The sequence below is a fragment of the Cricetulus griseus genome (assembly GCF_003668045.3).
Source record: "Cricetulus griseus strain 17A/GY chromosome 1 unlocalized genomic scaffold, alternate assembly CriGri-PICRH-1.0 chr1_1, whole genome shotgun sequence".
In the NCBI taxonomy this organism is placed as follows: domain Eukaryota; kingdom Metazoa; phylum Chordata; class Mammalia; order Rodentia; family Cricetidae; genus Cricetulus; species Cricetulus griseus.
The window spans coordinates 70474235-70618413 of NW_023276807.1; the positions used below are offsets into that span (position 1 = coordinate 70474235).

The 144179-nt window shown below is 41.9% G+C and overlaps 3 protein-coding genes and 1 pseudogene across 5 annotated transcripts; 1 reads left to right on the forward strand and 3 right to left on the reverse strand.

Moving 5' to 3' along the window:
- Window positions 1–10163: 10163 nt before the first annotated feature.
- Tnfsf13b (TNF superfamily member 13b) lies at window positions 10164–40300 on the reverse strand. The gene is made up of 6 exons (XM_027387884.2): window positions 35991–40300; window positions 35813–35897; window positions 23160–23216; window positions 14579–14691; window positions 14344–14494; window positions 10164–10867 (listed from the first exon to the last, which is right to left on the reverse strand). The coding sequence occupies exons 1-6, from the start codon at window positions 36360–36362 to the stop codon at window positions 10755–10757; spliced, it is 891 nt and encodes a 296-aa protein (XP_027243685.1). The 5' UTR covers window positions 36363–40300; the 3' UTR covers window positions 10164–10754.
- A 6640-nt stretch (window positions 40301–46940) lies between these two features.
- On the reverse strand, window positions 46941–62255 carry Abhd13 (abhydrolase domain containing 13). 3 transcript variants are annotated; one of them, XM_035452233.1, is made up of 3 exons: window positions 61996–62255; window positions 61304–61592; window positions 46941–52148 (listed from the first exon to the last, which is right to left on the reverse strand). In XM_035452233.1, the coding sequence occupies exon 3, from the start codon at window positions 52126–52128 to the stop codon at window positions 51115–51117; it is 1014 nt and encodes a 337-aa protein (XP_035308124.1). In that variant the 5' UTR covers window positions 52129–52148; window positions 61304–61592; window positions 61996–62255; the 3' UTR covers window positions 46941–51114. The 3 variants fall into 3 exon arrangements, with proteins under 3 accessions (XP_035308124.1, XP_027243684.1, XP_035308125.1); XM_027387883.2 differs by lacking the exon at window positions 61304–61592; XM_035452234.1 differs by lacking the exons at window positions 61304–61592; window positions 61996–62255 and adding an exon at window positions 61881–61898.
- Window positions 62256–63090: 835 nt separating this feature from the next.
- Lig4 (DNA ligase 4) lies at window positions 63091–70313 on the forward strand. The gene is made up of 2 exons (XM_027387885.2): window positions 63091–63795; window positions 66376–70313. Exon 2 carries the CDS (start codon window positions 66405–66407, stop codon window positions 69141–69143), a length of 2739 nt encoding a protein of 912 aa, XP_027243686.1. The 5' UTR covers window positions 63091–63795; window positions 66376–66404; the 3' UTR covers window positions 69144–70313.
- A 28322-nt stretch (window positions 70314–98635) lies between these two features.
- On the reverse strand, window positions 98636–99791 carry LOC100756978 (annotated as a pseudogene).
- Between the last annotated feature and the right edge of the window lie 44388 nt (window positions 99792–144179).

The window sequence follows — 144179 nt, forward strand, 5'->3', positions numbered from 1 at the left end:
GGAGTGGCTCAGGTCTTAGCTTGGACACCTTGGTCTCAGCTTCTGTGGTTTGGGTCTACCCTCAGCTTGGCTCAGGACTCAGTCATGGATGCCCTCAAGCAGATTTAAAGATTCCATGCTTCTCTGAGGTTCTACTGATTTCCTTCGAAGTCCTCTTTTATTTGGTTCTTTTCTGGTTCTGTAGACTAGAAATACAAGGGCATGTCCCACCCCTACCCCAACAGAAAGGCACTACAGAGTCAGTCCCTCTCTCCTTTTGCCAATGCAAAAAGGATTTGCCTTCATGTCCTCACCCTCTGGTCCCCTGTGTGTTACACACCACCACAGGCACAATGGAAGCGATTTTATTATACTTAATCTCTTTCTCACATCAACCTGCTCTGCATTAGTAGCCCTAACACATACATTAGGAAACTCGGGCCCAAGGGAACACGACACATATTTAAAAGGAACACTGCTGGAATTTCAGCCAGCTCCCAGGACTCTGGGTCCCAGGACCACAACTCCTTGTTTGTCAAGGACACACAGTGAGACACTTAGATTATAATATTTCCAAAGGAGGGCTAAGCAATACCAAGTAGAGAGATCTGCAAAATCTCCATAGCAAAGACAGAGGGTGCCTGTATGAGCAGAAATGCTGGCATCCAATCATAGACAATGAAGACAAAATAGAAGTGCTTCCACCCCCACAACCATGTTACATATACATACATCCTCTATAATTATCAACTTACAGCTTGCGGGTCAAGGCAGAGTGTGTGGGCGAAGATTTACAGAAAGCTTTTCCTAGCAGAAGTCGGAGATGTACATGATTCCTGAAATATAGCACAGGCCTGGGTTTTCACAGGGTTGTGGTCTGCTACATTCATCCTCTGAGAAGAGAACTGATGTGTTTCAACTCGATGGTCAACATGAATAACAGTCATTAACATTAACAAATATTAACATTAACATTAACATAGCTCTATATGCTAATAAGGATCACTAAGATGGTCCTGGTCTAAGTCAGTTCACAGCCCAGAGGAACCCTTCTACTCCAGTGATGCCCTGGCTGGCTGGCCTATCTCAACCATGAGTGAATTTAATGTCTCTAAGGTTCAAGGCCTATTAAACTGTATTCATTATTATTAAACCCAAAAGCTAATTAGAAATGAAAAAAAAATGAAGTGAAGATGCACCCTCCACCATGAGTGGAGGCATTTTGGTTTAGGAAGTAAAGCCAAGATTGTGGCCATGCATGAAACATCACATTCAGGATCTTCATGAGACTTGGGGGCTGTGATGGTTAGTTTAGTTAATTTGACACAAGCAAAAGTCACCTAGAAAGAGAGACTGTCAATTGAAAAATCATCTCCATCCATTAGCCTGTGAGCAGACTCTGGCTAATTTTTTTGAATAGTTATTGATGGGCTAGAGCTGAGCCCATTGTAGCCAGTGCCACCCTGGACGGATGGCTTAGTCTGTTGTGGCCAGTGCCATCTTGGACAGAGGACTTAGCCCCTGTAACTGGTGCCACCCTGGACAGATGGTCCTGGACAGAGGACTTAGCCCTTGTGGCCAGTGCCACCCTGGACAGATGGTCCTGGGGTGTTTACAAAAGCAGACAGAGCATGAGCCATGCTCTCTGCTGTACCATAGGGTGCAAACAAATTTCCAACATTCCTAAATGCCTTGTGCTTCAGCTCCTGCCTCCAGATTCCTGCTTGAGTTCCTGCCCTGGATTCTTTCCATGATGGACTATGGTCCAGACACAGAAGCCAAGCAAACCCTCTCCTCTCAAGTTGCTTTTGGTTCTGGTGTTTATGGTTTGTGGTGTTTTCACAACAGAAAACAAACTAGACAGGAGCCAGCATAAAGCAAATGTGCTGTCACCCCTCAGAATGCAGAAAATACAGCTTTAGAAGCTGCCCCCCCCACCGGGGATGATTGCTCAGGGGCAAGAGAGGGAGAGTATTTGGGTGATGGGTGGACAGCTAGAAACCCATCTAGTCATATTATGGCTCAATCTTTCCAACTGACATGTAATCATTTGTGTGTGTGTGTTTTTGCGTGTGACTAAATCAGGTTAAATAACAATTCCAGGGTCTTTGTATTGACTGTTACTTGTACTAGAAACATTCAAAAATTATTTATTTTCATTATAGCTCATGATATAACCAAAATAAAGGATAAATAACCCTATAAAGATATTTGAAAGGCCATTTGGAAATGGACCATTGTATAAAATAAATAAATATATATACATATATATGCTTCATATATAAATATATATTTATATATTCACTATGCATATTTGTTATTTAATGCATATTTATGTCAACATCATTATTCTACATTCCATGTGTGTAAGTATAGGTAATATATTTAAAAAGAGTTTAATTGGAGTTACCTTGCACAGGGGATAATGCTCCTCCCAAAAATCACAAATTGCCAAATGAAAGGCCCAGTTCCAAGTGGGGGATTCCTCAGAGGTGTCCCAGAAATACCACAAACAACAATATAGGGTGTTATCACTACTCTTATTTGCCCTCCATAACTTGATGGTAAGACTCAAGGCTGAAGACACCACATACATTGGTCACAGGACATGGAGAAATCAAGTCAGTACTGGCCAGATATTTTCCGGAGGACGCTGGCTTTGAGTCTCAGCCCCCACATGGAGGTTCACAACCATCTGCATCTCCAGTTCCAGGGAATCCAATGTCCTTTTCTGGCCTCTCTGAAGGGCATCAGACACATACGTGGTTCACAGACATACATGCAAGCAAAACACTTGTAAGAATAAGATGCAATTTTTCTTTTCTTTTTTGGTTTTTTGAGACAAGGTTTCTCTGTGGTTTTGAAGGCTGTCCTGGAACAGTTCTTGTAAACCAGGCTGGTCTTGAACTCACAGAGATCTGTCTGCCTCTGCCTCTCCAGTGCTGGGATTAAAGGCATGCACCACTACCACCGGGCTTACTTTTTTTTTAAAGATGCAATTGTTTCATAAAATAATTTAAAGGACACTAATTTTGGATGGGTGAGGGTATATCTGGGAGGAGTTAAGAAGGGGAGTAGGTGTGAATATGATCAAAGTACACTGCTTGTCTGTATGAAAGTCTCAAGAATGAATAAAATGTATTTTTTTAAAAAACAGTCCTCTCCTTTGTAATCTTTCATTGCATGGTCTGAAATTTAGAGCAAAGGCCTGCATACCAGACCACATGGGCTCTGGACTTCCAGCATAACTTCTGGGAAAAGAGAATTAAGAACAAAAACAAAACCACCCCAGACTCTGCCTCCACAGAAGAGAGAAGAGCAGTGTATACCTTCAAAAACTGAACCTAGTTAGCAGACTAGTGCCAGATATACAGCAGGTGCTTAGTGATGGGGAGTGCTACAGACCCTGCAGGCCACCGTGGCAGTATGACTCCCTGTGTACTGTGGAGGTTAGGAGACACTTGTGTGGGGAAAGCGGAGGACTGCTGTGGGAGAGCCATCCCGTTGCTGAAAGGAAGGCAGAGCATGAATAGGAGGATGGGTTACAATCCAGGCATAAAACCCCACAGGAAGCATGGACAGCAAAATGGGGCAAAGTGGACTTGGATCTGCAAGCAGGGACCTGGAAGGCTGGTGGTCGCCAGCCCTGGATCCATCAGCTCACCTTCGGGCAGCTCTTCTGTCTCTTCCGTGTGCTTGCCTACCACGCTGTCTCTCTGAAGAGTATCCTAGGGCACCCCAGACAGTACTATACTAGCCTATCTCCCTTTTATTTTCTTTACCTATTATTATGGTTTTGTGTATGTGTTGTGCTGGGGGGATTGCCAAAAACACACATTCAGCCGTCAGAAAAGAATTGATGGGATCTGTTCTCTCTTTCCACCTTGTGTCTTCCTAGGACTGCACTCGGGTTTTCAGGCTTGGCAGCAAGTGCCTTACCCAGTGACTCATCTCACTTCCCCTCTTCATCCTCTGCCCTCCTGCGGTGTTTGCTCCCCACTCCTGAAGCAAGCGCTCTCTCTCTCTCTCTCTCTCTCTCTCTCTCTCTCTCTCTCTCTGTGTGTGTGTGTGTGTGTGTGTGTGTGTGTGTGTGTGTTTCTTTCTGTATATATCTGTCTTTATGTATCTGTGTCTCTCTCTGTCTCTGTACATCTCTCTCTGTGTGTGTTTCTCTCTCTCTCTCTCTCTCTCTCTCTCTCTCTCTCTCTCTCTGTGTGTGTGTGTGTGTGTGCGTGAGTGTGTGTGTGTATTACTGTGTTCAGCCTGTATACCTGCTAAGAAGTCCCACAATGATTGTCCCACTTTCTGTTTCCATCAGATTGCTTGAAAACCTGTCACTTTCTGTCATCAGTCCACCTGACGTTATGTGCCTTTTTGTCCTAAATCTACACACAGCCTAGCCACTGCAGTATGTGAACTCCTTCTGCACCCCCAGAGCTGGCGTCTTTCCAAGGCTTTCTCCCTCCACCTGTGTGCACTTGACCACAGCCCCAAACCTCCTGGGCCTTCTCCAGTCCTCACCTTGGTGCTGTTGCTGGGTATATGAGAGTCTACATCTGTGCAACACCCATGTCACTCCATGTGCCCATCTCATCTAGATGTCCTGACTGAAGGTGATGCAACCAAGTGTGTGTTGCACCTCCTGGAACAAGATCTCTCTGCATCATTAGAAGGAAAGCCTATCCTCTGGTTAAGCTGAGCTGTGCTCTCTGGAGCTGTGCAGGATAAAACTCTAGTGGTTATTTCTACTTTTAATTGGCACACAGTAGCCTGTATGAGGTCACAGTGGAAAACTTCAATACTCACATGCAATGAATAGCAGCCGAGCCTCCTGCACACTTCTTACCATTTCTTTGGTCTGGAAGTTTTGAATTCCTCTCTCCCAGTTCTTCACAGCAAATTGCTGTAAACCATTGTCACTTCGGTGTGCTGAAGACATGGGAACTCACTTCTTTCTAGCTATATTTTGGTGCTTAGCACCTGCCCCCTCCACCACTCTCCTCCTGCACTCTGTTCTGTCCTAGTGTCAGTCCGTTGCTGTGATAAAACACACTGACAAAAACCAAGTTGGGGAGCAAAAGATTTATGTGGATCACACATCTCCCAGTTATAAATATTCATTAGGTACATAAAACCTTTATATCCCAACCCTCCTCCTTCTCCCAACAACAGTCCAACATGCAAACATTTCCCATCCAGTGTCTTCTTAAACAAACTTTATACACATTTATGGAGAATCTGTGGTGTTTGATACATGCACTCATTATATATGTCCAAATCCATATGCATGAATCTTCCTGTCCACATGTTTAACTTTCCCTTGTGGTGAAAACATTCAGATTCCTTTTTGCAGATTTTTTAAGTACTCCATAGAGCACCATTAACTACAGTCACTCTACTGTTCACACCATAACTTCTATTGTTCTTGTCTCCCTATGACTTAGTGCCATGGAGCAGCCTTCTCCATGTCTAGCTCCGCCCTACTCTCCCTGCCTCTGTCCTCATCATCTATCATAATCAACTTTTAAATCCCACACATGAGATAAGTGAGATCATATGGAGAAATACTTCCTATATAAACACCTCATATTCGTGGCAGGTAGGACAAACATGTTTGAAAGTCCTCAACATGAGTTCTTCAGGTTGTTTTGTGTAGTGTACAATGGGTAAAATGTGACCTTCCATATTATATATCAATATAAGTACATTTGCCTAGGTGTGAGCACTTCAAACACCCTTAGATGTTGCCCTGTGTCTTTCTTAGAGGAATAACAATCTCCAAATAGATGTCTGGAGGAGACGCTCAGGAAGAGAAATAATAATCCATGGGTACCCCAAGCCAGAATGAGCCTTGTGAAGAGCTCAGAGAGGGAGCTGTCGCAAGAGCCCTCTGGGGAGTATGACTTAGTGATGTCCAACCACACGTCCACGGTTGCAGCTGCTGTTTTCTTATAGGAGAAAGATAAGTCTGTGGGATATGCTTTGAGGAAACACTAATGGTGTCTGTCTGGCGGCTCATTGTTCTTTTCTCTAGTCTTATAATTGCTACCATTTTTAAAATTGTATTTAATAATACAGATGGCGCATTAGGTGTTCAAATGCTTCCCTCTAGTGTTTGCACATGTGTACAACAGGGCAAAGGAGGGAACTCCTTTGCCTATGTCTGTTTGGGTTTGTTCCCAAGTGTAACATGGATATAGTTTCATGTCTAGAAAAAAAAATTATAGCAAACCCTGGAACTAAAAGTCATTTCATAGAAATAGCAAACTGTGTCCATCCAGGGACTTTTCTTGGCTTGCTGTGACGAAAAGGGTACTGGATTTGTATGACACAGCCACATGGTGACCACAAACATAACTACCTGACTCTCCCACTAGATAAAACATCCAATCACCATTCCTTAAAACTGTCAAGGTGCAAAACCTGAGGGAAGATAGAAGTTTCATTAATATCGTCCTCCATATTCCTACCTATCCTGTCCTCTGATCTCAAGTTCTGGATATTTTAAATCAAATATATACTAACATGCACAACACTGAACATATATTCAGATTAAATTTACTATTAAAGTGTATTAAAATGTGATGGGGTTTCAGGTGGGAACAGAACTATCTTGGAGACTGGACTATAGACCATGCCGTGTTATGTTTGTGCAGGGAACCAAGCTAGGCTTTGCCCTGTGTTCTCAAAGCTGAGTGAATATGAACTCAGAAGTAAAGAATTAATTGGTTTTGCAGAGGAGGGAGCAGGCAGAGAGAACAAATAGGAGGAGAAATCTAGACTCAAGGAGAGAAAAAGGAAGAATGAGAGGGGGGAACAAGGGAGAAGCCCGAGAGCAGAAGCCAGTCAGCCCAGCACTTATCCTTTTTCTATTTAGCTATTGGCTGCTCATCTTTTTGTTAGCCCAGGCAGGTGCCTTATTTAGACAATGTGAAACAAATACAACACATCTTATCATAATTAAACAAATGCAGCACAAACAAAAGTAATGAACCTTTGCACAGTCAAAGTAATATCCTGTAGCATAAGCAAATTTAACACATCTTTGCCTAGTTAAAATAATATTCTACAACAGGATACAAGAAAAGCAAAAGGCCCTGAAAAGTGAAGTTAAAAGAGCTATCCGGAAAAGAGCTAAACTAAGGCCAGCATTCAAAACTAGTTAAGTCTCCATGATATGATTTGGGAACTGGTTGGTGCCCCAAAAGAAAAAGTCTGGTACAGTATCCCAAGAAATATTCTGAAAAATAAATCTGGAGGTTCTGTCCTCCTCTGCTAATGTTTCATTCAGTCCTATTTCATTCTTTAAATGTTGAAAATGCTTTTCCTCCCCCTACCTCCTTCCCTTCTTCCCTTTTGGATTCTGTTTGGGCATCATGTTTTGAATGCTATTGACAGCTTGGGATACTATATTGAAAGTCCTGGGGACTTTAGGAAGACATGACTGACAGAAGCAGGTCACTAGAGCCGGGTCTTTACAGGCCATATGCCATGGTTGTGGCCAGTGTTGTGTGAGCACCAGTCATCTCTCCCAGGCTCTCCCTGACACACCTTTAGCATGAAGAACTGAAATCTCTCAGCCTTCAACCAGGAGCCAAAATAAACTATTCCACTCTGAAATATTTTCTGTTATGTATTTTGTCACCATGATGACTGTCCACCATGATAAATGTAAATCCCTCTGAAACCAGGAGCCCAAACCAGGTAGGGTCTCTGCTTGTACACACTGTGAAGGGACACACCCTTGCGATGCTCCTGCCACCATGCCTTCCCCGTCACAGTGGGATGGAAGTTCTCTGAAGCTGTCCCCAGAACAAACCTGTCTTGCCTTGTTTTTGTCCAGTGTTTGCTTCACGGCAACACAAAAGCCATGGCCAGCCCAAACGATGCTGCAAATGTCCTTTCTCTTCACACACTGGCTTCCAGGCACACTCCACTCCATGGTTGGGCAGTTTCCATATCTTTGACTATCATGCTACCATCTGTTAGACACATCTTAGAACTTGAAGAAACTCTGTGTCCCAGAGCCAAAGTCCTTCATTTTCTACTAGATGGAAGAAAGTCACTGTTGCCTCTTGATAAGGAATGCCAGAAATGGAAATATGATAGAGTGGGTTGACCTTGAACCTTGGACACAAAATCCAAACATCTACTTGTTACAAGATTTCAAGATGTTTAGCATCTAAGTCAAATTCAAGTTACAGTATGGTTAACATCTGGGGCTGGGTCTGTTCAGTGCCAGAACACTCCCTTATCATAGGGGAGGGCCTGGATTAGAACCCCAGCAGCCTCCACTATCACTGCTCTGTTGCCTCACACCCTGCTTGTCTCCGCTTTGGCCCCAGCATCACTGTCCTTCTGGCTGGACGACATGACTTCTCAGAGGGAATGTAGGATCAGAGTACATCTTATCTTGCCAATCATCAAGACAAGAGTTACACATTTTGAGATTTCTCAGTAAAACATGCCCTGTCCTAAGTGTAAGGATATCTGCAACTTCCACTGTACACACACACACACACACACACACACACACACACACACACACACACACTGTATTAGTTAGGAACATATGAAGACACAGAAGAACCTGGGATGTGGTGCAATGAAACACCAAAGATGCTGCCATGTCCCTGCTTCCCCGAGGAGATATCGGTTTCAACACACTTCACAAACAGATTGACTTATGCAGGCCTCCAATCCAGTCCTTGATGACAGCCTTCTGTGACTGGCCAAAGGGATTCCTTGCTTGATGGAGCATGCTTTAGAAATGCTTTGTTTATTTTTTTCTGTGACATTTGGAAGAGGGTCTGGAAGCCCTTTTAATTTCATGGCTTCTACTTGGGAAAACATAAACTACTTCTTTTTAATTTCCAGGAGTCACGCTGAACATATTGTGCAATAACTTTATTGGAAATGAGAATTTAATGTAGATAAGCCTACTTTCCCACCCTCCCTGCTGTGCTCTTCACACAGAGTGTGTCCCCTACTCCACTGGTGATCTGGGCCCCAACACCCACTTCCTCCCTGGGGAGTCCACATTGAGACTTGGGGGATTCCATTTATCTGGGGATGGCCATGTTGGGGGTGAGCTCAGGCATGGCAGAGTGGTTCACATTCCATGTGCTGGTCCTATACCACAGAGTGGTTGAATATGGACAGTGCCTAGTCACAAAAGACCCCTTTGCCTGGTGTCTTTTCCTCATCCGGTTCCCATTTGTTGTTCTCTTGCTGCTGTCACATCATTCCAAAATCCTAGTTCTCTTTCCCTTATATTAGATAAATGCCAAGCAGCCTTTGGCCTAAACACTGAAGTCCTTGCCACCTGTGACCCATCACAAGAAGGGGCCCTCGGGTGATTCTAATCATGGGTGACAATCTCCTCTGGCATTTGCACTTCTGTGGAGATGGAGACATATGTTTATGGCAATGAAACAAACCTATCTAGTGAATAAACAGTCTACAGAATAGGAGAGAAAGTCACTAGCTGTATATCTGACAGAAGTTTAGTATCTGGAATATATAAGAACTCAGGTATCAAGATCCCTAGTAGTTACAGGCTCCAGACTCAGGATACAATATAATAACTCAAACAAAATAAATGAATAAGTACTAATAAACCAATCAATCAAATAAATAAATGGGCTAATGAAATGAGTTCTCAAAAGATGAAGCAGGTACAGCCTATAAACATGTGAAACAATGTTCATTGTTAGTGGCCACCAGGGAAAGAAAATAAATACCACAGTCAGATCCCGTCTCACCCGAGTCAAAAAAGACAGATAACAACTAGTGCTGGTGGGGTGTGGACAAAGGGGAACTCACCACTGGGGGGAATGTAAACTGGTCTAGAAACTACTGAAATCAGTGTGCAGACTACGGAAAAAACTAAAAATGGGTCGTCTTATGACAGACCCGGGAGCTTTCCTAAAACACCCCTACCCAAATCCAGTATTTTTGTTGAATTTTATTCTCTAAGAATTAGTAGTTTTGAATTAGTGGCTTCTGTGTACACATCAGATAACATTTTATAAAGCAACTGAAAGTTATTACAAAATACGTATGTGATCCGAAATGAGGGAATTCTTCCCTCCCGTGAAAGATACTAGAAACAATAGCTCACTGGACCTAAACCAGGAAAACTTCAATAATCAGTTCTTTTCTATCCAATGATTTGATGCTTAAACATTTTAAATTAAGTTTATTTGAAAGTGGCAAAAGTTGAACCTCTAAGTATTTTTGTCTATAACTAGTTCAAGATGCCTAGATTTAAAAACAAAAAAAAAATGAGAACAAATAATACATCCCCTAGTATTAACTGGACAAGGGAAAAGTCTAATGTGAGAAGAGAAGATAAATCCTGAGACTTTGCATGAATGTTTCAATGACCTTCAGATACAGACCCTCTTCTCCCACGGCGAATTCTGAAAGCCCACTTGTGAGGCGGCCTTTCTGCTTTGTGAACAGTGTATTTCCCAAGATGAGAAGTAAGGGCATGGTGAGTGTTGGCATAGATTGCAGAGCACAGACTTTAAGGTCCTGTCTTTATGAATACGGGAATACAGACTCCGTTTCTCATAATTCACATGACACATTTTGGTTGTGGTTGTCTGTTAAATTTCCTGTTTTGGACCAGATTCAGCAAACCAAAATAAACAGTTCACAAGGAAAGTTTGGGTGGTGACTTCCCCCTCTTTTGATATTTCCAGTTGTCCATTTTTCCCTTGGAGGTACAGAAGAAAGGAGAGACAGGACCACATGGTCCAGTAAGTGGGTCACAGCAGTTTTAGGGCACCAAAGAAGGTCCCATCTCCATCCAGTGAAATCTGTGCATTCTCTCGAGGTATTGCAAGCTGAATCTCATCTCCTTCTTCAAGTCTAGCGATGCCTGGGAGGAATGACAAGAGTTTTCAGTAGTTGCTATTTAGTAGGGCACATTAAAGGAAGCTATTTTGTATTGTCAACACAAGTATTCACACTTCACTCACAGCAATGGACCTCTAAATTGGTCATAATTCTGTAAGTTTTAAAATTAAATAAAATGCTGAATTAAGAGGAGAAACAACAATTGATTCTAGCAGATGTGTGCCCACTGTGTATAGACAGGGATTCCAGGAGCAAATGTCAATGTCAGGTGGGTCAAACCTTGTTCTTTGAGAGACTATCATATATCACTGGTGGGTATGGCTTAACTTTGTTACTAAAGGAAACTTTTAATAATATTAAAATGTAAAATTACACATGTATATAAGATAGACAGACAGACAGACAGCCCTAATTACATCCTTTTGTAGCTTGAGTGTAGCCTAGCATTATGGTAGCCCCTTTTCATTAGTTTTTATTAGTTATTATTGAGTGAGAATGAATGACATGTATGGACACATGTCCCAGCATGTGTATGAAGGTCAGAGAACAACTTTGTGGAATTGGTTTTCCCCTCCCACCTTTACACAGGTTCTGGGATCAAACTCAGATTGCCATGTGACCTCAGTGCCTTTGCTTGGTGAGCCATCTCACTAACTCTTGATTATAAGTTTAAACCAGCTACCACTGAATTAAAATGCAGCCCAGAGCGAGACGATGTCTCAAAAGCCAAAGATAAATATCTAAAAATAAAAACCTTCTTTAATATCAATCTAAACTGTGGAACAGTTTTCTCTGAGTCAGGGCTTTTGCTTTGGCATCCTTGGAGTTTCTTCTCACAGCCTTCTAGACTTTTGAGTTTCCTTAAATGACAGTGGTTATCTTTATGATCAAAAGAAACAAAATAATAAACTCAAACTCCTTGATATGTTAGCTATATCTGTTTGTGCCTAATTTACAGCAATGTATTTTGGAGCTTGGAATGTAAAATTGTGCTCAGGGACCTCATTCTGTCTATCAGGTAACCATCACTGACAAACAGTGCCAAACAGACATGCTGTACATGGTGCCTGTGTGTTTCATGAGGTAACAATCAGGGACAAACAGTGCCACACAGATATGCTGTACAAGGTGCCTGTGTTTCGAAATTTGCAAAACATTAATGGATTAGTACCTTATGAGTTAAAGAAAAGAGTGTGAAAAGAGATCAGAACATATGTGTTGCAAGGGTTTATGGCTGCCCTGGATACTAAACATGATGTAATACTGTGGCCACGGCTATAGCAAACACTGTAAGCTCTAGAAATGGGTGTCAATGGTGATCGGCTCCTATTTCAGAACCTAGCATGGAGTTATTGGCCACTTTAGTCCTTCCCAGGCTGTAGAAATCACCCATGACATTGTCCCCATATGGGAAGCCTATCCAACTCACCAACAAAACAATTACTCATCTCCGTATAAACAAGAGTTCCTCAGTACGATGCTGGGTGTCTCAAGCTCACCACTTGAGTTTGGGTGGGTTAGTGTAGAGTCATAAAACAAACTCAAAATTAAACTAGCAAGCTTGAAACTTCTTGGAGCTGGTTTTCATTTACAGAGCTGACCTACTGATACTGAGACATACCTTCTGCATAAAAAGGGTTATCCTTAAAAAAAAAAGGGGGGGGACCTGGGGCAGTCTGTCAAAGACCACACACAGGAAGGAACTTCGAGGAAACCAAATGATCTGGAATGTTTGGGCAGTATTAGCTGAAACATTCTATACCAAGTGTGAGCAACACAGTGAAGAGGCTTTTCCACTGATAAATATTTGCAAAATCAAAATGCTACTCAGCACTGGGTAGAGAGGCAGACTCCTTTATGAAAATTAGGGACTTCCAACATGACAGACTTCCTCCTGATCACTGAAGTCATTACGGGCTGCAGATCTGGTATGGCATGGCCTCTGTGATGGAGTTGTGTTCTCTTCTGCTTGCAGCTGATTTATCGGGTGTTTGTAAAGACCTTTCAGATACTTTAGAGGTATTTCACAATCCTGGCTTTCACATTGCTGTTTGCTGTAACTGTCTGAGACTAAAGACATTCTTCCGGTTCTGAATAGGTTTGTGAAGGCCAGTAGAGAGAAACACACATGCCTAATAGGGAAAACAGTTTTCTAATACCAGTGCCTATTAATTTGAAACAAAATGAGTAAAATGTTGCCAGTTCCAGAGTGGAGAGACTGGAACTGATACAGTCTGTCTTCCCTGCGCATCTGTGTCCCTGAGCATCTGTGTCCCTGAGCTACATGCAAGGCTTCTCTTGCAATTTTGAGTTCACAACTAGTCATGTGTACAAGGCCACCTGTTTTCCCATGAGAACTAACCCAGGCATTCTGCAATATGCTCTTCCTTGCACTCAGAGATGAGTGGGGTCATTGTTTCCATTACACACTCACATTGTGGGGACAGCAGTGCTGTAACTTGAGGCTGAGGCACTTAAGGAGCAGCCATGTTACTTCTGTGGCTGGCATTCTCCCTCACATGGGAATGTTACAAAAGTAAGGAAGCATGACTGGCAGATGGTGAAGCAGACAGATAACTGAGCAGCAAAAGAAAGACCAGAATTTTCCCAATGAGTAGACATTGTTCCTGTTGCTGCAACTGTGGTTTCCTGCACAGCACCAGAACAAGACTGGGACCCTCAGCTCTGCTTCCGGGATTAGGGAGGGGCTTGTGAACCCACACCTCTCCTGGAAGACTATTGACAGTTCATGGCTTCTGGGGAAGGGGCAGACAACTGTCATTGTCTTCAGTAGTGTAACTACTAAAACGCTGCTCAGGCTCCATAACCTCCCTCCCATGCTCATGAAGCTACCATAATTAATCTCAGTGGGGCTAACACAGAAAAAGACAGGAAAGCAGGAGGGGCTTGCTTAGAAGAAGAAGGGACACCACAGAAGAGAAAGGTGGCTAAAGAGTGTAACAATGATATAAGAAGGACTAAAAATCATATACTTTGTCACGGGATAGAAGAAAAATAATTATCGCTCCAATGTTAAACCCTGTGACACTCATTCTTAATTTTTAAAACACAATTATTTCATTTAAATATTTTTCATGTGTGTTTTTGTATTTTTCCTGCATGGATATATGGGCTCTATGCATGTACAGTGCCCAAGGTGACTGGAGAGGGTGTCAGGTGCCCTAGGTCTAGAAATCCCAGCAGTTGTGAGCTGCCATGTGGGTGCTAGGAATCAAGCCTGGGTCCTCTGGAAAAATAGCAAGTGCCCTTCTCTGCTTAGCTGTCTCTTCAGCCACCTTCTTAATTTTTATAAAAATGGCTTGACCATTAGTGACAACACTGGTTTTCTCAATTAACACAAACTATTGCAAAATAAACAGTATGGTCTACAGAAGAAGGCCTTTCCATTAAGATCACAAAGAACCACTTTGGGGGGATCAGATTTCCCCAGCACAGTCTACATTATCCTGTTAAACAAGTCTTAGGACAGCTTCATACCAGCTGAGTAGCAGGAATTGTTGGGCAGTGTTCTTGGCATATTCTGAATGCATCGGAACAGGGTCACCAGACTGAGCTCGTCCCCAAAAACATGCACTTTCTTCCTCTGGATAAGATGTCCCATGGCAAAAATGGTATCTGTGTATAGAACCTGAGAAACAAGCCAAGATGTTGTCAGATATGCAAGACTGTGGAAGCACTGGACCAGGAAAGATGAGGAAAGGTCTGACACTACCTGGCTGTAGATGAAGAAGTAACCCGTTTGCTTCACCACGATTTTGTTCTCTTTTTCCTCCAAGGCGCTTCCTCTTTTAAAGCTGAGAAGCCATGGAACAAATGTGTAGGATCCTGTAGTAGAGATAATATCTCATAAGAAAGCAAACTGAGAAAAGCAGTTTTCCCTTCCACCAAGAAGGGAAATAGAAGAAGGAGAAGAAGGAGGAGGAGAAGGAGAAGGAGGAGGAGGAGGAAGAGGAGGAGGAAGAGGAAGAAGAAGAAGAAGAAGAAAAAGAAGAAGAAGAAGAAGAAGAAGAAGAAGAAGAAGAAGAAGAAGAAGAAGAAGAAGAAAATCTTCATTGTGCTATTACATATTTTAGCATGGGTAACCTTGGTGCCTAACAGACTTCACTCCACAGGAATGTTTGGGTTTCTTTCCTTGTTTTGTATATTGGCTATTTCCTTATTAAAGTTGGTTTGGGTGGGAAAGCCAGAAAGAGAGAATTGGATGCTCCCCTGCACAGCACACTCAAGAGTATCTTCTTCTATCTTCTGAGTAATCAGGTGAAGAAATCAACAAAATGTGTCTGGAGGAAGTAAATCTGGCAGCAGAACACAACTAGGAAGTTCGGTCAGCAACGGAGACATACCCTGTACTTGGAAGTGCTCAGAACCCATGTACCAGGAGTACAACATTGGCTATGATGGGTTCTGAGCACTTCACAGTACAGGCTATGTCTCCATCGCTGTCTGCATTTCCTATCCAGAGTGACAGGAAGACACTGTGCTCCAGCCTGTATTGAAGGAAGACAGAGAGGGCAGAGAGAGCAGCAGAGGGAACCAAGCCAAACAATACAGCAGATGTTGCCTAGATCTCAGGGAGATCTGCAAGCACACATTTCCTAAGAAAAAGCTTACTCACGCCGGAGTGTGCACAGTTGCAGTATGAAAACATTGGCTTTAGGTTAAACCTCAAAGCTAGACAATGAGAAGAGATATAAAGAAGACTGAAGGAAAGCAACTGGCAGAGGACCAGGGTCATGGCACAGTGAGGACACCATAGTAAGCAGCGCTGTGGTGTGAGTGTAAAGATGCCAGAGCATTCTGGTACAGTGAGAAATAGTGAGCCTCTTTTAAAGCATCACCTCTGTCAACCAAAGGGCGGAGAGGAGGATTCAAGGGCCAATCAGGTGAGTCCTAAAGAGGTGAAGAGAACCCCATTCACGTTTACATCACTGTGTCTCTGTCTCACAGGTTCATCCACGCTGTGACAAAGGACGGGATACCCTTCCATTCTACGGCCACATGGTAGTCATTGCTTCATGCCCTGAGTCACCATTACCCATTCCCCTGTTGATGGGCATCGGGTTGATTTCTTGGCTGCTGTGATAGGTACTGCAATGAACTTGGGAGAATGGGTGTCTCTTTGATTTAGTTTTCTTTATCTATAAACCCAGAAGTGGGGTTGCTAAATCACACTGCAGTTCTACTTTTAACTTGGGGGAGGGGACTCTATATATTTTTGTACAATGGGTGCACTAATTTATATACCCAATTCAAATAAGGCCCTCACCAGAAGAAGACTAAACAAGAACCACGTATTTTCCAAATATGTTAAAGGAATTGCAAAACATCAGCAGTAAAACAAAGCAGATGTCACTGTGAATTCAAGTCACAGTGAGTAAAAGTCATTAAATTACCTCCTCAAGTACAGCACTACCACACATAGATGGGGCTGAGGAAGATGCTGGGGTGGCTGGGAGGAAGCGGGCAGGGAGGCGGTGGTGCTGGACATGGGCAGATAGATACAGACACATGACGAATCTTCTTCCTCCTCAGCCTATGTCTGTGTGCACTCCCTCCTTGGAGTGATTTCCCAAGAATGGTGCGGCCCCTGAGGTGGAGCGGGACAGATCAACAAACTTTTCTTCTCAAGAGAGAATTTCAAGGGTCTTCTTAAATGAAAATCCCTCTGAGCTAATCAAGATAATAGGCTCAAGGAAACAGGGGTCACATCAATTGCAAGTAGTAAAGGCAAGCCCTCTCTACTGTTTGTATGCAACATAATCCCAGTGGAAAGTCTGTAATAAAGCAGTTTTATTTTCTTTAAATGGCATAGTGTAGCCAAGCCACAGTGTTTTAAAACACTGAGTACTGAAGAACCTGAGGAGGAGATAATAAGAAGTTTGTTACTAGATGGGCATGGTGATGTACACCTCTTTGTTCCCAAATTGAGAGTTCAAGGCCAGCCTGGTCTACCATAGCAAGTTCCAGGACAGTGGGAGACCCTGTCTCAAAGAAAAATAATTGTTACTTTAAAATAAAAAACAACTGATTATATTGAAATTGGTTACTTTCATGGATTGTTTAAAATTCCAGGTTATAATCCATCACTGTAGGAAAGTCACAATGGCAGAAGCTTGAAGCAACTAGTCACATTATATCCACAGTCAAGAGAACAATAAATGCATATATAGTTTTTGTTTCCTTGATTGAATGTTTAAATTTCCTCATTCTTATTCAGTTCAAAATCCCTTATTAAGGGAGAGATACTGCTCACACAGAGCTGTGTCTCTCCACATCATATACACACTCCCTCCTGGAGACTCTTCCCAAGTGATTATAGGTTTTTCAAGTTGGCAATTAAAGCTAATCATCCCACACCTCTAGCTGACCTTTGGGCTCTGTGCCAGTAGGAGACGACAGTAAAAGCCAAATGATTAGAAGAGGGGAATTCTCAAGCACAAAACTTGTAAAGATCAGGGGGAATGGTTTCACTTGAAGCCAGGCTTCTAGTGTTTGTGATAAATAACTAGGAAGACTAGGATTACAGAGAGGGAGGCATTTTCCAGACTGACTGCAGAGACAGCAAAACAGACTTCATCAATGTGACCTGTGTATTGATGGATAGATAGATAGATAGATAGATAGAAAGATAGATAGATAGATAGATAGATAGATAGATAGATGTATGGATGAATAAATAGATGGGTGGATGGATTATGAATTGGTGGATGGATGGATGAATGGGTGCATAGATGGATGGATAGGTGAATGGATAAATGGGTGGATGGATGGATGGATATGGGTGGATAGATGTGAAGATAAGATTGGTGGGTGGGTGGATTGATAGATGGGTGAGTGGATGGATGGGCGGGTGGATGGATGGATGGGTTAGTGGATGGATGGATGGGTGGATAGGTTGATGGATGGGTAGATGGATGGATGGGTAGGGGTGTGTGGATGGATGGATAGATGGGTGAAAAGCAACTGAACAAATAAACAACTATGCTGCTAATACCACAACAAACCACAGAAAACTCTGGGATTGGTGGGGCACCTCACTTTCAGAATCAACAAAATATGACTTATAAACTGTCTAATTTTCAATAGGTCAAAAATCACACAAAGATATAATATTAAAGGAAATCCTGAACCAACCACAAAAGAGAATAAACCTAAACAGAAACTATTGCTTTAAAAGGCCAGACACGGAACTATTAAATGTTTGTGCAACTGAAGGGAACCAGGATGGTGACATATAAACAAACAGACACTTCCAATAACTTCCTCAAATTCTTCTAAAAAAACTGAATAAAACAGAAAAGTTACTAGCTCATGATCTGAAACCAGAATTGCCCTGGCACCAAAGTTGGAAACCATAAGGACCTCCATATCAAACATTAATCATGAGTGTAAGTGCAATAATCCTTGGCATAATGCTAAGAACAGGATCAGGACTCTTATTATTGCTGCCTAACACTTCACTGGAATTCTAGCTCAAGCAGCTAGGAGACAAAGTGGATAGAAGAAGAGGCATCCAACTGGAAGGAGTAAAATAGAACCATTTATAGTCACACAAAACAGTGATCTATGGAACAGAGATCAAACCAGAACTAACAAACGAATTTAACTAAGTTGCTTCACACAGGGTATGCTCCCCAAAGTCAATTTCATTTCAACCAAGAAGGAAAAATGTGGAATTGAAGAATACAATTCCATCTTTAAGATCATTTGTTGTAGACTGAGTTCATGATGTCACCAAACCCATGTGCTAAGTCCTATGTGCCAGTGATGTTGTTGGGAGGGAGGCAGAGCCTCAAAGAGTTATTGCATCACAAAGGTTCAGTCCTCATGAGTGGTACTGTTTTAAGTTACTCTTGGCTCTCCTATCCATTGTTCAAGGTCACAATAAAAGGGAGTGGATTGGGGGGAGAGGGAAGGTGGTGGTGATGGGGGACTGCAAGTAAAAGAGCAGGGGAAACTTCAGGTGGTATGTAATGTAGGAGAGAGAGAAGAATTGTTTAAAGAAAGAAAAAGAAAACCACAGCAAAACACAAATGTATGTTTACCAGATCTCCTGGCAACTTGCTTTATACTTTTCTAGCCCCCAGTATTGTAAGAAAAGAATTTGTTGTTTAAACAATCCCGTCTGTGGTACCTGAACTAATATTGAATTCAAATAAATAAAATGCCTAAGAATAATTTCACTCAGTGTACTAATATATACATATACATATATATGATAAAAGTTGTAAAATATTGCTAAACACAGGAGACATAATAAATGAGAAACACATCATGCCATTAATGTGGCATATTACTTGATGCTCTCTAGACAGTCAGTACAGCTTCTCTACAAATGCAATGGTTCTTTTTCTCCATGTGGAACACAACCTTAAGTTCATTTATTATTGACAAGGATACTTGAGTCTCCAAAAACAGTCTTTAAAATGTCACAGAATATCGAAGAGTTAACTCTTGAAATTTTTAAATTTACCAAGAAGCTACAGGAGGCAAAAATACTGTCATGTTCTGTCACAAATGTAGTCCTACAAGCCAACAGAATATTGAGTACAGAAATAAAACCACGCTTCTAGTCCCAACTGGACCTTGACAAGTGTCCGAGCCTGTGCAATCCTCTCCAACAAATGATGCTAGAATAACTGAATATCTACATATTATGGGTAGCACTGTGCCATGGTCCACAACATACACTAAACTGACAAAAACAATCCAGTAACTTAGGTATAGATACAAATGACTTGAATATAAAAATTTATGATCATTAGGAGAAAGTAAAGGTGTAAAGTATGCTGCTGAGTGTTTTGAAAAATCCATCAACAATAATACCCAGAGCATGAGAATCAAAATATCAAGAAAAAATTGGATTTCATCAAATCTGAACAACATGGTGACACCATGGCTGTAATTACAGCACTCAGGTGCTATCACTGACTTATGAGTAGGCACTGTCTCAATGAAATAAAAGAATAAAAAGAAAAGATAACCCTCAGATATGGGAAAATATTAGCAAATCAAGCACTTTTGTAAGGGTCTGTCATCTATAACACAGTTTCCTATCTCAACAGCAAAAAGGAAAATAACTCAATTAAAATGTGTGGAGTTGCTGGGCATTGGTGGCACACGCCTTTAATCCCAGCACTCGGGAGGCAGAGACAGGCGGATCTCTGTGAGTTCGAGGTCAGCCTGGTCTCCAGAGTGCCAGGATAGGCTCCAAAGCTACACAGAGAAACCCTGTCTTGAAAAAAAAAGTGTGGAGTAGTTGAAGATTTTGAATAGGCATTTCCCCCAAAAAGATACCCCAAAATTCAGTAAGTAATGCTTAACATCGAACTCAAAGGGAAATGTAAATCAGTAGTATACTGATTACATAAGGCCCTTCATAGAAAAACAACAACAATAAATAAATCACATTTTGGTTAGTCCCCTTCCATCCATTCATTTCCCACTTCTGTGTTTAAACCATATCCTTGTGGTTGTCAGGAAAAACCTATAGAGTGTGTGTTAGCATATAACCCTTTGAACCAACCCGAAAGTCAATGTAAGCAGATATTCTCCCCTCTTTGTCACCACCCACCTGATACTGACACCCATGCATTTGGATAATGCTTTGACCTGTGACTTCCTTTTGTTCTGTAGCTATAAAAATGTCATACAGCTTCCTGCATTGGAACATTTCTCAGGAAGTGTTCTGCTGAACAACCTGAATCTGCTCCTGGTCCATCATCACCCATATTCGGAATAAGAATAAATGTAAATTCCTTTTGAGGTGTTTTGGATCCACAGAACATGGTCATCACTGATGGTGAGCATATCGAATGCAAATCATCCCTCTCTTTGGGCTCTCTGGCATGAATGAGACTTCACCTAAGACCCTGGATGATACACTAAGCAATGAGATGAAAATATGTTATCTGTTTGGGAAAAGGCTCGCTTGCCTCTTGCAAGGGGCAGTGGTTCCTGGCGTGCAAACTTTCTTCACATGTGGAACTGCCTAACTCCTCACTAATATGCCAGGGCACTTCACAGTTAGAAAATCTTCTCATTTGTTTGTTCTTGTTCTTAGATGGCCAGCTAAGACCACAAGCCCATGCAGACAAAAGGTCACAGAGTGTGGGCAGTAGGCCTGGCCTGCATACCTGTGTCCACAGCACAAAAGAACAGGAAATGTAGTGTTTTAAGTGGATTTGGGGTTTTTACTCCCTGTAACAAATGTGTACAGCAAATCTTTCCCAAGCATTATTTTAAATGTTGTGTTTAGTTCTGAGGCTGTACTGGCTTGAGTTCTATTGTTAGGGAATCTGTGGCTGATTTCTGAATTCTGCAAACATGAAACAGAAAGCTATAAACAATCATAGCTTTTCAGATGGTCTGGCATTTGTTTGACATTGAACACCAAGAAATGTATAAATGCAAAATAGCACAGGCACCCACTGCAAAGGCCAACCTGCACTCATCTTCCCTTATTTGTTTCTCCATTCCTGGTCATCAAGGGTGGTCTCAAACTCCAACTGTGGGCCAAGGACTCAGAAATCCCCAGTTCCCAACTGACTCTCTTCCCCCTACTTCCCAGCTGTCCTTTTACATTCTTTACCTATTAATTTATGAGGTTTCCTTCTTTCTTATTTTCTCCTCATTAGTAGTCTAACATCAGCAAAATAAAATACATGTGTATTTTCTTCAATAGAGACACTCCAGTATCCTCAGCGATTCAGTCATTGTACGTTCTTTTTTTAAAAGATTTTATTTATTTATTATGTATACAGCATTCTGCTTCCATGTATATCTGCACACCAGAAGAGGGTACCAGATCTCATAATGGATGGTTGTGAGCCACCATGTGGTTGCTGGGAATTGAACTCAGGACCTCTAGAAGAGCAGTCAGTGCTCTTAACCTCTGAGCCATCTCTCTAGGCCTGATTGTACATTCTTAATCAGTGCATGTAACATGAATAAATCAGCAGATGAGTGGACCATGAGGTACATATCATGGGATTTTCTTCAAGTGTAAGATGAAGCAAATTATATTATATCCACAGGAAAATGGATGGAACTGGAGGTCACTGTCTTAAGTAAAAAGAAGAGCCAGAAAGACAAAATACAGCATGATTCTGGTGTGTGTGTGTGTGTGTGTGTGTGTGATGTATGTGCAGTCCTGTAGTCATGTGTGCATGCGTGTGCATGCATGTCAAATGTATGAGACTATGAACAAGGACTAGGTCTATAGGAAGGGAGAGGAAAACATGTAGGGACAGGTGAAAAAAAAGCTGAAGGGAGGAGGCAGATCAAGCAGGATAGGGAGAGCAGGGAAGGCAGTGGGAGGTGACAGCAAACTAGGATGACACGGGTATATGAAAGTCACTGTGAAACTCATCTCTTCATTCCCTAATGAAAAGTTAACTGAAGAAGACAGCATGCAGACCAGAGGGACCATTCCTTTCTTGAACACTCTGCTCACCGATTATTTTGCATTCTCAAGAGCTGCAAGGTATCAATGTTCCCCCCAAAATTTTACTTTTCAGGGTGCTATTGCATGCAAGAGTGACCTGGTCACATGACTCTGTGAGAAGCCAGACTAGATTAGGGAGAAAAAAGGTTTTGCTGGAGCAGGGCATCGGGTTCAGCAACGTGGTAAAGAGGCCCTTGAGTCCCCAAATACTGGAAGGAGCAGCAAGTTGCTTATCACAGAGCCCTTGTGTCACAGACCTTCCTCTGGCTCAAAATTGTGGGTGGTGACATTTGGGAAATGGGGTGAAAAGTGGATCCTTGTATCTGGCCACTATTAGAGAAAATACCGTTTTTCTTTCTAAAATTAAAACTAGAAAAACTTCAAGGAAGCAAAAATCAAACTGAAAGCATTCCATTATTAGGAGTAAATAATCCATCATCAAGTACTCACTGGACATTTTTAAAAAGGGGCAAATTACAGCTTTGGGGGGTATGGCAGCCTCGTTTCCATCTCCTTAGGAGATCTCCAGCCAAGGATCACAGGCTGACGCATGAAGATGGTCATCTGTCACTGCAGAAGCCAACACTTCCCCGAACAATAAAAGCAAAACTCAATTCCCTCTACTTATCTAGAGTTTAGTATTAGTGTCTCTGAGGCCATATATTTACTGTTGTCCCACAAATCTGTGAGCTCATTCTCTAGTCATTTTGGAAAGGCTCATGTTATAGGAAGCCTGGAGGGTGGCTGATGGGAACCGCAGTTGAAACACTACATTAATTTGAAACTTACAAGCATAAGCCACACTGGACTGAATCCTAAGCAGACACAGAGCAGGACCGGTCATTACCTTTTCGTATAGTCGGCGTGTCACTGTCTGCAATCAGTTGCAGACAGTCTTGAGTGACTGAAAAGCAAAAACACAATGTTTTAGTTATTGGAAGAAACAACAAGGCCAGGAAGGAGACGGGGAACACTCAGCCTGCTTCCCCAGAAGCACTAACAGTCTCTCCCTGCTGGCACAATGGCACCCTGAAAACAGCTTTGTGAAATCTGCCCACTTGCTGGAATCTAAACACCCCGAGTTCCTGATACCCAAGGAGAGCCCTCCATGTTTTGAGGATACAATGAGAAGCCATCTGATTTCTTCTGAAATATTTCTAAGAAGTATTCTTTTGGGTTATTTCTTTTTATTATATTTTTATTATTTAAAATAATTTCTAAATTTAATATACTTTGATCATATTCTTCCCCTCCTCCAACTCCTTCTAGATCTTCACCCTCCCTACCCACCAAACTTTAATTGCTTTCTCAAAAAATAAAAATAAACGAAGCACACACAAACTCAACACAACAACAAAATTTCTCAAAACCAAGAGAACAAAATAAAACAACACCCTAACTGAAAACAACAACAAAATAAACACAAACTGCACCAAACTTTAACCAAATAAAAGAACACACCAAAAACTGTAGAGTTGCTGGATGGTGGTGGCACAAGCCTTTAATCCCAGAGGTAGGTGCATCTCAGTGAGTTTGAGGCCAGCCAGGTCTACAAAGTGAGTTCCAGGACAGCTAGGACTGTTACACAGAGAACCTGTGTCTTGAGAAACAACAGCAGCAACAACAAAAACCAACAAACCAAACAAACCAACAAAAAACAAAAAAACAACAACAACAAAAAACTATGGAGACCATTATATGTTGGCCAACTATTCCTGAACTTGAGGCCTGTCTGGGTGTGGTTGATAAACCCTGTGTCACTCCATGAGAAAACTGATCTTCCATCTCCCAGCAGGCATAAACAGCAGTTCAGTTGTTATCCTTTGCCCTAGTGGCCAGATTTTCATTCATTCATTCATTCATTCATTCATTCACTCATTCATTTTTTAAAAATATAATGAAACAAAATATAATATAATAAAAAATTATCTAATCGAAGTTGAACAAGACAAACCAACAGAAGAAAAAGAAGGCAAGAGAAGGCACAAGAACCATAGACTCGCTTGTTTGCACCCTCAGAAACCCCTGAAACACTAAGATGGATGCCACAACATATAGCTGGGGACCTAGTGCAGCCCTGCCCCATGCCTGTTCTTTGCTTTGAAAATTTAGGCTTATAAGAATTTCTAAGATGATTTTCATTAAAAAAAATCTAATGTTACATAGAGAATTGTTACCAGAAACATGACTTTTGCCATGACTGAAAATGAAAATTGCTCTCAGAATTTATTGAGAGGTCAGCTTAGTAAATGCCATCCTAAGGTTTGTTATGCACACTGTCCTTTGATATTGACAATTCTAAAATCCAGGTCCTGGAAGGCTAGGCTTAGAGTATAGAAGCTTCTTCAGAGCCTCAGGGATGCCAGGGATGGGGCCAGACTTTAAATTCTGTGTATTCACTCTATAGCCTAAGTTGAGGATTTTTTTTTTTTTTGGCAGAATATTTTGGATGGAAGAGAAAGGTAAAAAGCACCTTGAAAAGCACCATGCTCCAAAGCCACAGAGAAACCCTATCTCGAACCCTCCCCCCCCAAAAAAAACAAAACACATTGTTAAGATGGACTTTGGGAGCCCATTCCACATAAAGGGCTGCTGCCTGAGCCTACACTCAAGGGGGAAGGCCTAGGCCTTATCCCAAAGGATATGACAGACTCTGAAGACCCCCTATGGAAGGCCTCGCCCTCCCTGGGAAGCAGAAAGGGTATGGGATAAGTAGGGGCAGGGGAGGCAGAGGGAACTGGGATTGACATGTAAAATAATCTTGTTTCTAATTTAAATAAACAATGGAGAAAAAAACTTCTGAAATAAATAGAACAAAAAAATTTTAAAAAGAGTTTTGTGAAAGCTGGGCAGTGGTGGCTCATGCCTTTAATCCCAGAACTTGAGAGGCAGAGGCAGACAGATCTGTGAGTTCGAGACCAGCCTGGTCTACAAGAGCTAGTTCCAGGACAGGCTCCAAAGCCACAGAAAAACTCTGTCTCGAAAAACCATAGTAATAATAATAATAATAATAATAATAATAAATGAATAAAAATAAAAGGGTTTTGTGAAGCTGTACATGTCAGTGAGACCTGGAATCATCAGGTCCAACCACACAAGTCGAAGGAGCAAAGAACAACTGTTAAATAACAGAAATGACCCCAAACAAATGTAGGGCCTGTCTGTTGCTGTGAAAGAACAATGAGAAGCAAGGAATGCCTGTGTAAGCACAAATCCTAGATCTAAGCATAAAGTAAATAAAGTAAAATAAAATTAAATGTACCAGGAGGCAAAGGCAGGGTGATCTCTATACGTTCTAGGCCAGCCAAGGCTGCATAGTGAGAATCCCTCCCTCAAAAAAAAAAAAAACTAATAATAAAGCTTTTTATTCATATGTATTCTTTGTACAAAGTGTTGAGTTCCATAGGGTATTTTTTCTTCAATATATTATGTACTCTGACAATATCCACTCCTGTCCCCTCCTATGAGCCCATCTCCTCTTCCCAATCAGTCCTTCTTCTACTTATGTAAATGTGCTTGTGTGTGTTGGGGGGGTGCTCAGGCGTGGTTTCTCGAACAGGCACACACTTAACATTCTAGGTTCCACATATAAGAGAAAATGTGACATTCATCTTTCGGGGATCTGGCTTATTCTTCTCAACATGATGATCTCTACTTCTGTCAATTTTCCTGCATATGACATGATTTTGCTCTGTATAGCTGAGTAGAAGTCCACTGTATATGTCTGATTTTAAGGAAGGGATAGTTTAGAGTTGCACCATATATGAGGTCTTTAGTCTGACTACAACAGTATTTGATGTCCATCTTCTTGATGAACACACTGGTCATGGTATGGAATGTTTGCTACCTCTCAGTGTTGAATTAAAAATGTACTTACATTTGAAACTTGATACAACAAAGTAACAATGAATTAATCTTGAGCTGTCAAACACAAACTGTTAAAGAAATCCTCCCCTGGCATTTGAAGATGGAAATATAACACTAAAAACTATAAATCTTTATATCCATTTTGGTTTTTCAAGACTGGGTTTCTCTGTGTAACCTTGGCAGTTCTGGAACTCGCTCTGTACATCAGGCTGGTCTTGAACTCAAAGAGATCCGCCTGCTTCTGCCTCCTGAGTGCAGATTAAAGGCCAGCAACACCTGGCTCTAACTTCTTATGTTCTTGGACCACTCTGATTGCAGCAGAGATAGCAAAGCTGCTGGAAGGCACCAAGCCTTAGAAAGTAGCATCCTGCTGGCTGGTATCTCAGCACTCAAGAGTCAGAGATAAGCAGATCTATGTGAGTTTGAGGCCAGCCTGGTATACAGAGTAAGTTCCAGGACAGTTAGGGCTGTTACACAGAGAAACCCTGTCTCTAAAAAGAAAAAAGAAAAAGGAAAAGGAAAGGAAGGAAGGAAAAAAGGAAGAGAGAAAAGAAAGAAGAAAGAAGCATTCCCTCACTTGAATTGGTGCAGAGAACTATTTGTTCTAGTCGTTTTCGTATCCTTGAGATGAAAGTAATCAGGCCTGTGCCAGGGGGAATCAGGTTAGCTCCAATTGAAAACATGGAGAAGTTTGATGGCAGGCTGAATAACTGTGAATAAGGACAGCTTGGAAGAAAAAAAGGAACAGTGTCTACAGCCCTTGAGCCCAAACTACAGAGAATCCAAGCAAGTTATATAGAACTGTCGAATTTGTTCTTAGTTTCCCCAGAAATTGTTCTTGGATAGTTGCTGTTCGTAAGATGCCTCAGCTGGTTATGTGGGTAGTACATGTGCCAAGTGAGTGGACACAGCTCTCATCCTTGCCTCACACTGGAAAAGGGAGGGTGTTAAACAAAGACAAAGCTACATTGCCGAATTTCTAATCCTTCCATTGTTGTTGTTGTGGTGGTGGTGGTGGTGGTGTGTGTGTGTGTGTGTGTGTGTGTGTGTGTGTGTGTGTGTGTGTGTGCATGTCCATGTGTGCGTGTGCATGTGCTATGTGCATGTGCATGACAATTGAAAGAAGCAATGCTGATGAAATCTTAGCATTTATAGCCTTATAGAGCAGCCATAGAGTAACACTGTCAGTAGTGTGAGCACTTTTGATATTAGCAGAATCCAGTCCGACAACTCAGAACATGCTAGAAAGTCATTGGTAAAACATGTCATACTAACTGAAGCTATTAAGGCTACATGCATGACCTTCCTGCTGACTGTTTCTTTAAGTAGGAGACTGCCACAACGCCAATATTTGTGTTCTACCAAGCATATATATTGAAACCTACCACCAAACTGGTAGAAAGATATCATAATTTAGTTCTAGCTGAACTAAATAAAACTCAGCTTTAGCCTATACATTGGAAAAATGTTTTATCATATAGCATGAGAAATCTAACCCTTTTAGAAGAAAATGTCTTTTGAAGAAAAAAATTATTTCAAAAACTGCTCCTCAGAGAATAAAATAGGTTATCAAACTGGCAGTTCAGAAACAGCAACTCAACTATTCACCCAAGTCCATTGCTTCATCAGTAGTACTTAGTCTAGAGAAAGTCTTTGGCCTTTTGAAAACACTTTATTCTTGTAAGAAATTTGAAATCTGTCATTAACTTTTTCTAATTTGTTTGAGAACCATTTAATACACCTCTTATTTTATAATACCCATAGTTGTACAATGAAAGATTTGCTGCACAGTGGACCAAACTCATACAACTGAAGTGTTTCCCAACAGTGGAATATCTAGCCACACCATTTTAAAGATACATAGTCTATTGGAAGAAACAGATATCGATAACAACTGTGAAATTCATTGATAGTGTTTAGTATTTCATGGGTTTAAAAAATACATTTCTCTCTTACACAACTGAAATTACATGAGATGTTTAGCATAGTTTCTTTCTTAGCTAAAGCTGACACTGCTACTCATTAAAGCCTTTCTGAGCTGCCAGAAGATATTTCTCACGGTATACTTCTAGAAATCCATGCCATAATGATATATAAGACAACAGTAACTGATCTGAGAATGGTCACACTTTAGATCTCAAGAATATTTACTCTTAATTATGTCTAAAAGAAAAAGATCACAGTTAGTGAAGAAAATAGTTTACAAAAAGAAATGCCCAAAGGATGAACACAGCTGCCATCACTTAGTATTGGTGTAAGAAAAGCCAATACTCTTCAAGTCAGGACCCTTAAATATTATTCATATGGAAAGTTTGTCTCCGTGTTTAAAATCTATCATCTGCAGTATGGTATCCAAATACTTTTTAATCCAGAGAATTTGAAACATGAAGGAAACCACTAATGTGTGCTGTTTCTCCCTGTATTAGAATCAAACCCCTTTGAGCTTAATCTGATTGACTGTATATTACCTCAACAAAGCTAAGTCTAATATAATCAAAGTAATGTAATTTTGGATGGTTATGACTGGTTCACATGAAAAACATCACACACAGAGCTTTCCTCCTATAACACAAATTTCCCACATGTGTCCTGACAATTTTTTGGTAATCACATGAAACACAAAGGACAGCCAGACTTGTAAAAACCACTGCAACAGAGGAGCACTCACATAGCTCAGTGTTTACAAGACTGAGAGGGTGTGTTTCCATGCCTATAAACATGAATAGCTCAGAAAAATTTTCTGCTTCCTATTTCTTTCTAGTTCCCATAACCTGAGATACATTTTTCCAACTCTATGCAATCTTCAAACCCAGTTGAATGATTCTGGTCCCATGGTTGGGACAATTACAGAAGTTGTCTCTTCCCGCTTGTGAAGTGGAAGTCTATATTTGAAAATAATTACTGATTCCTCAAATAACTAACTAGTCCTGTTATTTTTGTTATTGCCAAGGAGACAGACATCACATGGTAGAATCACAGCACACTGCCAGTTTGGAGACCACACGGCTTCTGTAACTGAAAAAGCTGAATGTACAACCAATAGATAATGAAGTCAGACAATCGTTTTATCACTTACCTAATACATATTTTGTAGTGTTATCAAAGCCAAACTATATTGAAATTTACAGGTGCTCTGTGGCAAACATAAGGAACTACTTTATTTGATTGATAACTCATTATTTGGGGCTGGAGAGATGGCTCAGAGGTTAAGAGTATTAACTGTTCTTCCAGAGGTCCCAAGTTCAATTCCCAGCAACCACATGGTGGCCCACAGACATCTATAATGAGATCTGATAACTCATTATTTTTAAACTTTGTGGTAATTTTGTTCAGTTCCTCCAACTGAGTCTGGGCTTCCCTTACTCATCTAAAATGTGTTATCTCTCCTAGATTCACAAAGAAATCTAGTGGTTACTTTTATGGAAATCTAACACTACACAGGAGTCTATAATTCATGTTTATTTTACAGCTGTTCATAACAGCTAAGCTGAGGAATTCAGTCCATCAAAAAATGAACACTTCAAAAAGTGGCATGTATATATAATGAACTCTTATTCTGGCATAAAACAAATTATGTCATTTTCAGGAAAATGGATGGACTGCAGATCATTAAATTAAGTGAAATACAACAGAATCAGGAAGATAAATATGCATGTTTGGTCACATATTTGTACTCTACATTTACACACACACACACACACACACACACACACACACACACACACACACACATATATATATACATATTACATATATATAGCATGATATATACAACACACATACATGACATTATAACACAGTCACACAAACACTTGTAACACAAAAGTAAATGGGGGAGGATTATTTGGAAAGAGGAAAGAGCCCATATAATGTTGTCTGACAAAACTTTTCCTGGGGAGATGAGACACACCTGTCTACTCAGTCCAGATAAAGAACTCATGACAGACCAAAGTATGGATTCCATCAAAGTCCAACTTGATGAACCATAGGGCCTTTTATTGGGGTTACTTAGAGGAGCAGTAATGACTCAAAGACAGCTGCATCGCCAAAGCACACTCTGGCCTTGGTGATGTCTCACAAAACTGGGAACCTGGAACAGACTGTATGGCCTGCAGACAGCTCAACATGTTGGCAAGTGTACTTTCCAAGTGACTCAGTTGGTCCAAACCTCTTCCAGGCATCTGGTCTCACCTCAGAGTCTTCCTTACGGATTTTCTTCCTTCTGTCTGAGGGGCACTCAGAACTTTTATTGCTTTCTCTGGCAGGGAGGGATTTACTGAATCTAATCTGTCTTGGGGACTTCCTGAAGTTACTTTGAATGTTTACCTTCCTGTTTAAGTGGCTTCTGGAGGATGGAATGTTTCAGTCTCAGAGGAAACTGTTACACAACACATAGAAAGGATGGTAAAGGGACAATGTGTGTGAGAGGCATGGGTGGGTGTTCTATATAGGGTCAAAGGATGTGGTATCCTATATGAAACTACTATAATGAAACCTGTCACTTTATCTAGCTAATGTACATTAATTCTTAATTTAAAATAAAAACCATGATGTTGCCTAATGAGCAAAAGTTTCTTGCAGGGATACCATTCAGAGTTTCATGGGGAACAGCCTTTGCCATGTCAATTTCTCTCTCTCCTCTTTTACTTTAGAGTGACCTACACAATGGCATACAATTGGTTACCCGCCTATTTGGACAGGAATCTAGCTCTTTGGAAACAGGTGTGTCCTTTAAAGAACAGTGCCGCTGGGATGAACTTGTACCTTCCCAAGGGAGCTCTTTTAAGTAGGAGATCACCTATAAAAACAACAACTACATATAGAGACAAACATAACCAGCTGTCTGGGGGTCACTGTGACAGTGCCATGACAGATACCCTGACAAAGAGCAAGGCAGGGGAAGAGAGGGCTTCCTTAGCTTACAGTTCCATGTTAGATGCCATTATTTGGAGGAAATTCGGGTGGAAATTCAAGCAGCTACTACACCATACCCACCGTCAAGAGCAGAGAGGGAACACAGGTCCTCCATTGCTCTTGCTTGCTTGGGGTGCTAGCTTCCTTTATTCTCCCACAGCTCAGAGCCCTCCGGTGCGGGGCGGGCGGGGGGGGGGGGATAATGCCACTCTGATTGGTCTGGGTCTGGTACATAAATTAGCAGCCAGGACACTCTCCCATAGATTTGCCCATAGGCCAACCTGTTTAGACAATTCCTGAAAAGTCTCTCTCCTCAGGTGTCGACTTTCAGAACTAACCTACATGTCTGCCATCTAGAATTGTTAATACGAACATCTTGTTAGAAATTATGAAATCATTTTGAAAGTAATTATTCACTGCTGAAAAGTACACAAAAGCTAAAACCATGAAGAGATACTGGTTGTTCAAGTAGAGGTAGGAAGTCCCTCCCCTAGTATCCTGCATGGATCTGATACTCAGAAAGCTGTCCCATGTACTTTTTCAACATACCAACCAGTTTTATAATAACAAATTACATGTATTATTCATTCATTTTCTCTGTATATTTCACCACAATGAATAACTCTAGAGAACAGACTCAACGTTGAATTTGGCTGTGCTGACTGCCTTGGCTTTCTGGCTCTTATTTCCCAAAACTTCAAGCTCAACCACAACAGGGTTCAGAGATTTGATTATCAAATCAGTATTTTCATTTTTAAAGACATTTTTGGAAATTGAACAGATTCCAGCTCTTGCAACACATACCCATTGGGGTGGGGGAGGGGAGGGAAGACTTACCATTGAAGCAGAGGAGAGGAGGGGAAAAAAAAAAAAAACATTGAGAGAAGACTGGGTCAAAGATCATCTAACAGCAGCCAGCTGTTCTAGGAAGGAGCCCGCCTTTGCCCGGTAGGAGGCTCAAGTTTACCTAAGTGGTGGAGTTCTACACTGCATTCCTTCACAGACATGGTGCAGCCTGCAAGTCATAACTATGCCAGGATACTCAGCCAACACTGGACGTTTCCTACTTAGCAGATACCACAACTTCCCTTCACTTGGATTGGATTATGGAGATCAAGGAAGGGCACTCAAAAAGAGTATTGGCATTTTTATTTTTAATATAAAACCTTTATCCAAGAAAATCCTCATGTTACAATGTTAGGTGTTAAGTTTGTGTGCGTTATCCTCAGATTTCTAAATTTTAAGATTGTTAAATGCATCCTGGATGGACCCTAAACTCCCAAGTCCCATCCGGTGTTGAGCTCCTAGATGAGTATTAGCCTGGTTTCTTCTTGTGGCCTGGTGCCACATAATTAAAGGAAGATTTACTCATAGAGGTTTTCCACCAGGCTCTGAACTATCTTTGCAAACCTGTCTAATTCAAAACCAATTCTAAAATAATGGATAAAAACAAAGGAGATTGGCCCAAGTTGTTCAATAATTATTTGGAGATATGGTTATGGGTCTTGAACCATCATGGTCATGGCACGCTTGTGATCTTTGGACCCTTGTGGCTCTGGTACCCTATTTATGTTTTCACCACTATTTTATTCTACTGTTGACATAGATAAATGTTATCCACAAAATGATCAACATAGTGAGTTCTTCAAGAATTTTGTCTTTCTAGAATCTAAACCAGGTATCTCCACAGTGGGGATTGAACCTGGGACAGTGTGCATGCAGGGTGAAAGCTATACCACTGAACCATCCTCTCAGCCTCCTTCTTCCCTTGATTTGAGGTCAGGTTCACTAAGCTGCTTCCTGCTGGGACTGAACTCATTCTGTATCCCAAGCAAGCCTGGGATTTGTAATCTTCCTTCTTTGGCTCCAGAGTAGCTGGGATGATAGCCCTGTGCAGCAGGCCCTGTTCAAGAAGTGTTTTGTTTGGCAGCAAGTTATTTGAAAGAATTCATCATCTTAAGGCTCTAAAGATGCTTTTATATGGATTGTGGAATGAATAAAATCATAGCTGGTGAGGGCTCAAAGCACAAACCAATGTGATACCGTGTGTATAAGGAAACCGGATTATGTAACATTTTCCAATCGTATTGCTTTAGTTTTTTTTTTTTTTAATTAAGACTCTTTCCTAACACATTTAAGGGATTAAAAGTGAATTGTTAACTATGATAAACTATTTGGCAATTTTTTAATCCTGGATTTCCCCACATTTCTGTTTATTATAGTGTAATAAAAACGGCCTTATAAAATACATTAAGATTAATAAAATGTAATTTGAGATTCCAAATAAATGAAAAAACAAAATTCATGCCAAAATATTAAGTTTTAAGATTAAGTATAAGTAATATTTGTCCCTGGAGGACTCAGAGGATTGGCAAGTGGACTGAAGGTCAGGGCTGCCCTCCCTTCCTTCTCTGTTGTGAGATGAGCCTGCAGATGCCAGTAACTCAGAAACACACAGCAGATCACATATAAGAGCCTTGTTGGACATTTTGAAAGCAAAAGGAACACCCCAAATGTGTAACAAAAATTTACAAAAGTACATATAATTTTCTCAATAAAAAAGAGAGAGAGAGAAACTTTACCACAATAAACACCAACTGGAAATCCTTGTGTTTCAGATAACTATCATGTGTTCATAGGAAATCATTCTGGTAACTGATAACAAAACAAAATTTCCCTATTCAAAGGATAATATATAAAACAACAGTCAATACTTTAATTGGCAGGGAACACAGATATGAGACTCAAATCTGCAACTTTCCATACTGGGTTTATGAATGTAAGAAAAATATATGTAAACAAAATATGGCACACACACACACACACACACACACACACACATATATATAATAAATTGTCAATATACTGTTCTCTGAATTGTACAAATTATTAATTATTTGCCCTCCCCCAATTGCATCAATCTGAAATATTTGGATGCATAAAATCATCTTCAGAAGCCAGGGAGGGTACCAGAGAGGGCTCAGATCACTGTAGCATCCTGACCCGACTATGCATTGATGTCCATTAAAATGTAAAACTACTTATTCCATCCAAAGCACATAGACAAAACAATAAGCTAGTGATAACGTCATCTCACATGAATCCAATCATGCATCAAGAACTCCGTGTGACAAGTTCACCAGCACAATAGTTATGGAGAAGAGTTGAAAACTTTTGTGTAAGACAACAGTCTGAAGGGGAAATGAAGAAAGGAGGAAGGGATGACAGTGCGAGAGGATTTACCACAACAAAAGGCAAAGGGATTAATGAGTCAAGGCAGGGGAGCCTGAGTCATGACAAAAGCCACTCATTACTTAGGCAGCCAGGGGCAAATGTACTTTAACTTGATAAACCAGAGGAAACAAAAGTCATGTTAACACACATGGCAGCATTTCTGTACAGAGTTGGAGGAAACACAAGATTCAGTGAAAGTATTTACATCGATGTCAAAACTGTGAAAGGTTAGGACAACCAACAATAAAAATTAGCAAAGATAAAACTGGAGATGAAATAAAAACTAGAACCATGTGGAAAATATTTATAATTAGTAAATAGGGTCCACATTCAAATAAATTTGAGAAGCTATTTGAAGCTATAAAAGCATCACAATGGAGGTTTAAAGGCGAAGTGGCAGGGAGCGTGTAGAAACCTGTCATCCCAAAGATTTCACAATAAGGAACTCACTTGAATAATGAATGTATGATTCTATCCAATGCATAATTCAACAGAAACAAGAGATACACAAAAAATATGCATCATGTATCAGAGTAATAATTAAAATCATTTTTAAAATGAATAGTAAATAAGATTAATTACTAAGAAGCCGGTGAGATGCTTGCTGTAAAATAAACAAAATATAGCAGGGTGTACATCCTTGTACCATAGTATGTGCACCATTACTACATGCACTGTGATTATGTGCTATTATTCCATACGCCATGACATATGGGATATTATTACATGCTCTGTAACCATGTGCTGTTATCTCATGCCTTGTGGTATATGTACTGTTATTACATGCACCATGGCATATGTGCTATTATTATACGTTGCAGTATATAAGTTGTAATTATTTCAGTTCACAGTACATACAGTAAATTTCAAATTTGTGGAAGATTTTTTGGCACTGCAATGAATATAATATGTTTATACCCTTTCGCATGTTACTTAGCAATTCAAGAATTTCTGCTGTTTATATGGCTTTAAGTGATTTTTTTAACTCTGGCTATTGGGTAAAATGTTTTCATATGAGTAAAAAGTAGACAACAGCAAGGGTGTTTAAACTGTGTTGTTAACAAACAGGTATTGCCGCTGTTTCTCTCATGAAGCAATGAGGATTTTAGTAAACTCCCAACTCTGCAAAATACTAGGGAGTGGAGTCACTACAGAGTGATCACACGGAAATTATACTGCATACGGGAAGGTGGGCATTGAAGAGTCGTTGCTATCTCTATGTCGTGCACACCCTTGGGAACCGCTTCCTGACTGAGACCCAGGTGTACACGTCACTGTGGCAGGAGGAGCTCCTCTCCATGCACTCTTGTCCTCTGTCATCTCCCATAGAAGTCCTACTGTCCACACAACCTGTTTATTGGAGGACGAGACGCGCCATGCAACCTATTGCATTTGCTATAAAGCCACACAAACCGCTTGGTACACCATGGCAGTAGTTGCAGATGTGCACACCCCCAGCTCCTAATTGCTGTACCCCAGCCATACCTGCTTCCTCTGGTCCCTGGAAAGCGCGTTTGTTCCTGTGACTGACGCTGGAGTTGTGGGTTCGCGGAGCTATCGGTGCCAGGAGCTAGGAAGAGAGACACCCACCCGGTTATTGGACGTGCAGCCATGGAACAGCGCGCCTGGGGCTCCGTGACGGGCAGAGGAGAGGTGAACTCACGTTGGCTTCTGCGGTGGCCCCTGGAGCCCCTGGGGCGGCTGGTGCTCCTGCAACCCGGTAGCCCTGCAGCTCCATGCGCAGGCTCATCAGGTCAGCTTGCAGAGCAGCAAACCGGTACAAGGACGTCACCGTGAGGCCGCAGGACAACAGAGCCAGCAGGAGAGTAGCAGCCAGAAGCCTTCCATCCCTGCAGACCCCAACCCAGGCACACGCCTTCTGCGGAGTAATGGAAACACACCCCACTTTCATTTCTTCTTCTTTCTCAGGGCAAGAAGAAAGGCACGGTGGATGGGTCTCTGCAGACTCATCCATTCCTTCGAAGGTCTGGGCCTTTGGAGTAAGTGACCACGGGGGTGGGTCATTTCCTGTCATCTGTGTCTTTAGAGGCTCCCCTAGGAGCGCTCTCCTGACTCTCTTCTACATCTTTCGCTATCCTGAAGTAGGTTCTCTGGCTCAGGCCTTCCATGGATTGCTCAATCTGCCTTCCTCATTTCACTTTCAGTTTTTGTAAGATTTTTCATGCCCCCTCAACACAGTCCTGCTCCGGGAGATGTGAGGCCTCCGACATGGCTGCAAGGGAACGGGGTGGGGAAGCTTGGGGCCCAGACTGGCTCATTCCGGACAGAATTTTTAACACAAGAGTTTGCTGAAGGTGCTTTCCCTTCAGCATGCCTTTGAGAACTCGTCTACTTGGACCACATGGTTCTGAAGAAGGGGAAAGGGATACCGAAGGCCTGCTGGTGTAATAAAAGATAATTAATGTGCAAGTCAGATAAGCTCAGTGCTCGAGCACAGAACAGCACTTGGCTGCAGGGTAACAAATTTAACAGCTCCCTAGTGGAAGATGAAATGAAGTGCCATACAGCAGACTGAACTCCACCCGAACTTCTCAGCTCTCATCTAGACAGTGCAATAAGGAGAACACGCTACAGATCTATTTAAAAGTGGGGTGGATTTCAGGGAAGCATGGCTCCCTTTTTGCCTTCTGAGATAATGTTGGAGAGTCACCAGCCTCAGTCCCCGCCTGAACCGTGTCCAGGAATTGATGCACAATTTCCACGATGATATTACTAGAATGTCCTGAATCCATGGCTGGACTTGGTGGCATGCAGGCACTAAAAATTCATTTCAGTCTTTCCTGGTCTGGAAGGTTGGGTTAGGATCCAGTACCTCAATGTCAGTTCATCTTTCAGCATAGGCTACTGAGCACTTACTTAGTCTGCATAGTCCCCCTTTACCTAAACCTGACTGCTGAGTCTCATGCTACCTTCCCGTATAAACTTAGGAAGAAAGTCCCAGGAACAAAAACACACAGAGGCAAGGACTCCAGAGGTAGGCTTCCCTAGCACCAATTCCACTTCTACCTCTTGTCCTCCCTATGTCAATGACAGAACCTCTGTGTGGATCAATTTCTTCTTGTGTTACATAGAATGATGGGAGTGTGTGTCCCTGGGGCTGCTAAAATGTAGGAGGTAGCAAATGGTCACATTCACCATGCTTCCATTTTTTATTCATTCCTTTCAAAGCACAGACGGAGTGTTTTTGCTCTTATGGTCAGTTCTGAAAATGATATTTTTGTATGTGTAACATCTGCATCTCTCCCCGCCCCCAACCAGGACACATCTTCCCTTATGCAAGGTATCAAAGGGTGTCCTCTGTTGAGTTGTCATTTGCTGTCACACTCTCAAGCAATGCTTTCTCATTGGAGTTGGTATCTTTTCTTCCTTTCTCTTCTGAGAGTTCTAAGGAACCTTTAAAGCAGTTGCTGCAATCTTTACCCTAAAATGATTTGCTCTCTACTCTCCCAAGTGGAAGTAAACCAGTGTGTGTTTGTGTGTGTGTGTGTGTGTGTGTGTGTTAGTCTGGCATCAAACAATACTTGTGCTATCATGTCCTAGGTCACTGAGTAAGCATAAGGCATTATGGATAATGACCCCTGGTATAAAGTGGGAATTCTTTAAAGACCTTCACACTAAAAAAATTAAGACTCACTCTTGAGACTTATTGATAGGACAGGATTGCATGAGACAGGAGGACTGTGGGTTCGAGGTTAGCCTTGGCTCCATAGGAAAAACCCTGTTTCAAAATCATGCATATATCTCTAACATGTTCTAACATTACCTAATTACATACAGAAATTAAATGATACAAAGGAGTGCAAGAGGAAGAGATGGCACCTTTCTCCATGTTCTTCTGTATAACTATCCAGAGGCAATTAACTCACTGGGCTAAAGGTTGTCCTTTGTCTTCTTTGCTCTATTGGGCAAAGAACATCATAGTCAAGCTCCTCAAGAGAAAGCCCAGACCGATCTGAGTTCAGATAATTTTGGAATCAAAATCCAACATTGGCTCATGCAGTGGTGTCACTGTATATCAATGGCTGCTGCTTCTTCCAACAAAGGTTACCAGGGAGGTGCTGGTGAGCAAGCACCATTGTTTCTACTACCTCCATGGAGATCACACAAAAACAGCTGTAAAGTTTGTTACATTTATAGCTATTGGATTTCTTAAGAGATGTGAAAGACACAGTTATCTCTCCACAACTTGAATGTCTGTTTGCTCAGAGGAAATGGTTTGGTGCTGATTTAATCAGAACTTCACTAAATAAAGAGTGCATTCTTATTTCTTGACTACCACAGAGCACTAGTGTATGTTTGCTTGACAGGTTATCTTCCATCCTTAGACAGTTTTTTATGTGTCTTACATATAAGGCATGTCTCTTTGGATAGTTAGGTCTTGTTCTAATGCAGTGAGTTGATATTCATCTTTTAATTGTTGTATTGAGAACATTTGCATTAGGTCATTGTTGAGAAGGGATTGCCATTTCCTGTGGGTTTGTTGGTAGTTCAGGATGGTGGGACTACTAAGGATTTCCTCCCCTCCTTTGAGTACTGGGGGTTTCCTGATTTGATGTGTTGGCCATGATGGGTCTCAGGTCTCCTTTGATTGTACATTGCTCTCATGAGTATGTTCTTTCCTGTGTTTTACTGAATGAGACTGTCTTTTTTCCTTCTCCCTGTATGGTATTCAGACAGATCTTTTCTGCAGCACTGGCTCCACTGCCGTGGGTTTTGATAAAAGGGACTGCGCTATAAAGAAGTGCAGGTTGAGTACTCAGCATTGAATAGGACTTGGGTTTCAATACCTTCTATCCAAACATCACACACATCAAGGCTTTAGGAACATCCTGAAAGGGGAAGAAAGTAGTAAAAACCAGAGGATTGGGAGGAGTGCTGTGAAATACTGTCTCCTGACCATGACACTCACAAATTCACAACACCTGTGGTTATCTGCTCAAGATCTACACAAGACCAAGCCAGCCAAAATTCTGGTATTGACTTGTTAGGTTTTCTCCAGGCTCCACCCCGTACTGAGGAGTTATTGGTTGTTTCTGCTAGAGGGAGAAACATTCTTTTGTTGCTTTGTGGCCACTGATCAGATTCTCATACTCCAATGGATGACCTACTCTAATGTATTAAGCGCTACACCTGATTGCAACTATGCTTCTATTTTCTACCATCTGATTTTCACCAGAATCAATCATACTTAGTGCTACACTCTCCTGAATTTCTGAAACGGTGTGGCAAAGCAGGCTGCATTCCTTCACAGATAATACAACCATATCACCTTGGAATTCTGTTATAACAATATAAAGTTAAGAATGGCTTTGGAAACTGTCATTATCTACTGGGACCTGAATGTGTACCTCCAAAGCTTCCTGTGGACAATCTCTTACCAGTGTAACACTAGCAGAAGATAGACTTACAGAGACATGTGTTCTGACAGTGTGAAAGGAAATGGTGAACAGAATGACCCCAGTCAATCACACAGACATGTATACACTAGGACTGCCACAGAGGGGAAAGGAACAGGAAAATATTCAGAGAAATAATGGCTGTAAACTTACCAGTGAAGTGTGGGACTGGGGCCCTCTGGAGGCATGTGGGCCACAAGAACTCCACACTCATGAATGGATCCCTGCTGATTATAAATGGGCAGGAGACTGAATTTCCACTCTTGTTTTTGTTTTACATACCTTTGTCTTTTGACACAGGACAATGCCTCCAGAGCCCCACCCCCACCCCATAGGTAAAACATCTTGACATTGGATTCCTAGCTTCTAGAACCACAAGTCAAATGAGTTTCTTTTCTTTACAGACAACCAAGCTTCTGGCATTGTGTAATAACAAAACATCAAGTATTAGGACAGACATGAAAATATCCCTGGGTTATCTAAAAAAAATGAGGATCTAGTGGAGCTGAGTAACTAGGTTTTTTATAGCTTTACTTTTTTTTTCTTTTTTGTAATTTACTTTTTACATTCCAATCCCAGTTCCCCCCTCTTTCCTTCCTTCTCCCTCCCTCCATCCGCCCTCCTCTCATCTTCTCCACAGAGAGGGTAAGGCCTCTCATAGGAAGTCTACTAAGTCTGTCCCATCATCTATTTGAGGCAGGACCAAGGCACCTCTCCACCCCACACCCCTGTGTCTAGGCTTGGTATGGTATCTCTCCATATAGAATGGATTCCACTAAGTCAGTTTGTGCATTAGTGTTAGGTCTTGGACCCACTGCCGATGACCTCATATATTGTCCCAGTCACACCATTGTCACCTATATTAAGGGTTACATTAAGGGTTAAGTACAGCTGTACTTTGTACTAGTAATCTTTTCATATCCATTGTCTTGTGTTACTTCCATGGACAAGGTGACTATTTTCTGTGATCTCGTAATTCCAATGCAGTTCACACCCATGTTCTCTGTTTCTGATTGTCTAATATTTTACATAAACACATTATTAGTCCCAAACTGAAACCACATGTGTATGTTCTCTTATCTGGCTTTTTGTATAACGGAAGGGAAGACAGGAGATGGCTGATGCATTTTACCAACCTTTTTTTTTTTTTTAAAGATTTTATTTACTTATTATGTATACAACATTCTGCTTCCATGTATATCTGCACACCAGAAGAGGGCTCCAGCTTTCATTACAGATGGTTGTGAGCCACCATGTGGTAGCTGGGAATTGAACTCAGGACCTCTGGAAGAGCAGCCGGTGCTCTTAACCTCTGAGCCATCTCTCCAGCCCCTTTACCAACCTTTCTAATTGTATAGTTCTTAATGCTGGGTTTGTACATGCATCAATCTGATGTGAATTTACTGTACATTATTTCCTGCAAATAACACCTGGCATTTCCTGAGAAGTGGGTCTAATAGCAATGTACTGGACTCTCATTTTAGGGATAATGTTCTCTTTCATTTCTGAGAGTTTTCCCAATTATACAGTTTCTCAACAGCACCTGTCTAGCACATGAGCCTTCAGTCCCCTCACCTTCTATCCACCATGGTTCCCAATGATCAGGGTGTTCTTGGTCTCATAATTAATTTGCTGCGTTCTCTTGGTGCTGTCTTAACACTTTCTCTCAGGGTTTTTACTAAATGTTTCTATGTGCTGGTCACTATGTGTTCATGTATCATAGTTCATCAATATCCTTAAATATGGATATTGATATTTTTCATCTAATTTCTTAAGTTTTCAGCCATTGCCTCTTTGGATATTTTTCTGCTACCACCTTTTCTCTGGCACTTCCATTGTGCTCAGATTGCCAACAGCTCTGAATCTCTATTCACTTTCTTCCTTTTTCTGTGCTCTTCAGATTGCATTGTCTCTACCAACTGATCTTTCTGAGATATTGTTAAAATGCGCAGTGGACATTTAGTTCAGTTCAGTTGTATATTGGAACTCTAGAATTCCTATCAGACTAATTAACAAATCCCTATCATTTTGTGATTTTTTCTATTTGATGGGAAGCTGGGTTTTGTTTTCAATGGGAAGCTTTTTAAGAAAACAATGTCAATATTTATGCTGCTTGTGCTAACATGTCTGGCATGTGTTTTCAGTATTGCTGAGCAAGCCTCTTGTGGATCCACGAAGAAGTCAGTTTCTACAGCACAGTTAAAGCCTGCAACAGTGACTTTCATAATGGAAAGTGTGCTCACTAATGTCCTGAAACAATCCTGGGCTGATCTTTGTTCTCCTCTGTTTAGATGTGAGAAGTATGACAGACACAGTAAAGGGACCACAGATTGTCACCAGAGACCTAGCTCTCTCCACATGCTTGAGCTGAAGCAGGCTTTCTCCAACACACTTCATTCCTTCCGACTCAGCTAAAAGCACCCTCATGAGGACATTTCTACCAAGTCTCATCAAAGTAATCTCAACTTTCTATAGTATGACACTAAAATTTCCTTCCACCTCTTCTATGGTCCACTTCCAGAATTACACTTCCCTGGGACTAACCCCCTCCTTCTTTGTATCAGTCCACATGAATTCTCTGCTCAAGCTGTAGGGAGGTTAACAAAACCCTGCGAATATAACAGGATTCCATTTCTGTCAACTTGCTGGTGTCAGTGGGACCACACTCCATGCTGAGTCTACTTCTTACCTCTTCTGTCTTTTTTGGCTTGTGGTCTGGTCATTAGTATTCATTTCCACCTCTACATTATCCTATTTTCTGGTGTCTGCTGTCTCTCTCTGCTTCTTTTGGAACACCTTTAGATTCAGGGTTCACCCAGACAGTCCAGAATAATCCTTCCCAAGTCATACTTTTTAATCACATCTGCCATGACTCTGTCCTTACAAGTTAGATATAAAATGCCAGGATTAGAGACATCTAGTTTTGGAGTCATTAATAACCCAACTAAAAAACCAAGGATCACCTATTAATTAAATGTATCATAATTTTTTTCTGTAAAAGACATTACTCAGATAATAAACTTGAAAGGAATCTGAAAATTAATTGGCAATAGTGCAATTTGTCTTTTCTTGATCTGAAAGGCTGTATTGAGAGAATTACTAAACATGTGCTGCTCACTGGTGACTGGTCACTAAGGACATCTTAGGTATGATGATGAAGTTGCTTTTACTGTTTATTGTCTGCAGTGTCTCCCACAAGGGATCTTCTGTGGAAGGCTTGTTGAGAGGTGATGGATCATGAGGGTTTCAACCTTAAGAATGGGCAAACTGTTCAACTCAAGAGCAAGGACTAGTAGAGGAACATGCTTTTAGGGTCATTCTTGTCCCAGGAAACTTTAAAGCTCTTTGCCAGTGCTGTAAGGTGACCAACCATGGACAGAGACCTCTCAAACCAAAGTAAAAGTAAACTGTCATTCCTTAGAATGGTTTCTCTCCACTTTGTCAGAGACAAAATAATACATCGTGCTTTCCTCTTTTCTGTAAGTTCATGATTTTTTTTTTTTTAAGAAAGAAATGAAAGAACATAGTAAAAAGTTGTGTGGAGAATAAGAAGTGGAAGAGGACAGAACCTAAGGACTCCCCCCACACCCAGAAGACCTGAGGCCCAATGAGGAAGGGAAATCCACGAAGCCCCACACGGGCCAGCTCAGCTTCACATTCCAACATCTTGTTTCCTGGCTCTGGTTTTTCAGTAGAGCACACTTTGCTAACATCTGCTTCTTATGGTCCTGGTAGATTGGTTCTCAGGACTACTGGGTAGGTTTCCAGTCTCCCTTTTCAGTCTTAGTCACATAGTAAGAGGCAACGAGCTACCCAATGACCTATTTTCTCAAGTTTGAAGATACAAGAATACTAAACAAGAAAATGCATGGTAGTTACTATCCATCTTGTAGTCTAGTAATAATTGTTATGTAAACCCAGCACTAGTGATTTTTATTTAAAAGCATATTTATTTGAATGACTCTGCTTTAATAATTAGTATTTACTGGGCTGTGGTATTTATGATCACCTTAATACCTAGACTAGTTTTGACCTGCCTACTGTGGCATTCATGAGATTTGGGACAAGATGGTGACTCAAAGACCACTGAGAGCTCAAGAACTTTGTCCCTGAAGAAAATGTGCTTGGGAGAGTCACAGCACTTGCTATATATGATGGAATTTTCATTCATTGTTTGTGGAATCCCAGTTATATATATGAGGAAAGAGAATTGTTTCCAAATTCATAAAAATTTACTTAAATACTTGGTGTCTGTAACTCAAGATGCTAGTGACTAAGTCACAATATATTCAAACATTAAGCCATGGTAGACTGTTGGAATAGACACAAACTTCAATGGGAAGTCAGTTCTCACCTATCTCTAGGTCAGCTCAGTAAAAGCTCCAACTTTTTACTTTTATTCCATTTGGGCTGCTGGAATAGGATTCCACAGACCAGGAGGCCAAGGAAAGAACCACCTGGAAGCCTGGAAGTCCAAAACCAAGGCATCAGCATCAGCATCTTGTCTACTAAGGGTGCTCTTTTGGACTCCGAGACAGCAAGCTATCCTAAGTTTTCAGAAGGCATAGGACTAGCCAGCTCTCTCCTGTTTTCATTGCACACTCAACTCAGCTGCTGCCCTCCTCTATGACCTAATTACCTCCCACCTACCCTCTTCCTATTAGCACCTACTGGAAATTGATGTGTCAAAACATGGGAAAGCCCAAACGTGCAGGGTGTGACCATCCTGTCTTTGAAGAGTGCAAAGCCCTGTCCCCACCCTTGCTGGTGCAGTCTGTTGCCTGTTCTTATGCATTTTTATAATGCTATGGCCAAACTCAATTCAGGAAAAAGCCAGTGACATTCACTTGTATTTAAAGGTTAATGATGGTGGTAATTTTAAGAGACAGGTACAGTGGGGGTGCCAAAAATGAGACATAATGACTATCACTCAAAAAAAAAAAAAAAAAGTCCCTTCTCCTTCCCCTAGTGGGCCACTTCTGGCCTGCATATCAACATTATCTATTAGGCTTACAGTCCAGCCCAGCAGCTCTTTTCCTACTACAATCTTCCCTAAGTGTATCCTCCTTTCTGGTTCTATCACTAGCCTTATTGATGCTCACTGACCAGTGTCCATTCCCAAGCTCTGCTTTTTCCTTGGCACATTCCAATTTTGTCTTTTCCTCTACTTACCTTGAATTGGATCTTTCAGGACTCCCTGAAAATTTAATCACCAGTTACTTCCAACATTTCTAATGTAAGACATATGTATTTAACTTTTAGACTTTGTTAGTTGTGGCTCGAGGTTGAGACCTCTATGAAACAATTCTTTCAGTAATTGTTTCTCCATACTTCCTCTCCTGGGGTGGTGGGCTTAGTAACTTGTGAGGACAAGGTGTCCAGGATCCCAATAAGTGACATGCATTATAGTAACAATTCTGCTGAGCCTTGTTGTTGCAGGAGGAAAGGAATACCTGCATATGTTATAGAGACCTGAGTATAACCAGCATTAAGACAAAAGACTGAATGTGATGGATATTCAAGTAAAGGGAAACACCATGCTCTGGGCTCACACAAGCCTGAGTCAAAGTCTCAGAGGCACTTACAGACACAAACACCAGGTTTGAGTCAATGGAGCAGAATGAATCCAATTCATAAATAAGGTGGTGAGATTTGACTCAGGTGTGTGAAGGATCTGACAAGACAGCAAAGGCCACCTTCACTCCGAGATGCAGCCAATTAAACACCCATGGTGCTGGGGAAGGCAACCTTCAAAGTTAAAAAAGGGTTGGTAGATCTGTCAACTATAAGAATGACAAAACAGGGACTGAAGTGATGGCTAAGTGATTAAGAACACTTGTGGCTTATCTGGAGGACCCAGATTTGATGCCCAGCATCCACATGACAGCTCACCAACATCTAGTTCCAAGGGACCTGATGCTCTCCTCTAGCCTCAGAGGACACTGTACACACAAGGTCCCATAGGCACTTGTAGGTAATACACCCAAACATGTGAAATGGAAACACATTTTTAAAAATGACAGAACAGAGAGCAATATTGATAAGGTCTCAATCAATACTATCAGCTGACATATTTCAGCACTGGCATGGCAGCATTGTGGAGAGCAAGAAGCACCAAGTTAGTCTCCAATTTACTAGGATGTATTTTAGAACTTCCCAGACAGTCCTCCAGCCTGGCAATTATAAGCGGTTTAGGAGAGCATGAGGTTTATTGAGTGTGCCGGTCCTTTGCATGATGACAAATGATGTAACTATTTAAAGTAAATATAGCCACACACTTCTAAATTCTAGTTCTTGGCAATTCCTTGGGAGTGATCATTTGTGAGTCCACTTTGTATTCCAACTCCAGAAATTCTAATCTACTCCAAGATGGATATCACTTTTCAAGCTCTTTCATTGAGGAAATCAGCAAATGTACTCTAGATTCAGACTGAGAGATTGGGGTGGGGGGTCTTCTGCCTGAGCACCCCAGGCCACTTTACTCACCTATTGCACAAGTTTATGATGAAGACTTGGTGACTTGGTGTCACAAACCCATTAACTCTCAGGCCTTGTTTCTAAGTGTTCAGATAGCATTTTCTCCATCCCTACCCCTTGGTAAACCAGTTCTATCAGATCAAACTTCATTACTATCTAGAATGTTGCAGGAAGTTAAGGAAGAGTTGAGTTAAACATGAGATGTTGAAAGCAACGATTCCAGGCTGGGGAACTTTGACAGCACACGAGTGCCTGCTTCCCATCACATCTTCTCACAGCAAGAGAGTCTGCAACAGTGATGGATCGTGACGCTTCTCTAGGACGCTTTAAGGCATGCCATGTGCTTCCAATCATCCATCTTGGAATGACAATACTCAACACAAAAGTGTCTTTTTTCTAGGGAAAGCAAGTTATAAACCCATAAAGACTAACTACAAGACCATTTTAATCAACTGGAGTCATCAACTAAAACACAAATGGGAGGAAAAAACCATGAAAACTTCGTAGAAAAGTATTTTATGAAATCTGAGACAAGGGCAAACAGTTCAACAACATCCATGAGACTGAAAAGATGTTTGGGGCTTAGGCACTCAACAATAGTTCATATGTAGAAAAGACTTCTGATATCAGCCTAAATTAAATGCACAAAGGACTACCGTCATATTCTCGGGAGAAGGAAATGCAAACATTTTCATCCACACCATTACAGTATGATTAAGTTCAGTGTAAGCCATAGTTTTATTGAACTATTAGATACCTTAATGTCCTACAATACATGAATATAATTTTTAAAAAGACTGAATACAAACTATCTAACATTAACCAAATTGTTCATGTATCAATTTATTGCATGTCAGTACAGAAAAATAAAAAGTATACCTTAAAAGAGATGTAAAAAACAAAAAACCTCACAAATGTTTCCTTGCCATGGTTAGTGTACAGGTATGAGAACATTCAAATTTGAGCTACAAAATTTTATTACTATTTCAAAGAAAATATGGCAATAACAAAATTATGGCTCAGATTATGAAACTGGACTAACTTACTTCATAGTGAATGTACCTAACTATGTGGAGGATGAATTTTCAGTATATGCTGTACTGACAGAAATTGTTATAAATTATGTTGCAATACACCCATTATATATGTATATATTGCACTTTATGTCAAAAAGTGTGGGTTATACAGTCCTATCTTAATCTACATTCTTAAAATACAAAATATAAATGGAGGTATATCTGTGCCATTGGCAAATGTTGACTGGCAATAGGAAGACTGACTGACTTTGCCACACAAGTGAGCAGTGTTTCTGATTAGGGGAGGTGAGGTGCATATGCAGTGAAAATACAAGTTTTCCATTTTCTAGTTAGCAAGCTAAAAAATAGACTCCTGTGCTGTGTAGATCCCAACTTTACCTGAGTCACACGAAAATACTTCAGTTTAAGTGAACTATACAAAAGGGTTACTTATGACTAATTTTTTTCCTTTCAGTCTTTTAAAATATATAATTATCAAACATGAGAGGAAAAGGGTTTTGATCAACGGGCTTAAGTGATGTTAATGATGACCTAGAGCAGTGGTCCTCAACCTTCCTAATGCTGTGGCCCTTTAATACAGTTCCTCATGTTGTGCTGACCCTCAACCATAACGATATTTTTGCTGCTCCTGCTCTTTCAACAATTGTAATTTGCTACCGCTGTGAATCACAATGTAATTATTGGTGTTTTCTGATGGTCTTAGGCATGCCCTGTGAAAGGGTTGTTTGAGCCCCACTGGCCTAGATGGAAAAGTGACTTCTTTCAAGGGGTCACCTTACTAACTCCCGACGTTAAGGAGGGAAGACTCGCTAACATAAACCATTTATGTACTATCCAATCATCTCTACCAGACCTATTCCCACCCAAGCCAAATCCATCACAAGGGCAAGAGACAGCAGGTAAGAATCCTCAGCTACACCCATGCCATTGCTCTGGTGATGTCAGCAGAAGCATGACCTGTCTCTGTGTCAAGTGTCTCCAGCCCACCTGTGACCAACCCATTTTACAGCAACATTTAATGGATGTGTCTCCATGGTCCAAACCCTATTTGCAAAACATTAGACACTTACACCAGATGCAGGGTCATGTTGTAGCCAGACTTTGATTTAAAATGGTGTTCTGCCATTTTCTGCTCCTTCACCTTATCAATTAAGTATTTCTGACTCCCAATTTAGGAACAGAGTCACCAACTGCTGTCAGTGGTTTCTAGCTTATTGATTGCCTTCTGTCTGTAACAAATATTTTCTTCCCAGGGTATGCAGTATTTTCTGTAGGATCTTTTAAGGAAAAAAAAAATCTGTTTTCCTCTATTATTCTCTAAAATACAGAACTTTAGACTTTTTTCTAAGTAAGTTGGTCTTGTCATGTTTAGGGTAAATTCTTGTATTTACAAATTCATAGTGCTGAATAACTTAATTATTTATCCATTTCTCCTAAGCCGGGTGGTGATGGCACATGCTTTTAATCCCAGCACTCGGGAAGCAGAGGCAGGCAGATCTCTGTGAATTTGAGACCAGCCTGGTCTACAAGAGCTAGTTCCCGGACAGCCTCCAAAGCCACAGAGAAACCTTGTCTCGAAAAACCGGGGGAAAAAAAAAGATTATTTATCCATTTCTCTCAGTGTTATTGAACAATGAGCTAGAAATTGACAGACCATAAGCATTCCTACCTATGATGAGGTCAAAGTGAAGGAATGACTCAGGCAGAATTTAGGTTTCACTGAGAACAAGTGAGAAAGTTTGTAGAAATGATGACCAGGGTCTGTCACGGTCCCTGAAAATACCCCTACCCATCTAAAGAAATCACATCAAACACAAGGCCGGTCACAAGAGATGCCCTATAACCCTAAACATAGCTGCCTTTGCTGCAGAATGAAGGTTCCGCTAAGAGACAAAGGTGGTGGTGCAGTAGAGTGTTCTTCTACCCCTCAAGTCCCAGCCAGCAGAAGCTGAACAGAAAGAACAGCAAAGAAAACATCAAGGAAGGGGCAGCTGTCCTATTTCATTAGGAGAATATCCACAACTCAAGCTGGGAAACTCCGACAGATCCAGTGACTGATGGAAGCAGAACACGAATACAGTACTCTGTACAGGTAAAACCTGATCAAGTGTGCATGACAGCTCATTTCTGAAGAAACAGCATTCTGGCTGTTGTTACTTTTTGTCCCTTCAGTGGGTCAGTATTCAGGGTAGTCGTTCTACATAGCAAAGACTCACAAGATGAAAAGCAGCCTTTAATTGTGTGGTGAATTTACACATACAAAATACACCCTCCATGACGAGTTACCAACTCTTTAAAAAACAGGACTCATTACAATTAATAATCTATAGAAAAGCATTATTCTTTAGAAATTATACTTGCTATACATTATTGTTTTCTAAACATTGGCATAAAATGAAGGCTAGGAATGCTACTTGGCAAAAGTATTTCTAGCCCTATGTTCATGGAAAGTTTTAAATTAAGGTCAAGATAATTGACTCCTTATTACTCTGCTCTAGCTGCTTGTGGAAGGTCAATAAACAGAGCTAAGTTATCTGCAGCCGTGTGTGTTGGGGCTGACCTAATGTGCAGGGCTCAAGCACATCTACCTAGTGAGGACTGTGGGAAAGGACTTGGCAGGTTCCACACCTCATGGCTGGAATGTTACCAAATGTTTTCAGGTGTCAGAGGCTCACTTTGTCAAGCACAGCTTCCCACCCACAACTCCTTTAATTGCTACATGTGTTAACAGGTTGGCAAAAGCTTTGGAATCCTTCAGTTCCACCTGTAAAAACTGACAAACTTCCTAGGACTATCACATTACATAGCCCCATTACACAGAACTGAAATATTAAGCCTTACTTGGTTATTTGTTTGTTGTGGTTGTTTTGTTTTGCTTTTCTTTCATTATGTAATTTACTTGCAAAAAGTTCACTAAATGATGCTTGCCTTTGTCAGGTCAGGCACATCCTAGGTACTGGGACTTCAATCAGATGAACACTGCATAAGGCTGTGTGCACACGTGTTGAGATACCCTAACTCAACTATAGGCTAGTTCCAGCCCTTCCTGTGGCTGTTCATTTTTAGCTGGAGATTCACAAACTGACAGAGGCTAAAATTCTGTTTGCAACCAAAACCACAAATATTAAAAATTCAATATGTAAAGACAGCTGCAGTAAAATGCTAACTTCCTATCCCACTAGCCATGATCCAGACAGTACCTAACAGAAACACAGTACATCTACATTGGAAAATGGTCCTGTTTATTATTAGGAAAAACCCGGATCTCAGCAGCAGAGCATGGAATCTGCTCACAGGCCTCACGCTCATTCCTCACCAGAAACAAAATAGAGTTTACATAAAAATAGATATAACCCAGGGAACCATATACATTGGCATGTGACCAGTGTTATTTACATTTAAAATATCGCATTGCATAAGTCAAGAATGAAACACCACCATGCACTTCATCTTAATGTGTAAGGTGAAAACGCAGTAGCACTAGGCTTGCTTACTGTGATTGTCCCAATGTTTGCTGAAGGACTGACACCTGCAGGTTTCTTGTTTGTGTCTCCATCCTATTACAACACAGATTTTACCACTTAACCAACAAGAGACTTTTGGAAGAGCTCCATCACACCGCCATCTTAAACTAAAGTTAAGGGTATGTAACCAGGCTGGAAGTTCTGGTGGGAATATGAAATAATCTCAAGAAGCCCAGTTCTGAAAATACAGAAAGTTGTAAGACCATCAGAATGGAGTGCTGAGGCCCTTCAAAGCTCTGAGTCACTGTACAGACCAGCATGAACACACACCCAGAAAGGACATCATCATTCTACACAAACTGAAACCCAAGGCATCCATCAAGAGGGTGGCATCAGATAATAGTGACATTGGATGACGTTTTTGTCATGTCTTCAGGAGAATGACTCTTGATCACTTCCTTGATGAACTGTTCGAGTGCAGTGAAGTAGCCTTGGCACTGCCATGTGTCATTGTGGGTCCCGTCTGGGAAAATGGCTAATCTCTTAGTCCGGGATGGGGAAAGCTCGTAGAGCTGCTTCATCATCACAGGTGGAATCAACTGGTCAGAGAGGCCAGAGATGAAGAGAGAAGGCATCCTGCACTGCGAGATCTTTCTGTAGGACAGAAACTTATTTTTATAGCACCATAAAGGAAGGTAACGCATTGGGAAGAAGGAAAATAGTGTGCTGGCCATGTGTGGTATGCTTAGGAACGTGTTCTCCACCATGATGGCTGAAATCCTGTGAGAATTCTCAGAGGCCAAGTGAATGGCCACTGCTCCTCCCAGGGAGCGGCCAAAAAGGAAAACTTTTGTTTTATCGAGGTCGGGTCTAGTCATCACATAGTCTAGCACAGCTTCAGAATCCAGATACAGTCCTTCTTCACTGGCTTCTCCTTCACTTTTCCCATACCCCCGATAGTCAACAAGCACAAGATTCACCTTGAGGTTCACCAGCATAAGCAGCGCATTTGGTAACCTGTGGCCTATGTTGCCTGCATTCCCATGAAAATAAATTATAGTTGGGGAATATGGGGAATTGTCTCCAGTGTATCTTACCAAGATAAGATTCAGGCGCACTCCATCTTTGGTTCTGATGAAAATGTTTTCATGTGGAATGCCCGTGGGCATGGGAACATAAAGGCGGGAAGAGGATGGCTGTTCTGGAAAGTAGAGTAAGACATCCTGGAATTTATACAAGATTCCTGCAATCGACACGAATATTAACAGAAGTAAGATAATGCCTCCATACAGATGGAAAGTCACTATCAAGGGTAAAAGAGAGATGCGGCAGAGAGCCCAAGACCAGGACGCCAAGGCTAGTAGCCATCTTTCAATAAAGCTCCACAGCATCCAGGATTTTTCCATGGTAGCTCCACGTAGATATCCTAGGAGACACAGAGAGAACCAGTAACTCTTTAAAGGTAAACCCATCATGAAATGCACCCAGTATTCTATAGAAACTATGTCACTCTGCCCATGAAAATGGCCACTACAATTCCTTCTTACCCTCATACCACATCTTTCCAATCTGTAGTCACAGAACACATTCATCAAACCCATATATGGTGGAAAGGCACTTATCTGTTTCCCATTACTTCATTCATGTATTCTCAGTGATTTGATAAAAATAAAAATAATAATAATAAAAAAACCCACCAAAATTTGAACACCACTCCCATTTTTACACATGAGGAGATGGAGGCTTGGATCTGGCTGCTGTCCTAGCTCTACAATAAGTCAGGAGGCAGCATGCTTCCTGGAGCCCCTCCTACCCTCAGTTCTTTCAACCCTTATATATTGGTCAAGTCAGTTATTTCATAAATGAGTTTTTACTATTGCTTCATATGTCTCCATACTCAGCTCTTTTCTTTAAAGATTCTATATATAGATAACCTTGAATTTCTGATCATCCTGCCTCCACATCTCCAGTGCTAGGACTAGAGGCTTACACCATTATGGTTCAGTTTTATAAGGTACTGGGAGCTAAACTTGGGCTACAGCACACTGGGCAATTGAACTCCTCCACCCTTTCAGTCTTCTTGCTTGATTTTTATTCAAATGAATCATTTTGAACATAAACAATAACATAATCTCTTTTCCCCCTCTGATTCCTAGAAATAAACAATGTCATCCAATTGTAGCAAGCTTTGTTACAGGAAAAGAAGCACTGAAGGTCAAATAAAAGCACAACTTAAAGAAAAAAACGCCCAAGCACTATAGGTATTAAATCTGGCTAAAGCTGAACCGTAGCGTGCAGTGAAAAAGACACTCAATACACCACTCCAGTCATGGCTTGTTCATCTTATGCTCTCCCTGTCACCTGTCAATTCTGCTCACAGGGCTGGTTTATTCCTTTGCAGCAGTAAACTGATGGTACACAGTTAACTTACCATATAAAGCTTAGATGTATTTTTGAGTTGTATTAAGGAAAACTGAAAGTAAACTGGCTCCAATTTGACATAAAATATAAAAGAATGTGGAGGCAGCATATATAGGTCAATGAGAGAATGTCTGCCAGCGCATGTAAAAAGCCTGGGATTTAACCAGGCGTTGGTGGCACACGCCTTTAGTCCCAGCACTTGGGAGGCAGAGGCAAGCAGATCTCTGTGAGTTTGAGACCAGCCTGGTTTACAAGAGCTAGTTCCAGGACAGCCTCCAAAGCCACAGAGAAACCCTGTCTCGAAAAACCAAAGGCGGGCGGGGGGGGGGGGAGCCTGGGATTTGATCCCCAACTCTGCAAAGTTATAGGAACAATAACGGTAACAATGATTTTAATTATGAACCAAAAACTGATTTAAAAGGCCTGCACACGCATGCACATTAGAATATTGCAAAATGTAGTAAGATACCATTTAAGATTTCATTTAAGAAATAAGCCAAAATCCTCATCATTCTTTCTCATTGTCCACCTAGTTATCTGACAAAGGTGTTAATGAGTAGCCAACAAAAAAGACTCAAGGCTCATATTAGTGACCCACTTGGCAAAAGCACACTGAAACCCTACTGCCTTTAAGCCTCTCTCATACTTCCAATCTGTCATCTAATCCCACTCTAACTCAGGAAAAAGCAAGATGAAACCCCACCAGAAACATGCGACTATGGAAAATGTGACTGCAACTGGATAATTAGCAATGAGGTGACTAAGTTTTTAAATCAAAATTCTTATTAAAAAAGAGACTTGTAAGGGGAACTAGAAAGCACAACATACACCCATATTTACGTCTGCTTAAGCTACTCTACAGTTGCAATCCTCAGCTACTACAGCCCTGAGTCTCTTTTCTTGTCTAAAAGTACTGTATCCCTCTTGACTATGCACTCAAGACCAAAATGTCTAAGAACATTACCCACTTGTTAAAACAGGTATATTCTGAGCAGTGGGTACTTGGGCCATTTGTCTGGGTATATAACTGATTAGCAGTAAGTAATAAACCTAGAAGTTTCCAAAACACTTCCTCAAAGTCACCTTAAAGGATAACATAATTTTGACAACAAAAATATGATAAACATAATTTATAATGGATGGTTTCATCGCAGCTCACAAGTAATTATGAACCCATTTTGAAGAATACCAATTGAACCTGAGCTTTTAGAACAGATTAATAAAATAAATATGTATGACTGTTTCCTTCATACTGACAGACTATGGTCCAGAATAACACCACACAGTCCAGCCTGTTGACACCACCATCCACCTCAAGGATACTCTTAGAGGACCTCCAACATGTGAATGTCATTTTAAGGACTTTTAATCTGCTAAATTTGGAGAGCAGTCAGACAACCAGTCACCCTGAGCTATCCACTGAGATGTACTATCAACTACATAGTGTCCAGATGTTCTGACAATGAAAAAGCCAGCTGCACAGAGCTATAGCAGCACTGGATGAGTGCTCTCTATGTCTAGCTTGCTAATCAGATAAAGGGTTAACAAGAGCTCCTCCTTTAGCATGTAAAAAGCAACCAGCATTTAACCATCAGGTCTACTTCTCTAGACACCCAAGATTGGCAGGCTACTGACTGAGCGTCTTTGTAGCACTGTGAGCTCCTTCGTGGTTAGAACAGTAAAGGGCTACAGGCAAGTTTAAGCGAGAGCTTCTCTGATCTGGATGCCATATGGAATACTGTGTCCTCTGCTGGGTGTTGGAGCCTACGCCCATGGACTGTTAACAAGACAGTGTTTTGTGAGACACAGAGAACAGCTGCACTGTGTGGGACCTACTCCTCCTCTTGTGCCATCTTCCCACCATACCTGAGCTACCAATGGGAAAGATATACTTGATGTCAACATGGCTTACTAGAAGTCACCACTGAATTATGCAGAGCTTGACTGGTGCCTTGTGTAGTACTTAAGTCTTTCAAGTCTGAAATGCCCAGCTAACTCCAAGACTTGATCATGTAACATGACTGAGGTAATCAGCTGTACCTCAAAGCATATGCCACATGGCAAAATATTTATGAGCTATCACAAGAAAAGATTATTTGTCAAATGATTTTGCATGCTGCAATGCATTTTACACTGACACCTTAGCACCACAATCAGAACTAATGGGTTTACTAAAGGGTGAGATTTCACCAACAGATTGACGGTGCAGTAAGAAGTGGACGACCTGTTTGTGAAGAACAGAGATTCACTAAGCATCAACCTCCTCCATACCATTCTTCTATGTCATTTGCTGGGTAGTTTTAGTCTGTGTCCAAAGGAATACCTGGTTTCATGTTTCTCAATTCTGTCCTTGCCATGTTATCAGACATGACCTGATAATATCACACAAATGTTTCTGAAAACCATCATTATGTGGACTTACCCACTGCCAGGAATCTCTTAAGAACATGAGAAAAACCTCACTGGCCACCATATCCAGCTGACTGAAGTGGCAACCACTGGCAACAACTCCAACATCCACTATACTCAGACCCTCTCCTCTCCAGTGGACCATTCTTCAGGCTGCAGGCTGTCTAATGTTTGCTCACTGCCGGGACAGTCTGGATGTGGCCATCCCCAATATCCCTTGGAAGACATGGAGCTTCAGGAAATGGGGTGTGCTAGGAGAAAGTCAGGACAATGTGCAGGGCAGTTTTCTGTCAATCATACCCTGTAGACTGCCTTGTATACACACAAAGCAAGGAGCACAGTGAGCTCTGTAAATATGAGCCACAAGGTGTCTCTGCATTTTAACACTAATTTTCTCAGGTACGGTATTACAGGAATGGAAGCAAGCACTTTGTCCTCCTAGCAGTTTCATTGTCAACACTCTCCACACACTCTAGTATGAATTAGTACCATAAGCATATCACAATTCTTTACCTACAGTTCCCATCTCTCTGTTCTCCAATACCTAATGCCTCATTAACAGCTCAAACTTACCCAAGCTAAACACATGTTCCCCCTCACTTAGTGTATCATGTTAACTATAGTCAAAAAGTATGGCATGCTAGAATTTATGCATTACATCATCAATGCCGCCAACCACGGATGACAGAATCAAAGGGTATAAGCCCTGCTACAATATGCATCACTTATCTATGAACAAGAAAACACCGATTACAGGAACAGCATGCTCTAGGGTATCACATTGCTGTCAGTAGCACTTCTCAGGAATCTTGTTTTCCTGTAAGAGAACTGTTCCCGAGACACTAATGTGAAGTATAGGCTATGTCTTACACTGCATCAGACTTTCAATCAAGATGATTATAAGTTATCACAGGAGTCACTTGGTGACCTCCTACATAAGAATCACTTCTCTTCAACATCTCTAATGCTCTGATGCTGCTGGCCTTTAAGTCCATGGCGAATACACTCAGCTATGATTTAAATGTGCAGTGTTCCCATGGCCTCATAGGTTTCGGTGCTTCCTCCCCCAGCTTGTGGCACTGTTTTAGGAGACTGTGGAAACTCCCGAGGCCTGGGGCTTGCCTGGAAGACCTAGGTCTACTAGGTGTGGGCCCAGAGAATTACAGCCCAGCTCTACTTCTGGCCCAAGAAGCTCTCTGCTCTCTGGTGAGTGCCATGTAAGAAGGTGCTGTAGCCTGCTCTGCCATCTGGGCTTAGCCACCACCATGCAGTTTCTGTCCCTCCTTTAAGGTGCTTCAGCAGGGTACAGGGAAGGCTGACTCCTTTGTAATACCAACCAAGATCAGATTGAAGTGAAAAACTACTTAACACACTAAGCATGCTGGCTGGCCATTCTCATGTGACCTCCTCAGCCCTGAGCTCCCTTATATGTTATTGAAAGATACAAATGGCTTCATTGCTAAGAAAACACCTTAGGGGCTGGAGACATGGCTTGGTGGTTAAGTGTCCCTACTGGTCATTCAATTCCCAGACCCACCAGGCAGCTCCCAACCACCTGAAACTCTATCCTAGGAGATCCCATGCCCTCTTCTGGCCTCTGAAGGTTCTTGCACACACAAAATAAAGTATCTCACACAGGCTCACACACATACACATAAAATAAGAAACACAACATTTAACTATCCTATAAACTGGTGCTTTAAAAAACAGTGTTGAGTATCAGTTACACCTACCCCTTAGGATATAGCTGTAGGCCCCTGGGGTGCCATCAAACCCATGTGAACCACTGGCAATTACTACAGATGGCTTACTAGCCTTGTCTCTAAACAGATTATTAGGTTCTAACACATCTACCGTGTTATATCACTTAAAGATCGAGGACAATGTCACAGATAAGGACACCACTCTGAACCCTGTCACTTAAATTTTGGATTTTTGGACACGATCAAAATGCCAGTTTTTGCTATTGTATGGCTCATGATCTGCTGAGTACATCTTAAGCAACTTTTGAGCTGCTTGAATGGCAGACACACACTCATGACTGTACCTGCCTCAAACAAGTTCATGCAGTTACAGAGGAGACTAAGGAAATCAAAGATCACAGTCATTTGTATCACAGCAAAGCAAACTTCAACCTACACTGCCTGCCATCACCAAAGAAATCAAGGGAAAACTTGAGCAAATCCTTTAAAAGCAGGACAAAGCATAATTGCAGAGCTAGGATTCTTTCCATTCCATTAAGCAGCTGTCTGTGCCACTTATTTTTAATCACTTAGCACAATTATTCATAGAAACACAAAGGATTCAAAATCTAAATACATACTTGGCAAGGACAGCAGAGAGGAAATTAGAGCAGTTAGGTTCTGTGAACTCTGAGGCCCCAGCTGAAATGGGTGGTTTTATGCCTCAAGTTCTTGAAAGATGGCACAGACTTCTGGATCTGCTCAAGACCCTATGAAGGGTCCACAGGTTCAGCACTGTCTTCATTGCAACACCATGGTGCTGTGTAACTTTTCCGTGTCTGATATCTGTTGTGCATATGCAATTATGGATGACACTTGTGCCCAAGCAAGTGTCTATGTGCAGAGCTAACAGGCAAGACCCTTCTCCCACCCCAGCCATGAGCTCAGTGAAGAAGGGGAAAAGCCAGATCCATGCGGTAGTACTGACGCAGTAAAAACTGCCAACTGTCTGCTGACACCTTTAAAGCTTCCATGCATGTGTGGTATCAGGGATGCTCATGAAGCTCTTGTGCTATGCCTGAACACACACCTGAAATGCACTACACTGGCTGCCTTTTCCACAGGGACGCATTTTTACTTTAATAAGCAACTGACAAACTACAGTCATTACATTTAGCAGATCTATGTGTTTACAAGACTCAAATTTCTAATACTTGAAGACTTTGACAACTCTGTGGTGGTGCTGGTGATGCCAGAAAGTGTGATTTCTGGCAACTGATTGGTTAGATGTGTTACCATTTGCAAGAAAATGCAGAATTCAGCTAACATACTCTAAATGGCCACAAATTACACCAGGAGTTTTAAGTTCACAGGAGTGCAACATGACACATATCCAGTGGATTCCACTGCATGAGCATCGACTTCTTTGACACAGGTTTCTAACACCACAATCTAAGTGACTTTTAAGTAATTACCTCCTCAATGTGCTGTGGCAGCAGAGAACACCTTGCTCCTCCACCTACAGCCACAGCAGTGTGTGGGTCTACGTGTGCATGCTTTACCTAGGAAAGCACAGAAGCAGAAGCCTCGGCAAGCAGACATCAAAGTGATGTTAAAAATGTTAAACAATGTCATAGCCCTATTTTTGTAATTTATAGGAGGTGGACAAGAAATGCTGCTTGTTATTTTGTCACAGATTTATTACTAATTCACAAACTCTCACTTTTAACTTCTGACACAAAATATCTATATAACTCAAATTTCTTTGAGTCCTCAATAATTACTCAAAATATAAAGACATCCTGAAGGCTGGAGAATGGCTCAGTGGTTAAGAGCAAACACTATTCTTGCAGAGGACCTGAGTTCAGCTGGACAGCTCTCTCCACAGCTCTAGGAGACAGATCCCACGCCCTCCTCTGAACTATGAGGGCACCAGCATTCAGGTGTACATGCAAACACACACATACTCACACACCCAGGAAGGAGGGAGAGAGAGAGAGGGGGAGAGAGGGAGGGAGGGAGGGAGGAAGGGAGGGAGAGAGAGAGGGAGAGAGGAGAGACAGGGAGAGAGAGGGAGGGAGGGAGAGAGAGGAAGGGAGGGGAGGGAGGGAGGGAGGGGAGGGAGGGAGGGAGGAGGAGAGACAGGGAGAGGGAGGGAGGGAGGGAGGGAGGGAGGGACGGAGGAAGGGAAACCAGAGCTTGAGAGCTTTAACACTCTTTAATATAAGTATTTCTACTCCCTTCCACCATAACCTTGAGTCCTGCAAAACTAAGAACAGCATTCTATTTAAATCCTTTGTGCAACATATGACCTGAGGTTCTTATCCTATAACATTTCACCTGGAAGAGGAACCAATATATGAATAACTGAAACTCAGCTAAAGTATTTTAATTATCAGTGTGGTAATAAACTAGACACTAAATTGGTCAGATCAATTTATCACAGAGAAATCTATATTTTAATAAAGGTCAAAACTATCCCACAGATAAAATACTCTCTGCTTATTCTTCGAAAACTACCTCTGTCAATCACAATGTCTAGCTGGCTGAAAACTGTCAAAGCAGTGAGCAGAGGTCCCTACTGATAACCATGTCACAAGGGGACAACTTCGAGGTGCTCATCAATAACTCCGGGGGAATTCACAGATTCCAATCTCATCTCAAGAAGCACAGAACTACATTCTCACACCAACTTCTCTCTTCTGCAGCTAAGCACTGGTGTGTTCTGATACTTTGCCAGCTGCACAGCTGAGACACAAACACAAATAGCTGCCCTCGGCGTGCTGAAGACGCCACAGAAAGGGCTATCCATTTCCCTGATGGTTACCCACATGCCATCAATAATGAGTAAGTGTGTTTTAATAGTCCTCAGGGACAGATGAGCAGATCTGCCTATTTGTAGGGACTCTGGAAGAGCTTTGGGGTCCAGAGAGTATTAGAACCTGAAGTAGACACTTCCAAATCACACCAGGTCGGAACTGAGTATCATCTGTGCTTTCCCCCTTGAAAGTCTGAAGAATGAGCAAATGCAGTCATCTTAGCAAAAAACTTGGATGGTAGATTACTGTCACCATGGAAGCCAATAACAATTTGTTCTGAGAATTTATCTACATGTAAGACAACGGTAAACAACAGAAAGAAACTTTCAAGTCTAAAAACCTAAATACTGGTGGCAGACTGTAGAGTGATAAGCTATTGTAAACAGGCCAAATTTTAGATACAGAGTTGAAATTTACTCTCTTATATGAATCAGACTTCACAGAAGCATCTGGGTTCCCCAGGGCCACTCTAGATGTAGGCTGTTTTTGCTGTGGAAAACCAGCACCCCTGGCAAGCAAACTTAGCAGAATTCATTGCTTTGGGACCTAAGACTCATGAGACTTGGTGACATAAAATGTAATAAGGTGTTAGGAAGCTTGCCACTCGCCAAACATCTTAATTACAATAACTGGGGCTTGTCCTAGATCTATTTTAAAGTGAGTGGTTAAGGGCCTCCGGTTTCCCTGAGGCAGACCAACAATCATTAGAAAGATACCACAACTGCAGAGGATGAGGTAACAAGAGATTGACAGCCCAGTGCCTGAGTTTCTGTACTATGTCCCTCAGTTGGTCTAGGAGAGTCTGACCAGCAACTCTCTCATTCAGAAGACAAGCTGCCTAAGGTGTTCTGGGGAAAGGCAGCCAGCCAAGCTCTACATGTAGCTCCAAGCATAGAAGCAGTCTGCCTTCAACCAGCTTGGTCTTTTTTGACTATGCAGGGTGAAGCATTTGTTTGAAATATGGCTGTGATGTGGTGATAAAACACTCCCACTTCAGAGACAAAGTTCACACACTTTATTACCTATGGTCTCAGTAAGCATGTCGAATCCCAGCTAAATCACAGCAATGACTCACTAGTGGTTACTATGTTTGCATGTAGTAAAGTTATTAGGGTAAGGCTTCATTTTCCGGTTGAAACCCACCCAGGTCAGTCTACAGATCCTCCAGAAAGTCTCCCTTGAGCCTTCCTTCCTACTGCCACCAGCAGATCCACTCTGTAGTCTGTGACAACTTCTGGGGTGGTATTCACCTGTATGGTGATCATCCTGCTTATACAGGCTGAAAGTTATTTGATGGCAGTGACCTTACGTTACTCCACTTCACACTTCCCATGTACAGCAGGCAAGGCCCAAGGTGTAGGGCAAGTGCAACTCAATCAGAGCTCAACTGGGTGGGTGATGTCTCAGGCAGTACAGTTACGACACAACTCTACACGGACCATCATCAATTTTCAGTGAGACAAAACAGTGCTTCAGAAAAGAACACGTCTAAGCGCGCACACACCTAAGTACTAATTCATGACAGAAGATGGGATGGATCTACAAAAAAACAAACAAACCCAAACGTCAAGCTTAAAGCTAGTGGGCCCCTCGGTTACTGCTGCCTAGTAAGCAAGTGAAAAAAATAAATAAGTAAAAAAGAGCTGAATGGGGTTTATTGTCGGTTGACAGCTAGCCGAGTACACTCCCTGATGCATTCTGGCTTCGCATCAATGGTGGCAAAAGTCTAGCCCCGGCCAAGTGACTTCAGGTGTGCGAAAACTCTTGGTTTTTAAGGCCCCGATGGCTTGCAGCCGTGCTGTTCGCAGGTCTGCACCTGTTACCGACCCAAGCCCGGGGTTTGCTGACCAACTGCTCCGGGCGGGCGGGGGAATGGAAAGGAGGGGACCGAGGGCGACGCCGGCTCCCGGATCCCAGCCGCTGGGGTCCCCGCCGCACTCACTCAGGCTCGCGGGCGGGCTGCGCAGTCGGCCGCGGGCTCGGAACCCGGCTCCGCGCAGCAGCGAGGCCCCGCGCCGCCCCCGCCGCTCCTCATCGTCCTCCTCCCGCTGAGGGGTCGCCGTCGCCACCGTCGAGCTTGGAGCTCCTGCGGCGCGGCTGGCGCAGACTGCACTTCCGGCCCGCGCGCGGTGTCGCTGGCAAATGCCCCCGCCTGCTCCCACATAACCCGTTCTCCGGCTTCCTCCTCGGAGTAGGAAGCCAGGATAATCCTCTGGGCATGCGCAGAGCACTAGGCTCCACCCAACCGCTACGGTGGCCGGTAGGAGCCAGAAATGGATCCGCGTTTCCGGGGCGCTGCTGTCGCTCCACACTGTGGGAAGCAATGAGGGATCGAATTCACGAGGCAAAGCGCTGCCCTGTTTGTTTGTTTGTTTGTTTGTTTTAATTTCACTGCAGTGGACCTGCCAAGGCAGATACACATTTTACTGTTACAGTCCCGAGGACCAGCTCAGGGTCGTATTCACTCCGGATTCTGCCAGACGTCTGACTCTGCTTATGCTCTCCCTTTTATCTACAATAAACTTTCTCTTCCACCATATAGAGGGGCACTTGTGTCCTTTTTTATTTTTATTTTTTATTTTTATTCCTCGAGGGAAAAAATTTGGTTTTCTCCATGAACCATGCAGCTAAAACAACACACTACTGTCAGGGCTTTGAATCGATTTCCAGTTTTTCTCGTTTCCTAATTCGTGGTTCTCACATCACTAATGCCAAATTCCGCCTGTGTCTGACGTCGGAGCTCAGGAGCGGCCGTACAAGGACAAGAGCTGCCTCCCTGGACCGGCAAGTGGGGCCTCCTTAACAACAGTAACCAGTGGCTTCACAACATCACAGGCGACATTCGGGAGATCCGGGCGAACTGAACAGAAAGTAACTGGCCACAAACTATGCCAGAACTGTTGGTGTTGTGAAATACGGTTTCTGTACGTTAAACAGCCCTAAAAGCAATTAACGCCCAAGCGTCTCACCAATGCAGCAAAGTTTCATTTCCAAGGAAATAATCCCAGGAATTCTCACCCCCGCCCCCCTTAATTGCTGCAATCTCATTGGTGGAATAGGGCAGGTCGTGGCCACATTTTCAGTGGAAGGCAGATTTCCTGTGATGCAGGGCATACGTTTATATTTCCATCCATCTTGAGAATCTAGCATGGTTACCGAGTGACAGTAGCAGTCCAGCAAAACTATCTATAGGCTAATTTTATTCCCAGCCACCGAGCACATTTGAGAGGCCTGTAGTCCAAGCACGTATGCTTCTGTGCCAGGAATCATGCATGGCTCTGAAATTGCGTCTTGTTTCTGCACAGTGAAAACGCTACGAACACAGAACCTGAGATAATTTTTTGCAAAAGCCTTTTCCTGCAGCCTTAGACGCTTTAGGAATGGGGAGGCGCTTGTCTCCTGGAAGGTTTACACCCGCGCATGTCCGGGCAGCAACCCATTGCTCCAAGTTCGGCCCAACGACGACACCCAGCGGCGCGGAGAGGAACGTACTCAGGTACAACCTTAGACCCGAGAGGCCCTGCTGCGCAGGCGCCGTGAGCCTCCGTGCTCACCGGCCTGCTCATCACTACGCCTGCGCAGCCCATTCGCCAGCTCCCTTACTCGGCTCCAGATTCTCCTGTTCCCACTGCGCCTGCGCGGCACGCACTTGGCGGAAACGCCGTACCGGTTTATGTTGGAGCCGGCTTCCGATGGGCGTAAGGCTGAGCGTTCGGAGAGGACTCTGAAAGACCGATCAGAGGTATGGCTGGCTGGGAGAAGGAGGGTGGCGATTCGAGGTCCTAGTGAGGCATCATCCTTCCCGCCCTGAAGGTCGGTCCTAGTGTCGTCACCCCGGAGCTTGTCGTGGGGTGACGCCTGAGGCGGTGCAGCAGGATCGCTGCTGACATGTTTCGAGGTGGCACTTGGCAGCCCCCGGGTGATGACATCCCGTTCTAATTACTTGCATTCATTCTGAAAGTGATGATTCCCGCCCCCAGCCGTCTAGCTACCTCGTATTCCGAAGTATTGGGTTTTACAAGTTGCTTAGTGAGCAAGCATTAAAGCAACAGGTGTCAGGGCACCACGTTGGGCACCTTCGAAAGCTTCTTCAGCGCCTGAAGCCTACCAGCGATAATAATTTATTTTATTGCAAGTGGAAAGCATCATCCTAATCCTCAGGATGCAAAAAAGTAATATCAAATTGGAGATCGTGTAAAAGCAGAAATTCAGATATTTAACTTTACTTGCAGTTGCATTGAACAAAATTTGTATGTTTTTATAGCATTTGCAACCTTTGTTACTATAAACTCACCAGAATCGATGCTCTCAAACTTTTCCTCAACAAACGGGACTATCGATTCTGGTGAGTTTATAATAACGGTGTATTTTTAGGCAACGGTGTGAAAAACATATATATCTTAAAATAACTGTAAACACTGATAACAGAGTTTGCAAATGCTATAAAAACATACAAAATGCACCTATTCTTAAAGATTCAGAGCCTGTTTCCTAATTTACTTCATTTTACATGCATTGTACTATGTACTATGCACTATGCACCATCGAGTACCCACTTGAAGAGTGCAGGTGGTGAAGTCAGTTATGCAAACCAGCTCCAGCAGGGGATGCAGTTAACGAAAATCAGTTAGAAATGTCAGGAGATACAGCCCCAGGTGGGCTTATCTTGATCTCACCCACTGGGTTAGTTGGGTTTTCTCTGTCAAAAATAAGACTGAGAAGGGAAGTTGTCTTTTCATCCTTGAGCTAGGAATACTTGCTGTGAATCATTGCCAGTGCAGGCAGATCCAAACTGGCAGCCAGTTTTGCTGGTGTCAGTGTTCATCCAGCCCAGTTCCCACCTCCATGTGCTTTCCCACAAATCACTTGTAAACATCTAGTAATTAGTTCTACAAACAAATCTGCATTATACTTGTCACTGATAGCACAAATTACCACTTGATGTGAAACCTGTCTTTGTGGGGTGGGGAAGTGGAAGGTGAGGATTTTCATAATTCCCACTGCCTGGCCAGATGCTGTTGTCAAAAATCACTCGATAAAGCACGATTGTGACTCCTGGAATTATGCATTTCGAGTGAGATCACTTTTAGAAAACTTGCTTGACTCTTATGTAATATAAGCCACGTTAAAGTAACTGACAAAGATCCCCATAGAACCTTCAAGGATATTTAAACAGCAGGCAAGTTTCATACACATGTAACCATGTTAGGAAACATTATGGACCCTACTCAGTTACTTCCTTGATTTTAGATGTCTTTGGTGAAAGGGTGGAAGTTGTTAGGGTTAGGATTTTAATTTTCTTTTTGGTAAAGCACTTAGCATGTTATTGTAGCTTGCTCACATATAACCCTTTGTTCTTTATAGAACCTATGTTCTGCTGTCTTAAAGCAGAAGCACACTGTATTGGCCATAGCATACTGCCTGCTTATATGTAGGCACTGAACATTTGGGAAGTAGAAAGCACAAAGACATTTAATAATGAGTTGATGTTTGTGTATCTGTGATAAAAATAGGTAAAAATGAGGCTGTTATGGGGAGAGGACTTGCAGTTGGGTTTTGAATGGCAGAAGTTGTATCATAGCCATCAGTGAGGGAATGCAGACATGAGCTCTGTGGGGCTGCAAGAAAGGGATAACTATTGTTTGTTTTTGTCAGTCATGATTTGGATTTCAGAATGCCTAAGGATTCAGTTTCCAGTTCAACGAGCAAGTGATGTTTTTTAAACATCCATGGCAAGTAGTTTGCTTTGAGCGTTGTATAATTATCCAAGAAAGAAGAAACATAAAAAGACTTTCCTTGGAGTCTGAGAAATAAAGTTGATGTTATCTGACTTGATTTTCATTATTAGAAATGATATTTTTGTGCTCTGTGCTAAATAATTAGGAGATAGAATACAAGTGATTGTTAGCATTTAAGGTAAATTGGTGACTGGAGAGATGGCTCAGCAGTTAAGAGCACTGGCTGCTCTTCCAGAGGACCTGGGTTCAATTCTCAGCACCCACATGGCAGCTTTCAACTGTCTATGATCTGGCACCCTTGCTGAAACATACATACAAGCAAAAATGTCAGTGCACACAAAACATAAATTAAAAGGATAAATTGGTAGTCAGTTACAGGAAAAGAAGTGGTGAGACATGATGGGAAATGCTTGTCAGGGCAGAAGAAAAAGCAGCCACACATGGATCCATTTATTGCACTGACCTGTTTTCCTTGAGTGAACTCTAATAGTTGTTGTGATCTAAATCACCTCTATAAGCCCATTGTTTTAAATATTTGTAGATTGCAACTACCACTTAAAGTTACTCTCTTTTTGCTTTATCAGTTCAAATCAGAAGATTTGCTGTTGCTTCTATGGCTACCTCACAAACTTCACAAACTGTTGCAGCTCATGTCCCCTTTGCGGATTTATGTTCCACATTAGAACGAATACAGAAAAGTAAAGAACGTGCAGAAAAGATCAGGCACTTTAAGGAATTTTTAGATTCTTGGAGAAAATTTCATGATGCCCTTCATAAGAACAAGAAAGATGTTACAGACTCTTTTTACCCAGCAATGAGACTTATTCTTCCTCAGTTAGAAAGAGAGAGGATGGCTTATGGAATCAAAGAAACCATGCTTGCTAAGCTTTACATTGAATTGCTGAATTTACCAAGAGAAGGCAAGGATGCCCTGAAGCTCCTGAATTATCGAACACCTAGTGGAGCTCGCACGGATGCTGGGGACTTTGCAGTGATCGCATACTTCGTTTTGAAGCCAAGGTGCTTACAGAAAGGAAGCTTAACTCTACAGCAGGTAAATGAACTCTTAGACTTAGTCGCCAGCAATAATTCTGGCAAAAGAAAAGACCTAGTGAAAAAGAGCCTCCTTCAGTTAATAACCCAGAGTTCAGCCCTTGAGCAAAAATGGCTGATTCGTATGATTATTAAGGACTTGAAGCTTGGTGTCAGTCAACAAACTATACTTAACATTTTTCATAATGATGCAGTTGAGTTGCACAACGTCACCACAGACCTGGAAAAGGTCTGTAGGCAGCTACACGACCCCGCTGTAGGGCTCAGTGATATCTCTATCACTCTGTTTTCTGCCTTTAAGCCAATGCTTGCTGCTGTAGCAGATGTGGAACGCGTGGAGAAGGACATGAAGCAGCAGAGTTTCTACATCGAAACCAAGCTGGACGGGGAACGCATGCAGATGCACAAAGATGGGTCGGTGTATCAGTACTTCTCCAGAAACGGCTATAACTACACTGATCAGTTTGGTGCATCTCCACAGGAAGGCACTCTCACCCCATTCATTCATGATGCGTTCCGGACAGACGTGCAAGTATGCATCCTCGATGGTGAGATGATGGCCTACAACCCGACCACACAGACTTTCATGCAAAAGGGGGTCAAATTTGATATCAAAAGGATGGTGGAAGATTCCGACCTACAGACATGTTACTGTGTTTTTGATGTGTTGATGGTTAATAATAAGAAGCTAGGGCGTGAGACTCTGAGAAAGAGGTATGATATCCTTAATAGTACTTTTACACCCATCCAAGGTCGAATAGAAATAGTACAGAAAAAGCTAGCTCAGACGAAGAACGAAGTAGTAGATGCATTAAACGAAGCCATAGATAAGAGAGAAGAAGGCATCATGATCAAACACCCTCTGTCCATCTACAAGCCAGACAAAAGAGGTGAAGGGTGGCTAAAAATTAAACCAGAGTATGTCAGTGGATTAATGGATGAATTAGACCTCCTAATTGTGGGGGGCTACTGGGGGAAAGGTTCACGAGGTGGCATGATGTCTCACTTTTTGTGTGCAGTGGCAGAGAAGCCCCCTCATGGTGAGAAGCCATCTGTATTCCATACTCTGTGTCGTGTTGGGTCGGGATACACCATGAAAGAACTCTATGATCTTGGCTTGAAATTGGCCAAATACTGGAAGCCCTTTCATAAGAAATCCCCACCGAGTAGTATTTTATGTGGAACAGAGAAGCCGGAAGTCTACATTGAGCCCTGTAACTCTGTTATTGTTCAGATTAAGGCAGCAGAGATTGTCCCCAGTGACATGTACAAGACCGGCACCACCTTGCGCTTCCCACGTATCGAGAAGATCAGAGATGACAAAGAGTGGCATGAATGCATGACTCTGGGTGACTTAGAAGAGCTGAGGGGGAAAGCATCTGGGAAACTTGCCACAAAACACCTTCACGTAGGTGACGATGATGAACCTAGAGAAAAGAGGCGGAAACCTGTCTCCAAAATGAAGAAAACCATTGGAATTATTGAACACTTGAAAGCGCCTAACCTTTCTAACATAAGCAAAGTTTCCAATGTATTTGAAGATGTTGAGTTTTGTGTTATGAGTGGGTTGGATGGTTATCCCAAGTCTGACCTGGAGAACAGAATTGCAGAATTTGGTGGTTATATAGTGCAGAATCCAGGCCCAGACACATACTGTGTGATTGCAGGCTGTGAGAACATAAGAGTGAAAAACATTATCTCTTCAGATCAACATGATGTTGTCAAGCCTGAGTGGCTTTTAGAGTGTTTTAAAACAAAAACGTGTGTGCCATGGCAACCCTGCTTTATGATTCACATGTGCCCATCAACAAAGCAGCATTTTGCCCGTGAATATGATTGCTATGGCGATAGCTATTTTGTTGATACAGATTTGGATCAACTGAAAGAAGTGTTTTTAGGAATTAAGAAAGCAGGTGAGCATCAGACTCCGGAAGAGATGGCCCCTGTGATTGCTGACCTAGAATATCGTTATTCTTGGGACCACTCTCCTCTCTGTATGTTTCGACACTGCACTGTTTATCTGGACCTGTATGCTGTTATTAATGACTCGAGTTCCAAAATCAAAGCAACGAGGTTAGATGTGACAGCACTTGAGCTGCGGTTTCATGGAGCCAAGGTAGTGTCCCACTTATCTGAGGGGGTATCTCATGTAATCATCGGGGAAGATCAGAGCCGAGTTTCGGACTTCAAAGTTTTCAGAAGAACTCTTAAGAAGAAGTTTAAGATCCTTCAAGAACGTTGGGTGACTGATTCAGTAGACAAGGGTGAACTACAGGAGGAAAACCAGTATTTGCTTTAGAGCTAGCTATGTAGGCAAAGCATTGGCTGTATCAGAACAACAGCAGGCTATCCATCATGATGAAATGGCCAGTACATTCATTTTATCTCTTCAGTACTTCAAAAGCATTAGTTACCCAAAGACAATAGTTTTCAGGTAGAAAAGAAATGGAATGGGCCAAAGCTAAAACAATATGTTTCCTAACATGACTTATAACCATGACATACAATGACAGTTCCCAGAGGTGCCTGTGTGGTTGGTACCCATGTGGAAGCTAGAATTTTAATTCGGATTTTAGTAAAGTGTATTCAGAAGCTTTTGCAATCATCCAACAGAATTTTCCAAAGTTAAAATTTGTAATTGTTTTAGCTAATAAAAGAATTATTCATAAAACTCAGAATTGTTATGGTCAGACTTATAAAAATAAGTCTTTTGCCAGGCGTTGGTGGCACACACCTTTAATCCCAGCAATCAGGAGGCAGAGGCAGGTGGATCTCTGAGTTAGAGGCCAGCCTGGTCTCTTGAGTGAGTGCCAAGATAGGCTCCAAAGCTACACAGTGAAACCCTGTCTCAAAAAACAGAAAAAAAAAAGTCTCTTTTATTTGTGGGCTCAAATGCCTCCTTTAAACATGAAGTATTTTTAATAAACAGTTTTGTAAGGTTACAGCCAAATGAATTAATAAGTAGATTTTTTGATAATGTGGGAGAAGTTAAAAAAAGTATCATCTATACGCTGGACACTTTAGATGTTAATTGATTTGATTTAAAAAAGAGCCCTTGCAATTTTAAGTTATCTAGATTTAACTTTTCTGAAGGTAGGACCTGTTTCATAGAGAAATGTTTTTCATGAGTTTGCACTCCAGTATTAACAGAGCTCACAAACCTTGTCTCCTCTCGATGTTCCTCTGAGGAGCTGCCCATACAGTGAGCAAGCTGTGACTTCATTAGAGACAGACCAGATGCTTTGACTTTTGGAGCTGGCCTTTATAATTAGGTTGAAGTCACAGTTGTGTGTATTGTATCTGTGTTCAGAAATGTACTTCCATGGCAGCACTGAAATGGAGAGAGTGTGGGACCTAAGGTAATGGTATAAATTATTTGAAGTAATTATACTTGTTTTTGAAGCAATTGAATAAATGTTTGTGATTATTATTTAAATAAAATTATTAAATATTTAATGTAATACCAAAATAATTTATGTTCTTTTATTTTAAAACAATTCATCATAGTTCTTTTATTCAGATTTTATAGAGTCATTATACTTTATGTCTTTGTGTGAGGTGGGGGTCCAGTAATGCCATTGTAAGCTCCCAAGTACTGACATCATAGACTTGAGCCATCACTCTCTGTCTGTATACTTGCAGACTAGCGTCAAAGTGTTCCTTCTGGAGTCATTGGGTTTTACGTTACCAAAGGAAGAGTCATGATTTAAGCTTGTACTTATAGAAGCATATTCCAAAGTGCATATGTAGTTGAAAGTTTATAATTTTCCTACTAAAGGTAATGGTTATTTATGTTATACATGATAAGGGAGCCATAAAGCCACCTTGTAGGGTACCAACACTAAAGCTTACTATACTTTCTTTTTTTTTTCCAATAAGTTATGAGAATATTTGCAGGCCACAAAAGTATACCTAATTACTTTTCATTGCCGCATAGTACTCCACTGAATTGCACTTAATGTACCTTATTGACCTGAGTCAGTATGTAAGTTAGCGCCTCATATTCCATTCACATTTTTTTTTCCTTGTCAAGTAGTGTGATAAATCTTTCACCTGGTTGGTGTGCTTGTGTGATGTCTCTAATCTTAGTTGTCAGTTTGACTGCATCTGGGATCAATTAAAACACAAGCTGCCAAAGGCACTCCTGTGAGGGGACCCTAAGGTGTAGGTGACACCTCCTAGCAGTCCAGATAAAAGGACATGGAAGATGGAAACTGCTTTTCCCTCACTGGAAGTTCACCTGTCCCTTACCTGCGTTAGAACCCACTCCTTCAGTAGCCTCACATAAATTGAAGACCATCAGTCCAGGAGTCCTCTGGGCCTCCGGTGCCAGACAGGCGCTGCCTAGACATCCAGCTTCATGAACCAAACGACATCTAGATTCACAGTCTTCAGTATGAGGGGGCCATTGTTGGCCTACAAGAAACATTTCCTATACTTCAGTCTAATAAATCCCTTTTCGATACATGTATTTCTCTTGTCCATTCTGTTCCTTTGGAGAACCCTAACTGGTACAGTGAGTCCAAATGCTGGCTCCAGGTCACACTAACTGGTTCAGTGAGTCCCAATGCTGACTCTGAGTCACACTAACTGGTACAGTGAGTCCCAGTGCTGGCTCCAAGTCACATTTTTTTTTTCTCAATTACTTGCAAGAGTGTTGAACAACCCTAGTGAAATGCTTTCATTGTTTCCTCTTTTCCAAGTCTCTGTTTGTTGGTTGAGTTGCTCCCAGCCAGACCTACTTTGATTTTATTGACTCAGGGAGTTCTGTCCCCTGGCTTTAACTGTCACAACAGCTCCAGTTTGTTATACAACACCTTAATGTGAAGTCTGATAGGTCTCTTGTGATGGTTCATAGATTGCCAACTTGGCAGGATCTAGAATCACCCACAAGGCACACTTCTAGGAAACCCAGTGAGGGATTATGTAGATTAGCCTAGCCTCTGGGCATGCCTGTGGGAGATTTCCTTGATTCCTCAATTGGAAGTCAGAAGATTACCCTAAATGTGGCAGCCCTGATTTGAGGGGGTCCAAGGGAAAAGCACTTGCTTTGTGACTGCTTGCCTTTGCTTCTGGATGGAGTCCTGCTGCTGCTGCCACCGCCACCACTGCCTCCACCACCAATCCACCTCCTCCATATTTCCTGACACCAGAACCCACCTTTTTCAGCCTTCCAATGTGGCATGAAGACCAGTAGCTCTCCTGAGCCTTCCAGGCCTGCTTACATTCAGGTCTCTGTTTTCTCTACTCACTCCTCACCATGAGGATCTCTTTGCCTTATTTTTCCAGGCACTGCCCTCCTTGCTGGCTTATTTCCTAACTTCAGAATAGAGACCCCAAGATGGAAGCCGCTGGTTTGTTTGTTTTAGTTACAATCAGCCCCAGATCTTTCTGGAATAAACACACTGAAACACAGCAACCTGACTCTGCTCTTATCCTCCCAGGCCAAGGTCTCTCCCCAGATGCCTTCACTAGGAGCTCCAACCTTTGCTGTCCCCATGACCCAGAGCTGCCTAGGAAGAATTCTTTGTTTACTTGGACTTAGGGTACTGTCTTTGAAAGTTGGGTTTCATCACACTTGTGCTTTGCCTGGGATCTGAGAATAGAGCTATGGACCCAGCAACTCTTTGCATGGGGATAAATACTTGGAGTTACCCTGGAAAGCTGTGTAGGGCCAGGGGAAGACCAAAGGAGCTGTGGTCTGGCAGTCCTGGAAGCTATCCCAGTCCTGACACTGATTCTAGTATTTCAGATGAACATGGAACCAATTATTCCACCCGAGGGAGGGCAGAATAATAGCACCTAGCATATCCTGTGGTCTCTCAAGCTTTCATCTGCTGCTCCTACTCAGGCCCTTTGCAGTGGGGTTGATTAACCCCAATTGAGTATATTTGGGAAGAAAAATAGAGTTTCAGCAGTATGGTGGTGTGGATGGACTTCCATAGTGAGAGGAAGAGAATACAAAAACAAACAAGCAAACAACAACAACAAAAAAAAAAAAACAGGGAAGAAACAAATCTACATGGAGATAATTTAAAATACATTCATTTGGGTTTGAAGGTACAACTTAGGGTAGATTTAAAAGATCTTTGGTTCTACTTTACAAAATGTAGAAAGTACTGGTTACTTGAGGCAAGTATATTTTATTTATGTTTTAGACTATTTACTTATATTTGAGACTGGCTTGCATAGGCTGCTCATGTTTGATGCATGAAAGTGGATTAGCTCAGAGGTAGATTGCACTTGTAAGATTCCCCACTCGTAGTACCTTCTCCACATTTACCTTGAGAAGTCACCTACCTACTCATTAATTGGTTGATCTCCCTCTATGCGTATTATTTGATCATTCAAAACCAGGAGTTCTTCTGAGCTCCGGGTACTATTCTAGTTGCCAGGAAAAGGGCAACTCTCAAACCGGGAAACCCCTGCCTTGGTTGAGGCTCTATGCTGTTGACTAAGGGGAAAGAGACCACTGCTGCTTCTCAGGACAGATCTCTACTAAAGGGAAGGCACTTGGAGAGGAATCGGAAGTGATCCAAAAGGGAACATACATAAGCAGAAATGGAGAGTCAGAAACATAGGAGGGAAAACAACAATTTTCAGAAAGCAAAATACTATTTTTTCATGTTAAAGAATTTGACTCTCTTTTCATTCCAAATGTCTAGAGAAGCCCAGCTCAACCACAGATAAAAAAAAAAATCCAAAAAACCACAAAGTGCTGGGGCTCAGGACACAGCAGTTGCCATCAGGTTTAGCATCAGAACGGCATTCCCGTGGGTCACAATTGTAACCCATGTAACTGGAAGATGGCTGAGTCGGTGGACTGCATGCTCAAGCATGAAGACCTAAGTTTGAATCCCTGGCATCCACAACATCTGGGAATGGTTGTTCATGCCTGTACTCCAAGTACTGTGAGGGACAGAGATAGGAGGGTCACTACATCATGCTGGCCCGAGACCTAGCTCCAGGAAACAACCAGAGACCCTGTCTCAAGGAAATGTGATTCATAGTGATGTTTTTTTTATTTATTTCCAACTGTGATGGATATTTTGGTTGTCAACTTGATGACTTCTAAAATTAACTGAAACCCAAAATGGTTGGGCACACCTGTGAGGGTTTTTTGCTTAATTAAACCATGTGAAGTGGGAAGGTAAAATTCTAATTTGAACCTTTGAGGTAGAAAGACCCACCTTTAGTCTAGACTTTTTGAGGAGGGAAGATCAACCCTTAATTTGGATCACACCTTTTGTTGGAAGCCTATATAAAGGATATGGAACAGAGTCCATTACCCAAAGAGGGATACTCTCTCAGCCTAGACACACGGGGCAGGGGGCCTAGGCCCTACCCCAAATGATGTGACAGACTTTGATGATCCCCCATGGAAGGCCTCACCCTCCCTGGGGAGCAGAAGAGGGATGGGATGGGGGTTGGTAGGGAGGATAGGAGGATGGGAGGGAGAGAAACCTGGGATTGATATGTAAAATAAGATTGTTTCTAATTTAGATGAGAAAAAAAAAAGACCTATTCACAGCATGTAAGTCATTGTAATAGCCCCCCTTTCTATAAATATAGAGATTCATTCTGTAGGTTCTGTTACTCTAGAGAACCACGACGAAAACACCAACTTTTTTTTATAATACAATGAAGAAAAAGATTCAGCATGATAAATCAGGGTACCCGATGTTCTTTGGCCTCTGCTCATGGGTACATGCACACTTGAACAGTAGCACACACACACCCAAGCTTTTACTCTACACAAATACAAAACTACCATTGCAATCTGTGACTTCGAAACAAACTTAAAGATTCTTTGAAAGATAAGTAAAACAAAAGAATGACATTTCAAAATTTAACAAACAATGTGTCACAATTCAGGAATTAGGTTTAAAAAGAGATGAGTGCACAACTCCAACCACCTAACTCCTGACCTAGGGGAAAGCATTTCATACATGACTCTTTGGGATTCAGTATGCTTAACTGCAGGGCATATTGAATCACACAGAGTGTGAAAAGAACTTGATCTCTATATTAGTGTTCACTGGAGGAAGGGAGGGACTGGAGCCTCTTATTCCACCATCTTGACAATGGGCCTTTAAAAGGCCATCTGTCTACTCTCTGTCCTTGGTCACTCTGTAGGATATAAGTGGTAAACTTTGAGGTTCTTCACAGTATTCACATTGTGGAATGTAAGGCGTTTCCTACTAGCCTTGAGCTATTGATTAGTGTGACTTGTTTTTATTATGGGGTTTTGAGATTGATATCAGCAGTTTGGTATGGACTAATCCAGAGCAGGAGAGAGGATCCTTGTTACATTGGATTTCTCACAATCTGACTTTTAGGACTCAGGCCTAAAATAATCCTCAGAGGCACCTGTGTGAACACAAGCTTGGTTTCCAGTGTAACAAGGTTCAAAAGCAGACTTTGGGAAGTGACTGGATCAAGGGTCTCTGACCTTATTAGTGGATTAAGGCATTGATCACTTCATAATGAATTGAGGGTAGTAGGAAACAGAGGAAGTGGGATGGAGGAAGTTAATCACTGAGGGTACATTCATGAAGGAAGGGTATATTTCATTATCTTGTCCCTAGCCCTACCATTTTTTTTTAACCCTCTCCCCTTCTTCCACCCTTCCTGGCCACCATGAGATGGGCAGCTTTCTTCTGTCATTGTTTTTCTGTCCTTGACATTGTGTTACCAATATACAGTGCTTTCACAGACTTGGCTTCCTTAACATTTAACATCAGTGCAAGTATGAGCAGACGGGATCTCTGTAGTTTGAGGCCAGCCAGGTCTATGTAGTGAGTCTCAGGCCTGCCAGGGCTGCAGAGAGAAGGGAATTAAGTTGACTTCTTTGAGTCCTTTTTGCTAAATAAAGTTTGTATTAAAATTCAAGAAGAGCCATTATAATCCTGTAAACTATTTTCAAAATTAGCATATTATAGCTATTTAAAGATAAACCTGAATGTAATAAATATTTTTATAATTGATAACAATATATTCTGAATATGGTTTCCCCTCCTCTAGGACCTCCTGGTCCTCCTCACTTCCCCACTTCCCCAAGTACACATTCTTCCTTTCTCTCTCTCATTAGGATACAAACAGGGATCTAAATATAATAATAGTGATAATAATAAATAATAATAACAATAATAGTTCTAATTAATAATAATGATGATGAAAGATAGATAGATGATGGATATAGATAGATAGATGATAGGTAGGTAGATAGATAGATAGGTAGATAGATGATAGATAGAACAAAACAAACCAAAACAGGACAAAACAAGCAGAAGAAAAAGAGTCAAAGAAAAAGCTCAAGAAATGTATACATTCTTTTGCACACACAGAAATTCCATAAAAATACAAAACTGGATACTGTACTGTATACACAAATGACATGGAAGGTGGGGGAACCCTGACAAAGTGTTATGACACAAAGAACTTCCAAAACTTTCCTTGAGTTTGTTTTGTGGTGGCCATCTACTACTGTGCTTGTATTAAAGCAATATAAATGGGGTTTGTTTTATGATTATTTTTTGAGACAGGTCTCCTATAGTCCAGGCAGGCCTCAAACTCTCTACTAATCAGTGGATGGCTTTAAAGGTCTGATCCTTTTGCCTGTACTTCCCAAGTGCTGCTGTTGCAGGCACGTGCCATCACTACTGACTTCAGCGTTGGTTTGTTCATTTATTTACAGGCAGGCTCTCACTATACGGCTCTGACTGATCTAGATTACTAGGCCAGCCTTAAACTCACAGAGAACTGCCCACCTCTGCATCCTGAGTGTTGAGTACTGAGACTACAACATGAGCATCCACCTGGCAACTGTTGGTTATACAGTTGCGATAGCTTGTTTCTTTTTTATGGGATAAGAGAAGTGAGCCCAAATCAATGAATTCTTAAAAAGCTTACATTCAATTAATTGTGGAACAAGAGCCAAAGCTCCTATGTTAGACAAGGTTCTCTAAAAGAACAAAATCTTCAGGATGAATGTATATCATAAAAGTGGATGTATTAGATTTGCTTATGCTGTAGGGGTTGGGAAGCCCCATGTGTCCATTTGCATGTCCATACCTAGTGTCCACATGACCAGCTGATGTTTGAGCAGTCTCTGTCTGTAGCTGAAGTTGTGAGGCTCCTGGAGAGTTGCTGGTCTTCCGTCCATGTTGAGAAGCAGAACTAACTGGAGTCTGATGTTAACGGCAGAAGATTCAGGAGATAGACATGGTCTGTTGGCAAGAAGGGTGCTTCCTGCTCTGAAGAAAAGAAGGGCTTCTCCCTCCAGTTGCTACACTCTCACAGACATGTCCAGAGAGGTACGTAGCACAGATGTTTCCAGATCCTTTCAGGTGACAGTCAAGATGAACCACCACAAATCTTGATAGTCTCAATAAAGGGGCTTGTTTCTTCGATTGTTCTACTTGCTGATGAAGAAACACATACCTAACAGCTACCTTGGATTTAGGGTGTATCCTTCAAGAAAGCTGAATTGAGGGACTAATTCAGGTCTTCAATTTTTACTAACTGCATGATAATATTCAAGGGCTAAAATTCAAGCAGTACCTAAATATATAGTTGGTATGATCAGAAAAGGTACATTTTTCCTATTATGACTCTATCGGTTTTTTATAATAATTTGTCCAATACTTAGTGATTCTGAAATTAAAGTCTCAGCAGAAAGCAGGGTCATTTTGCTAACATGGTCTCTCTTTAATTCTATCTCTGTTTACTTCTGTCACCCATGTCCTTTCTGCTGGATAAATGCTGTTGCTAATGGCTGTATTGGGTGCCGTGAGTCACATAATTGAGTTTTAAGTGAAAATAGACAATTGTTTAAATGGTTTCATGGAAGAGCATCATTTTTACCCAGTTTATAGTTTGGGGACCTCAAGGACTTCCAAAGACATTTCCATCTAATGTTAGTAATTGCTTTTAATGTCTTAGGCTTTTTGTATCAATAATAGATCAGATAATTAATGTTCCTTTAAGTGGGGCAATATGAAAGCCCCTGAGTTGAACTGAGCAGATACTTGCAAACGTCAGGTCTGACAAGTGGCCTCATGACTCAGCTGCTGAATCATAGAAACACTCAGCTGAACAGCCTGGGATGATGTAAGGGTCAGGTTCATTGCTCAACGGAGAAGCTACTGTTCATCATATATAAATTAATTTGTCTCAATCTATTTTAATAAAAAAGAAAAGAAGCTACATTATCCATGATGTAAAGCTCACACACAGCATATTAGTATTGTCTTCAGATTGACATGTGTCCCCAGCCATTTCCAAGTTGCATATAAAGCTGCCTCTGCAGCTCCCAGAGCAATGTTGAACAGAACAAAAATGGCACTGGTGACCTGCTGTGCGACACTACACCAGGGAGGATATGAACAGGCATCTACTCATCCGAGACTGGGAACCAACAACAGACCAAAATATGAGATGCCACCAAGGCCAACTTGGTGACCCACTTGGGTTTTATCAGTGTTACAGGTTACAGGTGAGAAGTTCTGAACATTTGCTGGGTGGATGTCAGAAGTACCATGGACAAAAGTCTCAATGCTCCTCCTATTCCTTATCCCTTTGCCTGGGAAAGTCTTTTTGTTTGTGCCACTGCCATTTGACTATTTACAGAGCAAGACAAAGTCTCCTCAGCTTCACAGACCCACAATAGAGAGCTTCACTTAAAAATCTCATCTGCAGTTGAACCTGCCTTTTGTAGTGACTTTCACAATTTGCAGACACAATAGTAAGCCACACACAAATACACACACACACACACACACACACACACACACACACACACACACACACACACACACTCACTTTGGAGAAACTCTTACTGTATAGCCTAGGCTGGTCTTGATCCTTCTGCCTTACTCTATGGTACCCAGTCTTGTGGCATTCCCTCCATTTGGTTGTGGACGGAGGTATGGTTTTCTTCTAATTGGTAGAATATGATGGAGATACTGTAATGTCACTCCTACTTTTATATTATAGATCTCATTCTTACTAGCAAGTTAATGATACAAACCTCTTCATAGTTCTCTCTCACCTTGTTGGCTGCTATAATTTGGATCCTGATTTCTTTCAAAGGTACATGTAAAGGCTTTATCTCTAGAGTGGTTCCGTGGGAGATGGTAGAAGAGACAGAGCCCATTTGGAGGTGCTTAGGTCATTGGTGCATACTGTTGAAGGGAATTATGATGCCCAAGCCCCTTCTTCCACTTCCTTTACTTTGCTCCTTGGCTCATGGCATGAGTGGGCTTGCTTCACCTTGAATTCCTGCTATGATTTGCTGACGCCCGAAGGTATGGGTCTAACAGGTCATGGACTACAGTCTTGCAATCATAAGGCAGACAAGTAAGTTAATTTTGCCTTGGGTGTTTGATACAGTGGTAAAAAGCTAACAGTCATACTGACTTTTGTAGAACTCCTATAGACCTCATAGTTAATGGGTACAAAAGTCACCAATAACCATGACAGCAAGAAAGCAGATTCTGTCCTAACTCAGTTTCTGATGAGGTCACAGAGCAACTGATAACAAGTGCCCAGCTCATGCTCTGGGTTTCTGAAACCTTTCCATGACTATGTTGTTGGGAGTTTGGTAGTCTGTGGTCGGTAGAAGCACTCAAGAATTGTTTCCTACTTCTTGCACATTTGCTCTCTGAGACCCACTGGAGCAAAACTCAATGCTTTTATCACTTCACTTCCTTCTAGTCTCTGCTTGACTGACTCCCAGCTGGATGTACTGACTACATGCCACCCGTTCTAGTTCCCTGTGTATTCTGTCTGTTCTCCTAAAATGTTCGCTCTCTCAACACATTTCCAGGGGATGACCTCATCACTTCTCTCAGGGCCCCAAGGGCTTAGAATGCTTGTGCTCCCTGTCATTTTCTGCCTCATAGTCTGTCTAACATTACCTTTCTGCTCAGCTGCTTGAGTACATAGATAATCCATGAGTCTTTAATGGCTCACCGTGACTCACGTTTACTCAACCTTCTTAAGTATCTTCAGATTACAATTACACTGTTCCGCTTGGAAGTCTTTTTATTAGCACCTGTGAGATTAGTCATGTCCATTGATGAAAAATTTTCTGTCAAAAAAAAAAAAGCTTAACTTTTTGTAAGATTGTATTGCCACTCAGCATCTGAGAGCATGGACCTAAAGAGGGAAAAGCCCAGCTTTGAAATTTGATGTCTGTGTAGGCTGGCTACATACCCCTTCCATGCCTCAGTTCTAGGTTCTACAAAGTAATGTCGTTATAACATTTATTTTATTAAGTTGTTTTAAGGGAGTAAAGCACACATGCAATTGATGCACAGAATGCTGCACTGTTCCGGTAAGCTCCACACACATTATGTGCACAGCTACTGTGATAGCAGGGAAGGGTGAGCAGGGGCAGAGAAACACAGTGCAAAGGAGCACCTTCCATGATGCCATGGATCCTTTTATCCTTCTAGAAATGTCCACACCTGGGGAAGATTCGTCCTGCCCCCCCCCCCAGACAGGGCTGCTGTTGACATGTGGTGAGTGGAGACCAGAGTTCTGCTAAGCATCTCATGAGGAGCAGAGCAGCCAAGCACAGAGTAATGATCCATACTCAGATGCTAGTGGCTGATATGTTAAAAAACAAAAAACAAAAACAAAAAACAAAAAAACCTGTTCCAAAATTCTATAATTTAATGAGAAAGACCTTTTATTACTGTGACTAACCCTTGACCATACATAATCTCAGTGGCATTTCTAGTCCAACTTCCATTCACAAAGCAAATGCCAATTCTTGCTTGCTCCATTTGGAAGGGCTTAGAATATGTGTTAATCACTGCATACAATGCTATTTGAAGTTCTGAAGTATTGTGCAAATGACACTTTTTGAAAACCTTAGCTGTGTCCCAGTGTATAGGTCCCAGTGTTCTTTCTCTCACTGTAACCTTAGAGGTCTAGGCCATGCTGAATTATTTCTTCTAAGCTGGGCCACTTACATTGAGGGAGGCAAACTTTAGGAACTACGATAATGTCAGGCCCCAGGGCATGAAGTTATATATATTGGTTCATTGAGGCCAAGGAAAGCATAGGTTTGCTTGTGGTATCCCTGTATTGAAGCACACTTTTTCTGTGTTGCGATGATGCAATACTGAGTGTATGGGAAGCTATACCAGCATCTGACACAAATCCAATCGCTCAGGAATGAAACACAAAGTACCTGGGAGCACAGCTGTCCTCTCATAAGGTGCCTCTTTCTGCTTCATGGGTCACAGTGTGTTTTGGACTGTTGATAAGAACACAACAAAGCGTTTTACAAAAACTCAAAAGCAAACTCCATGATACTGGGAGCAATGGGCTGCTTTTTTCTTTGATACTGTATGAGGACCATCTACTATAGATTTAATCTTCTATTCTGATGCCATGAACTGAAGTTCTCAGGAAAAAATACACAAATGAAACACACCGATTTTTAAATCTTCCACAAGGTTGGCTGGCTGCTTAGAAACTCATGATTATTGGAAGGTTGGAATGTTGCAGATACAGATCCACAGTATCTGGAGATATATTTAGGCCACAGTATCTGGAGATATATTTAGGAGATATGTTTAGACCCTTGATACCCATCCATTGCCCACCTCTGAGTCTTGGCTCTGCCCACCCTCGGACTACTGGGTTATTCCTTTTCGAATGTACAGATCCCTAGCTGCCACCTAGCCAAAGGCTAAGAATAAAAACATGATAATTGAGTCATGTAACACATGTCCACTTGGCTATAACGTTTACACCTGTGTTTTCACTATTGTATTTAAACATGTCTTGATTCACAATTCTCTGTTCTGTTATGAGAAAAACTTCACGAAACTGTTTCCACAATGGAGCATGAAATTAGAGTAAGCCATGGCCACTCATATTTGGTTCCACAATAAACTAACTCTCTTTTTCTGTGTGAGAGAACTATGTTTGTACAAGACTGAATCTTTCAAGTTTCAAAAGAGCATTTGCCTTGATCCTACCTTGTCATTTTCCTGTTAGAGCGTAGCTGTGCCTGTAAGGATTCAGGCCTTATGCTGGCCTGCCCCTGTCACCTGGCAGAATGTACTCAGGCAGTACTCTGGTCAGCCCAAGGTTCCATGGTTGCTGTAGTCTGCAGCAGGTGCAAAGAACCCCTTTAAAAGAAAGACCCTTGTCCACTTACACTCTCTTTCCTTCTGTTCGCCTGGGATTGACAGGACTTTTCATGTCTCCCTCTTCTCATCTGTCCTCTCTCTGTCTCTGTGTCTCTTTACCTCTTTTCTCTTTCCTCTCTTACCCCCATCCCTTTTCTAATAAAACTTCTCACTTAAGCTCTGTCTGCCTGGCATGTTTGTCCCTCCACCTTGGTCATGCTCACCTGCCATGGAATCTGCCAAGTTTCCCCACAAGCTTTATCATGACAGTGCCCTTTAGATACACATGTCAGTTACTTGGTCTTCTCCTGAAATGCTCATGCTCTCTGACTCAGTGTCAGTCTGGATAGAGAGTTAGTTGGGAAACACTGGGGTTAATGTGGGTTGGGGATCCCTGTTGAGACACAATCAGGGTTCTATGGTTTGATTTATCAGACTATGATGTACCACACTCTGAGATGAATCAGCCCAACATCCACACCGATGACATCTATTTCTGGGTGCTTTATTTTGAGTGTGAAATTCAGAAACAGAATAGTTATGGGAGAGAAACCAGGGACACCAGGGTCTGACAAGGAGAATTGTCAAACCCAGAAGAACTCCTTGGAGAAGAATTGTTCTCTCTCTTTAATGGAGAGATGCAGGCTGTTTTGGTCAAGGTCTTGCTAAAGCTGCAGCATATTGATTGTAAAACTGATTAGTGAGTCTCCTGAATATGTTTACATTGATCTAAGTTTGTTACACCGGACTGAAGTCCTGCATGGGTGGAGTTGGAACTTTATATTTCTCCAACCACAACAAAGCAGTTTGATGACAGACAAGACTGAGAAGCCTAAATGCAGTCATCTTTTTTTAAAACGCAGGAAATATGCATCAAACATTTCTTAGAAACATTTTAGGAAGGAGTATAAATACCTGTCATAGAAGGAAGAGAAACGAGAGAGACGATCATATGCAGATTATAAAAACTGCATATCAGATGTGAAAACATTATAGAGCAGTTAAAAAAGTAGCAGGGAAATTAGCCACCAAAGCAGAATGGTTCACACACCCAGACAGAAAGGCCAAGGTCGCCCACTGAATTGCTGTGGGAGAGACGGGTCATTTATACAGACTTTGGGACAATGACACAATCATCTGGAAAGTAGTGAATCTGAAATACTCTTTTATAGCACAAAGCAAAATACATTTCTAACAAAAGTGAAAAAATAAGTGCTCAAAGCCGTGCAAGCAATATATGTTTAGTGGTGATTCTTTTTTACCTTCATAGACTAGAACCAGAACACAGGAGATAAGATTGCTGAATTTAATGTACAAAACTGACAAGAAGAAAAATGTTTATAATAAAATATCAGTAGTGATGTGTTTTTGTTTTGTTTTTTGTTAAGTGGAGAACACCTGTAACAAGAGCATGTAAGATGGGTGGTAGTGGCACACACCTTTAATCCCAGCACTCAGGAGGCAGAGGCATGTGATCTCTGTGAGTTTGAGGCCAGAGCTACACAGAGAAACCTTGTCTCAAAAAGAAAAGAAAGAGCATTTAACTATACAATAGTCATCGTATATTTGTATGGTAAGTCAGAGGAAAGATAATCCTATGGGAGTCCGACAAAGGAGAATTTAAAAGGTACCAACTGCATCCGGAGCAAAACAAATTGTACCTACAGAAAAATCACTTCCTAGTTTTGTGACCTCAATGCTCCTATTGACATCATATGTGTATTGATTTTATATGCATGGCCCATTGCAACCTATATCATATTTAAATATTCTTCCATTGACTAAGTTGTTTCATCTATAGGCAGCTATCTCAAATATAACTGTCCATGTTAAAAAAAAAACAGAAACAAACAAACAAACAAAAACAGACTTACATTATTTTCACCCTTTCCTCTCCCTCGCCAACTCTTCCCGTGGTGGCCCCAGACTCCTCTCAAATTCATGACACTTGGGATTAGATAACCTATTAGGGGGCTTATCCCTGGAGAACACTGGACTCCACTCTCTTAGTAACCAATAATTGCCTGTAGCTCTTCTTCTATGTGTGAGGACTTGCACAATTCCCCCATCTGTATCAACTAGTGTCATTATGAAGGTGTTTTTGCAACCATATTGTTGAGATTTTATGGGTGCCGCTTCCCTATCACGTATACAAGACCCTGTCTGACAGCAAGACTTGGTCCCCTGGCTCTTACGATTTTTCTGTCTCATCTTTTACGATGTTCCATGAGCCTTGGGTGTAGGAGTTGTGTTGTAGATGCGTCAACTGAGGCCGTTTATCCTACAATCACTTTCTGCCCTTGACCATTTGTGAATCTTTGTAATAGTCCCCGTCTCTTGCAAAAGGTAACTTCTTTGAAAGCTACACTTAGCTGTTGGTGGAAGATAAGTATTTAGGAGATAGAAATTATAATAACTATGTGAATGGATATAATAGTTTCTCCTCTAGAGCCTAGCACCTCTCCAACAACTGGTAATTGACCAGGTTTACAGTATCAAGCACAAATTACCTCCTATTGATCTGGCTGTTGGTTACCATAAGATATAAATGTCTCTGCTGCACCACCTGGGGTATTTTGCCAAGCTGGTCATGGTGGTTCATACTGTCACATCTGGGTAGGGCTGTTGATGACTTCCCTCTTAGAAGCTTACTTAAACCTTCTGATACTATGAAAGCTTGTCTTCAGGGAGGAGCTTCCAGGTCAGTTATAGTCCATTTCTCCAGGCCTCTGTATGAAGTGTATTGTCATCAGCATAGAGTCTTAAGTTCTAGGGGACAACTAAGGACAACGGCCTTAGTCTGTATTGCTTTGGGAGTTTCTTGGACAACCCTGACCAACACACCGAAGGGAGATTTCTGATGTCTGCAACTGGGATTTATCATTAGACAGTCTATGGCTCTTGGAGGACACATTGCAATCATGTGGTGGAATTCTAGAGTTCCCTCCCTCCATTTCCTTCCCTATGTCCCTTTCATTACTGCAGTTCACTTCTGCTCCTCTCTCTGGAGGTCCTTCTCTTCCCTACAACCTCTACCTGTTTTCCTTATCTCTGTGACTTCAGGATGAGCACTCATGTCAGAAGCCTTGGAGCTGGGATCCACAAACAAGGGGCAACACGAAGCATCTGATTTTCTGGACTTGGGAACCTCACTCAGTACATTTCCCCAGGGTCCTTGGAGCTTTCCAACACACATGTCATGTGACCTACTGTTGTCACATAGGAAATACTATGGCTTCTGGATAGGTGACTGTGGTAACTATCTGCCTGGTATAAAAATATTACATTTACACTAATTGTATTATTGAGAAACCGTATCAAATTTGGTTATTCAGTTTTGTAAAACCAGCTAACTAGATGAAGATAACACAAAAAGCTAATTTATTCATAGTGAAATTCTGTTGGAACTGAAGGATGTCATCACGCTGAAATGGCCTAGATTGGGATGCCCCCAACTACATTCTAGGTTTGTGTTTATAAAGACTCACATGGCCTGGCAGTCATGTTTCCAGTGACCCGTGTGGCCTGGCATTTGTGTTTTCAGTGGCTCATCTGGCTTGGCATTTGTATTTCCAGTTACTCACAATGCTAGACATATATTTTGGCATGGTTTTGTTTTTTAGATCATGTTATAAATAATCTCATCAGTAGTGTATAGCAACAGAGCCACTGCTTTCTCACCTTTGTATTGTTGTAGGGACACCAAACACAACTGGATATCTCACTATCCACCTCCTGCTGTCAATATAAACATAAAGGTAAGTTCTTCTGTATCTAACACGAGTGCTGGTCTGCACAGGGAAGTGGGATGCTACAGAGCACTGCTCTACCTCAGTGTTCTCTCTCTCACCAGTGTCACCAGGACACATAGGTGCATAGAATACCTTGGGGTGCAGACACCCCAAGACAGATGATACCCATGGTGTCTTTGTCTCCCCTTACATGAATTTATTCATAAAAGGGGTAGTCTCTTCAATGTGGGTAAACCCTGATGTAAAATCAGTTTATGTTCTTTCCAACAGAGAAATTTAGTGGCCTGGTCTTTATTGTATTGTTCATCAGAAGGAACCAGAAAAACAGCTTTCTAGATGATGTATTCAGAGCCAAGCACAAATGCTTGCCTTGGTCCTGACAGCTACTAGACTCAAGATTCACTGAACAGGACAATGTGTTTCAGCCTAACCTGACCTTGTATTGTTAATTAGTGTAAATGAGGTCACAGCACAGGCAATTGCTAGTATCAGTTACCATCAAATGCCTGGTGGGAGAGGTGGAGATGACATGTAGATTTTAATCAAATTTACCTCCCTGAACGCTGTGAGAATAGGAAGTCCCAGTGTTCATGATCTCCCTAGTTAGCACCACTTTTAAAAGGAAAGTCTCTATAAATGGAAAGAAGCATATGTTATGATGTTTACCACAGTGATTTCTGTGAGAGTGGAAAACCAGGAAGCTTCCCAACATCATGAAATAAACCATGTCTTATGATGCTCTGTGCTCAGTGTGTATATCCACCCTGAGACCCATGAGGAATGTAGATACAGGATGATCCAAAATAGCTACGAATTGAATTCCTTCTGAACCACCACCTATTCCTCAAGGCTCAGAATGTGCTCCAGTCTCTCAGTGTGAGATCTCTTCTCCATTCACAAGGCTTCCCACTTGCCTAATACTCTCATTTATAAAAGAAAAATAGCAGACAGGCATGCTTTAATACTTAATCCCCTGCCTGTGTTGATGGAGATAGAAACAGGAGTGCCTCCACCAGAGAGTGTCCATTCCTGGTCCCCCTTGCTCCACACACCCCACCCTCATCAATCCCTTCTCTGAGCTCTTCCAATGTTTTGGGTCCAAATAATATAATTTGATACTTGCTGTTGTAACACTTGTCATGTTGGGTTAGGATCTTCCCTAATGACCTTCTCCTCTCTTTCAAACACCATCACCTAGTGCTGGGTCTGGGGCTGCAGGTGCATCTTAGGGAAGTATAGTTCAGTCTGCAACAGGTGTTGTGATGTTTTACATGAGAAACACACCCACATCTTGAGATTTTAAATAGCTGGCCCCAGTTGCTGCTGCTGTTTGGGGGAGGTTGTTAGAAATTTTGGGATGGGTGGTCCTAGCTGGCAATAAGTGGTAGGACATGAAGACGGCATCTGTGTTAGGAGTACATGAAAGCAGAGATGGACATTCACAGGCAAAGGAGGGTCAAAGGTGCTCTGGACATGGCTTCCTGATCACACAAGATAGAAGGAGCTGTGGCCTCAGACTCTGCTACGATGGCAGAGCCATTCCTGCTGCCATGTCTCCTTACCAGAATGGTCTCCATACTCTGAAACCTGAGCCAAACAAACCTTCCATTAAGTGACTTTTCTGTCAGTTATTTTGTTTCAGTAATTAGAAAAGAAATTAATGCAGTCATTTGGCAAACTGTGCAGGAAATCACATTCATTTAACACCCATCTTAGCTATGAGTTAGCCGTACACTTTACAAAGCATGAATGGTGACTCCACTCTATGGAAACCCAGCAGGGCTGCAAGTCTCATGCATACTGCTGTGGGCCTCACTGACCTTTGCATATCCTCCAAGGTCTTGTCACCTCTCCCATTGGTGACATCCAGCTTTATACTTCAGATGCAACCCCATTTCCTTCTACACACTGGCTTTCTTTCTGCCTTGTCCCTCAGCTTGTTTGAGCATCATTTGTAACACACATGTTCCCTGTTGATGAGATTTATTTATTTATTTATTTATTTATTTATTTATTTATTTATTTGAGACAAGGTTTCTCTGTGAAACATTCCTGGCTATTCTGCAAATCACTCTGTAGACCAGGCTGGCCTTGAACTCAAAGAGAACTGACTGTCTTTGCCTCTAAAATGCTGGGACTAAAGATGTGCGTCACTACCACCCAGCTTGATGAGTTCTTGATGATAGTGTAAACTTTCTATGTCTCCCTTTATCCTTGGTCTTTGGGCCAATCCAGATTTATCATCACCTGATTCTGGGGTAGACCAGAGATAGCAGAGGTGTCATTTGTTGATGCTGTAATACTTTAAAATTCTAGCTAAAATTTGAGAAGAAATACTAATATATAAAATAACTATAAAAAGTCAGAAATTAAATAGGAAATAGCACTTCAAACTTGGAAATGTCCAAGTGGGGAGTCTATACACATATGTCATATAGTTAAGTACATGACATTGAGTACACTCTAACATTTCTCTAAACATCTGAAAGATTTTCAAAGAGGGGGGAATGTCTCTAATTAAAGTTCTCAGTCTTTAAATAAGTGGTAGATACATTATGAAGAAGCTCTTCTGAAAATTCAGTAAGAGAGCCAAGACAACATGCAAGCATGTAAGTAGTTAGTGTTATGTGTATCTGCACATGCATGGGTGCACATGCAAATGTCATGTCTGTGTGTACATGCACACACACACACACACACACACACACACACACACACACACACGTATGCCTTTTTGTGTAATAGGGTTTGCTTTTGAAACATTAAACATACTGAAGACTGAAAAAAAATCAACTGTAAGTATTTTGCACAGGAACAGCAGAGTAGGCTAAGTGATTTTGAACCATTCTAGGGAGACTAGCACACAAATTCTTATTCTTAATTCAGTAACAATGCTGGCAGTTACTAACACAGTACATATTTCACAACAGTAAGAATGGAAACATATTGGAAAACCTATATTTGTCCCATATGAGTATGAGTATGATAGCCAAGTGGATGCAAGAGGTACTTAGACTAACACAATGTAAAATATGGCCACTATTTATTGATTGATTAATTTAGTGTGGTCTATGTGCAGGTATGTGTGCCTGTCTGCATACGAATGGGGGCCAAAGGAGGGTATGGTTTATCCCTCTCAGCCTTATTCCTTTGAGGTAGGGTCTCTCCCTGAGCCTACAGCTAGCTTTTGTTGTTATTTGTTTGTTTGTTTCAGCTAAGAACTAACACAGCTAGCAATCTCTCTTTATCATCCTGTCTCAATAATCCTGGGGTTACAGTGAGACCACACCATGCTTGCCTCATGAATGCTGGGATCAGATCTCAGGTACTCATGGTTGTGCAGCAAGCTCTGTTAACCACTGAGCCATCTTCCCAGCCCCACTGTCTGCTGTATAAAGGAAGTAAATAGGTTTGTACATCAGCCCTCTCTTCCTTGTTCAAGATTAATAAAAGTCATTGGAATAACTTTAGTTGTTGCCGTAGACAGACTGTTTTGAACCACAAATATGCCACAAGAGGAAAGTATGCTTTCAAGCTTGGACACGTGTCATGCATGTACTGAAATCACAGGCTAATTAGACAAACAAAAATCTATGAATCAATTTTACCAGTTCTTTGGAAACATACCTTTTATAATTGGCATAAACAGAATGCAGATTCAGTGTAAATTTTGCTTATGGCATAATTAAGCCAGTTTTGTTCTGGTGCTGAACAATGACATCTAGACAAGTGAAATACAATTTATCAACACCAAAGAGAGAACTCCTCCGGCAACCCAGTAAGCTGCTTCCCAGAGCACTCAGCTTCCAGGGGCAGCGTTCCCACAGGGCACCACTGCTTCCCCCTTGTGGTGAAGGATCAACTGTCTCCTTGTCTCTGTGTTGGGTTAATTTCTCTTTTATATTGCTTTTCAATAATTATGGAGATGGAGCAGACCTAAGTCTCATTCACCCAAGTCTCTGGTGGGGGCAGTTTACTGTGGGCAGGTGGGCCTCTGCAAAAGCTAGAAGTGGGCCCAGCATCAAATGACTCACGACTCACTGTGAGAAGAGGCTACATGGAGAATAGTGCAGACATCTCAGAAAGCACCAGAGACACAAAGGAACTCCTATAGGGGACAAACCTCCCCACCCCACTGCTCTGATGAGAAAAACCCCCAGGCCCTAAACACTAAGTTTGCTGTTTTCCCATAATTCATCTTGGGGATTTTGCTAGTGATGCCTCAAGTGATTGAAATCCAGGCATGCCACCTACCCTGCCTTTTAGTCAGTGCCCTTTCCCCGGGCATCACACTCTTACAGCCTTATTCAGAGGTGAATCTTGTCTTCAGTGGGAACACTTACATCTGACATCTGCTGAGCACCACTGTGTGTAGATTCCAAGCTCTCCTGTGATGTTACCAACAGTGCCTTGAAGTAGATGATACCACTGTGTCTCAGAGAGGGGATCTGAGACCTGGGAAAGTCTGAATCTGGAAAAACTTGGGGATGCCAAGACGCACACACAGATCTCCCCAGCTCTGTATTCCATGGTCTCACTAAGCCAACCTGGTGAGCATAGGACAGGGGGAGAGCAGTGGCATGGGAGGGGTTTCTGGGAGTGTAAAGTCAGTCCAAGAGGCAGAATAGACTGCACGTTCATGGCTTTTTGTCCATCCTGGGTTTCCTTAAAGATTTTCTATAAAGAAATAAGAAACAGATGTATGGTTGTTTCTCTTCATTTCTCTTTATGGAGAGTAGGAATCACTACAGGTAAGCTCTTAGCTCACTTCCCAACACACCACAAGGTGGTACCAAGAAGCTATTACTTTGTAATCAAAGAGAAACATAGGCTGCTCTCCTGAGCAAGCTCCACCCTGCTCCTTCCTGTGTGCTGGAGCAGCCAGGCTGACTGACATCACCTGAGGTCTCAATAAAATCAAGAGTCCAGACAAGGCTGACAGTAATGAGTAAACCTGGCCTAGGTGGGATGACTTAGACCATAGAGAGACCTAGGATTTCAAACTTTCTTCCAAGAAATACATAAATGGCACCTCTCCTTGAACTCTCATTTGGTTCCTCAGCTTTCCTAAAAACAAATAAGTGTACTAATGGGCATAAGGAAAGCCAGGTTCCCATGGCAGGACAATGGCAGAGGAGACAGTGCCTTCTGAAAGCCTAGGTATTTGGAGAAGGCAACATTTCTGTGTGTCCCCATCAGGCTTTTCAGTCATATGCACATGAAACTGTAATTCTCAGGTCACTGCAAGGGAGACCACCACCTGCTGGTGATAATATCAAGTTCTCAGACACATGGCTGTGCTCTTCTTGTGGCACACTGAGATGGGTAGAGTCCTAGAGGCCCAGTAACAGAGGTGTGTGTCACACCACCCATATTTTAGAGGATTGTGACCATGATGACATCTGCTAATTAGGAGAATGGGCTAATTAGATTACGTAGTTTAACAGTATCATCTTCTGTTTATCCACAGAAAACTGTGTCATCAATACCACTGTGTCCACTGAGCTGCTGTTCTCTATGTATAGGAAGGGAGCTGGGTCTGTGTAACTGATGGCTGAGGTAGTGAGGGCACTACAGTAAGGACACTGAGCTATAGAGGGACTCTCTCACTGACATCCCTATTTCACCCTTAGCCCCTGCTCACACACTGTATTGATTTTTCTTTGTAAAATGTAAATCTGATCAGTTTCCTATTCTAATCAAAACCATGTACAGATGTTTACCTCCGATACAGAGAAAAATGGAAAACAAAAGGCAAATGCCTATTGGCTGTTGTAGAATATTATTTTAAGATGTGTTACATTTGTTTATGCTGTGGAACATTTGTATAATGATGCAAAGATATGTTGCATTCTTTTATGCTGCATTTGTTTAACTTTGTGAAGCTGTGTTACTTTGCCTGTCTAAAATACTTTATTTGTCTAATAGAGAGTTGAACAGACAATAGCAAGGCGGGAGAAAGGACAGGCGGGGCTGAAAGACAGGGAATAAATAGAGGAAGAATCAAGTGAAATCGAGGATCTAGAAAAGAGGCCAGCCACCCAGCCATCCTGTCAGCCATGGAGTAAGAGTGAAAGTAAGATATACTGAAGGAAGAAAGGAGAAAGCCCAGAGACAAAAGGTAGATGGGATAGTATAAGTTAAGGAAAGCTGGCTAGAAATAAGCCAAGCAAAGGCCAGACATTTATAAGTAATAATCAGACTCTGTGTGGATTTATTTGGGAGCTGAGTAGCAGGCCCCTAAAAGAGTAAAGAGCCCAAAGATTAAAATCAACCAACAACAATTGGTCTCTATGGGCCTGTCCAAACTGCTGGGTCACTTTCCCAGTCCTGTTCTGGCATCTTCCTGAGGCCCAGCACCACAGTCCTGGTACTGATACACAGACATGCCTGGGTCACCTCAGCCAGAGGTCCTACAGATGAGCCAGATGTTGGAGGTGCAGAGCACAGATCATGCGGAAATGTGCAGCAGCAGGCATGGCTTGTTTCCAGGTAGGAAGTAGAAGGCTTCTTTACAAAGTTTCCTTAAAGAGAATTATAAAAGCTGGCATGTGAGAATGCCACAGTCATCAGCCAGGGGCCTTATTATCAGCTCACTGTCCTTCTTACAGCTTTGCTTCATTCTTATCCCTCCCCGTCCAGCACCACAAGGCCAGCACTAGCTTAGTGATGCAAATCTCGTATTTCAGAGCTCATATTTCTATTATATTCTGTTGTAAAACAACAACAACAACAACAACAACAATAAAAACCCTTTTTTGAAACGACCCAAACACTGTCATATAATTTCGTAACATCATCAAATATGTAACATTCCCGTTCAGAACAGCCATTTTAGCAGTTTGTAGAAGCTGACATTTTGCCTCACATACATTAAGGTGTAGACGCTTAGCCCAGTCCTAAAAAGAGGTAAGAAAGAATTGTGGAGTTGGCAGAGTGTGAGGCAGGATTTGCAATGACAATCCTGGAGAGTGAGTTTGAAATAGAACATTTAGACATTTTAGGGGTTAGAAAGAGGAGGAAAGTGCTGAAAAAGAATCAACATGTTTACATAAAAACTGAATTTCAGAAAAATATATATTTTTTCCAGTAGTGTCACAGCATCATGGCTAGAACTTGACCACAGGGAATCCTATTTTTCTTTGATTCATGCCTCTAATTTTCATACACAAATTAACAGGACATTGCATTTTACTCTTATATATTGCATTATTATAGTCGAATGCATTCTCTATGTTGAACTATTTCTATATTGTTATTTGTTACTCTTTCATGGACACACAAACTTGATGGAGTCACACAAAAAGCATTTCTTGTCTATAGTCTTTGCTTGCAAAAGGATGGGTTCTACATCAGTTAGGAAATAAGATATCACTGTGTCACTACAGTTGCCAAGGACATTATAAGAAATGGTGTCAGCAAAAAAGACCACAAGCTTACTGGCTCCCTGTCAGCAATTCCCTCCACCCACATATCAGGGCCATACAGGACACAGTCAGGCACTCTGCTTCTTCTGTCCTGGAAAGGTGATGTTGCTAATGTGTTGTAAGAAGCCAAATCAGGATCCTGTTAACAAAACCTTTATTATCAGAAAAGTGTCATCCAGATATTTGAAGGCAGGGAGGCCTCAAGAAAACTCCCTGCGAAGTGTGCTAGCATGTGCTTCATTGCTTTGAGTTTTGAAGTTGTTTTTCCTACAGGAATTCGATCCTCTTTTTGTCTTTGAGGCAGGGAAGGCAGATGCATGAACTTTCATTCTGTTTGGATCGATAGCTGTGGTGCAGCAAGGCAGATGCCTGGGTGCTGTGACCCTCCTTGGGCCTCTGCTTCTGTGTCAGGAGGGGCACTGAGAGGAAGGTCAGACAGAAGGAACAATAGGCACTATCAGGAGCCACCACAACATCATGACTCGGCAGTTTTCAACCTGGAAGCAGCTCTGAAGATGACACTGCAGTTCTGAGAGCATTGATTACAACTATTAGCGAGCTAGAACGAAGAGACATTTGGCATTTTCTTAGATGTTTTCCCAAAATACGTTGTAAAAATAGAAAGCAAGTACAAGGACACAGTGTCTGACAGAAACAAATCAAGTTTATTGTAAGAAGTCCTGTTTGGTATTTATGTCTTCTTCCCAATGAATGCAATCGTTTGGCTTATAGCATTAGTCATTGAATACTCATGCATTTGGTGAGATGGGGAGCTTCAGCTTCAACCTGCCTTCAATGTTTCAGCTATAATGACTGCCGTATGTTGGGGTACTGTCTGTTCCAGACACCCAGGACCACTGGCCTGTCAGCACTCATAAGTGACCTTACACTGAGCTTGATGTTCAATTCTGCACCCCACTCTGTCACTGATAGCTCCTCCCTTGCAGGGCTAGGGCCACTGTGGGATTTTTTTGGGGGGTGGGGGTTGAGGAAGTGTTTCTCTGTGGCTTTGGAGGCTATCCTAGAACTAGCTCTTGTATACCAGGCTGGTCTCGAACTCACAGAGATCCACCTGCCTCTGCCTCCTGAGCGCTGGGATTAAAGGCATGTGCCACCACTGCCTCGTTCCACTGTGGGATCTTAAGGTTTATGTCTGCATACCTTTGTCCATGCATATCTTACACAACCAATGTATGGAAGGCGAGTTAAATACATATTTGCATTTAGTCATTCTTGGCTTCTCTATGCCTCTGTGAGCTATGGTAGTCATTGCTGAGAGTTTTGGACTCTGCCTACTGCTCCCTGACTCTCAGTCCTGTCTTCATGAGGAGTGACTGTACCTGGGCACAGCATGACTCTAGACTTGGATGGGACCAAATACAGGCAAATAGGCTTTTATACTGTAGACCCTGTGGCCTAGCCTGTCACCTTTACTGTCCTGAAATAAGCCAGTAGGGGATGGTGAATTGTCAATGGCACTGTGAGTTCAGAATGGATTACTAAGATGAAGTTAGGGCTAAATCAACCTACTATCATGAAAACGAGCAACAGAAACGACTGCTTGATGACTTAGGTGAAATCAAACACAAGAGCTTGGAGACCTATTTTTGGCAAACTGTGCCACCATTTACACCGAAATTTCAGTAGAGTCTTGGGACTTTCTTCATTGTGATAGTCCTGGGGTTCAGAAGTCACATAGAGCAGGGGTGGGAGGGACCCTTAGCTTTTTTGAGGCAGCTCCTTTACTTCAACCCAGTAAGACTGTTTCTTTTGACATTCTGAAATTTCTTCCTCTCCATGAGCTCTGAAGCCCAGTGACTGTTCTTGGTGTTTCACCCCTGCTTCCTCTTCTAGGAAGTGAACTCAGGAATCAGGAAACCTGAATGTCTGGTTGTGGACTCAGGTAAAGATACACTTCTGGATTCTTCATGTCTGCACACCTTGTTCTTACAACATTGTTGGCTGAGGAGACTGAGGTTCAAAGGTTCTAACTAAGAGGCTCAAACTGACTCCGCATTTGAGCCTTGACTCTTACTAGTCAGTTGTCAGTGGGGGATGCTGGGTACTGAGTGGCTGAGCTCTGCTTCTATTCTTTTGACCTTGTAGAGCAGTGAGAATAGAGAGGGTGAGAAGGCTCCACAGAAACTCAGGCTACATGACTAGAGAGCATGATGAAAGTGTAGAAGAAAGAGATGCTACTGAGCACAGCAGTGTCCTCCACCATTCATTGTTTGCAGCATACAAAGAAATGGGTTTCATTGTGAAATTTACATCTTGGATACAGCTCTTTCCTTTCCCATTACTTGTTGACCCTCATCTTCCCTTCCAATGATCTCATTTCTCCTTTTATGATATATATATATATATATATATATAGTTATATATCATACCATATATATAGCATCTCTCCTCTTGTTCCTCCTCTTCCTCCAAACCTCTTCCCTCCCTCTTGTTGACCCCTTTCTATTTTCATTTCATATATATATGAACATAGACATATATTCAAATTCAGATTTCACTTTCAAGAGAAAAATGCAACACTTGACTTTTTGTCTTTCTGAACCCAGCATGTTTTGCTGGATGTAATGATCTCTCTTTCCTTCCATTTTCTTGCACACGTCTTAATTTAATTTTATGTTGAATAAAACTCCGTGGTGTCTGTGTATGACAGTTTCCTTTTCCAACCATGTATGGAGGAATGTCTAGGCCAGTTCTATATCTTGGCTGTCGTGAGTGGCGCAGCAGAAACATGGATGGAGAGTAGGGAGTTCCTAATATGGAGTCACACACAGATCACTATTATTTCAGGCACGCATTGTGTATTAGTTGCCTTTCTTGTTGCCATGACAAAGGTACTAGGAAGTGAACTCAGGAATCAGGAAACCTGAATGTCTGGTTGTGGACTCAGGTAAAGATACACGTCTGGATTCTTCATGTCTGCACACCTTGTTCTTACAACATTGTTGGTAAGAACTGGTAAGAACAATGTAAACAAGGCAAGTTTACTTTGGTTTACAATTGAGCTACTGTCTGTCATGGTCAGATACATTCATTGCACCTGCTGTCTGGAGGCAGGGATGTCTGAACGCTGTGCGGTGCTGGATCACCTGAGCCCATGGAATGGTACCACAGACACTTACAGTGGTTCTTCCACCTCAGTCTATCTCATGTAGACACTCCTTCACAGCCATGCACAGAGTTTTGTTTCCTGATGATGCTACATTCTGTCAACATGATGATGCTGACAACCACATATTACACCTTTACCCCCATGAACTCTGAGCATTCCAACTGGCTAATTTTAAAGCATTGATAAAGAGGAAGCTTGATCCTGTCATGACACCCTCACACAAGAAATTGCCCCATGCACGGCAATCGTTTTGAGTTGTCCAGATTTCCAGCCCCTCAGTGAAGCGAGGGGCTTATGTTTCTGTGTTCCTTGCTGTTACATGGGGACATGCCCTATTGCTCCCCAATGTGTTTTATTCCCACTGCCACCATGCCAGCCTACCATAGACTCATGTCCAGACTTCTTAAGAGACTGCATGGAAAATTCAGTCTGTCTCCCTTTTTTCACCAACCTTAGTAGCAACACATCCACTCGCCTCACACTTAAGATGAGGCTGAAACATTTCTGATTGTATTTAAGACTTGACTGATAACCATGCTAAAATTGACTCCTTAAATATCCCTCTAAATCCAGAAACAATTTTGATATCATATCTATAAATCTGAGAGACTAGCTTACAAATCAGATGTTGTTAAAGTAGTATCCTGCAATGATTACACTATATAAAGAAACTTATGAATAAGGCCACTTCTAGGCTATACCTGGACTGGCTAGACTGTCCAACAATATATATAAAGCGTAAGTCTTAAAGTTGTTCTTGAAGATTTTGTCCTCAACCCCCACCCCCAAATGGATAGATTTTTGTGACTACAAGGCAGTGTGTGCCAGTGGCGACATGGGTCTCTTTGAACAGACTCAAGATTTTAAATTATTCTTTTCACCTCCTGGAGTTTAGTATTGGAAAGTTCCTTCCTTATGATGAGGGCATAGACAATCTATCCTTAGAGGCCCAAGAAAGGGATTCAGAAGGGCTTGGCATGTGTGTGCGAGACCCCCTCTCTGTGTGTATCTGTGCCTGTGTGTATGTGTGTGCATATGTCTCTGTGTGTCTCTCTGCATGTGTCTACATGTGTTTGTGTCTGTCTGTCTGTCTGTCTGTCTGTCTGTCTGTCTGTCTGTCTGTCTGTCTCATTCTGTGTGTGTGTGTGTGTGTGTGTGTGTGTGTGTGTGTGTGTGTGTGTGTGGTCATTGGAACTCGGGGAAGATATCCATGAAGACTGGGTCTAGGAGAGTCAAAGTGTCTCATTATCAGTTTGTTCCTTAACACCCAGCCTATGAGCAGCATATGGTACAGTGATCACAGCTCAGAGCCCCGAGGAATGTCAGAATGTGGAAGTATGCTCTTCCACAGTAAACTAGGAAGGGAAATCCATTTTTTTTCATCTGGCTATCTTGGCCCTCACCTATGTTCCTTCTAGACAAAGACATGGATGCAGGGTGTTATTATAAGATGTGTGCTAGTCACCCCATGCATAACTCTTGCAAGTGAGTCCCAGCTCTCACCGCTGGGGCTCTGTCACCTCTGAAAATGGGCACCTCATGTCCTTAGTTCTCCTATCTTCATGGATCCCATGTGTGCTGAGATTCTATTTGGGGATGAGTACTTTGGAATCATGAAGTGTTATCTTTTCTAAGCTTTATTTATGAAATTATGCCATATCATATTCTGGGATTTCATATAAATCTGTCCTTGGCTTGGGAATCTAAGCTCAGAAATAGAATATATCAAAAATATGGTTCCCATTATAGAACTCAATACTCTGACAAAAAGCTGATAAAAATCTAAAAATATATTTAGTATTTTCCCTTAGTGTTCTGTGAGGAGATTACTGGCTTTTCAATCTTTGTTTTGCTATTTCATATGTTTAAAGTTTTAAAGTATTTCTTGATATCAACTATTTAACATCTTTTATAATTTAAAGGAAAACTTTTCAAATGTCACATGCATTCAAATCTTATGTTTCATTCTACCACTCTTATGGGTTGTAACCAAAGTGATGGATTATAGCTATACCAGCATTTGTTCTTCTCCATTCCCTGATGGAGGCCCAGGGTATAGGTGTGAAACTGGGTAGTACTGGATCCTGTATTTTCTTTCTTCTGCATATATATGTACCATGGAAAAGTACAGTTATATTAAGATTGGTAAAGCCAACAGGAAATAATATAATAAAAATGGAGCATTATAGTGATATACAGGGAAATGACAGGTGTCCCTACTCCCTGTACTTTGAGACCATTATTGAGTAAAATAAGATGCTTGGAACACAAACACCACAGTGAAGTTTATGACAGCTGCTCCTTTTTTAATAAGCAAATAGAAAGAGTGCTACTTTATTAAATTACTGAGTTTATTTCACATGTATCTTTTTGTCTCCCTACCATTTCCACATCTGACCACCACTATTACTATGTTCTATCATAACATTCCATACATACTTAAAACCAAGTAAAGGGTGGAGTTCCATCCTTGAAAACTAAACAGGAATTTTAGACAACACATTCTTGGCAATAGAACCTGGACAACATTTATCAAACAAAGTAGGGAAAGTTTTCACTTTGCATTATAAAAAGGATAGCCAGATATATCAACTGTTATAGAAATTAAGTAAGACGGAGTATTTCAAACTGTTAAATCATTTTCTTAAAGAAACTTCCTCCACTGCCAGAGATCTTGAATAGCCTCCTGGTCAGTCATTTGGAAGCAATTCTTCACATAATTAATGAACTTGGATTCCACTTTGGGAAGAGAACCACCTTTTTCTATACTTGCTTACATTTTTGCCTTAATGTCTTCTACAGAACTAGGTCCTTTGGGGGTTTTAGGAGTTTTTTCCTGTTTTTTGAAGGACTCTTGACCTTTTGATCTTGGTGTTGATGGTTTTAAGTCTTTTCCATTTTGGTTTGATTTTTGTGCATTTTTGGCTGGGGTATCTCATACAGATTTCTTCACTGGAACTTTGTCTTCAGTTTCTTCATCATCAAAATCATCATCATCCTCATCTTCATCGATTTTTACTTTTTTCTGTGGAACTTTGCTACCACCTCCAGGAGCAGATCGCTTGCCAGACATAGTTAAGAGTTTTATATCCTCCTCATCTTCATCTTCTGAGTCTGCATCTTCCTCTACAGCTACTAGGTGCTGTCCACTAATGTGCACAGGCCCTGAACCACACCTCAACCATAAGATCACAGGTGGTGTAATTTCAAAGCCACCAAGGGAAACTGTTGGTTGTCCAGACATTTTCAATGTTGCCAGCGTTACTTTAATTGGACTGCCTTCATAGTTCATTGCTTCTGCCTCTACGATGTGTAATTCATCTTTTGCTCCTGCCCCTAAACTAACCGTTCTTAGTGACAACTGGTGTTCATTCCCATCATTATCCACCTTAAAGTGATAATCTTTGTCAGCTTTTAGTTCACAAACCGAAAAGGTAGTTCTGTGGCCTAAGAGGGCTCATGTCCATGTCCATCGAGTCTTCCATGAGGTGGGGACACGCACTTCGGTGTGCGAGATATCAGACAGAGGAAACTGCCTACTGCTCCTCAGAACAGACACGCAGGATGGAATCACACCAGGGACAGCTGCTCTTATTCTCAAAATGGCTGCTGCATAGCGTGGTTACAGTGCACAAGTGTGTGATTCCCTGTGTGTCTGAGTGGAATGAGTCACGGTGTTACATCACGGTACTCAGAACTTCAGTGTAAAGGCTGTGAAATTCTTATTCATGAACACTTTCATTTAATAAATTCTTGCATTGTGGTTCAATGATGGTCATTGAAACTGCGGAAAGAAAACAGACTAGGGAGTAGGGATTGGAAACATTCCTGTAAATACCATGGGGTTCTTCATACTCTCCTAGTCTATTACGTTGCAGCCACACAAATGGATTTAATGATTTATGTAGTTATTAATAAATACTGACTGATACATTGGCTCGCTTTAGTTTGTGAGAAGATGTGAAATTATGGCAGCGCCCATCACCTCAGGCAACTGGCATATATTTTTGTCTGTCCACCAGGTGGCAGCATGCAATCCCACAAAGGCAAGAATTTCAGAAAAAAATACAGCAATGGACTGTTTGACTGCTCTCTGCCCTCCATCTTTCAGCGTGGTGCTAGCAGGGATATATTAAAGGGGTGAAATAGCTTTCTACTGGGGAGACAACACATTATATTGAGGGCTGAAGGATGGGGGCTAGGGCTATGCTTCCCACTCTTCTATTACTGTGAGCTTTTCTGATGGTCACAGCCACCTCTTTGTTGATACCATTGGGCATGTTTTATAGACAAAGACACAGAGCCATAGGCTTGTCCCAGCTGTTTTGCAGCAACGAAGCAAGTGTGGTCAAGATCTGAACAAGGCAGTCTGACACCTGTGGCAAGCCTTTGAGCCATGCAGCTTCGTTGTTGAAAACATACTAACTCGTGAAATTCAGAGTGATAGAAAGGCCTTAATGGGTTTTCAGAAGACACTGCCGAGTAATAGATGTTACTGCAAAATGCTGGTGAAATTAGCCAGGTGGTGGTGGCTCATGCTTTTAATCCCAGCACTCAGGAGGTAGAGGCAGGCAGATCTCTATGAGTTCAAGGCCAGCTTGGTCTACATAGCAAGTGCTAGGACAGGCTCCAAAGCTACACAAAGAAACCCTGTCTCAAAAAAACAAGCAAACAAACAAACAAATGCTGGTGAAATTAGTAGTTATAAAGGAATCATGCTAGACAAATCAGTGAAAGGAGGTGGGATGCTAGGGTGAAACAGTATGAACTAGATGAGCCTGATGGTGGCAGGGCCTGACTTGGAGGCTAGTAGGAACCCAGTGCACAACCAGCTCCTCTGAGGAGAGAAGCCTGCTTGTGGAGAAGGCAGTAGATCAGGGGACTGTTGGGAGAATTCATTTGTATTGTGTCCTTGAGAATCACTGGCTCCCTATAATCTCAAGAGGATTTCTTTGTCTTAATTTTACATGTGGTGAAGCTCAGCCACAGCCCTATGACTGGGGAGTGTGATAGAGCCGAGGAAATATCTGCACCCATGTCTGTCCCGACCTGCAGGACATCAACCTGGGGCAAGAGTCAGGGATAGGGAATGGGGACAAGAGACACAGAAAGAAAGACCACAAGACAGGATTCTGATCAAGTGGCAAACTTTACTTTTCTCAGGCTAGCTTATATAGTCAGGATATGGGGAGGGGCTGAATGGGTTGTTTGTGCACAAGGTGTTAGTGTAGGCAGGATATTAGGAAGCCACAAAGAGGATGTTTGGCAGGGTAAAGAGTTTATGAATAAGAGGTCCAGGGAGGGGTTGCTTAGGTGACTGAGCCTGTGGGTGGAGGACTGGGTCAAGTTGTTTCTTTTCTTGAGCTGAGGTTCTAATGAGCTGCTATGTAAAGGTTAACTATGTGGCCTGCCAAGCATGGCCTAGGATCTCATGCCAAGCCCTAAGATTCAGCTCCCAACATATGTCCCTTTCTTCAGATCAAGTTCTATCTCCCACTCCTCACTGTTTACATTTTGTGTTCGGTGAAAATATTGCAGATGCTTCCATTTGGATTTCTTTAATATGAAATGAGAAACTGCTCTGTAATTGTCTCACTGTGCAGCAGCACCCCAGAGCCATTTGCTCCTTTCTACCTGTAACTTAGGTCTGCCAGCTGACTTCCCTGTGCCCGTCCCTAACTCCTACTCTCCAACCTTAAATAACAATGTACAATAACAATACTCGAACCGATGTTTTCACTCTCTGAAACCTTGTTTTCTCTCAGAGTACTTACTGTTATCTGAGTATAGCCCTCACCCCTGTCCTTCTGTGTACTTTTGGAACCCAGAGACAGGCCCACTCTCCCTGGCTCTTTCAGTAATGGTTACTGGACTAATGTCAATATTGGTCAAAGGAAAGGCGGCTTGCACAGCAGAAGAATGTTAGAGGTGGAGATAAATAGCAGCTGGGCCAGAAAATCAACAAACCTGGAGCCCTTTTTGTTCTCAGTTGGCTCCCTGAGTCCCTCCTTCTTAGCTTCATTGTTCAATCTCTTGAAAGGGGAGGCTGTCTGTGATGTAACTTTGCCCATTCCCTTTCATGGGGCAGCTGTATGTGCAATGTAATGCTGCCGCCTTTCTTGCTTAGCTTCATGCTGAGTCTAGTGCAGAAGAGCAAAGTCAGCCTTAGTGGTCCCCGGTTTATTTTGCTGATCCCAAGCACCACTCATCCTGACTGTTCTGCAGCCATGGTCAATGGGAGGTGGAATGCGTCAAAGTCTAGCACTGTTCCTTGTTTCTCATTTCAGGGATGGAGTACAGAGCTATAAAACATGCAGACAGGAGAGAGACTAGCTCTCACTGAGCTTCAGGGAAAGGGAAGGAGCAGGGAGCTGGGACTCCAATCTTCATCCTTGGGGAATCAATGCTTAGCACCAATAGGCTAATAGAAAATGCTCTTATATATTCTATTATGGATGTGAAGAAATTTAACGAAGACAAACTGCATGCCTCCTCTATGGCAGTCATCTTTGTATCATTTTGGTGATAGGACAGAGCCCTTTTTTGATCGTATTCTAAGCACTTTAGCCCTGAGCTCTGTTTCTAGACCCTTTAACTGTATTTGTGTGCATATGTGTCTGTCAGTGTGTGTTGTGTATGTATGCTCTCTCTGTTTGTGTGCGCATGTGTGCACATCCTGAGTATATACTGAGGCCAGAACAGAGCATTGGGTGTTCTGCTCTATTTCTCAGCACATAGTTGCCTAGCAAGGTTGCCTTTTTAGCAATGCTGCTTCTCAAGAGTGTCCTATCACCTGTCCATATACACCGACACAGACACACACAAACACGGACACACATGCACACACACACACACACACACACACACACACACACACACACACACACACCTGTCATTCAGTGCCTGGCCTATAGGCATGAGCAGCTATGCCAAGCTTTTCTATAAGTCTTGGGAATCTGAACTCAGTTTGACATGCGTGCACAGCAGGCATTCTTACCCACTGAGCCACCCTTACCCCCACCCCCATCTCCCAGGTGTATTTGAATAAAGAAAAACCACAGTGGCAATGTGGTGTGTAAGGGGGAGATGCTGTTTGCTTCAGCCTGGGATTGCTTGGGAATCAGCCATGCCCTAAGAGACTAGAACCTCCCAGGGGCGGGGGTATGGTGGGGCTCTAGCACATTTCTGAAGCTTAGATATTCCTGGTAGGTACCTGTCCACAAAATGTTAGTAGAGGGTCCACAGTGTCCACTTACTGCAAAGAGAAAATCCTGAAAGTTAAAGGAAAGAATTAAGAATCTGGACTGTAAGGGGTCACAAGCACTTAAATGACAAATAATCAGTTTAAAACAGTGGCTCCCAAAGCTGAGGTACTGAGTTTAGTGAACATTCTGCACATTGGTGGGAGATATCTAAGCTCCTGCAATGTGTTAGAGCCCACATAGCATTGTACCTCAGAGAGATTATGCTACTGAGCCAATGACTACTACAAAGTGAAACAAACATTTAGCAAATCCCAGTAGAAGACCATCCTCCCAGGTGCCTGTCAACACTCCACAATGTGAGGAAAACCCAAGAAACAGCAGTTGCCCCAGAAGAACCTGAGGACACATTTGTAAGAGCATTTTAACACACATGTGATTTACCATGTCTTTAGTCCTGGTTGGCCTGAGACTTACTATGTAACTCAGGTGGCCTACACTTTGTTGTTATCTTGCCTCTGCCTCCAAAGTGCTATGACTGGATGTCTGTTCAGTCAGTCATGGCTGCCTTAAGTTTCTCACCCACTTTGACATTGTTATGAAACATACTCTTTCACACAGTGGTGGAAGAAATTAAATAGCATTTATCATGAAAGAACTACTTAGTGAAAAACAAACCCATTGTGTGCAGACAAAAAGGTATAGGTGAGATAGAAAAGGAGATCTCAGAGAGATTTGGTCTACTTCAGTTTATCTTTCCCTACTTTCATTGTTGGCTTTTAACTTCTTAATTACTCTCATTCCAAAATACATATAACCAATGTGCTTTCTAAATGTCATAGCTAATAGACACATGATGTCTCTGAAGTTGGATAGAATTCATTTGCAATCATCTAAGCTGATGCCTATCTTTGCAAAAAAGTGAAATAGAAGTGAAGTATTTTCCTGTTAAACATTTCTGGATTTTTTTTTTAAACTTGAATTTTACCTGAATGTCCTTCTTTTTCTCCTGAAGACAAACTCTTACAGGCAGTTACCTTACTAACAGTAATCAGTGGGATATCTGGGTAATTTACTAGCCGAGTCCTGGAGGTTTTTCACCCAGATGCAAGATCTGTGAAGTTTGAAGAAATCCATTTTCCATTGAGACATACTCACAAACCTTTGGTTCAGGTTGGCAGCAATTCCTACACTAGCTCATGTATGGAATAGCTGGTCCTTTATGGTTTGCACTATTTTGGGAGGTGGGGGAAACTCTAGAAAGTGGGCCCCTCTGATGGCTATTCTTGGTTGTCTGGAATTAACTAAAACCAAATGTCTGGGTACACCTGTGAGGGAATTTGTCTTAATTATGTAAGTCATTGAAATGGGAAAATGACACACTTCTATAGTTGTTTTTTTTCTTTTACTCTTTACTCTTTTGGCTTTTTTTCAAGGCCTGACACCCAGCTCCCAAATAAATCACATGGAGGCTTGTTCTTTCTTATGAATGCCCAGACTTAGCTTGACTTGTTTCTAGCCAGTTTTTCTTAACATAAATTATCCAATCTATCTTTTGCCACTGGGATTTTATCTTTCTCTTTTCTATATGCCTTTATTTACTTCTTTCTCCTAGGTTTGCTGTATAGCTGGTCCCTTGAATCCTTTGTCTCCTTTTCTCATTGCTTAAACTCCCCTCTTTCCAGATTTCTCCTCCCATTTATTCTCTCTGCCTGTCAGCCCCATCTATCCTTTCTCCTGCCTTGCTATTGGCCATTCAGCTCTTTATTAGACTAACCAGGTGTTTTAGACAGACACAGTAACACAGCTTCACAGAGTTAAACAAATGCAACATAAAGGAGTGCAACACATCTTGGCATCATTAAACAAATATTCCACAGTTCAAGCAAATGTAACACATCTTTAATATTCTACAACACACTTCTGATCTAGATATTTTGAGGTGGGAAGATCCAGCTTTTATCTGGACCACACCTTCTGCTGGAAGCCTATATAAAGGACATGGAAGAAGGAAGCTTTCTCTTTATTTGCCTGCTTGCCCTCGCTCTTTCTGGAAATTCCATTCCTTCACTGGTGTTAGAGCAAGAATATACTGATGACTAGCTGATACATTCAGCCTTGTGGACTGAACAACTACTTTGCATTGGCAGACAGTCAATGTTGGGCTAGGTGGGCCACAGCCTATAAACCATTCTAACAAATCCCCTATCATTTATCTATCTATCTATCTATCTATCTATCTATCTATCTATCTACTATCTGTTTATATATAACTAATATCATCTAATTTATATTATCTATCTACTATTTTCTATCTATAATCATACTATCTGTCTACCATCTATAAATCTTTTATCTACCTATTATCTATCTATCATCATCCTATCTATTTACCTATGTATACATCTATCTATCTATCTATCTATCTATCTATCTATCTATCTATCTAGGTGTCATTTATCTACCTATCTGTAATGAGATTCTGTCCTACTAGCCATCTCCCAAATAATGACATGGAGACTTATTAATTATGAAAGCTTGGTCTAGAACTTAGACTTGTTCCTAACTAGCTCTAATAACTTAATGCATATATATTAATATGCATTCTATATGACTTTTCATTACATCTTTTTCATATTGAGCTTCCTGTTTCCTCTCCATGTCTCCTGAATTATCCTGTGTGTCTAGATTTTCCTTCTCTTCTTTTTTTCTCCATGGAAATTCTGCTATAACTCCTGCCTAGCTATTAGTAGTTCAGATTTTTATTACACAAATCACAGCAAATACATTTTTACAAGGTGTACAAATATCCCACAACATCTATCTATCATCTATCAATCATCAATCTGTCTGTCTATCATCTGTCATTCGTCTATCAATCATGTATCTATGTACCTACCTATCATCTATCTATCTATCTATCTATCTATCTATCTATCTATCTATCTCTATTTGTATATAATTACCTATCATCTATTAATTATCTATCATCTATCTACCCATTTATCATCCTATCATCTATTTATCTATCATCTATTCATTCTATAAATTTTGTTTCTTTAGAGAACCCTGTATAGTATGGGCCCCGAGCTGGAGGAAGTAGGTGACTGAGAGAAATGACTTTAGAGCTCAAATATGGCCCATATCTTTCTCTATCTGCCACCCACCCTCCATGAATGGGAGGACCTCTTCATCTTTACACACATGCTACCATCATGTTCTTCTCAAATACATGGGTCCAAGCTACTTTGGGATGAATTCTGTGAAACACAGAATTATTTCTTTTTAAAGTGTTCTCTTTGGTGTTTTGGTCACAGCAGCACAGAAGTACATGGTGCAGGACTTCATATGCATGATTTCTTTTGCTCTTCATGTTTCTGCAACTGTTGTACTAAATTGTTGTGTATCTTCTGAAATATACTCAGGAGACCTATAGTAAATATATATGGAAGTGTCAACGACATGTTGATAGGCTGTGTGACTGCCTTACTCATGTTTACATTTCAAAAGAATGACTCCAGGTTTCTTGTAAATGACAGTCCTGAATTGTAAAACCTGGTCTTGGCTTTTGAGAAAATCTACATCAATCAGAGGGGATGGAGGAAGTATCTCATGAAAGCACTCTGAGACCAGGGCTTGGGGCCTGAAGTTCAGTTCTATGTAGGAAAGATGGGACTGTTACTGGCAGAATCTGTACCTTGTAGCCTATTGAGAGGTGACCAAGAGACCAGAAGTGAGACAGGGTCTAGGCTGTATCATTTGCAGGCCTGAGAACCCCAATGGGAGGTTAGCCTATATTCTTTAAGGAATCCTTGAGAGATCGTACACTTGGGAAGTAGATGGGTTGGCTTATAAATCAGCAGAATAGGATGGGGACTTTCTCTAGAGAAAAGAATTGGTCAGAAGAAGGCTAAAAGAATACAGAGAACTTTCTTGTTTGCCACTTAGAAATCTGTGGTGTGGGCGTTTATTATTCCCACTTTCCCATGTTAAGCCAAAGGATCCAAGTGTTTAAATTCCTTCCCAAATGTTGCAGCTTTGGGGAATGTGGACACTTTCAAGCTCAATCTGTCTCTCCAGAAGTCTGAAACTCACTTGGCAGTGAGGCTGCAGAACTTGTGGCCGCCAGACAGAGTGCGTGGGGTTTGCATTGTAGGAGACGGGGTGACAAGAGAGTGGTAGGCACTGGTACCCTGGATGCATGCCACAGGCTTGACTGTGGAAGACAGCAAAGGCAAAGCCAGTCAGTATCCATGTCATCTGGAGAAGATGGACGTCAGAGCCTTCTAAAAGCATCCTCCTGGGAGCTGAGCCAATGCAAGCTTCTTCTGTTTTTTCCTCGATTGAGGGAGACAGTTAACACAAAGCAGCTTCACTCACCATGGGATCCTCAGAGTCAAAAGCTATTACTTTTACATTAAGAGACCATAAATCCTTCGTAACTCAGTTTCCACTTTACATATACCGGGGTGGATTATAATGCATCCCATCATGAATTATTTATAAAGAGAGGAGTTTCTTCCTGTGTTATAACTGTGGATTTCCATAATTTTGAGCTGTCTGTGCATGACTCTAAAGCAGTCTTAAATATTTTTTTAAAAAAGAAAATTGTTTTAGAAAATACCTACTTTCATATGCATTCCTTAGAATATTTTGTATTTTAAGTTAAGGAAGACTCATAGTAAAGCAATCCACTGGGTTTTATAGGTAAAAATGTGGCTTCAGGGAGTTTTAGGTCCTTATTCTAATGCATCTAGAGACGGCTTGGATCCTACCACGATGCCACACCTCATGCTCATTTCACTCCATCCCTGTAATTACTCTCCACTCTCCCCTACTCTTCCTCATGTAGCTGTAGAGTTTCTTGAATTTCCCCAGACTTCAATTCTCCCATTTCATACCTTCAGAGGGGAGGCATCTGCCTCAGTATCTTTTCTTTCCTAGAAGATTTTAGCAAATGTCTTCCATCTCTTTTCCTTCTCTTGGTTATTGAACATTCCCGGGAAAGGGATCCATACAGGTCTATAGGGTCCCAGTCCTCTGTTTCCTACCCAGAAACTGCTTGGGTGTCTTTATCTCAATTGCATGGTAGAGTGGTTGCCTGAGTGATGGGTACCTATGTAGGAAGCAGACGGTGTGCATTCTTTGCAGACTGCCCTGTGAATTCCCTTGCATTGGTGAGGTGGGTGTTACCAGAAACATCAAACATAAATTCAGCCAACATCATTGCCACAGACCCATCTTCCTTGGCATTTGATTTTGAATTACTTGAATTTGCGTTGGTTTGTCTTATTTATGCTTTCCTCCAATTGTCTTATGGCTTAGTAAATAGTTCAATGTTTTTAGTAACATCTGTAACATATTCTTTGTATTTATGGTGTGTGTGTGTGTGTGTGTGTGTGTGTGTGTGTGTGTGTGTGTGTGCCTATTCATGCTGTGGTACACATTTAGAAGTCGGACAACAGCTTGGTTTCAGGGATTGAACTTGGATTGTTGGGCTTGGCAGCATGTCTCTTTACCCAAGAGCCCCTCTCCACCCCTAGAATCAGTTTTGGTAAACAGGAGACTGAGGACCCAGGTCAGGTTTTGTTCCATCTGACACAGAAATAAGATTCTCACTACCTTCCCTTTATGTTGTGTTAAATCCCATATAACACATATTTGCATTTGGGGGATATTCATTTACTTTTATTCATTTGATGACTATTTTCCTGTAATGGCTTTCTTTCATTCTAACTATTGATAATTAAGGAAATTACCTTGGTTTTCTTAATAAAACTCAAGGTATTTACACAGTGAATTTAAAAATCAAGTTTATACGCAGTAGGAACTCTTTCTGTATCTGAAACATATCACACTTCCCAGAGAAAGTAATTTTCGACACTTCTGTCTAGACATTCCTAAGCTAAGGAAAGAACGAGGAAGGAAGGTGGGTGAGGAGACAGGTGTGATTAGGTGATTAGTGTTCATCCATCAACATGTCCTCACAAAACACATAATAGAGAATTAACCTGTGTGTTGTTAGGGGCTGCTTACATTTGAAAAATATCAACAGTTAGGAACACCTGTAATGATTTTCTTATTAGCACCTAAAGTATCCATTCCTCCTAATAGCCACAGAGTACACCACTTTTATGTGCTGGGAATTGTTGCTCTTTTAATGGGCATTTAAAATACACACTGCACATGTATAGTGTGGCAGTGAGCATTGACAATTGTGACATTTCAAAATCACCTGTGAGCAAGCTGGCAGAATGGATTCCTACAGGTGGGAAGGGAGGCGAGAGAACAGGTGTGATTGTTTTTGGTGTGCTGACTCATTCTCTGTGGAAGCTGCACAGCTATACTCTTGTAACAAGAGGACTTTCACTGCCGTGTTCCATCTTCCTGGCACATAAGCTTGCCAGGTGGAGAGGAAATGCCATCTTACCTTGTTAAACTTGTGTCTATTTATTTTAACAACATCTTACATGGCTCACTTGTTACTTGTTTTACTTCTATGAACTTTCTCCTTATAATTTCAAATTTCAAATAAAAAAAATGTGTTCCAAGGGCTGGAGAGACTGCTCAGTTGTTAGGAGCATTTGTTGCTCTTGCAGAGGAGCTGGGATCAAACCCTAGCACCCGCATGGCAGCTCACAACCACCTGGATCCTCCAGTTCCGAATAATCCTACATCCTCTTCTAGCGTCCATGAGTATCAGGCATGCATGTGGTGCACAGACATACATGCAGGCAAAACACTCATTCCCACAGAATGACACTCTCTCTCCCTCTCCCTGTTCCCCTCTCTTTCTCTCCCTCCCCCTCTGTCCCACTCTTTCCTCCCTGCAACCCCCCCACACACAGAAGCACTGAATGCATAGTCACCAAGGTCTTCCAATTGCATAGGGTTCTCTTCATTGCCTCTCCCCAATGTAACCCCTCTATTTGAAAGTTAAACCTTCATAAATTATAGTAACATCAAGGCAACTTTCATTTGAATCAGAATAATCCAAATGTAGGCTATCTAAAAAGAGAATGAAGTTCTGCCATGTGGGATTCACCACTAGCATTCCATTGGTGATATATTTTTTATGGTATTTGCTGTTTGAAATGCCAATGTGAAAGAGAAAAAGGAGTGGTATTCCTGAAATGTGTGTCTTTTCTGTTAACCCCCAAGTTGTTTTTTCCTTGGAAATATTGAAATTCCACTATTTATCACCGAGTACTGTATGAACTGTCAATCTAAAATTCCAGTGGTTTTGTTAGTTCAGTTTATTTGAGTGTGTTTGTTCTGTATGTCTTCAAATAGTTTTGTCTCAACTAGACGCATTTAGATTCTGGTGTGCTGATACCTTTTAACTTCCACAGACATCAGATAAAAGGCCCAGGTACAGAGCACCCAGCTCAAGGCCACACACAGACAAGTCTGAGAGATAATCATGGAGGATTGTGATACTGTTTCAAAGCGACACCCTATCACAAGAAGTATCCACAAACTCCAGATATTTGAGATTACCTGCTATTTCAAGGTAGATATTAGCTACTAATTGTGTCATGAACTTCTACAAGGCTAATGTCCCAACTATAAAGAAGATTTCCTGGAAGCACAGAGTTTCTGGGACAATGATGTCTGAGAACAGGACTTGCAGGACCCCTTACCAAAAACATTGTCTAGATTTGTCCTTGGATGGAAAGACTGTCCTGTGGCTAGGAAATCAAGGTGATTACAGTTTAAGATTGAGTTCTTCTTCTTCTTCTTCTTCTTCTTCTTCTTCTTCTTCTTCTTCTTCTTCTTCTTCTTTTTTTTTTTTTTTTACTTTTTATTTATCCTGTGTGTCTTTCACATCAGGTATCTTGATCCCATTTTTTCCCTGCCCCTTCATATCCAGCCCCTTTAACTCTCCAAAATAAAACAAAACAAGAAAAAATGGAAAAAATTAAAAATCTCATCATGGAAACTGCAGTGTGACACAGCAAGTCACTCAGTAAACCCCTTTGTCCATATATTGTTACTTGCAAATGTTCATTGCAAAGAGTCATTGATCGGGTTTGAGGCCTCTGGTTTCTGCTATACTATCAATGCTGGGTCCTCACTAGAACTCTTCCTGGATATCCTGTTGTTGCCCTGTGTTGTGGATACCCTGTAGCTTTGGGTCTGTGGATCAGGTCCCCTCACGTATTTCAGCAAATCATAGAGGGGTAGATGTTGAGGAGGCCACGTCCTAACCCTGGTTCTGGGCCTGGGCAGCTGCAGGGTTGATCAGCCTGACAGCTCACCGCCAGGGTGAGCACTGTACCAGCTTATTGACCTCGGGCAGAAGTGAGCGAAGGGTGGGGCTAATTCTCTGGCTTCCGTTCCATTGCGGATATGTTTTTATGGAGCTTGCCTTTTGAAACACTGTTGGGGTCAGCTCTACTGTGTTGCTCAGTGAGGTGCAGGGGACACTCTCCAGAGCACTGATGCTGATGAGGGGAAGGGACAGCCTTCCTGCTCCCATGATGCCAGGGCCAGCTCCTCCACCTGTCCTGGGCATCAGTGGGTGGTGATAGTAGGGGGAGATATTAAATTCTTAAGACTTTGGTTTTCCTTTGGCATGAGCAATGTGTTGTGAGGTCTGACTTAAGGCATGCGTTTGAGTCTGGGTTTCCACCGGTCAGCTTTAAGAAATTCACACCCTTGGAGAACAAGGTGGGAAAACTGTGGGATGAGAGGTCAGTGGAGAGAAAAGTCCTCCTGGCTTGCTAGTAATCTATCTTTGTAATCTGGACGGGATTTCATTCTTATAGATTTTCTGTAAGTGGATTTTGAGGTCTATAAATTATATTTTATCCACGAATATTACCCTGTTATGTCAGATTCCAGATAATACAAGGATAATGTGTTGACATGCAGGGCTCTGCTTCAGTGACTTTCTTCAACTCCAGCATCTGTTATGTTTTATGATCTTAGGACTTCACCCGTAATGATCATTATTTCAGACATTTATTTTTAGGAGACATTCTCCCTAGCCATTAGATTATTGCCCTTTAATGGAACTCAAGTGTCAGTGCTTGCCTCGGCCTTCATCCTTCCTGTGTAAGGACACATTTTACTTGTTTTATTCTTACTTATTCACCCTCATTCTCTCCAAGACTCTACAGCTTTAGAGAGGGAACCATGCCTCCCACTATTGTGTATCCCCAAACTATGACTGTGTGACTCTGAGTACTAATGAGCAGCTGATAAGTAAACACAAAACAAGAGAATTGGATTTCATGAGTCAACATGTTAAGGCCCGGGGGCCATAGCCCTACACTGGGAGGCAAAGTAGACAAGTGTTAATGAGCACACTTTTCCTGGAGTATTAAGAAGCCTTCAATCTTGTCATTAGCAAGGACTCTGTGCCCTTTCTAAGTTGAATCACGCCTTGTTCTCTATTACAGACTTTGACTGAAACTTAATTATTCATATAATTTCACCCTATTATAACACAGCTCATTGCTCATGTCAGATATGTTAATATATTAAGTGCCCACTGTCCACTGGAACTAGGCAGGGTGCTGTGGGGACACAAAATTAATTAAAATCAAAGGAGAAAATGCAACTCTACCTTGATTACCATTTTATCCTTGTCTACAGATAAGGTCATCTGAAGTATTGGAGACTAGGATTTATACATTTTGTTGTTGTTGTGGGAGTGACCTAAAAAACTTCAAAACGTGTACTGATATAAACTAAGCAGTTCCTGTGGTCTGAAAATGGAATACATTTGATGAAGACTATTGATCTCCTTTAAATGAATCAATATTCATAATGATTTCCTCTGGATTTCACAGAAAAGTCAATGTGATCTAGATAAACTTTTTGGCAGGTTAACCCAGAGTAAGAGAGAAGGATAACACGTGGTAAATGCAGCTTTTAGGTAATACTGGCATGGGTTTTAGGAATATAGAACAGGGGGTCACAACCACTTTGGAAGACATCTGTGTCCAAAAATCTATACATTACAATTCCTAACAGTAGCAAAATTAAAGTCATGAAGTAGCAATAAAAATAATTTTATGGTTGGGAGTCACTACAACATGAGGAACTGTATTAAAGGGTCACAGCATTAGGAAAGTTGAGAACCACTGACCTAGGGCCTTGGTCAGAACAACTGGATGCTTCAGGTGGATCCTCTGACCATGGGTGAGATAAGTTCCCAATGCTTGTTTTTCTCAGTGTGTGACAAGGGGTTGTTAAGTTTTTCCTGAAAGCTACTGTGGGCTTGATTCTCTGTCTTGGCTAAAACTCGGAGAAGAGTGCTTAGCACACAAAAGGTGTTAGCAATTTATCTTACAATTTTTTTTCTATTGAACTGTATGCCTGAGAAGTGTCATGGCTCAGCCTCAAATGTATTCTCAGGAAAGGAAAGCCACCAGCAGCAAAGAGTGATTTCACAGGAGATTTGATGAACCATAAATAGCTAAACAGTTCAAGAATTACTGTTACACAACTCTACCCGTGGCAGAATCAAAACATTCAAAAACACCTAGTTCCCCCTAAGCTCCGATGACGACACAGGTTGGCTCCCAGTGTGACAGCAGATAGAACATTTCCCACATTTGAGGTGGAATTTCAGTTCATTATACTTGAGTTTCACAGTTCACATGGGCTACTGTTAACATAATGCCAGGCATACCTGAGGGTCTTGATTAAGGTCAGCTCCCCTCCTCCCAGCTACACCTAGAGAAAAGAAGGTCACTTAGCTGGTGAGCTAAGATGATGCTGACCCATGGGACAAGTAAGTGGTACACTGGTGATACAGGATTTGTATATGGGAAAGGTATATGGACTTAAAGCATGATTTTTCTCTGTTTACAGAGAACTATACATTTTATTCCTAAGATTCACCAAGTAATGCATGTCACACTGTTAACAGTAGCCAATTCCGTTATTATCAATTAAGTCTTGTATTTTAATATCTTCTTTCCAGCCTTGTTTAGAGTTTCCTCTGGTCCAGGGGTCCTTGTGTCTGTGTCTCTGCCTCAATGAAGAGATATACATAGAAATAACACAGTCTGTGGGTTGAAGACTGTACAGAAGCAAGCTTTGACTGATTTATTGTTTCAGGGGCTGTATGTTTTCCTGCTCATCTTAGATGGGTTTGGGAGTGTTTGAAAGTAGAAGTTGTCTTAACTGTTAAGAATATTTAGTGATATTTGTGAGCTCTACGAGAGGGTGGCAGAGTTCAGTTTTATTCTAGGGTAATTCTATGGTAAAAAAGATGTTTTGGAGGAAGAGAGCAATTTTTAGCCCAATCATCGCTGGCCCTTAGTCATAGCTGTGCCTGTCATGGCCTGCTAATACCAGGTAGAGGGAACAGAAAACCATAACAGCCCTCGACCTCATTAGAGAACAAGAGAGAGGGAGGAAATGATGTCACCGTGGACTGTGGGATGCAGGATGAGAAAGCACATGAAAGGGGAGTTGGAGGAGACTGGGGATGAGGGCACAGAAGTCCCTCAGCGGGGCAACGCCAGCAGACAGAAACAGTTTTTGGATTCCAGCTACCTCCCAAACACTCTGATTCATTTGCCCAGTGCTGAGTGAGTGTCATGAAGTAGAAGTCAATACAAACATGGAGCTACAGATAATTAAAGGATTGATATATTAAGCAGGTCGAGACATTTTCCCCCAAGTGCACAGACCAAATGGTTTAAACATTTTTAAAAATGTACACTTTTTTAATTAAAAGTTTATTTTTTTGAGAATTTCATATTTGAGTTCTGTATTTTCATCATTTCTGCCTTTTCTTCTTCCTGTGTCCCCCTCTCTGATCCCTTCTCAAATTCATTACCTCTTCTTTAATTATTATTGCTTTACACACACAATATATACATACACACACACACACACACACACACACACACACACACACACACACATATATATATATATATATATATATACAATACATATACACACACACACATACACATATACCCCTTACTGAATCTATTTAGTGTTGTTTGTATGTACATGCATTTAGGGTTGATCACTGGGATTTGAAAACCTATGGGGGGGTGGGGCGTCCCTAGAGAAAGTCAGTTCTCCTTCTCTCAGCAGCCACTGACAGTCTGTGGTTCTTCACCTAGGGGTGGGCCTTGTGAAATTTCCCCATCCATATTGTCATGTTGACAGATTTGATCATTACAGAGGTCTTGTTTATACAACCACCTTGTGGCATTTCATGTGTATGGAATCCCTGTCACAAGGATGGGGTTTCTAAATAGTCCAGTCCTGCCACCCTTCAGTCCCAAATAAACACACAGAGTCGTATATTAATTATAAGCTATTTGGTTGATAGTTAAGGCTTCTTATTGGCTAGCTCTCTCGTAATTATTAACCAATTTCTATTAAACTATGTATTGCTACAAGTCTGTTGCTTACCCATAATGCTCAGGCATGTCACTCGTTCATCAGCTACATGACGTCTTCCTGAGTTCTTAATTGTTCTAAGTCGAAAAACCCTGAGTCAGATATAGAGGAAAATGCTGAGAGATCGGAGAGGAGCAAACTGCCACCACCACACCTTACCTCCTTAGCATCTCCACAGACAAGAGAGCGAGTTCCTATTTCTCCCTGCTTATATTCTGTTTCTACCCAGCTAGTTCACTTCCTGTCTGTCTGTATAGACCTCCAGACCTCTATGGCTAACTAGTGGCAAGCCCCATTCTCTGACCTCCAGACAGGCTTTATTTGTACAAGCAAGATATCACCACACTACCATGTCTAGAAGACACTGTCTCTCAACTGTTTCATGGCTCTTACAATCTTTCTGCCCCATCTTCCATCATGCACCTTGAACCTTAGATGTAGGGCTTGTGTTGTCAATATACCACTGGGGATGGGAACTCCAGGGCCACTTACTCTCTGCTTTTTGGCCACTTTGACTTCTCAGTAATAGCATCTGTCTGATGCTCAAAAGAAACTGCTTTGGTAAGGGCTGAGAACTACACTTACCTGCAGATTTCACATGGAGTATTTGAGTTGTACTCAAGTAAAAGCACTGCCTATTTCTTGTTTGCATTAAGAGTACAGTGAAACGTGACCCTGTAGGTTAAGATATCTTTATTTAGATAATACCAGCCAAGCGCAAGCCAGAGCGTGCCCAGAGGCAGCAAGCAAGGGAGGCCAGAGAGAAGGCTCCCACGTATCTGCAGCACCTTAAGCACCCCCCATGCATTATCCTGAACACCCCTTGACCACGCCCTGACAGACGTGGTTAAGCACACCTGTAGCCAGCCCTTAGGAGGCATGGTTAAGGTGTCTCCCTACAGTACTAACCAAATATACAGCCATTCTGAGACCCAAATAGAGTAAACATTCATACACTAATGATATCGCACACACACACACAGGGGCTTTTGGTGGTGTGGGGATATTCCCAGTGTGGCTGAGATGCCGATGAAGTGACCAAACACAGTCATGAATCTCATCCACTGTGGATTTCAGAATGACACTTTCCAATGTGGCTTAAGTTCATCTGAGTGAAACAGAAAGTCTCTCACCAAGTCCTCAGCCACGAATGAGGTTTCCTAACGTTGTGGAATCATGCTCCAGAGACATGAAAGACTTCCTGAATCTCAGTCAACTGTTATGCATCACCACTGGCCTAAAATAAGTCACAACTTATGGTTTAAATATCTAGAAATGGAGGAAACCAGGGAAGTGAGGGTTAGGATAAGTCTTGGCTCATTTTCCGGGATAAGAATTGATGGCTATTATTACTGTACCCCCTGCTAGGAGTTTCCTGCATTCTAAAGATTTTTGAATGCATTGATGATAGTGTCACAATCTGTCATTGTGTATGCAATGTGTGTGCTCATTGGGATGTGGTTGAAATAACATGAAAACCACACCTGCCCCATCACTTGTTACTGTGTTCAACCTCACAGTCGTTTTAAAAAATGGTTACTCACAATGTTTACTTGTAAACCGGACTTCAGACCATACAGAGGGAATATTCTCATGCAAATAACTGGTTTCACATATATACAGGGTCATAAGAGGTTAACAGCAGTGTAAAGGTCTGTCTTTAAGTCCCCGCTAGGTGATGTGTGAGAACTTAAGCTGAATGTATAGGCTGTCAACCTTGATGTCTTCATCTATGAAATGGGAGAATGAGAGCACTTTATTCAAAGGGTTAGTGTGAATCTCTAGTTGACAGAGGCGCTCATGCCAGTGATGGGCACTGAGTCTATCATAGTCCTAGAGCTGATATGGGTCATGTTGTATTGTGCTGCCTGTGTTTAAAGTGTCATTTTAGGGTGAACTTTTCCCACCAATGAAGGCGATTGAGACAATTCCTCATAGATGTGCCCACAGGCTAACCTAACTGGGGCTAGCACTCCTTTGGATTCTCTTCCCTGGTGATCCCAGATGGTGTCAAGTTGACTTTAAAACTGACCAACCACTCTGCTATCAAAAGTGTGACTATACCATTTGCTGACCCCTTTCTCCATGCCAGCAGGAGTTCAAACTGTATGGAAGATTCTAATGACTTTCTTACCACCAAAAGCCATGAAAAGCAGGAGGTTCTTGCTGTTCAACTGATGCTTCATTCAGCACTCCTCCTTGGATAGAGATGTATGCCCCGTGGATGATATGATGTCACTTTCTGTCTTGTTCCCTCATGGAGAGATGAAGTGGATAATTTGGTGCCCCGGCATGAGTCACCTTATTCTAGGGTCCCATCTTGTCTCTGTTTTGTTACTCTTCTGCCTTCCCTTAACACTGTTATCTAAACTCACTGGAGAGCAACTTGAACAATTACATAAAGCTTCTCCCACTAGGTAGTTTTCCAAGGTCGTGTTAGAATATCTGTGCAATTTTATTATGGAAACTCCTGGCGGACTTTGAGCCAGTTCCCATTTTAATGTCTCCTGCTGCTGGGAGATACCTGCAATGGTTCTCTGAAGTTCAGAATATCCCTGACATTTTCCATCCACTTGACTCAAACTAAATCACAATGAACACAAAAAGGAAGAATTCGCCTTGACTTTGAAACCTCGTGGCCCAGTTAGGTCAGACAGATGGTAGACAATGTCTATTACTGTACATTGGTTAGGACTGTAGTAGACAGCTTTTGCAGCTATTTGAGGAAATGATAGAACAATGAGGAAGATTTTAAAAGTGAACAGGAATTGTCCCAGTATCAGAGAAACGTCATGGAGCATTTGTGACAGATGATGCATTTCCAAGGAGAGCATGTGCCCAGAGGAGCAAGAGTCATGGCTGAATGGTGGGACATGAAAGGGAGAGAGAGAGAGCTAGAGAGCTAGTGAGCTCAAGTGAGAGAGAGAGACACACCCACAGAGAGAGTGAGAGACAGACAGACACACACACACACAAAGAGAGAGAGAGAGAGAGAGAGAGAGAGAGAGAGAGAGAGAGAGAGAGAGACTAACACCATTTCCTCACAGAATCCTCATCAGCTGGAAGAGAATCCATATAAACTAACCACCCTATGTCTGTGGCTAGAGTCCTGAGAAGCTGCTAATAAAGCCACTTAAATTGTTGATAGGTTTGAGTCAGTCTGCTGTGTGGGAGAAGCCTCATTGTCCCCAAATCTGATCCTGACAGGTGAGCCCATCCCTCTTGTCACAGAAGACAAGAGGAGTCAGAATTCCAGGAGCAGAACTGGTGTGAATTTTCATTCTAATTTAAGGATTGGAGTCAAACATCATTGAGGATGGAATGATCCTACAAGACTTCATCCCATGCATTCTCTAGATCTTACTGAATTATGAGATGTGCAAACAGATCCAATGACCAAAGTTATAAAGTCAAAGAAGAATGTGTCTGTGAATGAGTACAGTATGGAGCAGAAAGATGGGAAATACGTTGTCTCCTTAGTTCTTGAGTGTGATGCTCATCTTGAGTGTGATATTCATCTACTTGGGAGGATCTAAGCCCACCTTGGCAAACAGCTCTCTGACATGTTAGTGAAGTGTAAAGGATTGTATAGATTAGGTTAAGTGAGATACAAAACACCACCTTAACTGTAAATAGCATCATTCCCTGGACTGGGGTCCAGGACTGAAAGAAAGAAGGCTAGCTGAGTGTCAACATTCATAGCTCTCTGCTTCCTGACTGAAAATGCCAAGTGACCATCTGCCTCAAGTCCCTACTTTCATGACTTCTGTTATAATACACTATTCCTTTGAGCTATTGACTGTAATAAACCCTTTCCAGCTTGTGTTGGGGTATTTTAATAACAGGCATAAGAGACATAACTAACTCACCATGTCTTCTCCATTTTAAAAATGAGTAGATTATTGTAGATTATTTCCTATTGTTCAGATATTTTACAATAATTTAGGCACTGATATTTGCCATAGTCTTTGTGCAGGTTTGGTTGGAATTGGATGCATTCTGTTCCTATGGTTCACCTCTCCAAATTTGGCTGTCACCTAGTACCTGTCCCATTGACTTATAGAATCATTTCATGGTATTTTTGTTGTTGTTGTCACTGGGTAGCAAAGCCACAGTCTCAGTTTTGTCCCTTACTGGCTCTTATCTGGTGTTCACTGAAGTGGAGCCTCTTCACCTTGTAGAAACATGGTGGAGGGTGCTGGTCTTGACTTCTAGATGAGAAATGCTGGTGATTGTATCCATTGGAAGTTTCCCAAAGAATGCATGGGACTTTCTTAAGCTTGGGAAAATGATAGAATTCACAGCAGCACACCTCTTGATAAGCACTTTATCCATCATTTATGCATCAGTACACCAGACAATACATTCATCCCATATCACATCCAACAACAGACATAACACCCTAGCCTGAGTTGTATCAATTAAGAAATCTGTAGTCTGAGTTTGTGTCTTACCTGGTCCTCCTGCTCTTTAGGTCCAAATAAATGCACCAAGGCTTCTATTAGAAACTGCTTGGCCAATGGCTCAGGCTTCTTATTGGCTAGCTCTCTCTTAATTATTAGCCCATAACTACTAATCTATGTATTATACATGGCCTTAACTTATCAGAGAAGGCTCCAGCATGCTATTCCTCCAGCAACTACACAGCATCTTCTCTGGCGGATTCTCTCTGCCTCCTCTTCCCAGAATTCTCCCTATCTCATAGCCCTGCCTGTACTTCCTGCCTGGCTATTGGACAATCAGTGTTTTATTCACCAACCAATAAGAGAAACACATATACAGGAGGACATTCCCCATTCAGAAATCCCCACCTGTATTAACTGAGTTATATTCTCACAGTCAGGGTGAATTTTGAGATGGGTAGTTAGGATCAGTCCATGAGTAAGTTTCCTTCAAAAACTCAGTAATCAGTGATTGTATCCCAACTCATGCCTTTGTAAGCCATTGCTAACCCCTCAATTAACACAGGTAACCCAGTGTTCTTTAATGATTGACTCTTTTTTTTCTCCTCCCTACACACTACAGTGACTGATCTACAAGCTTTGCATGCAGTTTAAAACATTTCCTAGGGTCCAAAAGAAATTCTCTGTGGCCAGAAGGGAACACAGGCGTGCTGTTCTGAGCCTGGCCCACCAGTGGAGCTCTGGGCATGGCCCATTAACATTCTTACTTGCTTTTAATTGAAAGGAAGCTGTCCATGCCATTTTCTTCTTACATGGCACAAGTATCATGCTGACCAACATTGATCTTCTGGGAAAATAGCACAAATGTACGATGATTAATATATTCTGCCTTGTTATTTCAGAAGGATGGCTGGATTGCTCTGCCAGGAGGCAGGTTACCCAGGTAGTTCACGTTCTGCCTTTCTGTCTCCACGACTCTGTCTTCCTTTCCCTTTGAAACTGCAGTGCTCATTAGCATGGAGGCTGCCCAGGCAGGAGGGCGTTTTCTTCTGCTAGCATCCAGGCAGCAGACTGGACAAATGAAAACCTGAAAGAAGGGTCTGGGGAAGCAGGCAATGTTTATGTGAGTTTTTCTGCTCTTCAGCTACATCCGTTTGAAGCTTGCTATCTGAATATTGAGCATTTTTTTCAGGTTATGGTTTCTTAGAAAATCAGAACATATTGAAAAGATTTTGGAACTTTGATTACATACTTAGTTTCTTCTATTGGTATCCCAATTTTATAATATCTGAATCCTCACTTAAGTTTTTGTTATTTCTTTATAAACGATGTGACGTAACCGAAGCAAAGGAAGTTGACAACATCCCTTACTTGGAAACTAAGATGAGATGATTTGAAATCTATGCTGAGTTATTTCGGCCTCTTATGTAAAAGATGTGCTGCCAGTTAACCTGGCCTGAGCCTGTGATGGGACACATCCAGTTACCACAGATGTTGAACCATGAAGGCAACAAGGTAATAGCTGTTCAAAGTTTGTTATAATTAAGCCAAGAGGAAATTCAGACTTGAAAAATTCCATGTTATGTATGAGAAACTATTGACTCTCAATTAAATTTCATTGGTAAAAATCAGCCTGTTGGTGTCCTCTTCCCTGGGGAGGGCCACCTCTGCTGCTCCCAGCTTTGCTCAGTTGCCTGTAGTTCTTTGTATAGGATTTTATGCCTTTTGGACTTTTTCCTGAGTAGTTTGTCGTGGTTGTTGGTGTTTTCCTTGTTCGGCTCATTTTTGGGCAGTCATGTTGGTGAGACTTCATGGGTGTAGCTCCTGATGTTACGAGGGGACATAATCTCACAGCAAAGACACTGGTCCTCTGGCTTTTATAGTCTTTCCATTCCCTCTTCTATAATAATGTTCCTTGAGCCTTTAGATGTGGGTGTGTTTTGTAGCTGCATCCATTGGGACTGGGTTTCATAAAGCTGCATATTGACTAGCTGTGGTTTTCTGTAGTGGACTCCGGTTGTTGCAAAGATAAGTTTCCTTGATGAGACATGAAGACTACAATTCTGTGTGGGTTTAAGGACAAATGTTTATAGTGTGCTGTTAGATATTATTCTGATTTAGTAAATTAGTGGTTGTAGATTCTCCTCCAATGACCCTGACTTTACTAGAACTGAGTAGTTAGCTTTGTTTCCAGTACCAGGCACGGTCTCCTCTCCCCCTTCTTGAACAGGTCTTAAGTTCAGTTAGAGACACATTGGTTACCACCAAGGTGTGTGTGCTACTAGAACACCCATAGGGTTAATATGTTAATGTTGGTTGTTTTTGAGGTTATAAGCTTCATAGCTGTTGTTGAACGACTAATGTAGGACTGTTCTTTGCCTTTCTCCTTTGGAAGCTTGCATGGTAGCTTCTGGCACTATGAAAGTTAGTCATTAGGGAGGGGCAATTTATTTCAGCCCTGAAAACATACATATAAATGACATTATAGGGACTCAACAGGTTATATTTGGGAATATATATGTATATACAAAGATACATGAAATAGCAATTGAGGCCACAAGAAGCAAAAAAATAAAGAAAAAGTAAATAACTGAACAAAGCCCAATGGTGGTGGCACACACCTTTAATCCCAGCACTCAGGAGGCAGAGGCAGGTAAATATGAGTTCTAGGCTAGCCTGGTCTACAGAGTGAGTTCCAGGACAGCCAAGAGTAGACAACCCCCCAAAATTAATTAATTAATCAATCAAAAATCTGTGAATGTGTTTCAGCTTTTGGTAAGAGGCAGACACAGAACAGCTTACCACTGATTTCCATGAACAGTGTGATTCAGGTCAGTCAAGGCTCAAAACATCACTGAGTGCATATTATTCATGTATGATAATAATGAAATAAAAATTAAACAACACACAGATATAATCTTTTTCTACTACATACAAATTTCCAGTTATAAAAAGGGTTGTGTTGCTAACCCTTCCTGCCAGGGAGTATACTTTGGAAATCTTCAGTTCTTGACTCTTGACTCAGACAACTATCAGTCAATTTTGGATTTTGTTGTTGTTGTTAGCTCTTGTAGTTTTATTTCTGGGTCCCCTACTTTGTGTATGAGCAAGAGTTCACATGTGTGTAAGTGTACACATGAGTGTTGGCATGAGTACACATGGAAGTCAGAGGCCACCTTCAGTATTTTTTCTCAGGCATCATCCACTTTTTAATCTATCTATCTATCTATCTATCTATCTATCTATCTATCTATCTATCCACCCATCTATCTATCATCCATCTATCCATCGCTCCCTCCCCATTTTGTTCTCCTTCTCCCTCTTCATCTCTCTGCCTCCCCTTTCTGTATCCTCCCTCTTCCTCAGAGTTACATGCCAAGGGAATATTTTCTCATTTACTCTAAACCACATAAAAGTTTGTTACATCTCCATTGCTGACATTTTAATTAAAAATTTCATTTTCCCCTGAATCTCACCTTACCTCTCATGTGACTACAGTTGACAGGGTAACATTTGCTTCCTTTGATTGTGCTTGAGCATGGCCCATCTAGGGCCACAGGGATTCTTTTACTGGACACTTTGCTATGCCACTTTCCAAGGCTATAGGTGGTCTCAGTCCCCATGGATTTGCAGGAATAACTGAGAGATTCCACAGAGAAATTTGAAAAGTAAGTGGAGAAAATTTGCAAATGGGTCCCTTGGATAAGCATCTCCAGTCTTCAGAAAGGGAAACCTCTCTTCTCCGAAGCCATCAATGCATTCAGATACCCAGTTCTTTTTATTCAAGAAAGGCGAGTGATGTGTGGGAAACTCTTGTTTACTGTAAACTGAAGTCTAAGAAAAGAATAAGAAAAACAGTCTATGCTTCGCTTTCATGCAAACAAAAGCTAAAAATTTGATTATGTCTCCTGGAAGCAGACTTTTTAAGTATTTTAGAAGACTCCTATATCTATCAGAAGAATTCTACTTAGAAGCACTTAGACTGTAATTAGCATCTGGGTCTAGTTGGGGGGTGGTAATCAAAAATCAGTTTCTAAACTAGTGCTGAAAACTGAGGTGCCACCCCTCCTGGGCAGGCATCAACTGGCACTCTCTGGGCGGGCGGCCAGCCTCTGAGTGTCCTTCTGGCTCCGGGACTTCTCAAAAACATTGAACTCAAAACCCCCAGCTCTGTTTGCTGAAATGGCCACATTAGATGATTTTTAAGACTATTCTCTTCCTTTGGATGTAAATCTGCAAGGGCTTTCTTTCTACCATGGAAACCTGAGGGTGTCCTTTCAATGCTTTTTCATTTTTATGTAGACGCAAAGACCAGAATCAGAATTGAAAACAACAACAACAACAAAACCTACCTTATTTTACACCAAGCAAGGTTTCTGTTTTCTTATGTGAGCTCTCAAATAACAAGTTCTCTACCCTTTTATGCACCCTGAAGTGCTTTAATGAAAACAGCAATGCTTCTGCAAACCACCTAAATGGGAAGTCTTCTACCAAAACAAGACTCTGTCCTTCGAAGGTTTCTCCTCTCACAGGAAGCCATGGACAACAGTGAATCCTCTTTCCTCCATCTCTCAGATTTCCCCACTCACACCTGAAGATATCTTTCATAGGCTTCTTCTCTCAGGTGAGCATGAATAGCGGAGGATGTGCCCATCTTCTAAGAATCTCTCAGATCTGAAGATCTGGACATGCAATATATTTTTGCCTCAAAGGGGAAGAAAGGCAAAAAGTGTAGGAGAAAAAGGACAACACTTGCAGAGAAACAGGAAAGTGGTATGCAGATGGACTCAGAAAATCAGCCAGGCCAAGCCTGTGGTATTTATGTCTAGACTCCTGACTCAGACTCAGAGCAAGGGTCTTCATCTAGGGGTTCAAGTAGCCCCCAGTAGTCTCACTCTTTGAGGGAAATTGCCATTTTTTGTGGCCATATTTCTAAACTTGTTTTTGAAACTTGCAGAATTCTTTTGCTTGTTTGTTTTGTTTTTTGCTCTTTGAGATAGAGTTTTTCCATGTAACAGTTTAGTTAATTAGTTTATTAACTAAGCACAATGAAGGCATTCTTTGAATCATGATAGTATATAAATTATTGAACATAAAACTATACTGCTAATTTGGGGAGGAAAAGCTGATATTTTATGGTTTGTGTTTTGTGGCAGAATTCTCTAACTCAGGAGTAGGCAAAGATGTGGAGACTGCAGAGCCAAGTTCAGATGCTCTCCTTGCCCTCAGAAACACTTTTGACCATTTTGCTAGCTGCAGATTCCTGGCATCCTGGCTCTGAAAGGACAAGCCCTTTCCAAGGGACTCTGCCTGGAAGCAACTTTCCAGCAGCCCTGTGACACATCAGCAGTGGTTTGTGATGCCCATGGGATTCAGAACAACTGAAAATTTAAAACAGCTGCCCTTGATGCACTGTTCCCAAGGAAGGCAGAATGACACAGGACATTCACGAGTGACAGCGCTGGGGAAGATCTTGAGTTCTTCTGACAGCCTGACAAGTCAAGAGAAGTCATGTCTCTTCATAACATGCTTTGAACTCTCTGACAGAGTGCTTTCAGGACCTGTCTGGCTCTTCACCATGGACACCCCAGGAAGGCAGCCTGCCAGGAGCCTACTGTCTAACTTTGGGTACAGTAGAACCCCAGGACTGCTTAGCCACATGCTGGTATGTCTGTGTCACTGTGTAATTCACTTGGTATTAGATTTTCGTCACTTTAATAGAACTGTGGCATAGAAAATCAGTGGCCCTAATCATAATGGCCACGTAACTTTCATATTGACTTGCAAGTTTTCTGTCCTTCCTCTCCTTTGAGTAGTTTGTTACAGTTTTTAAAATGGGTTTCTGCTTCACTCCTACTGTCTGGATAAGCCATTTCTGCCAACTCTGACTCACTTCTTACCATTGAATCTATATGAGAAGTGTTTTAAGTTTCTTAATGAATGCTTAAGCATTGAAAAATGAATTAACTGACATAATAGATGGAGATGCTGATATGGTGACCACAGCACTTGTAGGTGTTTTCCACATACTCATGGCACACTGCTGTTCTCCTACATGTTTTCTTCCTTTGCACAGGAACACATAGTGCATCACTGCTAACATCAACAGTATACATGATGAGCATGTCCAGACATCATCCTGTGGTACCCTAGTGGAGTCACAGGGATGCCACAAAAGCAGGAAGAGATACATTTTATCTCTTGCACATTAATGCAGCGGTGCTTTAGCATACAGAGCTACTGTAAGCACAAGGGCAGAGCAAGAATAGATTCTTCTATTTGTTTTGATATATTTTAAGGTAGAAGGAAAGACGGATACCCTCAGGAAGGCAGACTTCAGCGGTCTAAATGTAAGAACTGAGCAGTGCTAGTTAATTTCTTACTTTGACTCATCTTAGAAACAATGGCTAACAAATGATAACACAACCCCATATGGGATATGGAACTATTAAGCCAGAACCTGCCAGTGTCAAAATCACACCTTGAATCACATCTGATTCACAAAACAGGACCAGTTAGCCCAAGGAAGCCCAACTGATGAGCTGGTACATGATGTGCATCAATCATGACGCCCTTGGCCTTAATCATTCCCTGTCACTGTCGCTGTTTTCTAATCAGGGCCATTGTTGGTAGAATCTGTAACTTAATTTCATGAGGTATTAATGGGGGATCTGCTAGATCTTCAGGACTTTATTTAGACCCCATTATGACTCAGGAATCTGAGCAGGCAAATAACACAATTGTATTTCTCCCTGATTTTTCTTTTTGCCTTTGTTTGCCCCATTCAGATCTATGGTTGTGAATGGTCACTATTCACAAGGCATTGCTTCAGATATGCCATGTAAGTATGAACAATATGCATGGACCTTCTATGCATAGGAAACCACTAATTTAGTTGAGAGACTACTGTACACAATAATGTGATTACTGTTTTATGTACCTCATACATTGAGGCATACCCTGGACTAACATACCCATACTGGAAGTTCCCATGCAAACCTGTCTTGGTAACTTCTCCTGACTCCCTTTGTCTGGGTTGCATGGTATCCACAGGAGAAGTGTGGAAGTTTGCCACAGTGCCTGGCTCTTGGCTTCTCATTGTTCCCAGAGTACATGTACAGTCCTTTTCTTTCTGTATGTGGAGTGAAACGTGACAATCATTAAGGGTCTGTATGAGTGTCTCATGTCAAGATGGCATATGAAACAGGTGGAACCTTTTAGGGGTTTTTATTTATTTGGACTTCTTTGTACAAGTTCTAAAATTCAGCATAGAATTTAATCATTAGGAGAGAAAGCTTGTGCCATTTCTTATTTTAGCACAATTAACACATGCACACACACACACACACACACACACACACACACACTCACACATATGTACACACATATAGACACCCACATACTGAGACATACAGATATACAAATACATACACAGATACACACACACACACACACTGACATACACATCATACACATATACACACCTCACCTGGGCACAGGTAACACATGACAAGCAAAATAACTATTTACAGACATCTCTAGGCTGTTATGGGTTATATCCTGAGAAACCATCACAAAGGTGCAAATAAGTAAGCAGAAAATGTGTTTATTACACCTTATAGAAAACACATCCCAGCTTGGCAGCAGAGTGCCTGGGAGAGCATCTGGTTTCCATGGTGATCACAAGGCTGACTGGGGGATCCTGCCTGGTAGCACAAGAGGCTCTCATACCTTCTATCACAACCTAAGGAAAAGGTCTGAACTCAAAATCTTGATGTGTGGATTCCACTCCATGCATGTGGCTGTTCCGCCCTTGTAAATGAAAAATTAAGAGTTTGAATCATTTATTTATTTAACTATTTATGACTAGCAAGCAAAAATACATATTTTAAAAATGTATTTTAAAGTAAAAATACATTTATGCCATGTTACATGATTTTTTTTTCACACACTCACATACTGTGGATGCTGAATTGAAAATTTTAATGTCTACATGAATTATGACCTCAGAAATGTAAAATGCAGTGGTGGGAAAGACTGAAAACAAAATTATATTTTATGTTTAAAATAGGTCGTTACAATTATAATATGAAACTGCAGAATTAGAAGAGAGGCACACTCATCCCTGGGTTATTGCAATGCATGTGTGTGCATGCACACGTATGTGTGTGTGGATGTGTGTGTGTGTGTGTGTGTGTGTGTGTGTGTGTGTGTGTGCTTATGCATGTGTGTGAATGTGTGTTGTGTATTTGTGCACTCACACACATGTGCACATGCATGTCCGTGGTTCTGGGCTTGCCAGATGAGTGTGCTCTCCCTCTCATCATCAGCCTTAACTTGCAATTTATGCATATGTTCAATAGATTGAGAATCACTGGAGTTACTGAACCATCATATTCTCTAACTGTCAGTCACTCCATCCTCTCTCCATGGGAAAAGGAAGTCATGTTACTTAACTTGCTCTGCCAAGCACCTTTGGCTTAACTCAGTGTCAAGCATCTTTCACTCATAATACCAGCTTCTTCTGAAATGTGAGGTCTGGTCTTTGCTCTCTTTCTCATTTGGGGGGCTTACCTCTTATAGACTAATCTAAGGCATTTCCCTGTGGACAACTATTTTGAAAGGGTGTTTCTTTCTTTATACATATAAATTTTATTTAAATTAGAAACAATCTTATTTTACATATCAATTCCAGTTCCCTCTCCCTCCCATCTCCCATGCCTCCCCTCGACCTGCCCATCCCATCCCCCATACAAATCCCCAGGGAGGGTAAGGCCTTCCACGAGGGATCATCAAAATCTGTTAAGTCATTTGGGGCAGGGCCTAGGCCCTCCCCTGTGTATCTAGGCTAAGAGAGTATCCCTCTATGGGAAATGGGCTCCCAAAGTCTGTTCCTGTACTAGGGATACATCTTGGTTCTACTGCCAGAGGCCCCATAGACTGCCCAGTGCTCCTATGTGACACCCACATTCAGGCGGCCTGGTTTCGTCCTGTGTTGGTTCCCCAGCTATCAACTCTGGGGTCCAAGAGTTCCCCCTTGCTCAGGTCAGCTGTTTCTGTGTTTCCCTAGCATGGTCTTGACCCCTCTGCTCATCACTCCTCCCTCTCTGAAATTGGATTCCAGTAGTTTGGCTCAGTGCTTGGCTGTGGATCTCTGTTTCTGCTTCCATCAGCCACTGGATGAAGGCTCTAGGATGGCATTTAAGGTAGTCATCATTCTCATTATAGGGGAAGGGCATTTAAGGTAGCCTCGCCACCATTGCTTAGGTTTCTAGTTGATGTCATCCTTGTGGATTTCTGTACAATTCCCTAGTGCCAGATTTCTCTTTAAACCTATAGTGGCTCTCTCTATTGATGTGTCTCTTTTCTTGCTCTCCTCTATTCCTCTCCCAACTCAATCTTCCTGATCCCTCATGTTCTCCTCCCCCTTCCTCTTCTTTCCTCCTTTTTCTCCTCCATCCCTCCCCTCCCCAATGCTCCCAATTTGTTCAGGGCCTCCTGTCTCTTGAAAGGGTGTTTATAAGTTTCATGTTGGAATAAGGGATTTAGTGAGCCAGTTTCTATACCTTTCCATTGAATCTTCTCTTTGTATTGAATGATCAGCCTCATGCGAAACGAGGTGTAGCTTGAACAGTGCTGCATGTGCAATGTTAAGCTTTGTAAGTGTGCAATGTATCAGGAACACCATCATTCTGTCACCCTCTCCCATCCCCCTGCCTTCTACAGATCCTCATCATCTTCCCAACTAGTCCACATCCTTTCAGATCCATGTGGGCATGTGCATATGTGTACGTGCATGTGTGTTCAAGCATGTGTGTGTGTGTGTGTGTGTGTGTGTGTGTGTGTGTGTGTGTGTGCGCGTGTGTGTGTGTGTGTGTACACAGCAGCTGTAGCCACATGATTACATTAGCCAGGTCATGTCTAGTGTACAGAATTGCACAGCACTCCTTCCCCTGTTCCAGCTCTTACATTCTTTCTTCTACGTTTTTTGCAATATTCCCTGAATGTTGGATTGGGTGGTACAGGTATTCCACTTATTCTCAGTGTTTGACCAGTTATGACTCTCTGTATTAGCTATGCTGCTAAATGAAGCTATGCTGACTAGGGCAGATAGCAAGGCCGGTCTAAGGGTCTAAGTATAAATATTTAGCAGGCATTTTGGCCGGTTATTTATTTAGCTTAATATCAGTAGTAGATCCTGCCCCAGGGCTTGCGACATCCCCCATCAGAGGTGCTTCTTTGCAATAGTATTTCTTCCTGTGGGTCTCAAATGCAGTCAGAAAATGGATAGCATAAACTCACAGAGCTCAACTTGCCTCTACTGGGGTGAGCATTCTTTTGAGTGCTGAGATTAGCATCCTTTTTAATGGTTCATACAGCTTTACTTTTTTTCCCATTTTTATTTGAATTAGAAACAAGATTGTTTTACATGTCAATCCCAGTTCCCTCTCCCTCTCCTCCTCCCCTACCACCCCCCCAACTAAAATCCTACCTATCACATAACCTTTCTGCTCCCCAGGGAGGGTGAGGCCTTCCTTAGGGGGTCTTCAGGGTGTGTCCTATCTTTTGGGATAGGGCCTAGGCCCACCTCTGTGTGTCTTGGCTCATGAAGTATCCCTCTATGTGGAATGGGCTCCCAAAGTCCATATCTATGCTAGGGATAAGTACTGATCTACTACAGGAGGCCCCATGGATTTCCAAGGTCTCCTCACTGACACCCACGTTCCTGGGGTCTGGATCAGTCCCATGCTGGTTTCCCAGATATCAGTCTGGGGACCAAGAGCTCCCCTTTGTTCAGAAATGCATTTTTTGAGACATGGTTTCTCTGTATTGTTTTGGAGGCTGTCCTGGAACTCACTCTGTAGACCAGGCTGGTCTTGAGCTCACAGAGATCTTCCTGCCTCTGCCTCCCAAGTGCTGGGATTAAAGGCATGCACCACCAACGCCTGGCCTCAACTTTATTTTCTAAATATCTCTAAGAGATTGAGCTAATGGACTCATTGCACTTAAATGAACCTTGATAGATCAAAGAATGTGCACACATACCCTTAGAAAGAGAGCAAGGTCTTGAACTCAGGCTTCTCATTTCCTCTGTTCACTCATTATTTGTTACCAAAATGAATATTGTCAACACCTAAATGCACACTAAAAATTCAGGAAAATCAGAAATCCCCATACCCTCCAAGATGACTTTTTGCACAGACATAGGTGACTCGTTCATTTTCTTCATTCATTCTTCAAAATCACATCCATGAATATGGAATACATTTGATCAAGTTTCCTCTATTGTTAGCCTTAAACAGGGTACATATTAACCATGGCCTATATACTTTGTTATGTCAATTAGAGAACGGTCTCCCACTTATGAAAGAACTCATGAAACACATAGCAGAGCCTGATGCCTGGGGAAGCTGCCACCTCTTGTCCTTGAGGGGAGCCCATGGTGGAGTGTTGATTTGCCTGACATCATTGCCCACTCAGTTGAAGTTTGGAGGGTGAAGCAGAGCTTTTATCTTTCAGAAAGTTTGACAGATCTTAGAGGATAGAAAAATTTCTTCACTCTAACACAGTGAATTCTGTGCACAAAAATGCCACCTCTGAGTTACCACTTTGGTTTCAGTTTCTTCACTTCTGAGTGGCAGTACCTCATACATCGGAGTCATAAGCACTTTGGTTTCAGGATTTAACTCCAAGCCTTCAAGTTGTTATTAAAAGTCATTAATTTTTGCTCAGATATTTAGATATCTTAGTGTTTTTGATGTGGGACCTATTATACAGAATTGCAAATTTCTAAGTTCTGCTAAAAGGGGATTTAATGTTATTTCTTAGGACTATATAGCAGGAATTTTTATTTTATGTAACTGTTTAGATTTTTATTCTCCTATATTTGTCCAGTGAGGTTAAGCAAGTAGTTGATATTGAGACAGATGACACAAATGATTAAAGGAGAGTTGACATGTGAGTATCAAAATATAATACAAATGAATTAATTTTTTACAAGTCATCAGGAATCATTTGATTTAGTTGGATAGGATCAACCTCGTCTGTGGAAGCAATTTTGAATGAGTATGGAATTTGGAACCAAGCAGAACTAAGTCCCAGATTCTGGTACTTAAAAAACAACAAACAAACAAACAAACAAACAAACAAAAAAACCATTGTGTGTGTGTGTGTGTGTGTGTGTGTGTGTGTGTGTGTGTGTGTGTGTGTGTGTGTGTGTGTTTACGTTGTATGTAGGTGCTCACAGAGGCCAAAAGAGGGTGTTGGATCCCTTGGATTTATGGGCAGTTGTGAGTTGCCCCGGGCAAAGGTGCTAGAAATCTGACTCTGGTCCTAGTGAACATTAGTCAGGGCTCCTAACGGCTGAGCTACTTCTCCAGCTGCAATTTTCAGCTTCTTTGCTTCAAACCTGAGTAACTTTTAATCACTGTAGAATGTAGAGAGTGATACTTGTGCAAATTAGCTTTAATAAACACTAAGTGCTTAACTTATGATAATGTGTCACTCTGAGCTCTCTGCAGGGATGGTGCCACTGTGATATCAGATGTGCAAAGGGAGTGGAAAAAGTGTGAATGCAAAGCAGGACCAGAGTCAGGCAGGCAACAATGTAAAATTAGATGTGAGCAAGGTTATAAGAGGGCAGTCAGAGCGTCCCCCACCTCCACCACAAAATCTCTGGGAACAACATAGTTGTGGGGACTCTTTAAGTAAAGTCTGCCACCTGGACACTCATCATACCCCCATGCTAGGTCCCTACCTAGTTGACAGCACTCAGAGGTGTCACAGGCTCCACAGAAACCAGCTGCATTTGATTGTCACTGCTCCCTACTTAGGCTGTCTGGAAAAGAGATCTGCCAGCACTGGGCAGGAGGCACAGTAAAGTATCCCCATCATCTCTAGGTGGCATTAGCCCGAAAGAAAAGGTTGGGCTTTGCAGAAAAAATGATTCTGTGTTATTTGTTTCATCAAATAATGAGGCGGCTCACCAATAAAGCTATAGTAGTCAGCAAAACAACACAGGGGAAATGCACTAGAGTGCTGACGGTTTGCAAAGAAATTCAGTGAAAGAAGGGAAGGTACGCGCTAAGCTGGTGAAGCAATACAGTTGTATCAGACAAAACCGAGGCAGCCTGCACACAGGAGCTGGTCTAGCCTGGCTCCTCAAAGCAATGGCTTCCTTGGGCGGATAAAAGCTACAGTAGAGAACTGCACATCCTGATGTGCTCTAAGAACAAGGTGCCTGGAGTTCAAGAAGCAAAGGAATGAAGCCCATAGGGAATGGAGGTGCACATCCTTGAGCCCACCTTCCTGTTGCCTGTACCAATTTTGATATCCAGTTTGCTTTTATATGCATGACATAAGCAGGCAGGTCCTCTTCTGGGCATAATGGCTCTGTCCCTGTGTTGTGTGTGTGTGTGTGTGTGTGTATGTGTGTGTGTGTGTGTGTGTGTGTGTGTGTGTAGGGGGATGTTACTGTTCCTTCAGATGTCATGTACCACAACATCCCCTTTCAGCCTGCCTTCCTTGTCTCTTGGTGGGGGCATTTGAGAAATAGACCTCTGGACACTCAAGAGTAATGAAAGCAAGGCAGTTATTTTTATAACTTTGCAAACTGGGGCATCATCCCAGAATGGCAGGTGTGCAGATGGGACACAAAGAGCTGGTATCAAAGCTGGGGCTCAGCAAGCCCCTCCCTGCCTTTCCTCAGCTGGCCAAGTAACCAGAAGAGAGGTAGCAGCCTCCCAAGACACCTGGCTCTTATCTTCCCCTCTGCTGTTTACCTTTGCTCTTTTATCAACAAATACTATCTTCAGATCCATTCATGCATTTTATATCCTGATTATTCAAAGGGTATCAGATGCACAGCTTTGCAGGCAAGCCTGGCTGTAAGCCCTCAGTTTGTATATCTGGGAGGATTGCTAGACTAGGCAACTCTAGCACATGTCCTGTGTTTTCTGTTTTTCTGTTTGGACCTACGCTGTCTTGAGGTCCCTTGAAAATTAACAACTAGATTGTATTTCTTACAGGTCACATGATATGTCATTTCTTCCTTTTATTGAAGCCATCCCAAGGATGGGATCTGAGGTTTTTGTCATGGTGCCATCTTAAATCTTAATATTTTCATTTAACTGTTTCTCACAGAATCCACGGCTTATTCTTCTTGGCTTGCATGCTTTCTGATATCTGCACCAAACTGATCTGGCCTGCCTTTGACTGTCAAGGACTGTCTTCCTACCTGTTGGTATCTCTCATGATGATGCCATGATGTGTTTGCCAACAGAACCCTGGGCACTGGCATCTTACATCTTTTCTGATGTGTACTTACTGTAGAGTTTCTTTTTATGTGGGCACCACTTGATTTGGATTCTAGTGTGTTGTTGCTGTAGTTACCAGTGTTGGGCTTGTGGTTGTGGACACCAGTCTCTTGATTGCTCTGATCATATTTAGTTTTGTACTGCAGCAGCTTTGTAAGCATGGTTATGGGGGTTATTATAGCATGTTATTGTAATAGCAAATTGTAATCGTAATTATGATTGCAATTTTCTATTATAGATTGCAAACTTAGTCCATGTTTGGCATGAAGCTTTCTGAAGGTGTCCTTCATCTTAGGTTGTGGAATAATCTTGACCACTCTGTTTTCTTTCAGCCCATATCCGTAGGCTGTGGTCTTATCAAGTCTCCCATAGACTGATGGGAACAAATGAGGCTGTCTTAATATTTATGATTACAAACAACTTGTCTAATACTTTTAGAATTGGTTAATTTTTTCTTCTTGACATACTTTCCAAACAAACAAAAAACCTGCTTTGTAAAGCTGGAATTTGAATTACCATGTCCAGTACCAATAGTATATTTGAAGCAAGTGACTTTTTTGTTTTCTCCATAGCTTCCTCACCCTTTCTTTCTACCTTGCCAAATGAGACAATGAATGAAAATTTGTCTTGCCCAGCACCTGGCACTTATCTGTGGCTGTGGCAGCAGCCATCACCAAAGGTGCTGGGAGAATTTTCACTTACCTTTGTTGTTGAGTTGTACCCCCAATGTTCACTGAGAAACCATCGTCAACACTTTGTTTCTCCAGACCACACAGGTGTCCCCCTCTAATACTGGCTTAAAATAATTGTGCCAAGTCTCTCAAACATATGGTCCCCAGCACACAGAGTCAGAAATACATACCGTTCTCTAATCAATGTAAATATCTTTGTGACTATGGGGTGATATATTATTTATGATTTATTAAAGCTTGCCCAAGGATTCAGAAAGCAAAGTCAGACATAAGCTATAGAAGCTGAGCAGTGGTGGCACAAACCTTTAATCCCAGGACTCAAGAGAGGTATTTAAGAAAGGAACAGGGTCCCTGAGCTGGCATTCATTCTCCAGCCACATTGAGGATATATAGGAAGGCATTGATTCTCCAGCCACACCAAGGAAAGGCAGCAGTCTGAGGCTCAGTGAGAGCTCGTAGAGGCAGAATCAGCCCTTCCAACATGAGGTAGACATAAAAGTTAGTGGCTGGTTACTTTGCTTTTCTGATCTTCAGCTTCAAGTTTGAACCCCAATATCAATCTATGGGTCCTTTATTTATTGTGTTACATAACTATAATGACAACTGAAAATACAGTTGTGTGTATATTATATATTCTAATTACATGTCTCATCAACTCACAAGGTTTTGAGACAATTTCCATTGCTGACATCTACCAATATTTTTGATAGTCACAATGATAAAGATCTCATCTTGAAAAGGATGGACTTGGACCAGTTTGAGACTTCGATTTTTGCCTGTCTGATGAGTTTAACCTCTCTGTGTCCTTGCTAGACCTCACTGCCCATCTTTTAAATTGCGGCATTCTTAATGGGGATGAAGAGCATCATTGTGGGTCTTATATGTATTTATTCCACTGTTTTTTTCAAGTGCTTCTTAACTAATTATCTCTTTGCTATTTTTTTTAAAGATTTGCGCTAACATTCAGATGGGAAAGTGTAAATTGCTTTCGAATCAGAGTTATCAGATGTCAAATATATAATGGATGTTTCTGGAGACTTTGGTAACATAAACAATTGAACTTTCTAAGTGGTTTTAATGTGAAGATTATTTTGTTAGGAATTTCGTTGCAATAGTGTACAGGAAGTTAATGACATGTAGATGAGTTCTGCTTATTATTATAACAATGCTGGATGCATAATGACTACGTTAATCACAGAGAACTATGACCTCAGAGGGTTCCTCAGAGGACATGACTTGTTATTTGCTCTTATCTCTGTCAGGAGACAGATGCACAGTGCCAATCTACCAGCAGTGGGATTATCATCAAAGTCTATTTAGTCTTTGTGTACAGTCAGGAAAGTTCTAAATATCTCAAGAAAAAATGAGTTTTCATCAGATCTATATCACAGAAAGAGAATCTGGTATCCCCAGGCAGACATTCCTGCTGTCCTTCCTGATGGAGACTCTTAAATGATAGTGACAGCTTAGAGCTCTGTGCCTGGTCACCAGGACCAAAGTCTTCCTCCCTCCTCCAGGGAGCCTCCTGCTTTCATCTCTTTGTTAAAGCTCCCCTCATCACACCACACATGCAGGTATTAATAATGAATTGGAAGCTCCAACCGTAGGGACCAGCTCTGAGTCCTCAGTACTCAGAGCAAATGAGATCCTTCCATTGTGAGTTTGTTCAGAACACATGGAAATTACTGTGGACACAGTACAGTAAATCATAGAAAGAACTTGCAAAGATACTAATGCACAATGAGAAATGCAATCTTAGTAGCATGTGAATATATAGGTATTTAAAAATGTGTGTGCACCTATACACACACACACATACACACACACATACACACACACACACACACACACACACACACATACACACACACACACACACACACACACACACACACACACACACACATACACACACACACACACACACACACACATCACACACACACACACACACACACTACACACACACACACACACACACACAGTTAAAGCCTGAATAAAGTCCTATAGCCACTCTCTAGAGCATCAGGGTGAAGACTTACCAGCCAGTACAGAACCACTGGAGTCCTCTGCCTGGCTCCTCCCCCTGGCCTAGATGGGTGCTGTGTCAGGAAGGCCTGCCTGTTGCTGTTCACCTTTCCTGATGCCTTGATTGCACTGGGGACTGTGAGCTACTCATACCCTGAGAGGGTGTGCACATGCCAAACCACTCTGCCTTTGTGGACATCATCTCCTCTGAGCCTCTCCCATTCCACTTTGCCATTTTCCCACTCCCTACAAATGAATTAACATCCCTTTCCAGAGAGGATGTCTTGCCTCTCCCAGGACATCCCAGAGTACTTCCGTGTTCAGCCACTGAGCTCCTCAGGTTGTTCTGTAAGGCTCCTGTTGCTCACCCAGATGTAAGTATCTTTAGATACAAAGGCTGTATTTTCTTTGATTGTGTCTTCTGCTCTAAATTTAGTTCTTAGCAGCAATATTTGTAGAATTAATGAATTATTTATGTGTGAATGAAAGCAAGAAGTAACTTGGACATAGAAATCCCTGGTTCTATGTCTGGGAGGGTGAAAATAAGATAAAGACAGGGTAAGAGAGTGTCAAAACAGGTCCTTCGAAAGGAAAACAGTTCAGTTCAGACTAGGTTGAGTACCAGTAGTTGGTGGGGCATTAAACAGATAATTAATACCATTTAAAAACATTTATTTGGGAACTATGGGACAAGGAAGAGGCATGGAGTCACACTGGGTTCCTCATTAGATTTCAAGCTCTAGGGCCTGGAATCAAGACAGTTGCCATCATGGGAAGCCTTAAGGAGATGGTGATAGACTTCTCATCCCTGTCCTTTGGAGACAGAGAGTCAGAGAAGTTAAACTCAACTTCCCTGTAGTATCCTCCCGCTGGAAAAACTTTTTGTCTCCTGTGGAGGCAGCGGGCCGACCAGATGTCCGGACCATTCCCAGCCCCCCCCCACCCCCGGGGGTGGGGGGCGGCCCCCGGACCCGTTCCACGGGTCAACCAGAAGTCTCGTTGGACTCTTTTCTTATATATATATATATATATATATATATATATATATATGTATGGTGAATGAGAGGTCGACCAGTTGTCTGGTTTTAAGATACAGTATCGAGGTCAACCAGTTGTCTCTATGTTTTTTTTTTTTTTTTTTTAAAAAAAGGAGGTTGACCAGTTGGCCTTTTGCAAACCTATCACCTGTAACTGCCACAGGGAAGCAAGAGCTCCCAACATTGGCTGTCTGCTTCTCCTTCATGGGCCTGTTGGTGACTTGGGAGTACTCTGATACATGAAAATTAAGTTTATGTATTGTAAATATTTAACAGCAAAATAGTTTTTTTCAGTTTTTTCTATAATTTAACACTCACCTGGAACTATTTCTTTTAAAATTGTGATTGTGTATTTTGTGCATCAAATTATATACGTGATGGTTTTTAGATGCCATTACCTGCATTTTATAAAAGAAAACAATTGTCTTCCCTTTGGCAATTTGTCACCCAGAGGCATGCTTCACATGTGACATTAGTGTCCACCAGGACAGTATTTCAGGGCAAGCTGAACACTCAGGTTCTGCTGAATGCCAGAAGGCTAGAAAAACATGCTGTGTCTGTGGATGTCACTATGTTATTTGTGGAGTACAGTGTGTAGTGCTGGCCAGGCAACACTCTGATTGTCACATATGTTCTCCATGGACCTGGGTTTATTATCATCTACTGACATAGGAGACCAGGAGTATTAATGGAAATTACTACTTGCTTTGTAGTACTTGAAGAAGTATTGAACACTAGCAATTTTCGTCACTGTGGTCTGTGATATGAGCTCTGGGGTTCCGTGCACTTTCCTGCACTTGCTGCTTGTCCCCTTGTCACCAGTGCTGTTACCTTGTCATCACGATGCTTTCTACATGCTGCTGTCCTGATTCCAATGCAGATGTCTATCTCTGAGTTTCACTTCCTGCTCTTGTGCCAGATGCAGTATTTGTAGGTGTTCTGTAGAGACGCAGGGCCAATGGAATTATCATGTTTACAAAGGGAACTTACTAGGATGGTGTACACATTGGTGCTGGGGTTGTCCGTGCTCCTCTGATGGGGTTCTCCTTCTATATATATTTATCTTATTGGTTGATGAATAAAACACTGTTGGGTCAATGGCCAATGAGGCAATAAGATAGGCAGGACCAGGAGAGGAGGAGAAGTCTGGGAAAGGTAGGCAAGTGAGCCCACCAGAAGAGTAACGATGCTGCTGGAGGAGTAACCATGCCAGGCATTCCCGGGTAAGCCACAGCCTCGTGATACTACATAGATTGATAGAAATGGGTTAATAATTAAGACAGAACTAGCCAATAAGAAGCCCTAGTCATCGGCCAACAATTTCATAATTAATATATGTCTCTGTGTGTTCATATGGGGCTGATGCCACTGTGGGACCAGGCTGAAGAGAAGAACCATTTGCAACAGTCCTCTGTGTGCTCCAGAGGCTGAAAACTGATACTCAGTCTACAAAGCAGGATGGCCTCCACAGTCTCAAGGCCTGGAGGTTCCCAGGAGAGCTGCTGCTATTCAGCCCACTTGGAAAGGCAAGGAAGTGGCTTCTGGTGTCAGTACAGGAAGTCAGCAGCAGCAACAAGGGGAAAGGTAACACTCTGTCCAGCAAGGAGCGAAGGTAGATGCACAGGCAAAAGCAAGCAGCCCCGCTCTTCACTACTTCATATCTGAGCCATTGCTAGAAGGCTCTCCCCTCTTTGGGAAAAGATCTTCCCTCCTCTGTTAATCCTTATGTGAATAACCCTCTGTCTTGTTAGGGTTTCTATTACTGGGGAGAGGCACGATGGCCATGGCAACTCTTATAAAGGAAAACATTTAATTGGGTCTCACTTACACTTAGAAGTTTAGTCCATTATCACCATGTCGGGAAGCACAGCAGCATCCAGGCAGGCATGGTACTGAAGCCCAGGGAGCTGAGAGTTGTACATCTTCTGCAGGCAGCAGGAAGAGAGAGAGAGACTCCCTGGACCTGGTTTGAGCTTCTGAAACCTCAGAGCCCACCCCCAGTGACACAATTCCTCCAATAATCACAACTCTGAATGCCACTTCCTAAGCATTCAAACAAAGTCTTATGCAAAAACCCAGCTATAAGATCCTTCTCGAAATGTGGTATAATCAGATGGAAGTAGAACAGACTATTAACATGTTGAGCAACATAATTTTCTTGAGGTGCCAAAAACTGAACACAGGGCCTCACATATCCTGGGGACATAGTTTACCACTGAGCCAACACCCCAAGCCTAGGAGATAAGCCTTCCTACTGCATCATGGGTAAGAACATTGGGACCTTGAAACTCAACAAGCCTGATGTCATGATTTGTGCAGTGACTGCTGTCTGCATTCTGCAGCACTGCACAGTATCTAAAAAGTTATCACTTTGGCTTATTTTATTGCCAGGATTTAAAGCAGACTTCAGAGTGACATTGAATTGCAGAATCATTATAAGAAGTATGTATCTTTCCTCAGTTTGTGAAGAACAGACATACATATTTTTTAAACCATGTTTCAGTGCAGCATGATTCTCTTCTGTCCTATTCTGGTCTGCTCATAGGGAAGTATCTGAGGCAGTCATGAATCATACTCGTAAGAGAGGTCTTGTCAGTGGTACCAGGTACACTTTCCAACGTAAACTCCCTGTTTGATGCAGTGAATACAGATTCTATGGTCATCCATTTCTACTTCTAAGAAGTAAGGAGAGTAGGATACAGGGGCAATGCTGTGTTCCTGCAAGCCAGGTTGCATGCTCACAGCCCAGAAGAATAGCCATGGAAGATGGTGGCTTGTTAGCCAGTTGCTCCCTGGGAGTGTCATGCTGTGAATGGTTTTCTGTCTAAGAAAGGAAGACTTGCATAGACAGAATAAAATCAAGCTCTGGGCATCAGCCTTGCACTGCAGTTTTGGCTGGTGATGGACAGCCAACACGCTCTACATCAGTCAGCTTCCCAAACCCTCCGCAGGCTGTAGGACATTGAAAATATGAAGGCATTGAACTTGTCCTGTTTTGTCAGCAAAAAAAATGTAGTTTTTTAAAACCAATTCAGAAAAGGCACATGGAGAGCCACCCCTTTGATAATATGACAGAAATTCTGCTTGATGCTTGTAATTGGAGCCATTAAGAACGTAGCAAGGATGTGTACCTGGAGAGTAAGGTCCCCAGTTCTGTAGGCTAGTTCCTTTGGTGGATGAAACAGGGGAACAGCTGATGTGTGCTGCTGCTCCTGGTTTACACAGCAAGTCGTAGATACTCTACCAATTAACAAGCACTCAGAGACCTTTATTGACAGTGCAGAGCAGAGAGAATGAAGCAGAGTCCCAGGGAGATGTCACCCTGTCTACAACTAATTGATTATTAACTCTAATATTCCTCTCTCTCTCTCTCTTAGATACAACACTCTGACTGGGCAACATAAGTGTCTAAGCTCCAGTGTGCAAAGGAAATACTGAGAAGGCTTAAGTGACTCATTATCCATAGGGAAATGTAACCCATTTCCATGTCCTTTTTTTTTTCTGAGACAGGGTTTCTCTGTGGCTTTAGAGGCTGTCCTAGAACTAGCTCTTGTAGACTAGGCTGGTCTCGAACTCACAGAGATCCACCTACCTCTGCCTCTCGAGTGTTGGGATTAAAGGCGTGCACCACCAACACTCGGCTCCACGTCCTCTTTTGCACGGCATTTTCTTCTTATTAAAGACAAGCTAGAGTGGAGGACCACTCAGGCAGACATTGAGATACTGATGTGAAGCTCATCCTCTTATGTAAGCCGGGGGTCAACATGTATGCTCTGTGTCTGTGTCTCCAAACACACCCATCTCATCAGGAGATAGAGGCCTTTGATTGCTTTCTGACCAGCACCCAACTTTCCAAATACTCTCTCCTCATGAGATGCTTGTGGAATACACACTTCTGTCCTCCCTCATGATAATGAATTGTCAAGGTTTTGAACTTAACAGGGCTACCCCAGAATACCAACTCTCAATTGTCATGTCTGGCTTTCTCCCATGCCAAAGGTGCCTATAATTTGTGGCATTAGGACACAGTTAATTCTTCTCATGTTTTACTGTACTAAGAATAAAAATGTCAAATATATTTGCTCTGGTTAGGGTGCTAGGGAGAGTGGGAGAGACCTAGAATCACCTTCTCTGAAACAGAGTGGGGATGAACAGCTACTGGTTAGCTCAATCATAATGAAATAGTTATTTAATTGAACTTGTCCTGAACACATAAAATTGCCTGCATAAATTCAGGCCTGAGAACCATCTGTTTTCTCCCTCTGTTAATGATATTGCCAGCATGTGTTTCTCCAACATTTGTGCCGAACCCCCAAGAGTCTTGTAGAGATGTGTTAGGCAACCCCATGGGCTGCATTCGGAACACCAGGTAGCATTTCATGTTCTGATTACTGTGAAGACAGCAAGATGTCTTTTAATTGTGCTAGCAAAAGGAAGATGGATATAAAACTAGGCTCACATACAAAGTCAAGTGTCACTCCAGCTAAACGGAGCACACACAGAGAGTCTTGCAGAACTTGGTTTCAGCCATGAAGCAAACAGGAAAAACAATATGGCACACTTCCTCTGAGCTCTTATGGAGCAGGTAGAGTATTGTGCTGATGGGCTGTTTTCTTTGTGTTGGTCTTCTACGGACCTTCAACAGTCATTGCACACTTGGCTTTTTAGATGGCAACTGTTGTGAGGGCAGAGCTCTTTGTGATTGTGCCAAAACCCCTCATAAACACACAGAGCTACATGCCATGGGATATAAAATTAAATGTGTGATGGTGGGTTTTGCTTCACCTTCTCTGTCTCTGTGTTTGGGTTTCTGAATGGCACTTCAAAGCAGAGAGCTGAAGATCACCAGGCTAAGAAGAGAAAACCTGGAATCACACACAGAAGGAGATGCTATGGGACTCAGGGCCTTTGCTTAGCATCTGCAGCTAGTACCTCTCCTTGAGCCTGATGGAGGCTCTCTCTGTGCAAGTGTTAGACCATGTATGGATGAGTACATAGGTTTTGGAACATAGGAGTACCTCTATCAATGTGAACAGTTATGTATACATAAAAACAGGTATGCAATTATCTATAAAGTTCCCTCTAGGATAGAAAGATATATGTGAACATTGGGAGCTAGTGAATATTATGTATATAAAATATTGGGAGCTAACGAATTATACATACATGCATATATATTCCCATGTATGTATGTGTATGTATTATACACATATACATTGGGAATGAATTACATATATAAAATCATTAGAGATAATGAGCTTTACACACACACACACACACACACACACACACACACACACACACACTGACAGTTAATGAATTTTTTCACACTGGAGTATTTAGTCTACTAAATATCCTAATCCATGTGACTATCACTTAATGTTATAGAAGGAACACATATGAGGCTACCAGAATACTGGATTGAAAGTTTGGGATGTAAAGGCAGAAAACATGTTTATCATACATTATGGCCTGGGTTTAATATCCAGAACAGAATGATGTTAACAAGTTAATTACATATAATTTATAAATATGGCTTGCAGAGAATCAGTCCCACAGAGTCAGCTGTAAATAACACCATCAGCCGTGTTGATGCTTTTCCTAGCTTGAATGAGGAGATGGGGAGTATGGTGTTGTCCTTTGGAACTGGGAGAGAGAGAGGCGTTAACACTGGATGCAAGGGCTGGACTTTGTCAGGTGCCAACCCTGGCCCTGCTTCTATAGCACCGATATTGTCATACTGTGCTTCTTGTGCCCCTAGATTTGTAGCCATCACCGGCAAACTTCCTGTTTACCAACAACATAAGGCTCCT

Excerpts from the sequence above, each read along its gene's own strand:
- Tnfsf13b (XM_027387884.2), bottom strand. The coding sequence starts at position 36,362 with ATGACAGGAAATGACCCACCCCCGTGGTCACTTACTCCAAAGGCCCAG. Across the intron at positions 23,217-35,812 it reads CCAGGGACCAGAGGAAGCAG|TCACTCAAGACTGTCTGCAA; the intron begins GTATGGCTGGGG and ends TTTGCTTTTCAG. Across the intron at positions 10,868-14,343 it reads CAATTCCTGCTACTCAGCTG|GCATCGCTAGACTTGAAGAA; the intron begins GTATGAAGCTGT and ends CATTCCTCCCAG.
- Abhd13 (XM_027387883.2), bottom strand. The coding sequence starts at position 52,128 with ATGGAAAAATCCTGGATGCTGTGGAGCTTTATTGAAAGATGGCTACTA.
- Lig4 (XM_027387885.2), top strand. The coding sequence starts at position 66,405 with ATGGCTACCTCACAAACTTCACAAACTGTTGCAGCTCATGTCCCCTTT.